General features: G+C 43.0%; 1 protein-coding gene across 2 annotated transcripts; it reads right to left on the minus strand.

Annotated features, from left to right (window-relative positions):
• Positions 1-13,890: 13,890 nt before the first annotated feature.
• On the minus strand, positions 13,891-118,206 carry BTF3 (basic transcription factor 3). Of its 2 annotated transcripts, XM_085632336.1 has the most exons (6): positions 118,037-118,206; positions 94,707-94,775; positions 72,330-72,443; positions 53,500-53,701; positions 26,591-26,647; positions 13,891-14,193 (listed from the first exon to the last, which is right to left on the minus strand). In XM_085632336.1, exons 2-6 carry the CDS (start codon positions 94,773-94,775, stop codon positions 14,147-14,149), a joined length of 489 nt encoding a protein of 162 aa, XP_085488462.1. In that variant the 5' UTR covers positions 118,037-118,206; the 3' UTR covers positions 13,891-14,146. The 2 variants fall into 2 exon arrangements, with proteins under 2 accessions (XP_085488462.1, XP_085488463.1); XM_085632337.1 differs by lacking the exon at positions 72,330-72,443 and having other exon boundaries at positions 118,037-118,168.
• Between the last annotated feature and the right edge of the window lie 25,973 nt (positions 118,207-144,179).

Consider the following 144,179-nt stretch of genomic DNA (forward strand, 5'->3'; position numbering starts at 1 on the left):
CAGCACAAAGCATTAAACAAAATTATTCAGCAGAACTGGCCCTTGGTACGAAGTGACCCTGTGATAGGACCCCTGCTACCGCAGAGGGTGTCCATCACATATAGCAGAGCTCCCTCAATGAGGGATGTGCTTGTCAAAACTAGCCCTGAGGTTATTGACAATAGCAGTTGGATACAAACCATGAAAGGATTCTTTCGATGCAAAACATGTAAAGCATGCATCCAGGGAGTAAACACGAATACATATCAAACACCATTCAGCGAACATAAGCATGTTATCTCAAAACTACTCACATGCAAAACTGAATTCGCAATATATGTATTGACATGCCCCTGTAACCTGCGCTATATTGGCAGCACTAAGTTACCCGTCTACAAACGTATCCTTCAGCACCTCAGGGCAATCACAAACCAAGATAACACCTACCCGGTTGCACGACATTTTAAAGAATGTCATCTATCTGACAATCGCATGGTAAAATACTTTGTAATTGACACTGTACCACCGAGCAGAAGGAGTGGCAATCGAGAGAACAAACTCAGAAAACTTGAAACTAGGTATATTCTACAATTAGATACCAAACACCCTTCTGGTCTTAACGCTACTGAAGACCTGTACACATGCTTGACTTAACCTAAGAAAGATAAGATTGGTCACCATTTGATTAGAACTGATATAATCAGAAAGATATTCCCCTCACAAACTTAGAATGTTCAGTCTTAAAACCAATTGATGACACTGGTGGCTAGTAAACAACAATTTTTTAACACACTGGTTTTAACTTTACTGTCCTATTAACTCACATATGCAACACATCAATTATTTTTAGCGTCATTCCAAAAAAATAAGCGGTCATATATTTTGTACAATTATTTTAAGGTATTTATGAGATTTTTTTAATCTTTTAACATATTTATTGTGGAATTTGCTCTCTATTTCGCACCTATCTACATGTCTCATTACAGAGAGTAGGTCGACAGAGATATGGTATATAATTTTTGATAAAGTATATTTTTTAATAAAGTATGTTTTATAAAGTATATTTAATTAGGTAATTTTAAAAAGGTACTTCAAGGTAATTTAACACCTTTTATCCATTTTTTATATATTTATCAGCAAATTTGCACAAGTCTACGACTTTGACTGGCACACTCCTTATTAATGTCTGTCAGTATAATATATTCAGTCGTAGACTAACCTTACTTTGTACAGAGTATACAACTGCATTGATGCACACATCAGATTCCCGTTGAGATAGGACTTAACCGGTGTCTCTGTAAGATAAACACATCCACCTTACTCTATTCTCGGTGCACTAGGGCATGAATACTGTTCCAACCAAACATAGTCAAATTAATTTGACCAAAGCATATAAGAATGAGGGGACATTACCATCTATCTTTTGACCCATCTACTGATCGTGCTGCTTTCATTTTCAACATATGTAACCAAGATAACCAAAGAATCTAAATGTAACGCTTTTTGCACAGTATACACTTCTAGGCTGTCCTTGCACATTTTTTGCACCCCACACTCAAGCACTTTTTTCATTTAACAATGTTGGTTTTTTATTGTTATTGATTTTAAATGTGATCGTGACGTACTAATTAGATGACAAGATAACGTTGACGTTTTATAACAGCATACAAAGTTTCTAAACATATGACAATATTTATCAATATTTTATGAGAGTATTTTTAGTCATTTAGGTGGATATGACATTTTATCTAACCTTACCTGTTTGGTCATTTACGAATGCTATGTCTGTTGTTCATGTCTATGACGGGATTAGCGGAGTATGCTGATCACGTGGTCACGATCTCAATTGCACTGTCACTTTAAAAAGGTGTTCATTCTCTTAGTCCACTGTCATGTGATCAAGGCTCAGGCGAGCCGAAACGCGTTATGGCGACAGAGAAATAAAAACGATTATTGCACTACAAGTTGGGTCCGTGCCTCTCTCTCTCAGAGAATCGTAAGCGGGGAAAAGCTACGGAGGACGAAGCGTGATATATATATATATATATATATATATATATATTACCTACTGGCGGTCGCCAGTAGGTAGTTATAGTTAGGACCACGTTTCCATAGGAAAACCTCAACATTCTATTTTGAATAACTTTGGCGCCGGTCGACGAATCCTCGCGAATTTCTCAAAATAGGTGGGGCGCTACGCTCCGCTCCTACCCTGAAAGTCTCGGGGGGATCCGTCAAGCGGGGGCTGAGATAAAAGGGGGGTCCCAAAACGCGTTTTTCCCATGCATTTTTCCATAGGACCTTTAGAACGAGCTACAGCCCGAACGGCTGAACAGAATTACTCAAAATTTGGCAGAGAGGTAGTCCCTAGGTCAAGGAAGTGCCTTTTGTAGGTTTGGTGTAAATCTGTTCAGTAGATTCTGAGAAAATAGCCTTTAAATCAATATATATATCTGAGCCCGCTTACGGTACGCTTACCGTACGCTTACGGTAAGCGTACGGTGGCGTGCGCGAGCGCGATTCTGATTGGCTCTTAGATCTTAGTAAACATTCGAATCGGCCGAAACCAGGAAGCGGCGGCCGCCATTTTGTGTATTTCACTCTGAAAAAAAAGAGTGAAAACAAGGAAAGGGGGCAATGAGGAGAGTTACAGACCCCCTAACATTTGTAAGGGGGTCAAAGAAGGACAGAAAAGTACAAAAAAAACATTTATTGATTTTAAAAAAAATCACGGGGTACGCGTACGGTAAGCTTACGGTAAGCGTACGGTAGAAAAAAAAAAAAAAAAATGAAAATCAGATTTAAGTGTTTAGATATTAGGGGGCTCTAAAAAGAGCCGTTGTGTTTATGAAATGATTTTTTAGTGGTACCTACAAGTAAGTACCGATGCAGAGTCTAAGGTTCAAGAGGAAGACTCTGTTCCCTTCATCATTGAAGTGCACACCATCTCCTCTATAAATGTCTTGCATGTCATAACGCAAGTTGTTGTGGTAAATGGCACCCATACCATAGTCACGGAGGAAAGCAGAAACAGATTTGTTGACGTGCTTTCTTGCTTTGTCATCGCACCGCGTGCCCACCGTGCGTGCACGGCACTAACTGCGTAAAGTGGGCGCGCGGTGCGCGAAGCGCACCGCGTGCTCACTGTGCGCGCACGGTGCGCGAAGCGCACCGTGCGCGCACGGAACGAACTGCGTTAAGTGGGCGCGCACGCCACGAATGGCGTAAAGTAACTTAGCATTTAAAAAAACGTACAAATTCACTGAAAAAACCATAGGTTTCACACACGTTATAGTTAGGAATTAGCATTTAAAAAACCTTGCAAATTCACTGAAAAAACCATAGGTTTCACACATGTTATAGTTAGCGGAAATTTTACTGATAAAAAACCAATGAAATTCCCCCGTTATAGTTAGTGCAGGCAACTATAACTCACGCGACCGCAATCTTCTGCTGATGACATATGTGTCTTTATGAAAAAAAAATATTTGTAATATATGTATAGCTAAAAATGTATGGAAGAAGACATGGGCAAATAAGTGTCTAAATACAGTATTAGCATCAGCAGAGGATTGCGGTCGCGAGTTATAGTTGCCTGCACTAACTATAACGGGGGAATTTCATTGGTTTTTTATCAGTAAAATTTCCGCTAACTATAACATGTGTGAAACCTATGGTTTTTTCAGTGAAAATATATATATATATATATATATATATATATATATTCACTTAAAAAACCATAGGTTTCACACATGTTATAGTTAGCTGGACATTTCACTCGTAAAAAACCATTGAAATTCCCCCGTTATAGTTAGTTCAGATAACTATAACTCGCGCGACCGCAATCCACTGCTGATGACGTCACATATTACATCACTCATGACATGCTCAGTGACATCACTGATGACATCATCCTTGTGATAGAGTGGCGGTCGCGCAAGTTATAGTTATCTGAACTAACTATAACGGGGGAATTTCAATGGTTTTTTACGAGTGAAATGTCCAGCTAACTATAACATGTGTGAAACCTATGGTTTTTTTAAGTGAACTTGCAAGGTTTTTTAAATGCTAATTCCTAACTATAACGTGTGTGAAACCTATGGTTTTTTAAGTGAATTTGTAAGGTTTTTTGAATGCTAATTTATGTATGTATTATACTTTTTATATATTTATTTTACAATAACTACCTATGTATATAGTTATAGATTGACTTATCCTGTAATATGGAATGGCTCAGCTCTTTTTTTTTTTAATCTGGATAAAGTTGAACAGCATAGTTAATATCTTCTATAAACAACAGTTTAAAATGTTTTTTTTAAAAAAGTTTTTTTCACGGTGCGCGCACCCCGCGATTTTTTGAAAAAAAAAATGTTTTTTTCACCCTTCGGGGTCCTTCAGGGACCCCCTGACAAAGGATAGGGAGTCAGGAACTCTCTACCCTGCCCCCTTTTCACGTTCTCCACCTTTCTTTTTCACTGTCACACACAAAATGGCGGCCGACGCTTCCTGATTTCGACCGATTCGAATGTTGACTGACATGTAACCACCAATCAGAATTACGCTCGCGCACGTTATGGTGCGTGTGCATATAGATATTTATGTACTTTTAACTGCAATTTTCTCACGAACTACTGAACAGATTGACACCATATATGCAAAAGGCACATGCCTGACCTGAGGACTACCTCTTTGCCAAATTTCAAGTAATTCTGTTCAGCCGTTCGGGCTGTACCTTCGACTAAAGGTCCTATGGGAAAATGCATGGGGAAAACGTGTTTTGTGACCCCCCTTTTTTCTCAGCCCCCGCTTGACGAATCACCCCGAGACTTTCAGGGTAGGAGCTGAGCAGAGCGCCCCATTAGTTTAGAAAATTTTGCGAGGATTCGTCAACCGGCGCCAAAGTTATTCAAAATAGAATTTTCAGATTTCCTATGGGAACTCGGTCCTAACTATAACTATCTACTGGTGACCGCCAGTAGATTATATATATATATATATATATATATATATATATATATATACACATACACACACACACACACACACACACTACATGCTACACCTACATATCTAGGCTAGGTACATTTAGGCAAATGACATAGGGTGCACATTATAAGCATATGCAAATGCTACTGTTTTATCTGAACTGTAGATGTTCATCTTAGCACTACGGTAGAAATGTATCTACTGTTTACTCTATTAGTACTTAAGATTTCTTTTGTATGCTTCAGTCTCCCAATTGTCGCAGCAAATATGTTTTACACAAGACTGAAGCTAGACTAAAATACTTATTGAAATGTCCTAATCACCATCCTGTGTGTTTTTTGAGAATAAGTAAGCACGAGTGACTGAGCGAAAAGTACTGTACTGTTTTCCTTAATCCCGGAGGAATCAGGGTTGTCATGTTCAGTGGTTGCCAGAAACGACCTACACCGCTGTTAGATACAGGGGGGTGGTATTGGCACTGTAGAGCTAGCTGGACTAATGGCAGACATATCCTGTGGGGGCGTCAGGAAGCGGTTTGGACACCAAGCCCTCAGTGAAGGTCATTCAAAACGAGCAGGTCCTGGGGGATTCCTAGGAACTACATGACAATCTAGTTTTCAGCAATATATGGGGTTGGAACTTTTGTCTATGGGCCAGCTGAACAAGTCTCAAGTATACCAGCTACCTACATTGCAAGAATCGGTCAATTTGAAACGGAAAACCGTGAAGTTTCCTTGCTGCGCACTGGGGACTTACGTTTTGTAGACGATAGACACAGCCACACAAGTGGGGTAGTTTTGAATTGGGAAAATGTAGGAACCCATAATAGAAGCACATTTGTGATTACAAATTGAATTTCAATCTGTGGCTTCCAAATGTAAGCTGGTGTGCAAAAAGAACACATTGTGTAAAATGCCCTTTGAATCTCAATATTTGAGCAACACCAATTATTAAACTCATTATCTTTGGTATTTTAAAAACAAGCATTTGCAATGCAATAGGTCTCGCATTATGAAAGTTGGAGCTATTGGTATTGCAAATAAGAATGCAAGTATAATAGTTTCAGCTTTCTCAATGTGTGTACCTGTAAAATGTTAGTGTTTGGTTTATTAATAATGCATATCTTAGGAATTTGGTTTTGTAAACTTTATTTTGTAAACACGCATTATTTTGTAATAACATTAATAATTATTTTGTTATATTAATACACATTGTAATTTAAGTAAATTTTTTAAACGAATATTATGTGTAACTAATTGTAAAAAAGTAAACAATTTTAATAATTTTTTTTTTGCATTTTTCCAATCAGTTTTTGTACAATAATCGTTCTTGTTGAAAACATTTTAATAATAAGGTAAATACTAGACATATTGTATTTTTCTAATGAACAGACTACTGTTGATAGATATGTATATACATTGTTTTATAAGGCTAAACTGCTTTTTTAAATATATTTTAATGCACCATATTTAAAAAATATTTAGAAAGTACTTTGCAATACAAGTAGTTTTTGTTACATAAAAGGTCAACAAACAATAAAGTATTAGTAAACATTTCTATATAGTAAAGCTTCGATTTAGGTATATTTTTCTAAAGCCGATAGATCATGCATACAATAGTTTGGTAAAGTAACAATTTGTTGTTCAAAAATAACAAGCAATTTCAAAAGGATTGATATTGTGAACATAGAGATGTGCCTGCTGATGCACGTTTGATGCTATAAGCAGCATAATGAAAATGAGGCAGCAGAGATTGTAAGGTTTGCAAAGAAGAGTTGCAAGTTGTTATGCGCTGCATGCTACTTGGTGCCTGACAGCCGGATTGCATTTAGTGCATGTCCACTGCAGGAAAGACATTGAAATAGGAGTTTTGCAGGCAAGTATAGTAATGAGCAACATTATGCATCTATATTCGAAGCAGCAATTGGTACTAGTATGGTAAAACAAAGGATAAGGCATGCTTAGAATTGTGGCTGATTCAACGTTGGACATAAGAACAGATGCTAAGTTGACATGGATGCTGCAATTTGCAAGTATTGTTAGAACATATAGTAAATATAGCGTATAGTATGTACAGCTTTATAATACACTGCTGGCAAAATGTCGATAATGCTGCATGGCAATAGTTATAGTGTATAGCAAGCTAATATGCAAGTTTGTGGGCAATGTAGCAACATTTTGTAAAGATATTAAAATTATTTATTTTAACAAGCATGCAAACATTCATGGTAAGTGATGGTTATAATGGTGGCTGATTCGATGTCTCACATAAGATTCGTTCCTGTGGGCATTATATAGTTTTGTAAAATGATATACTCTGCATGCTTTCAATGCTTTTGTTGTTATGTTTCTCCGCTTTTAAGCAAAGACTTTATACACGTTTACACGTGTTTACGTTATGTGTTCAAACATGCATCTAATTAGTGCGTTGCCGAAAGAGCAACATTGTAAAAGCAAAAATTTAAAACGTATCTTTATTTGTAGACTATTTTTGATAACAACGAGCATTTATCTGAAAACTATTCGTCACCGTTGAAAGTATGCTAGAGAAAAAAAAAAAAAAATCACGTGATAAGACCTCGCTGGCGTGCTCGTGCACATTGCTGCTGAGAGCGTTTTGCTTTCGATGCCATACACAAGCACAATGCGAACGTTAGCTGGATGCGCACATGGAAACTTCGTACGGATGCTATTTTAAATGCTGCGAACTGTAAGAAGCTTAATATATTATTACGTTGAGAGAAGCGTGCAGTTTTAGCATGACGAAACAGTTGTAGTAAGGATAAAGTAAAGGTAGTTAATGTTGCAGGAAGACAAAAGATATGGCGTAGTTACGGCGTTCGTGGTGCAGGGTTTATGTACTGCAGACAGAGTAAGAGCTAGGTCGCAAGGGGGTAAGGATTATACTTAAATAGTAGTGTTGGTAGGAGAGTGCAAAGGGATAAATACGAAATGCAAATGGAGTTTTGGCCGAAATTTTGGGAAAGTAGTGGAGAATGCAGTTTAATAAAGGCGCGGTGAGGACAGTAGCAAATGTAATCGAAAGTAGCAGTAAGATAGACAGTTGTATAGTAAGCAATTTGGGGAATGCCGGGGGAATGCTGGGTAGTAGGTGTGTAGCATGTTAGGAATTGCAGCATGATGGAGAGTTCTAATTGTATATGGTTTCGTTGCTATAATATAAAACAAGGTGGACTGGTAAAACGGAGTATAGGTATATGTAGTAGTAAAAGAAAGGTACATTTGGGCACCTAAATATAGTTAATTAATAACTAATATACGGCAGAAGACAGAGCGACAAAAACATATGGGAAAACCGAAAGGTGAAAGAAAAGCGGAGAGCAAAAATATAGAGGAAATTTGGAAAATGAAATGCATCCTGCTTATAATATCTACTAAATCTGAGGTACTCGGTTTGGAAAATGTTTTTGAATGCAACAGTAACAGATGCTTATTAACGTAGCATAGACTACAGCATGCGCATAACATAACAGAGGGAGGTGTAATACAAAATTACTAAATATTTCTAAAGACACAACATGCAGGTTTTCAGTCATGAGTATTACGCTTTGGTGGTATAACAGCATAAGCAAAACTATGCATGTACAAATTAAATGTTCTTAGTATATTGTACGATAAATAGTAAAACATATTGGTTACAGGCGCATTGTTATTTTATTATCTTCAAAGCTAATAGCGCTGTATATATATATTGGCGTAAAAATAGATGCTTCTGAATATAAAAGCAACCTTATCTATCTTGTATTTTAAAAAGCATTACACATTGAAACGAAACGTGTTGTAAGCAATAATAAGTATATTGCAAACTAAGCTTTAGCATAGAACTGAATAAATATGTGCTTATTAATAGGTTTTGCACAACAAGTACATAACACGCCATCATTAAGCCAGGTAAAAATATCATATGCACAAGCTAAAGCAAGTACGTTTAAACCATGCTCCTCAAACCAACAATTAATTACAAAGCAAGCACATAAGTAAACAACATGCTATAAATAAGCTAGTTAATCAAATTATGCGCGCAAGATAAACGAAGAACGTCTATTAATGTTTAGCAACCTGGCAAAAAATTAAAAATCAACCACAACAAGTAAATTAAACGCTATCAATAAGTTAGGTAAAGATAATGCGCACATAAGCTAAACAAAGTACGTGTAAACAACGTTCATAAAGCGGCAAATAAATACAGGCAAGTGAATTGTGGTAAGTTTTTAAAGTAATAGAAACTAATAGGCATTAACCTGAAAGTCTTCCGTAAAATGTACTTTACATACAAGTAAACATTACCTGTGTTAGCGGCAAACACGAAAAGCAAAAATATATTTTCCTCACAAAAGCAGTTTACCAATGAAATAATACACAATCACTAAAACGCTTTATAGGAACAGGAAAAGTGCAATTGCTCAAGCGACAAACGCAACCTGAATTTTAAATGCAGATGTTTACAATATGCCTACGCGACGTGAATTGTATAACAAAGCAGGAAGCAAATTAAAGTAACGTGAGGCCAAGCACCAGATAAACAGATGCTATTGTCAAACATATGCCCACACAACGTGATTTTTAAATGCAGACGTTTATAATATGCCCACACGAGGTGATTTTTAAATGCAGACGTTTATAATATGCCTAAAAGCAACGCGTACACCAGCGCCACACGACGTGATTTTTAAATGCAGACGTTTATAATATGCCTAAAAGCAACGCATACACCAGCACGAGCAAGCGCGTACACCAACTGAAATCCGCCACATGCAAGCAACGCGTACACCAAGCAAGCGCAAGCAACGCGTACACCAAGCAAGCGCGTACACCAACTCAAATCCGCCGAGACCATGCGCGTGCCCATCTCCTGTCCCACTTCCGAGGCAAGTCAGCAACAATAGATCTCGCTGGCGACAGCGCTTCGCGCTGCGTTCGCCAGGCGAGACCTAACAAATACCTAGGTTTCATCTATATACTCATTTTTCGTTACTTTGACTTTACCTTATGAATTGATGCGAAGTCCGTACACTATGAAAAATAATAAGAAGCAGCGCAATTGCTGGTTCTGGGTATTATGTTAGGACGTTCAACAACTTCCTGGAAACCAGAAGAGTATCATAGGCGTAACACTACATGCTGTTTGTAAATTTGTCATCAGGAGAAAAAAATAACAGATGAAAACATTGTCACCTATTTCTATTTTTCCCTATGTATTTTCCTTGGAAAAACTATGAGCGATTTACACAAATGACCCCTTGGAGTATTCCAAACTTTGTCTACTTCTTACAAACATGTAGCCTTCTGGTTTCACACAGGTTTCCAGCACAAACTGCAAGTAGGTAGAAACGAGACAAAAAGAGGAAAAATGTACAGTTTAAAAAGGATTTTACAAATCTGCTGGTTCTTGGAAGCTGGAAACAGGGTACTCTTAGCATAGCAAACCTTTGTTATTTTGAAGGGGTAATAACGTTCTTGTACAGCACTTTCTTAAAAAAACTTAAATGTGACCTTCACCATTTCGAAATTCAGTTAGCTTTACTGTCCTGCTTGCACTGTATCGACTGAATGTTTGTGTGTGCACAATGTTGCTGAAGGAAGTAAAGATTCAAGTTACGGTCATTTACTTTGGCCAAACGGAGATGGTGTATGTTTTTTTAAGTGATTGTTTCTGTTGTAGGTCATAATAATAATAATAGATAATTCAACAGATGTAGAGAAAGTCCTAGTCCCATGTGAAGTGTTTTCCGTGTTATTGTTGGGTGGCTAAACATAACTTTTACATCATGTCATAGTGACTGTACGATTTGTGTGTCTAAAAACTATCAATTTGGGAGACGAGACAACGTTTCCCCAGAGGCCGACTTCATGTCAAGTCTTTAACTAATCTGCACTTAACATATTTTTCATGTTTCTTCTCTCCTAAACGGACCTCATAACAGAATGCTCGTTGGTTCATTATTTACATTCTGCTAAACCATATTTGGTTCTAGCTACTAATTAGAGTAGGGTTCAGCTTCCACCAACAATACAGACCTACATTTATTTGCATTTTGAATTGATTACCTTAACCATTACCTTTATGCCTTCTGTACTGATTTTGAAATACGCCTTCATGGTTTACACCTTGAACTTGTCTTGTGTGAATTTTCTAGTGTCAATACTCTTAGGTGAAATCCCTGGATTTACTTGAAATATTAAGGCGCCCAACTTTAAAGGCTAATAAATAGCCTTGAACCATCAATCAGCCAGTTTAATGCTAAACAGCAGTCACTTATTAACTTGTATACTTTTTTTTATGAAAGCCAAGTCTCCCAAACATCAAAAAAGACCCCGGACTGAGGGTGGTGGAGCACTTAAGGTTATTAATTACATTTTCCTCCTATCTGGCGTAAAACTCGTAACGACTAATGCTCCTAGAGGTGCGTTAAAAGTCCTTAACCTGGATATGCAACTCATAGGAGGCTAACCAGGTTCCTGAACAAAAAAATACTAGTCGTAGAATAGTCTGTTGCCTAGCATCACGCTAATGCACTTGCTCCTTTAATGTGTTTACTTGCACAATACACATTGTCTTCCACCCATCACTTGAACGATGGCTTCACGCAGTACAAGAGTGGCCAACACCAACACATATGGTTTTACCATATGTACAGCCTTTTTTCCAGGCCCAAACGTGCGGTTTACTGTTCACCAATGTGTGTGTTTTTCCATACATTAACTGCACAATCATTAAGGGTACAAATCCGTTAACCAATGTGCTCACCTTTCTCACAATAAAGGTGGTATTGCTGATTGTAGGAACACACCTTCCCTTCACCGAGGTGACATATCACTGGATCAGACAGTCCATCGACTTAATTAATAAGCTGTCTACCTCCCTCACTATGTTGTTTCAAAACAGTGATGTCAACCCCTCCCCCATTCCCCAATGGCAACGTTCACAATCCTAGTGTCCCTGCTAAAGTGTTAGTGAAATGCACTTTGTCAATTCTAGGATTAATTGGTATACAAATAGGAATGCAGTTCAAAAAGCATCTTAAACATCATTTCACCAGTGAATGGAGCGATAAAGTGCGTGCCTGGGTCAACAGGTGCGGGGGGGGGGGGGGGTGCAATATTCACATGCCACATAAGGGGACCCCTGGAAGACCGCTTACTCCAATGAATTTCGATAAAAACGATCAATTAAACATTTCTTCTTTAGTTTGATGAAGTTAACAACTGGGCATGTCTAGTACGTGCTGACAGGCCCCCTTTCAACTTTTATAGTTTGCCCGGTATCTTTCTCGCAGAGGACGTCACAATCTGTGAGGCCAGTGGAGATGTTTTGAATGACGCATGCTGCTGGTACCTGAAAAGGAGAGATGTACCGCCATCAAGAAGAGAACCATCAACTCACTCCACGACCTCATCCTTGCACCCCCCAAACAACCAGAAAGGCTAAAGAAAGTCCTTGACTGAAGACACAGGCATGACACTTACAGGAAGTGAGACACAAATACCTTGCTCATGGGAACTCCCCACGAAAACTGAACCACCAGAGGCTAATTCTAGGACCTGGAGTGTTACGGACATGCACCGGCTGTGTCCCGCCTGTTAGGACAAACAATGGACACCAGAATCTGCCAGTTTTTATTTGTGACAGGTTATGCCTATCCAGAACAGTTTGAGTATTCTCGCCAGCTGTGGACATGCAAAGTTGGTAGGGTATAAATGTGTGATTGGTTACAGACTTCAAAGTTATGTTCCCAGTCCTGACAGATCAAGCCATTAGGTGAAATGGGTAACCTTAGACCCTTTGACAAATTGGTCTTTAGGAGCCTAATATCAAGGTGGAATTTCTGTAGCAGTCTGGGTGATTGTTTTCACGTTTTATTTGTACATAATCTAGACACACAGGCTCAAACCTACCGAGTTCTTAAGGCTTGCACACAGATAAACTAAAGTAGGGTATAGATGTGTCCCAGCACACTTGATGGAATACTGCATTCTGTCATGTATATTTGCCACAGTCAATACCAAATACATAGAAGTGGTTCCTCTGAAAAGAAATGGACTTTAGTTATTTTAAATGTGGAAAAGAAAAATCACCAAACTGCAAAGTAACAGTCCTCATTAAAAGCTTTTAAAGTGTGTATCCCAGTTGCTGGTGCTATGGAAAGACGCCTTTCTCATACCAGCCGGAGCACAAACCTCCCTCTTTGAACAATTATGGCTCAGAAGCAAGTATCCACCTTGGAAACATCTTTGAAGGTTTCTACCGCCATATTAGAGATTTTCCTTGATACAAAAAGTAAGGATACAGGAAAAGTGGGAGCACGTTTCTGGTACATATATTAGAAGCATCTCTAACGTGCTGAAAGCCTTCAACCTGCATGTCAACGACACAGGCAGGGACTTTTGTAGAAGACTGCCTCAAATGCTGACAGACTGGCCAGCCTATAAAAGGCTGCTAGCCGGTCCATTTTTTTGGCGTGGTTCCACCATAAAGTTAGTCTAATCTTCCAACACCACCATAATAGAGCAGGAGAACGCAAAGGAAGAAGGGACTTCTATAATTTGTGGCAAAGTCCTATCACCTTCCCCACTAAATGTGCCATAAATAATTTACCCTGCACCCGAGGCAATTTACTGCAAAAAATAAATAATGAAACAGAAAAAAAAAAAAACTTCAAATGGTGACGGCCAGAAAGCTGAATGTCAGGCACCTTAAAACTTGTCAGCGCCCGGTTTACTACGATAGCTAAGGATCTTCTGTGAAATATTTTCATCCTGGGAGTAAATGATTTAAACGGTAATACAGAGGAAGAGCTGGGACATTTAGTCAGTTTAAAAAGAACCATGAAAAATGTCAAATTCTGAAGAAAGTCAATAATGTTTAAAAACAGCACAATTTTAGAAATACACGTTCATACAAGGATGTTTTTCATTCTTATTTTATTACTGCAAACATTTCCACACTTGTTAAGTTTAACAAGACTGCAAAGAGAACGAGGACTGTGCGTGCAAGCAACTTCTCAAACAGGAAGAGCTGCAATTATTGGGAGTGTAAGGAACTCAGCATCTCAGTAACTCAGAATATCAGTTATGATAATAAAACACAAAAAAGCCACAATGTAAAACAGCAGCTCAAATCCTATATTTCAAGGCATTGCTTTAATCAGGTTGCCCCTCATTCAGATTTCCTCATTCTTTGAAGCGTCGTCAAAATTCCCAACAAGATCTGCAAAACGGATAAAAATAAATATATTAAACTGACCATGTGTGGAAACAACACGTGGTAAAGCGGACACAGTTCACAAAGTAAATGAAAAGGAAAATAACTTCCCTAGGCCAATAGGTTTGTGGAATCAAGTTATTACAGTTTTACTTCTTTGGCATACCTTTGCCACCTAGAGCGTAGTCGGAAAATTGCATTATAATTAAAGTATTTTCTATTGAAGGTACGGACTGAAGGACCCCTTTCCCCGCCTGGGCTCCAATCCTCAAATTACCTACAATAAGATCACGGACTGGTTGACTCAGTCTTTCGATCAAAATATTCGTAAGCTGCAGTAACTGAAAAAGCTTACAATAAGCCTGCCCCCACCTCAGAACTCTAAAGAAAACCTGCCAGGTTGCAGAAAAGGAGTGGAGGAAAGATGATGGGGAATCTACAAAAAACAATTTATAGGGAGAAAGTTAGGGGTTACCACTCAGAAATTTATCTTGCACAGGCATTCTATTTTGAAACCAGAATAAACGGAATATGCCTCTTTTTTCCGCTTTCCCTCACCTCGCATATTGTTACAACGCGGTTGTTACGACTGTGCTGTAACAACGCATACCATTACCCTGCTAGTCTTAACAACGACTTGCTGAGGGGGGCACTGGATGTTGGAATAGTAGAATTTACTATTCCGGCTCCAGCCTGTGCAGAAAGTAGGGAAGGTGTTGGATTTTAAATCCAACACCTCCCCCCCCCCTCCACAAGTCGTCGTAACGACCGCGTTGTAACAACATGCAGCGTGATGGATGTGTTGTATGGGGCGTTTACCGAATAAACAAGGCCAGCAATTCCTCCAGAGAAATGTTCAAAATAGCCAAAACGTTGGACTCTCCATCCAACGCACTTCTACCTGGGGATAGCTGTAACATTTTGGCCTCTTTTTTCGAGAAAAAAATTCTTGATTCTATCAATCCTTTGAAAGACATTGGAAACGAAAATCCCACCCCTTATAACAGTAGAAAATGTGTCCCTCTATCCTTTCCCAATTCCCTACCTTTTTATTAGAGGAGACTGCACTTTTTATTAAAATTAAATCAGCACCCCCCCCCCCCCTCCTCGACCCAGTCGCCCCCCCAGGATCATTGCTCTTGAGCATGAAATCATCCTCCCCATTTTGCTCATAATGGTGAACTGGTCTCTGGAATCGAGGACTGTGCCTCAGCCAGGCGCGGTGCGTCCATTGGGGCGTTGCCCCCCCCCCGCCCCCGCCCGCAGCTCCCTCCTCGGTGTCTCTGAACTTAGTTTACTTAAGTTCAGAGACGCCGGGGGTGGGGAGAACTGACAATGCATGTCAGTCAGCATGACATCGGACCGTGGGCGGTCCGGCGTCATGTTGACTGACATGCCTTGTCAGACAAGCCAGGGAAAGGCAGCACAAGTGCGCATGGAGAGTAATTTTTAGCCCGTGCCCAGTCATGCGTACTTGTATTTTTACTGCCTTGCGCATGCCCATTAGGAGCCCCTCGGTCTCCTAATGGGCAGGCGGCGGGCATAGCGTAAGCTGTGCCCTCAGCCAATCCTGGCGCTGCAGCAGCGCCAGGATTGGCTGAGGGGTTGCCACTCCAGTGCGGACGTGGTGTTCCGGTTTGAAGGGGGCAGAGGCGCCAACGCGGACCAGGAGCAGAGGCGGTCAGGTACGTTTTTGTTTTTATTTTAATTCAGTTCTCCCGCTGCTGGTGGTAGGGTTGGGGTGGTGTTTAGGGTTAGGTGGTAGAGTTGGGGTGGTGTTTAGGGTTGAAATTTGCTAGGGTTCCCGGAGTCTAGGGCTCAGGGCCCGATTCAGGTTCGTGCATAATGGTGTTGGGAAGGTTTTAGGGTGGTTTTGCCAAATTCCATCCAGATTTGGCTGATTTTGGGGTGTTTTTGTGGGTTTGCGGGGGGCTTGTGTTTGGGTGAAAAGTCATACCCCTTCCAGTGGATGGATTTGTGTAATTCTTGCTGAGATTCTTGGGAATGGCTGGAACTAGTGTCCCAGTGAGTTTGAAGATGATCGAAGTAGTGGAAGTGCGAAAAAAGAGCATTTTTTGTGAAGGCCCGGATTGCAATGTTATCCAATGGGCGGTGTTGGGGTGCGTGGAGAAGTGTTTAAGAGGGTTCCCGTGGATCGACAGGAACGGGGCTGCTGTGAGTGGCAGGGAGGTGGAATTGATGGGCGTGCAGGAAGTTTGGGAGGAATCGATCGATGGGAAGGGTGTTTTTTGGCAAAGTCGAGGAATGGAAAGAGCTGCCATAGGAGCCCATGTTAAACGTGAGTTTTGCATGTTTCCTCCAGCACTTTTACGCCCCTGCCATTTTCAAATGTCACCAGCCGCCCCTGGCCTCAGCCCTGGAAACATGCGATGATCAAAGCCATTTTTAAGAAACCCAACCAGGATCCTATCTGCTTAGGAAACGTCCGCCCTATTTCACATTTACCAGCTTTTAGTAAAATGGCAGAAAAGCATTTCAATAGATGTCTTTTTAGATTTTGTGTAAGCCAACACTTTTTCCCCACCAGAAACAAACCGGCTTTCGTCCCAGATAATACCGAGACCGCCCTTCTGGATAGGGTTGGTAAGGCTGGGGTCACATGGAAAGCTTTGGACTGGGTCGGTTCTTTTCTAAAGGGGCATACATTTTAGGCCTTTGACAAGGGCTGTACATCAAACATCTTGCCAGTCACTTGTAGGATTCCACAGGTGTCCTCACTCAGCCCCATATTATTTAACATCTACCTGCAACCACTGGCAGACATGGTAGAATCTTTTGGGATGTCTAAAGTCACCTCTGTAGCTGACACCCAGGTGGTGTTTTCACTGGTAATAAACACTTACTTCGCGGCTGCTAGTGAGCATGCCATTACTTTGCAAGTGTTACTACGCTTACGATGTTACAACGCGTACCATAAGTACGCAAGTTGTTACATTGCAAGAGTTGTTACAACGCATGCGTTGTAATGGTATTAGGTTGTTTGCGTTCTAATTGTTTTGAAAGTGGCTGAGTAGCTCGTGCCATGTACAACCCTGTGGCCTCCATCTTGCGTGTGGTCACAGCAGCAGCCTATTTAAAAGAGCCCCGCCTGCTGCTGTGCACTCGTTTTTAACACCGTTTCCGATCCTGGCAAAATACTGCTCTATGGGAACTGAGTCATCTGAATCATGGTAGGCCATTTTGTACGCACAGAGTTTGCATGTTAAACGCATAGAGAGATCCTTAGACCACGAAAAGGATCAGGATTTGAATGGTGTTAATGTCCAATCTGTACTCGAATGAACTAAGTGGTGCTAATGTACAAACTGTATTTGAGTGGGCATTGGTTACTAAGAAACACTCAATTGAGCTCAGTGTGCTAAAGAACCTGATGAGAAATAACAATATTTGAAAGCACTAGGGGAACTTAATGAGAACACTGTTGTAAGCGCTAAAAGAACTTTGAAAACCCACAAAGTCCCTATCCCATCGTTGTTTGGAAGGCGCTTCTGTTTCCAAACAATGACGTGCAGATCGGACGTCGCTGGAACCCGGAGAAGAGAGGAACCATGGAGGAGAAAGAGAGGTAAGTGTAGTTTTAGGTCGTGCAGGGGGTAGTCTTTTAGGTTGTGGGGTTGTGTTTGAGTACTGTAGATTAGTGTATTTGAGTTTAAGGTAGTGTCGGGGTCATGAAGGGTAGTGTTGGGGCGTAGGGGAGGGATATGCAGGGGGTAGTGTTTTAGGGTAGTGTTGTAGTGTTTGGGTAGTGATTAGGGTAGTGTGAATGTAGGGAGCAGATTGGGGAAGGGGATAGTCTTTTAGGATGTAGGGTTGTGTTTGAGTAGTGTAGAGTAGTGTATTTGAGATTAGGGTAGTGTCGGGGGGTCATGAAGGAAGGTGTTGGGGAGTAGGGACTGGACTGGGGGGGTGGGGTCGAGGGAGGTATGTGCAGGGGTTAATGTTTTAGGGTAGTGTAGGTTAGTGTTTTAGGGTAGGGGGGGAGAAGGAGTGTCGTCCAGGGGATAGTGATTTAGGGTTTATGGTAGTGTAGTGGTGTTTGAGTAGTGTAGTGTTTGAGGATTTGGGTAGTGTTTTAGAGTTTGTGATGTGTAGGGTAGTGTAGTGTATTTGTATTTAGTATTGTGTTGGGTTTTTACTACTAGGTAAATTTTTAGTTCGCAAACATCGCAGTAAAAAGCTGCAAAGTAATAGTATGCGAAATAACGAGTCATTATTCGTTTTCACTTCCGTCTGGTTCGGATTTGACATCAGTTGATCTGGGTTTTTGCCGGGATCAAATAGCCAGCTGGATGACTCAATCCCAGCTCTAGCTTAACTATGCTGAAACAGATCCAATGATTCTTGAGAATAAGTCTCCCGCCCAAAAAATGTGGGGGATGTGGATTGAGGACATAGTGACGATGGTAGCCCAAGCCACTAAAATATCAGCCTTTTGCTATGGGCTGCTGCGGATGCTGTGTAAGATTTTGCTGCTGCTCCCCCGGATGTAGAGACGCGTGGTAGTCCAGGTATTAATTCTTTCTTGCCTGGACTACGGTAACTCCTTATACCTGGGCTCCCCCAAAGAAATTCCAAGTGGTACAAAATGCGGCTGCACTTCTGCTTCTTGGCATTCCCAGGTCTCAGTCGGCCCGGCAGGGGTTTAGAGATCTACCCTGGCTCCCTATTGCGCAAAGAACTGAATTTAGGTCCCTGCGCATTGCCCATAGAGTGCTTCATGTGAAAAAGCCCTCACGTTCTTTAACCACTTGTTACTCATTATGCCCCTAAAAGGGCCCTCCGCTCTTCCAAGCTGCATGTGGTCACGGTTCCTGCATCTAAAAGAGCCAAGAAAGGAGGACGCGAATTTCGGTTCAATGTTGCCAAGCTTTGGAATTCTCTCCTCTTGGCCATTAGGTGTTTGGACAATGAGCTGCACTTACACAAAGCCATTAAAACCGTCCATTAGCTTTGATTTCTAGATGACTGACCTTCCTCTATCTCCGGCCTTTGTGCTCCCTCTCAGTACTGGGTTGCCTCCGGGTCGGCATGCACTCTATACATTTTACAACAGAATAGACAATGGGTATGTCCCAAGAGACCCGCCCCACCCCCCCCCGACTCCACCCCAACTCTCCCCTACCAAATTCAAAGCATGTTAAGATATTCACAGAGCAGTTCACTGGTGAGAAGTTTAATCACTCACAGACAATAAACCAACTGCATGGCTGTCTCTATTGGTAAGCCTTCTGGATTTTCCCACTACTCCATACATCTATAAGACCTTTATACGCCCTAATCCTATGCCCCTGGGGGCCAGTGATTCAAGTTAATGAAGGCCAACTTGATATGCATTGACCATTCCGTCATAGTAAGTTGCCTGTTGTAGGTTTATACATTGTGTAGTGCTATGGAAAGTTCTGTTATTTGTGAGAACTAGGTGTGTTGTAATCATATTGGCACATCAGAACTGCCGTCATTTTCGAAGACTGTACTCTTTTGAATGGTGTGTTACAGGAGAGGAATTGGTGGAAAAGAATATGCTAATGTCTTGTACCACATGATCCATCAGGCATTTGCTTGCGACATTTTCTGTCAAAAATGTCTGGATTCAATTCCCCTCTGTGTTCCCTTTTCTATGTTGCCGCTTCCAGTGTTCCTTCTCCAGAGATGTGTTAAGACGCTAGAATTCTTCCTCAGTGCGACTGCCCAATGGTCTATTTTCCTTTGATAGCTGGGATGAACACACCTCTCTACTCAAGATATAATGCATTGTTGCATTAGCTGCATGGTCTGGTACTGCCACTGTATCCAAGACTTAGACATTAAGTCTCCTGTTTTCAGCTTCCCGTGCAATACAAGACATAACCTGTGGGCTCTCGAGTCTGCCATCAATGCATAGTGATGGCCACTTGGGTATAGGACTTGTAAATTACTTCTCATGCAAGAGATTCTAGTCTGTTTAATATAACATGACCGTTCTTATAAAATAACCATTCCATCATCTGTGTTATGTGGCTGTGGTCAATCTGTATAGTCTGCTGCAGTACCATTTTAGTTGTTGGCACCTGACAGACCAGATTCCTGTGCTCCCAGTGCAACAGGTGTCACTATTATGCAAGTGTGTTAATTGGAATCGCTTGACGCTGTTGAAGTGAGCCACAGTGCTATTGGGTCCGAAACTGGATTGCCAATTATTCTCCTTTAGTACTTCACTCACTAAGGGTAGAGAATTTGAGCAGACAAGGGCTTGCTCAAGGAGACATGAGGGTTAGGTACTCAAAACCACGTAATAACTGAAATCTCAGTCAGGGCATTATTTTAGAACACAGATAGTACTTGCTAGACATAAAACCAAATGTTCTGCATAAAATAAGACAGGAAATCAAGCTCTTCCTAGCCAAGTATCTGACAGCAAAAAAATATAACACTTGGGTGCTAACCTCTATCATTTCTGTTGGAGTCTATAGAGATATTCGCAATCAGCAACTGTAGTTCAATAACATTGAAACCACGCTCACGTGTCAATGTCATTTAATGGAAACGCCGGCACACAGTCACAGGAACAGCATAGGCAAATCAGAGGAAGAACTATTGAGGTTTCCGACGCCCTTGCACCAAAACCAGTTGCTTGGGCACAAAATACTTCAAAGCCCTATAACCTTAGTCACAGTTCAGATTTCACAGTACCAGGGAAGCCCAAACGTTTTTGAAGGGTAAGAGAATGAAGGGGGAGGATTAGAAAACAGCAACTCTCCAGAAATGGCAAAGCTAGACCCAACAGACCAGGGGATCAAATGTAGGTATCTACAGAACCACCCGATTTGGAAGTGGTGAACAAATCTGGACTTAAGACAGCCATCCTCACGGCCCTTGCTGAATACCCAGATCAGTGTCTGGAATTGGGGAGTTCAGGTTTGCTTCTGCAGCCAACACGAAAATGCACACAGGTGAGCACAGCAGAAGCAGGGGTGCATAAGGCTCACCCTCATAAGCAGCCGGGTCCCAGCTCTTCTGTGAGGACTGGGTGAGGCAGACAAATGTTTGGTAACTTCCTCAGGTTCCTGGGTGAGAGAACCTTGAGGCCTGGAGCGGCAGAGTTCTACGACTGCTCTCATCCTTGTCAGGCCAGATCTTTACAACAGCAGCAATATTCTGCTGCACAAGACACAGTAGTTCTTTCGCTGGAGTTTTTTTTCAGAGCAGGCTATCCACTGCTTGAAGAGAAAGTCAATAACTAGCAGACTTTTTCCCCCTGAAACACAAGTCTGTTACAATGGTCAGCAGTGCTCCCTTGGAATGCAGAGAAATCAGACAAATCAGTACCCCTGCAACAGTCCCCTGTAGTGATTTCCCTTCCAGGCCCACACTGGTTCCCCCCTAGTTTCACGTATTAGATGTTTTAGGATGCCTCTGCTCTGTCACACAACACATTGGTTTTCGTGACAATATTTTAGGAATACGCTGTACATGTTATTTGTTATTCACTGATTCTTCTTGGGAGTCAGTCTGCACATTTTGTACAAGGTTGCCTGGACTACATAACATGGTGTACTGATTTCGTCTTTCGACTCCGCAACAGCTTCTAACATTTTAGACATAACACTGTAGCAAAGTTGCAGCTTTCCAACACAGTAGTTTTGATAATATAAACTGCGTCTCGCCCCCTTGGGGGCAGAGAGGAGAATTCCGGCAGAGACCAGTCCTGGAACGAGCGTCCACACAGCCTGATCGATATGCAACCTTGTGTTAACGGAGTTTACACCAATGATGCAGCCCACTTAATATACACGGTATGTGCTCTGTTGCCAATCCCAAAAATCACTTGTATATCTCCGTGCTCACACAAGGGTAGGCCTAGATAGATAATTTGCCATGGTGGGGATGTTTATTTTATACAGTCTGATAGTAATGCTAATTACTTTGTTTAGTTTCATCTACCTAGTGATCCCGGCACATCTGCTTCATAATTAGGGCTCCCAGTTTTATGTTTTTTGTTACATTTCCACCTGTATTTATCCATATTTATTTTTTGTCTACCTATTGGTATTTATCCATATTAATTTTGTGTTTTGAAAATAGTCTTGTAAAATGGTATATTTCTACATTTATCTCTTAGACGTGCACTCGTACGTGGATGCCTGTTACGAATTAGCACTTTAAGCAGCCACGTATAACAAAACACTACACCCATAGGTACATATTAGCATTATTTGCAAATATAGGGTACATATGCCGGTATTTAAGGAAATCTCATCCTGTTTAACTTCCCATGCTGTATATCTGCTCAGCTTTTGCTTGGAATTCATGAAAGACAGCGTGGACAGTGTCACAAGAAGCACAATTTTCAATATTTTTTTGCTGCTAAAAATAAATGCAGACAAGAAACACAAAGCTTTCTGCATGTATTTATCTGTAAAAATCAGTAAAAACGGATAATTCGGAGCCTTATTCATATTAGACTACAATAGTTTCAATAAATAAATTGTACATTTCTTTGCGTCTTTCTTTGGTCTACTACGTACATTCATGAGCGAGAGACAAAAAGGTGATAATCTGTTTCCACGGTTTCCTTGGGGACCAGAGGGTCATGTTCTAGGTTGCCAAAATCACTCGGTACTCTGAGAAGGTTAGGAGTTCAGGTGAGGCCCTGTGAGCTAGCCAGGATTTGGGCCGACAGATATCGATGTTGTAGAGCAACTCAATCCATACATTCTGACGTCCCGTCATCCCAAGGCACAGTTCTGCTTTACCAGCTGAATCCATGCGACCCCACTGAATCACAGAAGGCATAAGCAAGGCATGATCAGCTCATGCCAGGGCTATGGATAATAAAAGCCTCTTGTGGGTTGGTTCCAATTAGTGCAGGTACGATATGTATTGAGTCACAGACAACAGCTCTTGCAGACAGCTCCAAGCAGACAGCTCCAAGCAGAAAGAGGGGAGGAGCTTGGATCACTTTAGATGTTGCAGAGCCTTTGCCAAAGGATGGAAGCCTGGCATACACACTCAGAAGAGCAGTGTGGCACTTTAAAGAGGAGCAGAAGTGAAAGTTATGCAAAAGAGGGCATCTCCCATTAACAGTTATCTGGGCAGCCTTGTACAAAGCTCTCCATTTTAGTTTGCACACACGAACCAAGCCACAATGGATTCTACCATGCACTGTCAGACATGCGCAGACCTAACACTAAACCCTCACATACACTGATGTATACCGATTAGCCATGCCCTTTATACATTTCCCACACATTGAAGCCAAAAATCCTGGTCAAAGGAGACTGAAAGAACACTGGACATGTGAGGCCAGCAGACACTTCCCCTGAAGGGCACTACTGGCAATCCATCGAAGACCAGGAAAAGAGGGCAGCGCCCATAGTCTGAAAGAGGGAGATGCTTTGACAGCACAACTCTGATCTCAAGCCAGTAAACAGGAAGAACTCATAATAAGCTTACATGATTGTTGGGCTCTGAAAGGACTGGAGCGTTTTAAGGGGAAACCCGTTTTAAGGGGAAACCCAGGGGTCGAGAGGTTCCAAAAATAAAGATCATACAACAGAAGACAGCACTGTGCATGCAAAGGAATTTCCTTCCCAAAAGCACTGAAGAATAATTTCCCTTTTTGGAGCCCTGATACCATGAGCACTTGGCATCCAAAAATTCTAATTTTCCCCCATTTTTGTTTCTCAAGAAAACCATTCCTGAGTCCCTATCTTGATTCACAAAGAGCAACATTTGTGCTTGTCTGCGGCCAAAAGATTGTGATTTTTATTTAAGCCTACACCCCCCTTGACCTCCCTCCCACACACACACAGACGCTTAGGCAATTGTTTAACACTAGTCAATGCCACAAGTGTGGTCTCATGATAGACCGGGACAAATTTGCAACCCAAAGTGGCAAATACGCACACCTTTCAGACTAACTAGATGGCAAAAGCATGTGTGTGTAATGATTTAGGCAGCATACCCCTATTTTTCACAAATCTGGAACAGAATCCCATTATAGGGTTGCATCTGATCATTTCCAACTGACCCATAGACATTTGTTGCATTTTTTACATTTTTATGATCATCTTTTTTTTTTTTATTTCTTAGCACACTAGGTCTGACAGGGTGTGGGAGGTCTCTGGGCTCAATAGTCTCAACATTAATTCCTAGTTATACATGTTGGGGCCATGAAGGAAACTAAAAACATGTGGGCAATTTATTATGTTGACATGCTTTCAATCTGAACTCATAATATGGGGTATAGTTCGGTAATGCTAGCTCATGGTTCATGAAACTGCCATGCAAGTTAGATCCTGCTCAGAGGTGATGCTCTTCTACCTTGGTGTAATCCTGTAAAACCTCTTGGTGGAAGCAGCAAGGCTTAGTAGACCATTTTGGTTAACTACCAAGGAAAGTACAAAGATATCTAAAGATTTGGAAATTGTACCACTAATGCTGAAAGAATGGGAAGTTGGCAGTACTAAAGCTGCACAAATTCTTGCAGCTGCATCATGTTTTGAGGTAATGCCTGTGCAGCGATGGATAAATATTGCCATATAAAGGTATTTTCGCATTAGCATGTGTAACTGTAAAGTTACTGCTGTTGACGAAGGCAGTACATTACAGATTGATTAACTTTTATTACATTGCTGCTTTGCACTCGAATATGCGTACACACATTCTCTGTTTAGTTCCATCCTCACAGGTAAGGTTCAGGGTGACTTCACCTCAGATTAACTGAGATTTCTTCTCCAGTTTTCTCCTAGCACCAGGATACACCCAAAAGGGCAGGCATAGGTATTGAGAAGTGGGCTTCTGTAAAGAGCTTGTCCTATGAGAGTATTCAGCTTTGGAAGTTGATGGAAAAGTATGGGGCTAGGGGAGTGAACCCAAGATCATACTTGGAGCCTCTAGGCCAAATCTGTGCCTTAAAAAGATTGCAGAGGTTCCAGGTACTGTACTCATTTAGCGTAACTGTACAGAAAATAGGCATTATGCAGGTCTTTAGTAAGTTGCACTATGTATGTGTATATTAAAATCAATGGGACAAATTAAATACTACACATCATAAAGATAAAACACAAATTACACACTAGATGAACAACCCACAAGCACTGAACAGTGGTCAAAGAAATCAAATCAACATTCAACACCAGACAATAAGCTATTCACCAGGCAAACAGTATAGTACCCTCCTAAGAGATATTAGAAAAATCAGTCAGACTTCGAGCACCAAAACCATGCATCCACTGCTTCAACACAACAACCTCACTAACAGGGGCAGATAGGAAACCAGATAATATTGCAGGACAATTAAGACCTTGTTTTGAGACACTGACTGGCCAGTGGCACAACGGCATATCCTTAAATACAAGTTGTGTTTTTGTTGCATTATTGGCATTTTTATAGGACATGTAAAATTTATCACATCTGACCAAAGTGTGGAAGAGCTGCGCATACTTTGTTGACTATGGTAAGAAATCTGGTGTTGACATTCAATTCCTTCATTTTTAAGGCATTTACTATTTTTTACTCAAAATCTTTTCAGAAAATAATTCTCTGCTGACATTAAACAAATAGGTTTACTGACCTAAATGAACCTAATTATTTTTAGCCCCAAAATAGAGGTTTAACTTCCAATAGCATAAATTCTTAGCGTTCTCAGCCAAATACGGTTTCAAACTCATGCAACTTATCTTGTAAGTACTTTTCTTTAAGCTACATTCCTTTTTATAGCCACCATAAACTGCGAAATAGTATGCATTAGTAATACCAGTTGCATTCATAGCAGTGCCATTACTAGTGGTACGTACACTAGTATTGTTATTACCCAATGGGTAGGTAAGACCAGAATAAAACAGTTTTCTACTAAAGCGGTTAAGGGAAGAGGTCGATGGAGACCATTGCAATGGGAGGTGGAGACCAGATAGAAAAGACTCTAGCGACTGGGAAGGGATCGGGGTGCAATGGACAGGAACTGAAGTTACAGGAGTCAGAGCAGTCTACTTACAGCAGTAGGCGCAAATATCAGAGCTATGAGCTAAACCACAATTACTGCTTGAACGGCTGCCATAACTCTAGCCCATAAACTATTTGCCTTCCTCTTTGGCACTTCTAGCTTGCACAATTACCAGTCAGAGGCTGAGATCTGGATCAACAGCACATTTACCACAGACCAGATTATTAGAAAAAACGAAATGAAGTAGAATAGGGTATAAAAGTAGTAGGATAATAAAAGTTGAACATACTAACTAAGAAATGAGTGACTGTTCAGATTTGGGCCTATAATTACACAAGATTGCATTGAGAAATTTGAAGGGTTAGTAAGTGTTAAATAACTACTAAACAATTACGGTACAGTCTTGTCAGCTCACTGTCCATTTAATGTTCCACAAGCTGTCATACTGTAAAGTCATACCTGGAACTTCGTCGTCATCATCCTCCCCAGGAGCAAGTGGTGCTTTCCCATCCATTGCTAAAACAAAAACAGAACAATGAGGCAATGTTCTAAAAAGATTTTAACCCAAAAAATAAAAAGAAATTAATGAGAAAAATAAAAACAGAATCAAAACACGTAAAAGTCAGTTTTCCAGACTGACAAGTAAAGAGCCACAAATGCAACTAAAAACAAGCATTGGCATAGCCAATAGGTCTCGTCTTTGGGACCTTATAAGTGTTTAGCCATGCAACAGTTGCATAACTAAACACTTATAAGGTCAAAAAAGTGAGACCTATTGGCTATGCCAATGCTTGTTTTAACTGCTGCAATCTATTGGAGATCAAAGCGGCCGTGTGGCCGCGAAAGTGATCGCGATCAAACATCAAAGTGAAAGTGAAAGTAATCGCGGTAAAGCGCGGCGCCCGTGCACATGCACTGTAGCTCTAGGCTGGCCTGGTAGCACTTTTTGGAGCCCTCACAAAATGTCTCGCCAGACCAGCGCATGCGCTGGGTCAGGCGAGACCTAACCATGGCTCATATTAATGCTACTGTACCCCTGCTAAGAGTATGTGGCAGACTGTGTGCCATAGCTGTAGTAGGCTACAAAAGTTTGAAACTGAACACAAGCAAGATTTTCATAATTGCAGAACGAAGTTCTCTTTTAAGAAATGAAAGGGTGTAATAATCTTGAATAGGATGCAGCTGGAAAACGAGGAACAAATTGTCTCCCACTCTCAACTAGCAGCTTTACAATCCTACTTGTCAGTTTCTGGACAGTGTGCATATTTTCTCTTTAAGTGGCAACGTGACCAGGCTTGACAGACCGAGAAAAGAAAATTATTAGGGAGAGATGAAGTAAAGGGATGAACAGATGACGAATTGGGTGGAGGTAGGGGCAGGAGTACAAGAGAGGTAGAGGACATTAGAAGGTCGTTGGAATAGAGGATAAGAAAGTGGGAGCCAGGGATAAACTAAAGTGCGGTCAGAGGAGGGAGCAGAACAGACTGGGTGACAGAAGAAGGGCAACATAGAAAGGAAAATGGAAAAGATTGACCGCAGAGGGAGCTAGAAAGACAACATCTCTGAAGAAAAGAGGGAACTAAAATACATTTTCTATATAATTTTAGAAACTTCTTGAGCCAATCTCATCTCAAGTGGTGTTTCCACCTTGCTGCATATCAACAGGACACCAGGTTCCTAACCCTGGTTTCTCTTTTTTACAGCGAAATACAATCGGTGGTTGTAGTCTTGGTTCACCACTACAATATCAAAGTAGCAGAACATAATTGGTTCCGGCATGGGCACACAGCACAGACATATGGTCGAAGGGGAGAAGTTTGAATTAACTGGCTTCAGGGTAAAAGAGAAAATGGTGACGTTTTCCATGGACAGTGCAATGCAAGTAGGATTCTCTACATCCGATGAAATGCGAAAGTTCCTTCTCGTAAGAGTTGAAGAACTTCTATAGACATGACCAAATGAAAGGACAATTTTTGAAAAATGTACTCATTAAAATAAATGTATGTTTATATGTGAGCAATGAGTTCGTGAAAACAACAATATACACTATGACAAGAATAAAACAAATATAGGCTGAACTGTAAAAAGCCCATTGGCCCGAGCAATACGCAAGGCTAACTAAATCATACCAGGCTATCGAAAAGCACAACACTCAATACTTAGAAAGATAAAAAGTCACCAGCCAAAAATATACATGATCAAGGTATGAAATCATTTAAGATCTTTAAGAATCTCCCCAAAGCACAGGGTATCTCCAGGAACTGCATGTGCAATGAAAAGCTGCCTACTTCCAATCTAATGCTTATATTATACTTTAAGATGGGTTTTAAAAATTTCAGGCACACTGTTAAAAAAATAACTACAGCCTAGTAAGTGCATGTAGATAAGGAAAGGTAGCATTTAATGCTCAGGAGTCACAATTCGAGTGGAATGGTTTGCACACAAAAAACAAATCCTTTTCCCTTGGAGCCATACAGCCTAACTTTCCCAGTTCTTTCTTCGAGTAGGGAAGAGATTGAGCCACATCATCATAATGTATTAATTTTTAGGGTAGCTGCCAAGGCGTGTAACCACATCCTTACCCTTTTTGTCCAACTGAGCTCACTTTTAATAATCTCTTATTTACAAAGCATTGAGATTTTATAGTGCCCTAACAATCAGGCTGTTCCAATAACTTAACCAATGTACCAATAAAATGGAAAACCATGATGGCAGACCTGTTTCCATTCTTATAGCTTGAAGCCGCTGCACATTTGGGTAGAGATCGCAAGTTTTTTTCAGCAGATCCCTTCCAGCTTTTCTCAGTCACTGGTGTTGCTGAAACTCCGCAATACCACTCCGGAGAGGTCTTGTGGTAAAACAATTGCTTTATACAAAGCCAAAATAAGGTGAAGCAAAGGGCCTTCATAGTCCATTATGAATCTGTTTAGCCCACTTATGAATGAACATACTTTGGTGCTTTGGGTAGTCATATGAGGGGCCCAAGAGAGGAACTATTAAAAACCATTCCTAAGTACTTGTATTCAGAGATTTCCTCCATCCTGGTTTGCCCAATTGACCAGGTACAACTGTGTTCCTTCCGAACAAACACCATAACTTTAGTTTTATTCAAAAGGATTGCTAAATTATTCCTTTGAAAGTACTCAAAAGTCAGCTACCTTACTCATCAGGCAGTTCTGTCAACTATTACGGGGTTATCTGCGTAGAGGTGACAGGGTATACAAGACCCTTCTATTTTTGGCCCAACGAAATAGGTAGCTGGCAGCACCTTAAGGTCTCCTAAGAAGAGGACAAACAAAGTTGGTGGCAGTAGACAACCATGGCACAACCTGTTAATTTGTTATCCTTTTTTGAGAGGCTACCACCTATTGTCCAATCTACTGTTGCCCAATTCTCTTTATGGAGTTCCTTTAATATCCCTAAGAGACTACCAGGGATCTCTAGGAATATTAATTTTGACATCAAAAACAGCCTGGAAATTCACAAAGCAGGTGTAAAAGGAACCCTCGCTCAATGGATTTCTGCACAACAGCCCAGAGGCTAAAACAGTGATCCATCATGGCGTGTACTGCTTTGAAACCACCCTGGTCTAACGTGATTGCACTGGTCTCTTCATACACTGCAGCAGCACTTCTAGCAGTATCTTTATGTAAATCTTAGCCACCACATCAATGTGGCTAACTATACAATTGTCCTTAGGGTTCATCATGTCACCCTTTTTATGGATGGGTTGTATTACTGCCCTTCCCAATTTTCTGGGTACGCCCTGGTTAATGTGCACCACTTTAACACTTTGAGACAAAAATGTGGCACACCAGTGTCTGCTGGATTTTATTATTATAGCTGGCAAGGCATCCGTCCCTGCTGCTTTTGTCAGCTTGAGGGAAGGGATTTTACGTTTCACAGCGGATACATTAAGCAAAGTCAACTATGTGTATGCATGAATACATTTTAAGTCATGGCAATTTCTCCTCTGAATATATGCAATAGTAATATGATGAAAAAATAAGAACAAAATACATTTGTGGAGCTAACGCACTGCAATACTTTCATGCAAATTCTACGTTTCCAATGTACAAATATAAAAACATGCGCATTAAAATATGTTAAAAATAAGAACGGCATAAAATATCATTAAAAGCTCTCATATCATTTTAGACACAGACAACCATTCAAAGGTAGTGTGTCGAGTGGCAGGAGTTGTGCATTTAAACAGAATAGAGTGCAAATTTCATTAAAGCTTATATCATTACAATCAGAGCGAACAGTTCTAAAGTACTGCATCGAGTGATTTGAAGTGTGTAAAAGAGCAGAAAAAAACGTCTGTATGCTTCTAAGCAAGATGGGAGACACAGTCTTCCAGGTGAATTGGCATTGTATAGGTGGCTTTGGTTATCCACTAGCGGCTTGACAGTGCAATTAGTGAGAAAGTGTGGGGTCCCCCTCATGCGGCTGAGGGAGATGTCGCAACGTTCCTGCGGATTAGTGAAAAACTAATGCAACAAACATTGTAATTAAACATTATTATAAGGCACCATAGTCAGTACTTTCAAAGCAAGATGAAGGAACGATGCAGTCCATCTTAATTAAGCCTGTGCAACGAGAGAAAAAAAAAGGGCTGTGTCTGCAAAGACCATCACAAATTAGGTGGCAGATTTTCTAAAGTTAGTTTTAATTTTTATTGGCACTATGCTAACTTGTTTCTTTGAAGGTCGTTATTTCCGCCTGCATGACTTTGACAAACTTGGACAGATCTGAGGGGACCATGTTAGAAAAGGGATCTGCTATTGCTTCCACACATGTCCGTGCCCTCATTGGACAGAAAAATTGGTTTTAGTAATTTCAGTCGTGGTAGTAATCGTGCTTCACAAACGTATCCGCGATGCAACAGGTGCTCCTTTCTGTAGTTGTGTAGTCTACATCCTGTGATACGGGACAGCGATTTCCAGTTAGGATGTAATTCTTTTATCTGCAGAAGCATCAGCCTGACCCAGAGGATCTCTTTCAGGCACTTCGTTCCCAGTGCCTGGCTCAAGTATGGTTGTGTTTCGTGAGCCTCATAGGATGCAGTAAGTGCCATTGTTTTTCCTCAAGTCTGGCAGGGTCTGCTTCCCACGATAACTGACTGGCATGTTCATTTATTGCACTCTTTATAGCCGTATAGCCTATTCCTTCCGTTGTCCAACTCTCAATCACCAGATTTAAGGTCTCCACCTCTATTTAAATAGTAGGTCCAGGGCATATTCTGCACTAAGTATATTAATTTTAGCACCTCCATCAAGGATCCTGCTGGAGCATTCTAGATTCGATAGTAATATTGTGCATGTATGCCCAGGCACTCATGTGTCTGCTGTGTGAGGCCGAACTCCAGGTTGCTGCATGTATATCTTGGTAACCAATAAATGCTCTTGTAGCCCTGACAGTGGGCCTTCTCTAATAGTGTTTTGCATTACACTGGGAATGCTTCTTGCACGTATCCTGCTGTAAGCAGCAATTTTGCTTTGATAACACTCATGATTGCTACCGGGATCGGACTGTATACATTTTCCATACAATTTATACAGGGCATATGTGGTTGATTGTGCTTTTGTCTTCCCTCTATTCTGAGGTATGGCCATCAAACCCATATCACTAAGCCACGCTCCAAGATAATTGTAATTTCTTGTTGATGTTATGGTCTGGGAGCCCAGCCTCCATTTGTGTAATGTTTCCCTAGCAGAGCGGCCAAATATCACTTTTGTTTTATTCTGATTGGCAACCAAGTTGTTCAGTTCATTATAGACACGTAGGGCATCTAGTCCCTTTTGGAGTCCTATTTTGTATGGTCAAGAAGTAATACATAATCCATGAACTGCAATAAGTACACTTTCTTTTGACCTATCTTTGGTGTAGCTAGCTTGACTCCTTGTAGCCCCTTGCTCAGATCCACTGTGTATAAGTTGAAGAGTGATGGGGCAAGGACGTATCCTTGCTTCAAGCCCCAATAGGTGTGGAATTTTGGAGATACCGGGTCCCCTGCTAGTTTTACTCTCACTCAGATCCCGCTGTAAATGGAGACAATGGCATTCAGGAGGTTATCCAGGAATTTGCAGTTTCTAAGGTTTCGCCATGAATTGTTGCGCACTAACCATCGAATGCGGCGGAGTGGTCTACAAATAAAGAGAACACTCGCATGTTGTTCTTGACATTGGATTGCAATGTAATGTAAGATAAGGCAATAACGCTGTTGATAGTTGAACCTCCCTTACGGAATCCAGTTTGTTAGAAGGGGAGCAATTCTTCTTCAATCCATCTTTTTAATTCTCTTAATAGGGTGCTCGCATAAGACTTTGCCTCCATGTCCAGGAGGGCAATTAATAAATAGTTTAAGGTTGGTGCTATCTCCTTTCTTGCATACTGGGTGTAATATTGACAGTCGCCACGCATTTGAAACGGCTGGATTGCAGTCTGCATGCTGTGTATAATGGGAAGAGGACCCCTGGCCAATATGCTGGGCCCTCCCTAAACATTCCTCCTGGAAGTCCGTTCGGGCTCAGAGACCGTCCTTTCTTATCTTTTCCATTTTTTTTATTTATTTTTACAACGGACTGCTTGTTCATTTCTATGGAACTTTCAGGTGTGTTGTTTATACTTTCATCACAGGTCCTTATTGTGGTTGATGAGGCCTTATTTCAAATTGACAATTTTCCTGGTTTCCCTCTGTATATATTCTTCACGTGGGTTTGCCATACTTCCTCAGCCACGGAATTGCGCCCGTCAATTTTATCGTTCTCTAGCATGGCAATGTATTCTCAAAATTGCTTCTGTTTGCTGTTTTTTGAAAGCCCACACATTTTTGTCCATTCCGCTTCATTTTAGCTGCCAAATGAAGCTTTTGAGTTCCCAATTTATCTCTTAGCTGTCGCCTTGAATCACTGTTTCCTACTATCTGACTCTCTTAGCCCGCCTTAACTTAAGGATGTATTCCCTTAATTTTCCGTTGTATCCCAATTCGTACATTGTCTGTTTGGGTCTGTTCATGTTCTTCTTATTTCCTGCCCCCACTAGGTTAGACCATGATCCAGGCGGCCCAGTTGTTGTAATTGCTACATTCCTGTCACCAAGCCTGCCTTTCTCACTGTTCTTCCAAACCACTATTTTGGCTGCATAGCTGATGTTCTATGTGAGCTTTCCCATCAGTGTGTGATCTTAGACTCATTTTCTGTTATTGATTGTGACTACCTGTTCAAGGAGACACCAATTGGAGCTGGAGGTGAACGCAAAGCATTGCGTTGTCTCTTACTTCCTGCTGTATAATTGTAAAATCTGTCACAATTTATTTTAAGATTTGGTCCTTAAAATATATAGCCAATGGTTGTGCAGTTGTTATAGGAGTGTTAGACTGGTCTTTTAATGCCGTTGTCTCTGCGGAAACCAAAATGATATGATTGTAGAAAGTTATTAAATCGTTTTTCCCAGGCTCGCCTCCCTGTAGTTTTAACATCTGCACCAAGATTATGTAAATTGAAGTCCCTTGTTATTACAATGCCCAGAGTTGAATATTCGCACAGTAACTCTTCCAGATAAGCTATCACCAGGTGTGTTATTTCCAGTCTTTTCTGACCATATACATTTATTAGCAGCAGTGTTACACTGACTACTTCATCCAAATATCCTTCCACTATGGCTGCATGCAACATATCCAATTCTACTTTAATTTATTTCTTTAATAGCTAGTTCTATTGAGTGATTTATGCAGATTGATATTCCTCCCAACGGTCTTCCAAAAATGTGTAGTTTAGTGGCAGATTTGTGCAATTCCGAAATATCCTCCAGGTGCATGGGAGTTACTGCCCAGGTTTCTTGGAGGCAGACTATATCCGCTTCTTGCAATATTTAGTTGGTTCACTACTTAGAACCCCAGGTAGGCGGCAACATTCCAGGACATTAGTTTTGAAACTATGTTTTTAGATGACATAGCTGTGTTTTTTGTTGTATTCGTAAGCACAGAAGGAGGGATCTTACTTGGAGGCCCTTCATGGGCAGCTTTTGCGCTAGGTATAGCGGTTAATCCTGCCCCCGCATTGGGTGTTTGCCAGCTCCAGCCCTTCTCATGCTTATATGTCCTTTCCGCCAACCAAATTGACCTCTTTTGCGCTGGTCTCTCATTCAGCCTGTACTGTATGGTTAAGCTTTTAAAGTTGGAATTTGCTTGTACCCTTGGTGCTCCCTCTTCCTCAGGCCTTTCTTTGACTGTTGATATTTTGGGTGGACAGACTGTGGTTTAAGTTGAGACGCCAGCACATGAGGGTATTTCGCTTCCCTTTTTCATGTACCAGGATGCCCCAATATGCAAGTCTTTCCCGCTCTATCAAGACCCTATTCGACAAGGCTGTTTTTTTTTTTTTTTGCAGGTAGTACATTCGCTGAATATGATGGGGAGAAATTCTGATGGCAATACAACATGGAAATTCTATGACCAAGAGCATAATTGAGGCTCTGTGTGAAGTTCCCAAATTAAGTGTGGATTTTAAAGGTATGTGATTGCTACCTAGTAGTGCAAGCAGCTGAAAACCAGCAATGAAAGGGAAGTGCCAGGCCTGTGTGAAAATATAATCAATTGGACCCCTAATGTTTTCCTGCTTAAAAGTATGAGCAGCAGGGGACTGTGTGAACGAGACCATTAAGCAAAAAGAAAGTCCTATTCTCCAGAAATTTTAACGTCCCCGCCCACTTAGAACTTCGCCATTTAGGAAAGTTTGCAGTGGGTATAGAATATACTCTCAGTTGGCCTCCTTAAAAGAAGTCTTACTTAAGTGTTTCAAATGCATATTGAAGTGTCCTGGGATTACAAGAATATACTCCGATTACATGGGCTGAGAATATAATTCTAGCCCAAGTTCCACTGAAAACAACCAAGACTGTTTGCTTAGATGAGATTTGGGTAGGGATTCCATCGCCCGTTTTAACACCATGGTGAGAATCTCGCCCTCAAGATGAGATGCTAATGGTTAAGAAGTGGCTTCGCAATGGAGTCCGGGTTACCGCGGAATTGGATTAGAACAAGTAGCCAGCAGTCTGATATAATTGACAGCCATTGCTGTGGGTGGTCTTTGCAATCCCATCCAACAGGGCGCTGAGGCTAAGAGTGCTGTAATGTAAAATGGAAGAGGGTCTGATAAAGGATCAAGGGCTCCCTTTTACTTCTCTTGGAATTTGCCATTATGACTTTCCCCCTTCCTTATAGATGTCTGGCACAGGATTTGTACAGAGGCCTTAAATGCACTTGCTAGGAATACGTTTGGCAGTAATGCTGCTTAAAGGGTGGATACTCAACATAGGATGACTACTCTGATTCTATAATGGAGGTCAAGAAATGGCTCTGGGTGACAAAAGGGTGGCACTCCCAAGGCTGTGTTTCAGTGCCTGTTTAAATATGTTGAAGTGCTTGATTCAAGTGGTTTCCAATAAAGGCATCCTCATTCAAAGACTTACTCCTAAGCCAACCTTGTAGTGCCACATCAATGGGCTATCAATTACCGCTAATGACGCATGTTATTTTCCTGAAAATGGCTTTGGCCTAAACTATAACTATAACTATAACTATAACTATAACTATAACATATATATATATATATATATATATATATATATATATATATATATATATATATATATATATATATATATATATATATATATATATATATATATATATATATATGCTCCAAAAATTCCTCCGTTTTCTGGAAGGAAAAGACGGCACTCACGGGGCTTCGTTTCAGCAGAATTTAATAATTTAAACCGAATGCAAACAGACGCGTTTCAGAATAGATCCTTCTTCAGTGTTTGCCTAACGCGCTGTGAGGCGCCATTAAAAAGAGTCACATCGATTAGCCTAGACACAAACAGGGGACTGGCGCATTTTCCATCATGAGCGCCATCTTGGAATGGTCAATTGTGCAAGGTCTTTTTTTAAATAAAGTTGATTGAATACAACATTTTAAGCATTTCACGAGACAATTCATAAGCATGCTTGATTCTGTTATCAAAACCTTGCCATGACCCATCAATTCATTGCATTTTTACCGTGGATCGGTTAATTGCACCAAACAAATTATGTTACATGTTTCCCTTGTTTGTCATTATTTAGCCGTGGATCGGCAAAAGCTTTCGATGTTCCAGGTTTTCACCAGTCAACATTTCAACGATCAATGATCACTTTAAATCACATAACAATTAGTTACCCAGATGAACTGTCAATTCTTCCCCACCATTTAACCCATTTGGGGACTTGGATTGGAGATCTATAATATATCGTGATTCAAGTCTTCGCAACTTCAGAACTCTGTCACCTCCCCTTACATCAAATGGAATGCAGTCTATGCTGAAGTACTGTAACAGATCCCTGTTACTATTGTGTTTTAGGGCAAAATGACGTGCCACGGGATAATTAAAATCTTTTTTGGCAATTGCACGCATGTGTTCTAAAATTCTAAGTTTCACACAATGTATCGTACTCCCTATATATCTTAGCCCGCAGGGGCATTTCAGGCAATAAACTGCGTGGGTGGTATTACAGGTCATGAACTTCTTGATTTTTTTAGGTGCTTTCAGGCCTTTGATCTCATACGTAAGCACCCTTTTGCTATACGCACAGGCCTTGCATCTCCCACAAGGGAAGAAACCCTTCATTTCACTAATGGTTCCCTGTTTAGATGGTATAGTATCCAGATGGCTGTGAACCAGGCTATCTTTGAGGGATCGGGCCTTTCTGAAGGTGATTAGTGGTCCTGCTGGAATGTCTGTGCCAATAATGGCATCAGTTTTCAATATGTGCCAATTTTTTCTCATTATTCGTCTTAGACTGTCGGCATCTTCCGAAAAGGTGGTTATCAAACGGAATTTGCCGGTTTGATCATCACGGACCTTTTGCTGAAATAAGTCCTTTCTAGGTATTTTTTCTACCTTCTTGAGTGTATTCTCAAGGAGGCCTGAAGTATAGCCCCTTTCAATGAACCTATTTATGCTTGCTCTGGCTGCCAATTTAAAATCGTTTTCTTCAGAGCAATTCCTTTTCAGTCTAAGAAATTCCCCATATGGGATGCTGTTCTTCAGTTTTTGGGGATGGCTACTAGCAGCATGCAGTGTGCTATTTCCAGCAGTCGGCTTTCTGTATAAGGCTGTTGTAATCTTCCCTCCCTGTATCTCGACTCTCAGGTCAAGATAGTTTACTGCCACCAAACTTATCTCGCCTGAGAATCGTAGATTGATCTCGTTTTTGTTTAGGTGTTAAATATATCTTTCTGCCTGATCCACCGTGCCATTCCATACCAGGAAAAGGTCGTCTATGTACCTGTACCACGATATGACTTTATTAGTCCAGTCTGTATTTTCTTCAGACCATGCCACCTGCTCCTCCCACCAGCCCACGAACAAGTTCGCGTAGCTGGGTGCGAAGCAGGTGCCCATCGCGGTACCAGAGATTTGCCTGAAGAGATCCCCCTGGAAGATGAAGATGTTATTGTACAGACAGAATCCGATAAATTCCAACAACATCTCGTTGTGTATACTGAATTTCAAGGATCGTTTCTGGAGAAAATATCTCACTGCGTTTATGCCTTGTGTGTGGTTAATACAAGTGTATAAACTCGTGATGTCTAAAACAATTAGGCAATAAGATGGTTGCCAGGTGAGTTTCTCAATCTGTCTTATGAAGTCGGTAGAGTCTCTAATATAGGATTTTAGTCCCAACACGGCTTCAAAGAGGAAATGATCCAAGAATCTGGAGAGATTCTCTGTCAAGCTTCCTATAGAGGAAACTATCGGTCTACCCGGTGGTTGAGTTCTATTCTTGTGCACCTTGGGTAGGTGATAAAACGTGGGTAGGACGGGGTTATTGGTTCTTAAAAACAAGTATTCATCAAAGTCCAACATTGAATGCTCATACCACTTTTTTATTAAAGTGTGTAATTGTTCTATACTTGTCTGATATTTTGCCATTGTGGTTGTCTCATAACAATTTTCATCTCCCAGCTGTCGTCTGGCTTCTGCTACATACAGTTCTCTTGGGATCAGCACAATGTTCCCTCCTTTATCAGAAGGTTTATAGATGGTTGCATTGTCCTGTTCCAAATCCTTAATGGCAGTTTTTTGCGCTTCAGTTAGATTGTCTTTTTTTCGAGTTTTCCCGTTGTTGTTTCCTCTGAATTTGATTAGCTCCTTAACGACAGCTTCGGAGAAGGTATCAATGGCATCAAAAGGCATTTGTGGTAGAAACTTAGAGGGTAGTTTCATACCGCTTTTTGGTGATTCTTGCTCTATGCCGACTCGTGTGAGTCTTTGACTCGTAGTGGTTGTGGACTCTGGATCTTCCAATGTCCCTTCTTGTCGCAGGTCTTCTAGAATTTCCAGGGCAATTAGATCATCGCCCACCAGGAGATCGGTGGTGTTATACACTTTCAGCATTTTCGTTTCTTTTGCTGTGGGTTTTAGTTTAAAATGTTTGTGTAACTTTAATTTTCGAACAAATTTAAATAAGTCAATCCTTGTTTGGGTAAACTCCATTCGATTTTGTGGACAAAACGTTAAACCCAATTTTAGTACTGATTCTTCCACTGGGGTCAGTACCTTAGATGTTAGGTTGACTATGCAGATGGTCGCTTTCTACCATCTGCCCCCTCTTTTGTTCCTGGAACCTCTGGTTGACTGATTCGCTCTTGTTCTTCCTCTTCCGGCCCCCCGTTCTGGTTTTTCGTTTTCCGGGGGTTTGCTTTTGCCTCCCCGCAGCCATGACTGTCTGATGACATTGAACTCCTTTTGAAAAGGGGTTTTTGTTGGATCTTCCGTCATGCCGGCTGCGTCATCTTCCGATTGTTCGTTCTCTGTTACGTCGGATTCTGAGGTATCCACCCTGGGAGGTTTTTCAGTGGTTCTTAATTTGTTACCGTTTCTCACTTCTCTTCTAGATTGCTCGAATTTTTTCGCGAAGGTGAGAACTCTCCCCATTGTGTAGTCCCTTTCGTCCCGATCGAATTTTTCTTGTTTGCGTGTTTTGATCTTTACTTCGTATTTCACGAGTCGTTGTTTCATGGCATCTCTTAGTTTCTCTTGTTGGTCTTTGTTTGAATCCTTGGTCAGCTCTTCTTCCAGCGTTTCTATTTCTTTTAAGGTTTTATCTCTGTCACTCCAAGCGAAGCGTACGAGAATCTCCAACATCCCTTTACATGAGAGGGCTGTATGGGTTGCCCAGGCTTCCAAGAGCATGGGATCAGGGTTTTCATACGCTGGAACCGTGTATATCCGCAAGCCTCTGGGGACCCTCTCTACTTCGATGTAGTTTTGGAGTGAGGTAGCCTCCCACCACTTGCGGATCTCCCGCTCATATAATCTCTCCAGCTTGGTGTAGGAAGTTGCCAGTGTATCCGGGGCATTATTAGTGGCGGCCGTCGAAGTATCTCTTGGATCTGACCTGGTCTTTTTAAAAATATCTTTCGCCGCCTCTTTGCGCTCTGTAACGTTGAACATGCCTGTTCAAACGTAAATTACGGTGCTCCGATCCCGGGCTCCGTTTCGGTTTGTCTGTGCTGCTGTTTTTAAAGTCCCTCGCCCAATCCTGCATGCATTGAAATTCACGAGCGCGTTTAAATAACGTAAAGCTGGCTTACCAATGTCTGCCAGACGCGCTTCTGATTGTGACCGCAATCCTCTTTCTCGGTCTTCTCGTGGTTCTCAGGTGTTTCAGGATGGTGCTCTCGTTGTCAATCTGTCGCTCCAAGTACACCAAAGTACGAGTCACTCATTGCGGGCGGGTGCCGAATGCGGTGGTGTACCGCACACAATATAAGCTCCAAAAATTCCTCCGTTTTCTGGAAGGAAAAGACGGCACTCACGGGGCTTCGTTTCAGCAGAATTTAATAATTTAAACCGAATGCAAACAGACGCGTTTCAGAATAGATCCTTCTTCAGTGTTTGCCTAACGCGCTGTGAGGCGCCATTAAAAAGCGTCACATCGATTAGCCTAGACACAAACAGGGGACTGGCGCATTTTCCATCATGAGCGCCATCTTGGAATGGTCAATTGTGCAAGGTCTTTTTTTAAATAAAGTTGATTGAATACAACATTTTAAGCATTTCACGAGACAATTCATAAGCATGCTTGATTCTGTTATCAAAACCTTGCCATGACCCATCAATTCATTGCATTTTTACCGTGGATCGGTTAATTGCACCAAACAAATGACAAACAAGGGAAACATGTAACATAATTTGTTTGGTGCAATTAACCGATCCACGGTAAAAATGCTATGAATTGATGGGTCATGGCAAGGTTTTGATAACAGAATCAAGCATGCTTATGAATTGTCTCGTGAAATGCTTAAAATGTTGTATTCAATCAACTTTATTTAAAAAAAGACCTTGCACAATTGACCATTCCAAGATGGCGCTCATGATGGAAAATGCGCCAGTCCCCTGTTTGTGTCTAGGCTAATCGATGTGACTCTTTTTAATGGCGCCTCACAGCGCGTTAGGCAAACACTGAAGAAGGATCTATTCTGAAACGCGTCTGTTTGCATTCGGTTTAAATTATTAAATTCTGCTGAAACGAAGCCCCGTGAGTGCCGTCTTTTCCTTCCAGAAAACGGAGGAATTTTTGGAGCTTATATTGTGTGCGGTACACCACCGCATTCGGCACCCGCCCGCAATGAGTGACTCGTACTTTGGTGTACTTGGAGCGACATATATATATATATATATATATATATATATATAGAGAGAGAGAGAGAGAAATCACTTGGGACAAGATCTAGAGATATTGTGCTACATCTGTCTGTCCAACGTGCCCAGAGTGGATAGTGTGTTAGTTGCTCTAACCAATGTGGCGGTTACTGAACTACCCCATTTCTGAACGGTGTCCTCTGGAGAATTATATTTCTTACCCCAACTGTAGAACAGCAGGAACCGTAGGTGGCTTCAGCATCAGAATTTTGCATTCTTTTCAAACTTTAAGATGGTTATGGCTTTATTTACCTGAAGTGGTTGTTGTCTGAAACAATCTTTCCCTTTAAAGGCTCATGGTAGTTTGAGTCTTTAGGCCCACCCCACTCGACAGGAGTGAATTAGATAGCATAGGAGGAAAAAGGACTTCTGGCCTTCGACATAAGAGATGCAGTCCTGCCTGTCATTCACCATTTGCAGACATCGAGGGAAAAGGTTGGGTCATTGGGTTCTTTAGCGAGCCGAAAAGTCAATAGACCAATAAATGAAAATAACTTATAAAAGAAAAAAAACACAAAGGAGAGAGCGCATTTAGAATATCGATTAAGCAGAAGAGATGGCAGAACATTAGGTTCAATAAATGGCTAGAAACATGGGTACAGCTGGTCAGAAAATGAGTAAACATGATGATACATTTAAGCAAGGCAACGGCCTCAGTTTGATCTAAGAGGTAAACCATATATTAAAACTGCAAAGCAAGAGGAGACTCTAGGCAGTTGCAGCAAAAGGAGATTTGAAGGTTTAGACAAGGGTACAAGAGAAAGCAAAGAATAGAAACATTCAAAGGCGTTACGATTAACACAACAGTTCTCAATTAAAAAAAGGCAGGCAAAGAGATGGTAGAAATCAGATAGTGGTTATGACCGACAATTGCAAAACCTTCCCTTGAATTTGGAATGATTCTATAGGAAGAAGCCAGGTCCTAATCAAGGAGTTCACAAATCTCTATGGTAGAGATGGTTGACTGAGACCTGCAAAGCAAGGGAGGAGGGGCGAGGGGGGGCACAGGATAGCAATAAGTGCCTTGTGTACATTATGGATACATTATGTAATGTCAAAGGCAGAGATGTGACAACCGCTCCCTTTGCCTCCCCCAACCAACCCTATAACAGACAGGTGAAGACAGGCTCGCCTTTGGCAGGCATTCAGGCAGCCGCTGCCGGGCTCATCCGGGGCGATTAACTCAAAGGACTATTAGACAGGCAGGGACCAGAGCAAGAAGTCCACAATAAGATCCACAACACAAGTGAAGTAAATCGGTGCTCAGATGCAGCCATTCGGAACAGAGAACTCGTTTTGTGTAATTGGTTTGTGACATCAAAGCAAGGTCAAAGAACAGGGAGCGCCAGCAAACAATTTAATACAAGCTAAAACAAAAAAGTAAAAGGCAAATTGTAATTATTCTTTGTTTTAATTTATTAATTTAGTCAGTGGGGACAGGTCACAAACATGAGGTAAGTAAAAAGGTACACATTAAAGCAGATGGTGCACGTTAGGACCCGCTGGATTTGGCCATAAAGTACCTTAAGGCAGTGAAGGGCAGGTGAGTGCAAGATGTGTCAGGCATATGATCAAAGAGGCCAACCAAAGTATAAATAAAAAATTAAAATGAAAGGAAGGAAGGAAATCTAGTATCAAACTTCCTCATCATTGAATCACCTTACATGTGTTGCAGTGCTAATCCGAACGTCCAAATGTCTACGCTGAAAACTAGGTAAAATAAATCCTCACCTGAAAAAAGACCAATATGAGCCAACTTTGTATTGAGGATGCAGCATGCAATTAAAGATTCTTGTTCTTGCGAGTCTTCATTCTCTAGCCACACGGGGTTACCAAACAATGCAACATGTGGAAATACAAATGTATATAAATATGAAAGAATTTTGGTCTGGGATTGTGTACGAGACTCTTCATACACACAAAATACTCACATGCACTATGATGAGGATAGTGTGCCTTTCCCTGCGCAGGTCACTACAGAATACCAGAAGGTCTGTGCATCAATGAAGCAGATGTACAATAGGGCTGATGAAAGGGGCTGCTACGGCTGTCAATGACTACAATCCCTATGGTTGGTGTCAATCACAAGGCAAAAGAGGGCTACACTTCATACATGTTAAACAGACAGCTGGACACATGGTATACTGACAAAGTGTGAGGTAACAGCCTTAAAACTTGCGCTCTTATGACAATTCTGCAATAACTTTATGTTCCGTGCTGTCACGTCATCGCCAACATCTTGTCTCTTAAACACCATCAATGATTTGCCAGCAACAGAAGACGTTGTGGAAATAAATGTTCCAAGAAGTCTTCGAGCTCAAGTTCCAACTCGAAAACATGCAACAGAGGCAAGATAAGCTGTCAACTATAACACTGTGCCCTTGAATCACAAAGGAAGTCAAAAGTGGTTTCCAACAGTATGCTTAAAAAGCCAAAGCAGACACATCGGTTCTGGCTAACTACACGCTTTGTGGTGAAAAATCTCCAACACATTGCTAACTGCTTAACTTGAATTAAACTGACTGCTGAGTAACTTAATATCAATTGGGAGTTCACCAAAATCTGTTGACCAACCTCAATATCATGGGAATGATCGAGGAGCACTTAAATGAGCAGAGAATAGTTAGGCATTCATCTTGAACTTGCACACTTCGATATAGTGGTCAAACAGCTACGACAAGTTCATCATCTCCAAATCTTTCCTCAAGTGAAACCATTCTTCTAACACTGAAGAAAGCCTTAAAAATAAATTGCAAAACTTTGAGAAGTTACAAAAAGTATTTAGAAGCTAAAAGGAGGCTTAGAATTATCTGCATATTAATCATCACCCTATAGAAATCACTGATCATGTAAAGATGCAGCAATGGGAAGAAAAACTCTGCAACCCCTTATTAAATATATCAAAATAAAATCGAGGAAGAATTTGACAAATATAACAGATAGACCAACTTACTAGAATTATAGAACCCAACTGAGGAAAAGTTCTGAAAAATAATTAATGATGCAACTGCAGAGTACAAAGACAACATTACAAAACAAAAACTGTACAATCAAAGAAATCTCTAAGATTACTTACTTGGGAGTAAGTATACCTACACAAAAAAATACAATCAATGGACAATATCAAAAACGAAATCAGTCACTACACATACCAATTCCTCGGTATCACAACTCTATTCAACAACAGATCTAGAAGGACAAACAACATCAAAAATCAGTCTTTTTGGGGGGTTGCGAAAGGGGGGGGTAGGGTCACCAAATATCACACACCAGGAAGGACTACCAGCAGATACCTACAGACCAGATACAAGAAGAAATTCTGTACAAGAAGAATCCAATGCATTAACCCAAAGATGATGAGATTCCTTAAAAAATCCTAAACAATGTCACAAAGAGGAAAGGAGAGTTTAAAAAAACCACAAAATTTAGATAGTGGACAACTTATCGAAGGAACAATTAAATATCCAAGACAAACGATTCTCATTTTGCTCCAGCAATACCTGGAACCTCAGAGACAACAAAAGATCTCTACAAATTGCAGTAGAAATTGAAACTGTTCTCTTTTAAAGACAGCCAATGTCACCCCTTTCGGGCCAACTAATATAACCATCTTTACTAACAAAGATTTAGAAGGACTACATCGATTAGCTACCATAAGGGACCGTGAAATTAGTTGAAATTGCGACCACAGCACTGGAACTAGAAGACAATGTTTTAATTTATATTCTTTTTTTTTATTTTTTATTTTAAACCATTGGTACCCCAGGTAAACCTCTAGACAAATCTAAGGACTTTCATTTTCCACATTGCTGTGACCCAAGAAATTGGAATATCAACACAAAATATACATGAAGAAAAAGACATGCGTATTTGGAAATCTAAGCAAATCAGAATACATGGCCTTCAACAAATTGAAGAAAAATAAGGACATTACAATAAAAGAAGCAATATTGTGATGTTTATTACTAATTATCCTTGTGGTACAAAGACAACTACACAATATAGGGGCACATGCATCAACCACAATACCGGTTGCAAATGGGCCGATTTGCGACCTGTATTTTGGCATTTGGGATGCATTGACCAAAATGCAAATTCGCAAAAAAGGTAATAGCAAAATTTGCGATTACCTAAATTGCGAATGCATTTAGGGAATCGCAAATTGAGATTCCCTATTTGGGAAGCAACAAGCCTTTCCTAAATAAGACTTCACATTTAGGAAACGCGAATTACCATCAACTGCGAGTTGATGGTAATTTGCAAAAAGTGCCATATGGCGCACATACATGACCTTGGGGCATGGTGTGCGCCACATGTGCACACATGCCAATTTCGGGAGTGCATCAGGATAGCCTCTTGGCCCCCTTGCAATTGCATGCGCAATTTGCAAGTACCCATTTGTGCCTGCAATTCCCATTCATTCCTATAGGCTCTATGCCCATAGGAATGAATGGGAAGCTGTTCCTTAATTGAGAATCGCAAATTGCGATTCGCAATTAAGGAATATGTAGGTATTGCTAATATTTTAGTGAAACCTACATGCATAGGCAATTGCGATTCCATAACTGGGATTCCTTAATAATCGCAATTAAGGAATCGTGATTGCCTACCTTGATGCATGTGCCCCATAGTGTGCTACAAAAGATGGCAGAAAGACCCAACAACAAAAATACTTATTATCAGGATCAAGTTGATCGCTTGGATAGAACTGGGGGATCTAAAATAAATAAAAATTGTGACTTATTTGTACAAATCTAACAGTGACCACTTTATACCTCGTACCAAAAATACAAAAAACAGGCAACACCCCACCAACCAGTAGACCACTAACCTCTGGGATTAACTCTATCTTCTTGCATTGCTGAATAAACTGATTTCCAACTACAAACATTTGCTAGAGACCATCCATTCTACATCCCGGTCACTAAAAACATTCTCCACAAAATCAATGGTTCCAAGAGCAGGAAGTATTCATCTTTGTACTAACTAATGCTGTTGGACTTTATACATCGATAAGGAACTTGGGTGATGAGGTCAGTTAAATTAGCATTAGAAACCAGATCTGGACACTACATAGCAACAAAAATAAGTGAAATGTTGGAACTCAGCCATAGCAATCTATTTTTATTTAGCATCAACCAAGAAATCTACCGTCGAATATAAGAGATAACAATGGAGGTCAATTATGCACCTCACTATGCCATATATTCCTCGGTGACATCAACTTCCACCTGGAAGACAAAACAGACCCCTGCTCTGCAGCTCTCCTTGAAAGCCTGAACAACATTGGACTTACCCAGCTCGTCACAGGACCTTACATTTAGCAGGACACACACAGGACCCCCATCTTCACCACTAGCAACAGCATAGAATGCAACTCCATTTCGCTGCTTACATGGACTGACCGCTCCTTCATCCACTGCCAAATCAACACACAGCAACACCCACCAGCGTCCGACTACCAAGCAGCAGCTGGGGAAAAATCTCACAAACAGACTGGCTCAACACCATCAGCATGGATCAACCCCCAACCCCACGGACAACCTCAACAAAAAAAAAATCAGCAACTTCAACAACTGGATCGAGAACTGTGCAAACTCCCTCACATCCATCAAACCCAACAAGCAAAGAAGAGTCAACAAGCTGGCCAGCTGGCACACGAGGACCTGGGAGATGCCAAATGAAACTGCCAAGAGCTAGACAAACAAAATGGAGAGCCAGCCACGAGACCACCAATAGAACCACCAAAAAGGCGACACTCAGGCGCTACCACCAGCAACAGAGAGAAACGAAGAAAAGAGCGGTTTCTGAACTCATTGAAGGGAGATCTTCTCAATCAAACAATTCACCATCCCCTCAAGCTCCATCAACATCACCCACTACCAAGAACTCTGTTATAGCCTATCAAACTTCTTCCACAATAAAATCAAACATCTACAGCAACTTCACACATCAACACAACCCCAGCGATCTCATTGCCAACCTACCCATTACCAACCAATTCAGACACCTGAGCAAATGGACAACTCTCACCAGACAGGATACAGCGATGATCATGCGGACCATCCACTTAGGGGCCCCTCGTCTACAACATGTAAGCATCACCAATCAGCATTGCCCTAACTTACCTCATCAATGCCTCTACCACACTCCCAAAGACTTGACGCATGCATCCGTCAACGCCCTCCTCCAGAACCCATTGGCCGACCTGGACCAACTAAGCAACCTACGAACTATCTCCCTGCTCTCCTACCCACCCAAAGTAATTAAGGAGGCCATGAACAAGCAACTCAGAGTCCACCTCGAGCTACACCACCGAATGGACAACTATCAGGTTTCAGAAAGAACAGCAGCACCGCAACAGCACTTATCACAGCCACTAATGGCATCAGACCATCCTGGACCAAGGAGAAACTTAAGCCCTCATCCTGCTCTACCTCTCCGTGGCATTTGAGACTGTCTCCCACAACACAATCATCAAAAGAGTCCACGAGGTTGGCATCCAAGGACCCGCACTCAACTGGATCTGTTCCTTCGTCTAGGGAAGTGCCCAGAGCCAGGCTACCACTCTTCACATTGGAGACCAAAAACCTGACCTGCGGAGTCCCTGAAGGATTACCTCAGTCAGACTTCGTTCAACGTCTACATGACACCGTTCGCCAACATCATCTGATCCCAAGGAATCAACATCATCTCCTATGCTGACACCAAACTTATCATCGGCCTGACTGACAAGACAACCACCAGCAAAACCAACTTCACCAACTACAGGACCACGGTAGGAGAATGGATGAGAACCAAATGTTTGAAGCTCAACTCCAACAAGACCGATGTACTGGTCTTCAGTAACAAGACCTCACCATGGGATGCCACCTGGTGGCAGACAGCGCTGGGACCAACACCCACTGACCACACCAGGAATCTAGGACTCATCCTAGATGAAAAGCTCAAAATGACAGTACAAGTCAACACAGTGTGCGCTGCCTGTTTTCACATCCTATGTATGCAACCAAAAAAATCTTCAAGTGGCTGCCACAGGATACCAGATGTACTGTCACACAAGCGCTCTTCATAAACAGGTTTGACTACAGCAAAGCACTTTCCGCCAGAATAACCAAGCAGCTCCTAGACAAACATCAGACATCCAAAATGTCACAAGATTCATACTCGACCTCCCACGCCATACCCACATCTCACACTACCTCACCCCACCTCAGAGAGCAAGGTTGGCTCCCAATTCACAAACACAGCCAATTCAAACTCCTCACACACACATACAAAGCATTACACAGCACTGGTCCAGCATACCTGAACAGCTTACACTTTCACCAGCCTGCCAGACACCTACATTCAGTCTTCTTCCAACATCCCTCGCATACACAAAACAAGCATTTGCAATGCAATACGTCTCGCATTTACGCGAGTTTCAGCTATAGACAATGCAAATAACAATGCCTTTTATTTTTGTTTTTAAAACATAAATAAAAGGCATTGTCATTTACAATGCCAATAGCTTACACTCGCATAAATGGGAGACCTATTGCATTGCAAATGCTAGTTATTTTAACCTCTCGTTATTCCTAGGTTGCTAAAACGCATCCTCCTTGGGGTCGCGATGGTACAACTAATCAAGGGCAGGTACATCTGCCGTTCTCACACAGCATGCGATCACTTGTGTAAAAGCCTGGAAAAGTAAATAAAATACGGCTACGTTTCCCGGACGGCCGCTGCTGCCCTGCCCTACAGAAGGTCCATGAGTTTGCACATTACACGCTGATGTGTCTGAGAAAGACTAAAACTTGGAGTGTCATGTCCAACTTCCAGCTCGAACCAGTCCTACAAGGCACCCTGAATAAGAATCTGCCCAGCAACGGGTTGAAAAGATTGCAAGAAAAACATATTCATCACAGCTTTTCATTGTTCATTAGAAGTAGCCCGAAAAATCCCCAAATCCAGGTCTGGTTTTTAAAAGACATTGTATTACTCTTCTTCATACTGCCCCTAAACCCCATCACACTGTTCCCAGAAAGGGCAAGTTAAGTGCTCACAGTGCTATTCTGGCACAGTGAGGAGTACTGTTAATCTGATCATTCCACCACTAGACATCGTTGTTTTCTGTAAGAGGCACTAGAACGTATTCTCAGTCCCGGTGCACTCTGGGTATTTCATGAAGAGTGTACATTTGGGAGTGTGAGATAACGTGGTGCCAGGATGGAGCACTTCCTGTGAAGGGGAGAGGCCCAGAACAGTACCGGGTAAGGGTCATGGAACCTCCAATCCCAGCCTCAGGCAGAAGAGCGAGAGCCACACAGAGTGTACCGGCATGGTACGGCTTTTATTGACCTCGGGTCAAAGAACGTCTGAGCAGGCCATACAGTGTTATGCAGTAGAAGTTAGCATCCGCCACACCCGAACAGGTATCAGCAGCAAGTTCTAACGCCGCGCAGTCAGCATGCCGGCTGGAAAGTAAAGGGCGCTAAACTTTACACCATAAAATCTTGCATCCACAAGGGAATCTAGTCAGATGGGCATTCTATGTAATTTATAAACATGCACATAAAATAATTAGGTTTCCATTGGCACATATCAAATTAGGTTACACGCAAAAGGTGCACACCATTCTATGCACTACAGAAACGACAAAAAGCTCGTAAAATAATTTGTGTTTATAGTATGTTAACAACTGAATTTAGAGATCTCTCGAATTTAGTTTGCACACAAAATGGTTCAAGAGACAGTTCAAATAATCACGTCTTCCTGAAATCTAGAGGTTTACACTTCACAGAACACCACACAATGAGGCTTTCCGTTAAAGAAGTATACACAAAATAACGAGCTCTTGCAAGCTCTATATATACTCAAAATATTGAAGCGCACTATTAATTTTAGCGCGGAGTGTAGGCACTACATTGACAGTTGACTAGGATATATTTCACACCTAACATATTATGAAATATCGTTCGTAAAATGCTAAATTCCGGACATGAAATCGTGCACTTTATGGTTGATATTTCAAGGCCCGCCTGTACACGTTCTACGTAAAATGAGGAGATTATACGGTGTGACGAATGTACAAGGTACACGCATCAGTGAGGCTCACAAACTCACTCCTTTATTCTCCACGTACAGTTATACCACAGCCCCTCCCTGGTGCCCTCTGCTTGCCCGTGAGAGGGTTAGGGGGCACAGAAGTTTGCCATGAGTGGACCATCCACGAGCCCAACGAGGGTAGGTGAAGTATGGGGCGCCCAGCCCCCCCCCCCCCCAACCCAGAGCGGAAGTGGAAAACCCTTCAGACCACAGTAACAATAATAAACTAAGGACGAGTGTGTGTGGTACCCCAATACCTCAAGACCCGAGCAGTTCTTCACACAGACATCAGGAAAAACAAGCTCTCAGCTTTGTCAGAGGCAGCCGCTTGTTTGTAATTGCATCATGCTTTCACTTTAAGTGAAAGCGCGATGCAATTATAAATGCAAAAATAAACACGTGGCTGCCTTTGGCAAAGCCAAGTGATAACAAAAAAAGTGCGTATCGGCTATTTAGGAGCCACTGTGTCCCACCGCTAGTAAAAGATGCAATCCTGGTGGGCGGGGCCAAAAGGAGACAGGGTGGTAACCAGGAGGGACTAAAAAACCTCCTGGACAATCAGAACACCCGGATTTGCATAATTGGTGATGCAAAACGACGCGCACCAATGCAAAACACAGGCAGCGCTGGGACACGGCTTCTTGGAATCGTATCGATTCAAAGAAGCCCTCGTAGGATGAGCAGCGCATGCGCTGCTCTCGTCACAAGACCTAAAAAGAACAAGTCGCTTGTTCTCATACATCACACCAAAAACATGGAAAGTCGTTGCTGAACAAATCAGAGCCTCCTGCTTACTTATTGAGTTGCACAAGAAGGAGAAGGCCTGGTTCTTTGAATAACTCTGCGGGGACCACTCACATACACACCTCCTCAAGTGCCTGCGTACCGTGATGGGTGATACAAACTCAACATAACATTTTCCTGGTAGTAGAGGAGCACCTGCTCTGTGACGAACATCTTTCAGGCTATACCCAAGGCATCTTTTAAGGATGTTAGATCGATATTATTACAAACTGGCAGGGCCCACAGAATAAACTGGAACACAATTTCAACATAAACGTTACTTACATTTCCACAAATTAAATATCTAGATCTACCCATCTTTGTGACTAACAGCACATTACAAACGTAATCGTTTTGGAAACCTACAGCCACAAATGCTAGTCTTTTCCGACATACCTCAACAGATGGATGGAAGATCAGTAACATTCCTAAAGGGGAAGTCCAGAGTCTCAAATGAAAGTGCTTGAATGCATTTGTTAACAGAAACACAAGACTCACATCAGACTTGAACAATTATAATACAATAAATATTTACTAAAAAGAGCACAGGACCAGACAAATTAGACAAAATGGCCCTCTACAGTATCATATCAGCAAGTAATAACGAGCACAAATATGTTTTGTGACCAAATTTCATGAAGGCAATCAATATGCCCCAAAGCATTAGGAAAATGGCTCCCTAACAACTCAAATGCCTCACGCACAACAACTAACGTACAAGGCCAATTTGAAACTATACAACAATCTCTGTCCATGTGAATCTAAGCAGGTCCAACCAGATACATGCAGTCAATTTAATTAAACCGGATGGTGCCTTCATTTGTCACAACTGCTCCCTTTGTAAATTGGATCTTAACAGCACAACACGTTTTCAATATGATTAACCAACCATACCACTTAAGAACTGGATTAGCTGTACTAGCACTTATGTGGTTTATATTAGGCTGGGGCGAAATTTAAACCATGCTGGTGGAATTTTGTGTTATGCAAAATTCCTAAAACTACACCATTATGCAACTTCTTGTAATTAATTACATGCCATTCGTGGAAAGATTTACTGTAGACGCATGTGAAAATATTGTTTAGGCGTAAAATACATCCGCACCTCAGAAATTCATGTGAGGACGCATCTAGCACCAAGAATATAGTAAGAAATTACGGATTTGCATTTCACTTAATTACTCAGAATTCTGCTGCCATTTTCTGCAATTATGTGAAAGCAAATTACACATATTTTGCACACCCCCTATCATCCCATGTCCATGCAAACTGGTCTACACTGATGGAATCACCGGCCCAAAAACAAAAACTGCAACCAGGAACACTATCGTAATATCGTCAAAGATAACACAAAGGATGTAATGGTTGCAAATATTAAGGGAAAATAGTAAAATGATAATTTATCATCTATTGAATAGAAACAGTCAAGAAACTGACCTGTGGAGGTTACATAAGCTGACCCCTACACTATCCGGCGAGGGTGTATGACTTACAAAGTTCTTCCTTGCTTTGTACGATCATTCATGTTTATTTCCTCTCTTTTAAAGACCAGAAAAAGCCATTATACATTCCAACAAACAAATTAGTAGCCTTGATACTACAAAAGACTGACATTACTCCCCAATTATGGTCCATCACGCTTTCGGATTCACTCCTATTCCAATGTTGGATCCAGTTTTTCTCTGGGACATACCATTAAGTCAGGGCTAAAGAGACATTTTTCAACCTCCTGAAGGTGTTTTTTCCTTCAATGACACTTCACCATTCGTTTACACCATCCTCTTTTTACCCTCATGCTCCATCTTCAATGTTACTCGGGACGCTAAGAAAAATACTTGTAAATGTGTGCTTAAGATTTGAACTAAGGGAATTATAACTCACCCATCCCACGACCCACCAGATAATTCCATTCTACCTTTCACTTTGTAGTAAACACTGTGGTGAGGGAATGAAGATCCATTTATATATATATATTTTTAAAATACACTGATCTAACTTACTGTTTGTTTTTCATCATACTAAACTTGAGAAAGCCCACTGTGTATGTCAGCAGGGCAAAACGAATGTGGACAGTGCATTAGCACATCTACAATTTAAATCAACTATAGTATTCTCAGTACAGAGTAACTTCCTGAACTTTTCCACTAAAATACTACACCCTGCATTACCACTGGGAACATATACAAGGAAACGAGACAATTCAAAGGGCCTATTGCTAAGGAACAAGGAGTAAATAAACTAAAGAATTGAAAAGTACAGTCTTGTTTGTCCTTTGATTACACATCTTTATCAATGTTGATGTGACCGCTCAGACATGGTTTGCCTTCAAGCTCAACACCACCACAAGGTAAAACGATAACGCATCATGGATCACCCGGCATCTCGTGTGGAGATCAGAAAGATCACCAGTCCTCTGCAGTCACTACATGGCACAGTTTAAAAACTAATCAGTAGCTGTAAGATAAGCATACACAAGTGCTGAAAACATCCAAGTACACCTGTAAACTAAAGGAAGGCGGTTATGAAACGGCCGTAGATAGCCTCCTGTGCATCCAGGGTATGATGTATTAATGGTTTCAGGATTGAGATCATAAAAGAGAAGCCCACCATATGTAGATTTAAATGTATATACACAAGCTCATTTATGCTTTTCCGCCCGCTTATAAAATTATGATTACAATCACGAGGAGATAAAAAAAAAAAATACAAGCTTTGCAATATGCATTAATACTACTTACATTGTTTTGGCAGAGCTTCTGCAAGCCTCCTTAGACTGGAAATGCTATCAGCGCCAAGCTGATTCAATATACTAGGCAGCATTTCCGTGAGCTGCTTGGTTTCTGCATGCCCAGTTATGGTGAAGGTGTTGGCAGCCAGAGATGCTTGAACTTTAGGGTTGTTGAAGTGAATAACTGTTCCTTGGTTCATAAACATATTAACCTACAACAGCAAAAACATTTTTTAATGGATATCAAATAAAGCACCAAAAGGTATGTATATACTACATTTCTTAAAATGAGCTATTTTCAGAGTACTTTAAAGAGCAGCCAAAGAACAGATCTCAGCTTCCTTTTAGCTCTGCATCAATTTTATTTATGCTGTTATTTTGTAAACACATGGAATCAAGTGCAGTCAGCCAGTAGAGAAAGTTAAGATGCACTTGCAAAGGAATAGCAAAGTAGACAAACGCTGACAAAAACCCTGTGCACACAGTTTAGGATTCACCATTAAGGCACAGATCTACGACTGGATTGAGACAAGAGAGATCTATAAAGGCTTACTGCTACAATTAAGTACATTGATGTGGATTCACTGTGCAACAGAATCCCCAACTATTCTAGATGGCAAGACTCGGCTACAATGTAACCCCCCCAAACAAACGACAAAGAAATAAGCACTTTTGGTCCACAAATCCTGGGCATGGGCTGGAAACGCTATGGGTTGTTGCCTGGTCTGTTTATTTTCTGCCTGCATTTTATATTTCCTACAGCCAATTTAATAATTTGGGCGTACACTGGGGATACTAAACATTTTTATTCTGCTGACATGAGGCACACCCAAAGTGCTCCCCTCCACCCTGGGCATAGGTGGCTACTACTTAATTAATCTCAGGCCATGCGGTGACCAGGGGTTTGGCAGTGGTTATACTGGAGGTATGCAGGCTTTTCATATGTTCCCACGGTGGGGATCCTGGTGTTTTATCGCGACCCAAGGGGACACTTGTACCTTCTGGTCTTTGTTGTGTGTCAAACTGCTCTACTTAGTTACATGTGAAGGAATGTCTTATTCTCATTTCATGAAATACCAGTTTTTGAGCATTCACTAGTATCATTTACCGGCTCATGCAAAACTGTAGATTCTAACCACTACCATCTCCTACAGTAAGCCTGCTAGACTTCAATACTCCTGAAGGCTCGCCCCCAAAGGGAGTAACTCAGTTATCTTACTGGAGTGCAATAGTGTTGACAGGACTGCAACATTAGTGGAAACGGACAGTACCTGCTAAGGATGCAACTCAAAAACCACAAGGAGAGACCTCACATTCACCCAATTCGTTGTGAGTTTTGCATTATTGTTTAGTTTTTCAAATACAATCCCTTCTGACCAGCTGTGAAACATGGACAATGTACTGTATTTGTGATTGAATTGCCAAATGTAATACTGGTGACTAAAAGGCTCATCAAGATCACACAGTAGCAAAAAAAAATAAGCATTGGCATAGCCAATAGGTCTCGCCTTTGGGACCATAAAAGTGGTTAGCCATGCTGCACAGAAGCTGCGAGTTTACAAATATTACAAACACCACAGAGCAACCAGTCACATTTTGTTTAACCACATCCATGTTCAGGACGGGTCCCGGCCGTCATGAGTCACGGTAGTCGTGTGCTCATGACGGCCGGGAGCCGTCCCGCCGCTCCGCCCACGCGCGGCTAATTTCCCGCCTGTGCGGGCGAATTAATTAGTGGGCGGAGTTCGGATGGCACCCGGCCGTAATGAGCACACGCCCACTGTGACGCCACGCCCAGCTCCTCCCCCCTCCCCCCCTCGCATTGCGGCGGAATTTGCCGTGCGCGGAAGGGGTTAACAGTGGTAGTTGTGCTGGACAATTTAACCATGTGAGCTTGAAGGTTTGCGGTTATAAATTGGCTTGACGTAAAAAGGAGGAGGACGACGGAAAAACGCAGAGAGAGAGGAAGAAGTGGAGGTAAATGAGGAATAGGTGGAGAAGGGGGAAGCAAAGACATGATGAAGTGATATGTAGAAAGATGGAGCAATACAAGTGAGAGTGGAGAGCATGGTGGCGAGATGAAGGGGAAATGGGAGATTAGTGCAGAGATTAATGGTAAACTGTGACATGGAGGCAAAAGCAGTTAATAAAAAGAGAGCGCATTACAGGCCACTAACCGCTTTAAATTAGTCTACGTATTGCTAGGCAAGAGCAGTCAGGAGAGGGGTGTGGGGAACTAGAAGGGGTGGCGGGTGTGCGAGGGAATACGGTGAAGAGAGGGAGGTAAATGTATTGGTATGGAGGAGGGGGAGAATGGGGGAGGGCAAGAGAAGGCAGAGGAGAAAGGAAGTGGGGAGAGTGAGTGTCAGAAAATGAAGGGGCGCGGCAAGGAGCTGAGGGCAGAGAAGGGAGTGTGGATGGGGATGGGGTAGTGGCGAAATTGGTGTGATCCTGCAGGCACTTCTAGCTGCTGCGTCTCGTGGGTCACAGGGGGGCTCCCTGATGATGGTCACAGAGGGCGCCAAGCCTCTCAAGTGATGCCTTATAGTACCCCCAGGGGCACCCCGCTTTCCCCCCTCCCCCAAATTAGGTTACCCAAAGAAGACACAAGAAACAGTTGTAAGTGGGTAACAAATGCTGCAGGTTTTATTACATAATTCCAAGATATGTAATAGGTGGGTTATCTTACGGGCGATCCAAGGGCAGGCGGCCATCTACTTCACCTGCCCCGCCTGATGAGCCGGGCAGCACGGGAACGACCCGCAAGTGCTGCCCCCCAAGTGATTCTTTTTTCGATCACGTGCCGTTGAAATTCTACTCACACCCCCCCTCTCGGGGCGGAGCGTCGCATAGCAAGCCCCCGGTTGTTCAGGCCCACAACCGCCCGCAGGCCTAGCGGGGCGCCGACCGGCTTCCGGGACCTCTCTGGAGGCTCCTCGTTTTGGCTCAGGCACCACGTGGTGCCGCGCAGAGGTACCCTTTGTACCGGCCTGCTTCCAGATCGCCCTGTAACTCCGCCACAGCCCTGGAGGCGGCTAACCGTCGCAGCCTGGGCCCCCCACCAACCCGCTATAGTATTACCTGCACCTCTCCTATCTAGTGCTTCCTGCAACTAGCTGGAAAGGAACCATCCCTGCAGACAGAACAGTTTGACATTCTGCCACCCCATGACAGTTTGACAGTGCCCGCGGGACTCGAACCCTTGTCCTGTGAGACCATTACAACCGTAGGCACAAGACTTATTGAGCTATGGCTCCTAGTTAAAGAAGAGTTTGAAATTTTGCCAACTTATGACACTTTGACAGCGTTTGCGGGACTCGAACCCAAGACTTACCATTGAGCTATAGCTCCTGGTGTTGTAGATGGCCCCATCTAAGCCCCCAAAGGCCCGAGACGCTATCCTAATCGGAATAGGGTCTGCTGAAATAAAGGACCCGTTGGGCCTGGGGAGATGTGCCAAGAACTATTCGCCCCCCATGCGGGCAGGTTACCCTCTTCACAATTCTGGGCCTGCCCTCTTAGGCTATGAAGGCGAGAGGGGGTTCACTTAACCTTTGGCCAGCCCCCTCTGATTGCTAAACCTGGAGCACAGGAGTGCTCCTAGCTGCCAGCGCGTGACCGTGGGCAAGGGGTGACTCCTGCCCCTGCCCACCATCCCCTATTCCTTATGGGAATTATGCCCCTACAGATCCCTCAGTGATGTAACCCCCTAGGTATACCAGCTTCGGGAATCTGTCTGGCTTAACATTGCGCGCCGTCAGTAAAGTTCAAGCATTGAGGATTGACTAAGTCCTACTACGCCCTTCCCATCATGCTCCTCAGAAGGAGGGAGGCGGGCCCCCCCCCCCACTGCAAACCCAGAGCATCCCCAGCGGTGCCAAATTCCTGCTCCGTTGAAGTGGAGATTTAGTGCACCCTGGGCGTGTCAAATGTACTATTGACATACTGTCCCCTTGCGATTGCCCCGCCGACACCCCAATTACTGGGACAGCAGCACCGTATGTCTGCTGGCAGCGCCCCTGGCGCGGTAACGTGTCCGTAAACCCGGATCCCAGTCTCCCGCAGCTGTGGTACGCGACCAGGGAATCCGGTGGGGGATACCCCCAACCGCAATGGTCCTCTAGACATTAAGGAACGCCCTATTTTACCTGGGCCTATCCCCAATTGATGGTGGTTTCACCCAGCTGTAAGGCCCGAGGCCCGCCTATGGAGCTTAAATTGTTTTGCTACTCGGCCCCTTTATGGGCAGGCCTCAGAATTAGGGCAACGCGCGTGTTCCCAGGGCATGGTGCTCCCTGTCTTTGGTTGCAGTGGAATGCCCCCCAAAGTACACCTGGACCTATTCCTATATGGTTCTTTCCGCTACTTCTCCTGCAGGCCTAACTCCTGGTTATGGTGCCCAGCTCAGTGTGCTGCAGGCTAATCGGCTTAACAATGAACTATCGGTGGATTTGAGATAGAGGTACACTCCACGACACTGAAATAACCACGGGTTAAAATCTGCTCGCGGGCGGCGCACCCGCAACCGCTTGGTCAATCACGCCGGTAACCTATGTGGTGCTGAGTCAGTGCGTCCCCGAATTCAATGCGAATGGGGCACTGAGCTACACCCATATCTACACCCATCTAGAGGCTCAAACCAGACTTCCTTTAGTATTAGATAATAACTACCATTCCATCTCGGTTGCGTTGCCCTGCCCGACTAGGCACCCACCTGGGTGTCTAGGTTACAGTTAGTTATGTGTGGTTTCCCCCATGTCAGTGCCACTATGAGTGACAGTTGAAGGCGGCCCACATAAGCAGCGCTGTGCATGATCCACATATTTGCACACGTATTCGGGCACGGGAGTGAGATCATGAGCCGCCAGGTCCGCGACCCTCGGGAACCCAGGCATACCAGGTCCAGCATCTCGCATACATATTCGGGCACAGCGATATTCATTGATTTACCCAGCGTCGCAACCCAGCGTGAACTCGATCCGAAGGTAATGGCGCGCCGTTCCTGAGCACTGTATATACATGCCTCATCGGGCACGTGGATATTAAATTATCTGCCCAGAGTCCCAGCGTGACCCGCCCGAAGGTGTTGGGAGTGCAGTACATGAGCCATAGGTATTTACATACCTATTCGGGCACGGTCAATTAGTGATTAGCTCAAACCGTAATGTGCGCAAAGTTATTCTAGCGCCGGACACAGGCACCGACCGAATAACCCATTCGGGTGCAGGGGGTGTCGTAATGCCCGTAATCATCTAATGCGCGCGAATGTGGGCACAAGCAATTCTTGTGAATAATACGTGCACTTGTATCATGTGTCTGCATTATAGGAAATCAGCAATACATGCTGCATATTTATCTAGCGTGAACTCGACCCGAAGGTATCAGAGCAAAGACTTGTGAACAATGCCTGCACTTTTATCAAGTATTTGCCTTATAGCAAGCCAGCACATACCTGTTGCATATTGTACAGCGCGAACTCGCCGCCAAAGGTATTGCACCGCTTCACATGAGCACTGTATTTACGTTACACGTACAGGCACGGGGAGCGTGAGAAATTCGTACCACAGAACACGAACCCCATTCCAGGTCACGCGAGCACCGCACCCGATTAACCCTTGCGGTGCGTGGAGGGATTAGTAATACCCGTAATCGCATGATGTGAACAGTGCATGTACTGGTATCATGTATCTGCCTTATCGGAAGCCTGCAATTACATGGTGCATATTTATATAGTGCGAACTCGACCGGAAGGCATTTGGAGCACTTTACATGAGCACCGTATTTACAGTACATCTTCACGCAAGGGGTGCTTAAGAAATTCGTACCATATTACCCGCTCCCCAACCAGATCACGCGAGCACCGCACCAGATTTTTCATTGAGGTGCAGGGGGTTTATTAATGCCCATAATCGCGTATGTGAACAATGCACGCACTTGTGTCATTTAACTGCCCTATAGGAAGTCAGCAATACGTGTTGCAGAATTATATAGCGCGAACTCGACCTGAAGGTGTTGGAGCGCTTTACCTGAGCACCTTATTTACATTACACATTCAAGCACGGGGAGCTTACAAGATTCGTGTCATACTAAACGATCCCCGTGCCAGGTCCATTGCGCCTGCCGCACGCAGCCCACTGCATGCCCCCCCCCCACCCTCAACGGCAGCGTAGCCGACGGGAGGGGGGGCGATAACCTTAACCTTAACCAGGAAGAGCCACAGGGTTGCACTTTCCGCGATCAGCGGGGACCCAGGCAGCTCCCAGCCTTGCAGTGCTGGTGCATTGGGGCTGTGAACCCACGCTAGTCTCCTACCGGCTCCCACGGCACAGGGTATGCGGCTTCAAGCCGGCCGCACCCCCGTTAATTTACTTCGCTCGCGAGGGCGACCGCCATTGTGAAGTATGCCCCGCGGGCGATCACTAACCTGTGTGCTCTACCGGACCAAACGAAAGGTACGCCAACCGATACAGAATCAATGTAACTTGAACCTGTGACTTTGCGAGCAAGCGTCCCAAGGCAGAGGACCCACGCACGCTCATGCCCGCTCCCACCGTGCGCCGGGTGCGCGGGTTAATGGCTGTCCGCTACCATACCAACTAACGTGCACGAGGTCCACCGCCAGCAAGCAATCCACCCCAGGACCTTAATGGAGCTTTCAAGAATCTATGGGACTTAAGGGATGGCCCCGGCTAGCAAGAGTCCCATTCCCTCATTCAAAACCGGGGATAAACACATCACAGGCAACGTGGGGAGAGCCCACCTAGTGTTCCAATTGTGCATGTTTCAACAGCGCAAAGGTATCGGTAATTTGCCCCCTGCGCCACTTACACCCTTGTCCTGTCACCAGCGGGTTCCGTCGGTCAACCGGACACCAAGCCCGATCTAGGAGAGAGAATTGAAAGGTGAGCGCAATTGAACAAGGTATAGGAGGCGCTCGACCAGGTTTGTCAAGCATGTCCCGATGGCCGTGCAAACGTACTCTCAGTACCCCCCCAAGCCTGCCCACGTATTGTAGCGCCGTCAGGGTCCTGAGGCGGAAGGCAGGTGACGTAATGTCCCGGGGACCTAATGCGCCTTGTACGACAATGGCTACTTGAGAGAAGAGTTTGTACTTTTGCCCCCGCATCTTGGGGTCACTTGTATCATTGTCAGGGCCAAGCACCATTCAAGTGTTATTTATTTAATGTAGATTTATATAGCGCGAAGGTATTAGAGCGCTTTACATGAGCACCGCTTACATTCAGGCACGGGGAGATTAAGTGATTCGCCCGGAATCACAGGATGTGGCGTCGACCCCGAGGCTCGAACCTTGGTTCCCTGCACCTAAGTTGGAAATCTCTGCATATCTTCTTTATCTAGCGCGACTCGACCCGAAGGTATTGGAGCGTGTAGCACCGCATTTACATACATATTTAGGCACGGGGGGATTAAGATTAAGTGATGTGCCCCGAATCACAGAAATGCGGCCCCGAGACTCGAAACACCAACCAGATTGAGATTGAGGACCTGAGCCTCGGTCCTTGTATACGTTTCGCTCTTTATGCATATATCCCGTAGCACTGTATTTACATACACATTGAGGCACGGAGTGATTAAGTGATTTGCCCCGAATCACAGAATGTGGACGCGACCTCGCGGCTCGCCCCTGGTTAAGTACCCTGTATCGTTGTCAGGGCCAAGGGCCATTCGCTATTCAAATCACAAACCAACTATAGTTGTACATCGCGAAGGTCTGAAAGCGCTGTACCCGAGCACCGATGTAAAAGCCGACAGACGCATTTGCTCCCTACGAGTGGAATCAGGGTGGCCTATCGACTCGCGATGCGGACGCGGCTCCGAAGCTCTAAGACAGCGCACCCCCTCAGTCAGTGCAGCGGGGGTGAGGAGATGCCACGACAGGCGGACAAGGCCCCGCACAGGAGGACACACCATGGGACAGGGATGCTCCCACCGCTCCCGTCCATAAGCCCGGCCTCAAAAACCGGCACCGCTCCCCACTCTCCCTTGGGCCATATCCGTTTGCTGGGGATGAAGGTGTCTGCCGAACCAGATTCGGACCTTGAAGCCATGAGGCGTGGTTCATGTCTAGATTATGCTTTTATGCATATTTTATGAATCGTCTCCGCATTCAATATAAAAGACAATACCGACTCTCGCACCCTGGTCCCCCGCTCCGAGGTTGCTTGTTTCTTGTTGGGCACGGGGAGATTAAGTGAATTGCCCCGAATCACGGGATGTTTTGCCGACGCCGAGGCTCGAACCGGTTTCCTATTTACAATGTCGGCAGCTCTGGCCGTTACGCCAGAACCTCTTTTCTCACGCTGATATTGGTGAAAAAGACACCGTTTAGAGATTAGGGTCCCGCACAGGAGGACACACCATGGGACTGGGATGCTCCCACCGCTCCCGTCCATTCTCCGAGCCTCAGTGAACTGGCACCGCTCCTAGCGGACCTTGAGGACATGAGCCTCGGTTCATGTATAGGTTACGCCTTTACGCATATTGTAGATAGCGCGAGCTCGACCCGAAGGCATTGAAAATATTTGCCGAGTTTTATATAGCGCGAACTTGACCAGAAACCAATTAAGTATTACAGCGCCTTACATAGCCCCCGTTACGTTACATGAGGACCCACATTCACGTTTTGTAAGGCACGGGGAGATTAAGTATTTTGCCCCGAATCACAGGAAGTTCAGCGGCATTACCGAGACTCGAACCTAGTTCCCGAGGTCCGAGGTCGAGCGCCCTGGCCGTTAGGCCAACTCATCGTAGCGAACGCTCTACATAGAACCATAATTAAATTCATGTTTACGTACATATAATTAGGCACGGGAAATTGAGTGAATTAGTGATTAAGTGACTCACAGAATGTGGACGCGACCTCGCGTCTCGCCCCCTCTGTATTACTGCACCAGAGGCGGCGCGCAGCCGACGGACCACAACCCTTTCCCCTTCGTTTCCGGCAATACAGTCGTCAGTATCGCGAGCCTCAGCAGCTCATTGGACGCCACCCCCACCGGTGGGCGGCGCCGCCCTCGCGAGGGCAGCCCTGCACTACTCGCCCCGTTTCCCCCGATGCAACGAAAGGACGCGGCCCGAGGCTGCCCCAGGCTCCTCAACGCCCGGGAGCAGGCAGGCTGCAGGGCACGACCATCGACACAAGGGGACGGGGCCGCAGCTCAATGGCATCAGCCATGCGTGGCCCGCACTCCCCAACTTCCGCAACGGTCCGAGAGAATTCCCAACAGCGCATGCTCATTAGCCCAACCCCGCCTCTCCAAACCCCCATGCACCCATCTTGCGCCCCCTCCGCCCGTGGCGATCCTTGCCACAGGGCCCCGTCGACCTGGTACTGCCCAGGGACAGGGCCGGGGCGGAGTGGGGGCTGCAAGACTCACCAGAAAGAAGCGTGGGAGCGACGACAAACAACAGTGCCGCGGGGGCCGGAGGCGCACGAAGACGGCGCGGACGACGGACCGATGAGGTCGCCAGTGAGGGTGGGGGAAGGCTAAATAGCCTCCCCCTCACACCTGGGCCCGGAAGTGACGCGCATTGCGCGTCACCTCCGGCCCCTGACACGGAGGGGGGCAACAGTCAGGATCCCTGCCCCCGCCCCCCCCCGAAGGAGGGAGTGGAGAGGGGTGACCGGGGCCCCGGGGCCACTAAGGCGCCGACCGCCGAGTGGCCCCCTGCGGGGGCCGCGGTCAGCGGCATTTCCACGGATGACAGCGGCCATTCATATCCCGAGGGCATCAGCCCTGCCTTCCTGGCCCCTCCGACTTGAGCGGGAAGACTGTCCTATTTGTTGACTAAAAAAGGTTTTAGTAAAGGAACATCAACCCCTTCTTTGACTTACGGGGCCGCTGTAAGGAGCGTATCTGCATAACTAGGCGTCAGATTGATGGACACTGCTTTAGTTTAATGCACTCATTCATTCATATGTTACGATCCTGCCACAGTATTTTTTTAAATTTTGATGTCTTTCCACAGCAGAAGGGGGAGGGGGGGCGCAGGGTCAGAATAACGCAACAGACTTGCAAAAACATCCCATCAACAATATCGAATACCACTATATTGTCAAGGTAAGTACCTTTAACGTACAGTGACAGTCTAGATTTGACATTTCTGTAGGTCAAACTTTCGATCGCGATTGTGGCACTGACCCTTTCCAAACGAGCATTTACAATGCAATAGGTCTCGCAATTGCGAGATTTTGAGCTATTGGCATGGTAAATGGCAATGTCTTTTATAATATTAACCCCTTCAGTGCCCATGACGAGCTGGACTCGTCATGGGCCGCGGTGGCGCTGTGCCCATGACGAGTCCAGCTCGTCATAGACCCCGCCCGCTAATGCAACGGCCGGCACAGGGCGGGGAAAGGGGCGGGCACTGAAGGGGTTAAATGGCTTTGTCATTTACAATACCAATAAGTCAAACTTTGGTATTGTAGAGCGCGGTGTCCGTAAAGCGGGCGCCGCGCTCATCAATAAAGTAAAAAAAAATCAAATAAACAGAGCGCTGTGTTCCTGAAGTGGGCACTGCGCTCACCATTAAAGTTAAAAAAAAAAAAATGAAACAGAGCAAGTGTCCCTGAAACGGACGCCGTGCTGCACATTATATGTTTTCAAAAAATGAAACTGAGCATGGTGTCCCTATACAAAGTGCCGCACTCAGTATACCAATTTATATTAAAAAAAAAAATTAAAAGGTGATAGAACGTCGCCATTGTGCAGTGAGTGCTGTGAGGGAAGGGGGCGGCCACTAAAAGTTAGAGCGGCATAGCGCTCTATACTAAAAGCAGTCACCATTGTCCTGTGTGGGTGCTGCAAATACAAAAAAAAAAAAAAAAAGCATTGGCATAGCCAATAGGTCTCGTTTTTGGGACCTTATAAGTGTTTAGTTATGCAGCACAATATCCTTGGTGCAACAACATCAACAGTTGCATGGCTAAACACTTATAAGGTCCCAAAGGCCAGACCTATTGGCTATGCCAATGCTTGTTCTGTAAGGCTCCCAAAACCGATATATGCCTGGCGTAGCTAAGGCCTTTTGATTTTACTAAAATTATGCATCTAATACACTGGCTTATAGGGGCTTTCAGCCAGCACGGTTTTAAGCATCATCTGTTGTGTCATTCACATGCCCTTCTGTTTATTACACCATACAGCATGGGTGATAGGTCGGCCACTGCAGTCACTAGCTAACTTCACTGTGAGTGACTGTATACTGCTCTTTCACATGGAGCAGATCCGCAAACAAAGTAATTCCTTTCAGTGCAGGGACTAGTACGGCAATAAGAGTTTAATATTCCAATATATTTGTGCCTTCAGTCAATGTATTTTTTTTTTATTGGGGATGGCCTGGCAGGGCCCTAATACTAAAGTTTTTTTCAAACCATGACATAAAAAGCCAAATGCCAAAGTTAAAAGGCTGATTTAAGTTTAAATTTAGCCAAGACCTTTTCGTCTAATTTTATATATGCAAATATTGTACTTACTTATAAGGACTTTAAGCCAACTGTTCAAATACACCAGTTAATTCCCCGCAGTACCCTTTTACATTCCCATTTTTCTTCCACCCACTACGCCATACAGCAGCGGGCAGCCCTCTTCAGCCATTGGCTAACTTCACCGTGAGCATGTTATGCAGGCCTCGCACAATGGGCACATCCACACAAAAGCAGCCCTCTTCAGTGCAAGGGGCAGCAGTGGCAAGGTGTGCATTTTGAAAAGAACAAAAAAAATGTGGCGAACACATGTGTAGCAGCCAATGTAACTTTTTTGCAAAACTTGATTATAAAAATAGTTTTAGATGGCCGCATTTACACCCATCTTTATGATGGTTTTATAAGGTCTCGGCAGTGTTGCAATACTTTCATTCCTGCTGCGGGTACCTCCTTCCCCATAAGGTGTGCCTATTTGCACGTGTAAGAAAGTTGCCAACAATGGATGCCTTTTCTCGTGAGGGTGATGAGTGTAGGCATGCAGGAGTAGTTGAGCAGTCTGTAACATTTCTTACGGGTGCAATCAGTATCTCCATCCACATGAGAATGTGTTTGTGTGTATATGAGAGCAGTTAGAGCCCTTCCGTGTGAGGTGTGTGTGTGAGCAGTTTGTGTAGTTCTAATGAGAGTTGTGTGTCATTGTGAGAGTGAAATGTGAGCAGCTGGTTTTAGTACTTGAAGTTGTGTGCGTGTTTGAGTGAAAGAGAGACCAGCCTGTATTCATTCTAGTGTGTGTGTGTGTGCGTGCGTGCAGTTTGTGTACTTCCTAATGAGAGTTGTGTGTCTTCTATATGAGAGTGAAATGTGAGCAGTTGTTAGTACTTGAAGTTGTATGCGTGCCTGTGTGAAAGAGCGACCAGTGTGTATTCTTACTAGCAACATGTGATTTTCGGAGTGTGTACTTCCTAATGAGGGCTGTGTCTGTGTCTGCATCTGTGTGGGAGTGACATGTGAGCAGTTCTGTTAGTACGTGTGAGGTGTATATGTTCTTGTAAACAGACAGATTGTCTCGGTCGCAGATATTTCGCTCAGACCAGCGTATTTCTCTCTGCAGAAGTGACATGGATTTAATTTCACGGTTGGACAAGCCACGAAGGGGCTGCGTGGGCGGACGATAGAGCTGGAGGGGGGGCAGTGTGCGTGGGTGGATCGGACTCTCCTGAGGAGGGCTGTGTAGGGGAATCGCGCAGTGCAGCGAGACCGCGTCGACTTCCAGGGGCAGATGAGAAACAGAGGGACCTGATGGAAGATCAAGTGAACGTTGCCGATAGATAGGAAGCAGTGAGAGACAAGAGAGAAAGGGAGGAGCCACGGGGGAGGGCGAGAGGGGGGCTTAAAAAAAGCTAAGCAGGACAGGTAAGGGTGGGGGCTGGAGTAAATGAACCTGGGGCAATACAGAGAGCAAGGAAGAGGGATGCGAAGGGGACGCAGCACACACAAGGGATAGAGGCTGAGTGACTGAGGCGCAAAAGTGAAAGCAGGCTGGCTGGCGAGTGGTGTGCGATGTGCGCACACCATGACGAGAGAGGAAAGCCATATGGCGCCTCTGCTCGTCATTGTGCGCGTAACCGCACGCCCGTCGCCAGTGCACGTGCCAGTGGCCTGAAGCGCTTCCCCAAAAAGGATTAAAAACATTTAACATGTAACATTCTACCATAGGTGCCTGTTGAAACATGTCTATTTTGTTAGACATGGATAAATGTGGCACTGAAGCACAGTGCACGTATTCCCTGAGTAGCTCTGTAAACGAGTTGTGTTTGTGAGTTTGTTTGTTGTCTATCACATGTCACAGTCAAATGCTCCCTTCCTGTACCTCTTCCTGTGTTTTACTTCAATTTACAACTCAGCGAGAGAACTCATAAAATAAGTGTGTTTTACTTCGACAGCCAATTCCAGCTAATGAAAGCTTCCCAGCAAAACAACCCAGCGTGCTGCTCTGCATGGAAGGTGCCCCGACAACAAAGCACTTTGTCAAATAGCACGTCTCACGATGTAAATACACATGCCTCTGCTAGCGAATGCTATAACATGTAGATTAGTGGCGACAGACAAAGGGAGCATTCTTGTCACAGACCTGGTGCGACTGCAGTGGCGTCTCGACCGGAAACATGAACCCACACAGACACGAACAGTTTTGTTTAGTTGAACAAGGACTGCCTTTTTCATTACGGAGACACACAGTGGCCCTAGAAGCCACTCGTTGTCGAACCACGACAATACACAGCCCTTCAAGTTCACTGAATTCTGGACATTTTTGAACTGCGCGGTGACTCGGAGCGTCTTTCTCGGGTGTCCTCTTCCGGAAAGTCTGAGCTATCTGCAGCTGTGGAGAAAGAAGAGAGGGCAGGCCGCGAATCCTTCAATCGTCTGTTGTCTGCTAATGAAGCCTGGTGACTGGTTGGCAGATGCCAAGAGCAGTAGTGCTGGTGTCAGAAAAGTGTGACGTGGGACGGGAGAGGGGTGGGGAAGGGGCGGAGGCAGTAACACAACAAAGGAGATGGTAAACAAGACAAGCCCGGCGGAGCGTGGCGCGCGCGCGCTTGGGGGCGGGGGAGCGGACCCTTTGAAGTGCTCCCAAAAAGCGGAGTGCATGGCGGCACGAAGCGCGTGATTGTGCGCGTGCTAGCAATGCAATCCGCTTTTTGGGAGCACTTTGAAATGCCCATTTACAATAGTCTCGCTTTGCGATCGCTTACGCGATAGCAAGGCGAGACTTAAAAAGCACATAAAACAAACCAGAGAGACTTCCATTCAAACAAACGGGCTCCAATCACTACACACTACTGGCATTTGTAAGTTATAAAAACGCTGGCTATCGGAAGCCGCCTTTGCTAAGATGTCTGTGGGTGGAGAGTGAACTGGAGCCGTGGGGAAATGCAGATACAGAGGAGGGGATGTCAGCATGAAGCACTGTGACAGCTGAACAAATATATGGACACATTTAACTAAAAGCACCGGTATTATAAAGGACAGGTCATCCTTGTAACCCTGCTACACTGCCCATTTTAGCCCTTCCCAATACATTTTCACCACAGTTAAACATTCATTTGAATAAAAGATCAGTGTGCTGTGCTTACATCTGTATGCAGGGTGGCATGACGTAGTGCAACTGGACACACGCTTCAGCGGAGGCCAAACATGAGACAGTTTGTCAGTCTGTGGCTTGCTCGACACCAGGGCCATGACAGTCACCAAGGCCTTCACTCACTGACTACCCGGAAGCGAACAGCTAGCAAAACACGGACAGCGAAAACGTGCAGATCCTTGTTACTGAGTGGTGAGAGAGAAATACTTAAGTGCACGGCCAGGGCAGGAGGCAGGAAACAATTAAAACAAGCGCGGCCGTGAAAGTTAAAGCGACTGCGCTAATTAGAAAAACAGAGGACACCCTCCCCATAACCAAGACACAAAACTGGGGTATTCGTGCAGGTCATCTTTCCAGCGCTATGTTAAAGGTCAATTTCTCAAATAAATTCAGTAATCCGCTGGTTAGCATTCGTGTTCCATGAATTTTAGGGAAGACAATTTGCATTTTATTTATTTTTGGATAGAAACAGAATGAGAGTTGACTCCTCTGACAAGTGTCTGATTTACAAGTATAGGCGTGGCTGACTGTTGATAGCAGATCACTTCCCAAACTGCCCATTTTAAATGTATTTCTGGTTAGTTTTTTTTGTTCTCAGAGAAGCGTAGAAAGACACAGGATGAATGACTCGCAAACCTAGCTGGCATTATCGGGACCTTTCCACCTAAGCAGAGCATGGTCATTGCACCCACAGGAGTGCTTGTCAGCCTAAAGCTGGTGTACAGCAACACCTTTTTCAAATTTTTTTCTTTCATGGATACATAAAGGGGAAAAAGTGTTTTTTTTCCCCTTCCTTTCTAGTATCCGCTAACTGAATCGCATTATTATTTGTCGAAAGAATAGCATGGTCACTTGTTGATCACACTGACATTGTTTTTCATCGACTTTCTGGAAGCGGGGCAGCACGGCGACCGCGCTAATTGGCAGGGCTGGCGTGAAAGCATTTATTTGTGGTGGTTGCAGAAAGGAGAGTGGAAACCGGAACAAGCAGGGCAGCGCGGCGAACGCGCGAATGGGAACATAATCAGAAACAGATGGCGAACAGATTGCACCTGCTCATAACCGCAAGCCATAGGCCGTGGGCGGAGACATTTTCTGGGAAAGGTGGGACAGGCACCTGCCTTTGTCCAATTGCGTGCTGTCTTTTTTAGAAAGACGCATGCAAAACCCAATGCGCTAGGCTCGACCTAAAAACAACAACAACAACAATTTGAACGGCCAAGGAATTTGTGGGTCAAACACCACATCCTCCCATCAGGAGGATAAAAAAATGTTAAGAATGAAAATATAACAATGTACAATTGATTAGGACTGGGGCCATACTAGGAAAAACAAGAAGATCCACTGATGGAAGAAAGAAAAAAAAAAAAAAAAGATACAGGAAAAAAAGAACAGACGGACCAAAGAAATCAAGCAATACGGCGAAATGAAATTTAAAAATGAACAAGGCAACCAAAAAACAGGATGGGAGTAATGATAGTCTTCTTGACAGCAGACAGAGCAGTGTCTCCAGATAAGACTTCTAGGTCTTTCACTGTTGGGACCGCTCTATCTGGACTTTGCCTGTGTGCACGTAAATTGGGATTTTGAGAGGAACCTACAATCGCATTCCCAAAATCTTAACACCTGTTTAGTGGGGATCCAGGATCTGTAAGTAGTCAAGGCTTATTCTTATAAAGGACTTGAAAAGGAGGTTAAAGTTAGCTATGTTCCACAAGGAGTCAGAGGGCTTTCTGTTATGGGGTGGTGTGCAAAATGTTCTGTTTTCAACTAAGAGTGTTGCCATCTGTATTTTACAAACCTTTGGAGCCTTTGAAGACTTTTTGGAGTATACCCATCTGGACTAAATCACAAAACTCAATATAAAATGGTGAAGCAAGAGAGGAGAGTTGAAGAAAAGGCCTAGACGATTTACATTCATTTTAAGTGCATCTGATGTTTTTGTAGAGTGCTTATACTGCAATAAGACGCCTTCCAAAATTATTTAGGATAGGCAAGGACTAGGTCCTGAGGGAATAGGAGCAGTCTGACGGATGCTTCTGATTTGGCTGTCTTGCCTTATTAAGGTACAGTCACAAGCCATAGACTGAGTGGGATAAGAGGGTCTTTAGTCCTAGCCACAATTATTACTGGGCCAAAAGCCCTCTCCATGGCTTGGAAAAATTTCAGCTATCCAAGATTTAACAAGATCTATTTGATGACCGAGCCTTGCTCCACTGAAAAAGGAACACCATATTGGTACCCCCGACCACTGTAAGGGTTTTGCTGTTTCTGCTTAACAGGTCACGAGGTTGACTGGTAGTAGTGAATTATGGTCAACGTAATGGGTTTTTTCAACTGCACCCCTGTTGGGAGACAGCCTTTTTGCTCTCACCTGTGAAATCCAACCAGAACAGAGTTCTTGCCTATCCCCATGTGTGAAGTAAATGTGTGTGCGCACATCAGTGTGTCCATTTGGAGCACAGTTTGCCTGTTGGTCTTCCTGCATTCTCTCCTTTGTTTATTGTAGATGCCACAGACTTTATTTCCTCTGCTTAAGGTTCCCTTCCTTTATTTAGAGTTATCTGGAGAGTGTGAGAATAAACCCCATCCCCTTCAGTACTGTATAGGTTTCTGTGTGCTCAAATAATTCACTCTTGCCCTCCTTTTTTCTGTTTTATGGTCCATCATATAGCACCCTGTGCTCCAAGTGCAACAATTTGTCACAGATACACATGTAGACAAGTGATCTGTAATGAATGTTCTAACCTATGACTTTTAGCTCAGAGAGCTTGCCCAGACAAGCTTCCTACTTCCGTCTCCAAAGTGGGATAGATAATGCCCCTGTCGAACCACAAACACGTCCATCAGGGATATGGCAAGACCCTTCAGATCCATATAGAAAGGATATTTGATATGGGCAGAACCTTTGCCAGTAGCTCTCCTTTAAGTCTGGGAAGAAGTCTTGGACCCCAGATAATACTCAATGCTGTGCTACACCAGAGAACGCTAGCTTAACTGCACAACGTCAGAAAAGCAAACAGCCTACTAACGGGAACAAATGCACCAAACCTAAATGAAAGGGTGTCACCTCATTGAACTGTGCTACCCAGGAACCATCAGAATCTTTGCAGCTCTGCTGTCAAGAGCCTCGAAAGAAGTGCAAGTTAACTTCATGCATCATGGTGCTGGAAAACTTATTTGCCTACAACTGTGGTGAGCATGACCCCTCCTAAACTACCTCATGGTCCAGTATCACACTCTACACACACCCTTCTTAAGAGCAGCTACCACATGCCACACCATATTTTTTTTAGCATGTCTATGAGCCAAAACATTTTACCTAACCCATCACATACAAGCCAAACTACAAACACCATATCATTAATGTACTCCAAAGAGATTTGTGTCCTCATTAGGTGTCTGAAGAGCTATATGTATTCTGCTATAGAAAATCAACAAAGCTACAAATGATTGATCTCTTACATGCACAGATAAAGAGGGTAGAGGTACAGAACTACGGGTGTGGTCAAATACAAGGCCTATGCACTCACAAGTGTGTGGTGGGCTGTGTCAGAAGAGGTAGTGAGCAGACAAGCCAGTGCACACTTGGTATATATGTATGCCATGTCCAGTAAAGTGTGTAAAGATAGTGAGTGAAGAGCACGGCCAAATGCAAGTCCTTTGCCCAGAATGGACTGGCATAACCAAAGACCATGGCCAGTACATTCTGGTGTAAATGTAATGTACACAGGGCCTTGCCAAAGGTCGTGTGTGCATAATTTGCTACACACAGCAGAAGTCCTTACATAGTAAGTCATGGAAGCAACAGCACGCAGCGTGGCCAAAGACTACGCTGAGCTCCTAAAGGCCTGTGGAATGCAAAGACCCTGTAATGACAATGATGAGTTGAATGGTAATGTGATGTTACTACTAGTGCCAATGTAATGTGACATGCAAATCTGGAACGGTACGTGGGGAGTTGTGTCTAGCAATAGATATCTGGTAATAATATCAGAGCTTTTAACTACAGGAAATGCATAACTTCCTTATACTACAGTTTAAGGGATTACATGTGCAATTTTTTTTTAACCAAATTAATTGTTAAAAGACCATCTATTAAATTTTGTACTGGATCCTGCACATAGCCAGCGGTAATCATGAGAACATCAATATCAAAGAAAGATCCCAAGTTGCAGTGGTGGAAGTGGGGGAGATGGCAGATTACAAAGTGACATTATTTGCATTTTCCATTTGAAATAGATGAACAAACCTCTTCAATTCCAGAGATGTTATTGACACCCAATTTCTTCAAAGAGAACTGAAGTTTCTTGTCATCAGCGGTAGCTGTTCTATGCACAACCTTCTTCTTTCTGCGGGCTGTGCCCTTTATGTGAAACAAGTAAAATAAAGCAAACTTACTTTAAATGCTCTTTAATGGTCAAACAAAGTCGATTTTGGTGCATCTGTCAAAATATTGGTTACTGGGGAAATAGAAAATGGGTTAACAGCAAGCATTTTCAACATTTTATGTAAACATACTTTGGTAAATGGCTGGCACACAAGAGGCATTGAGAAGTGATCACATACCATTCTTGCACCCATTAGCACCCGTGTCCATCTTTTTTGTGTGTGTTTTTTTTTTTCTTTCTTCAAACGGTGGGGGGTGCGGGGGGGGGGGGGGTTCGGGGGCTAAATTTTTTAGGGTATGAAGTTATAAATAATGCTGGTTTTAGGATTTCACCAACAAATAAAGAACATCTGAGTATTAACTCAATTATGTAAGGTTTTGAAGAGGTATCTTTGATACAGAGAGACACGCGTCTGCTGCATCATGACATTATAAGTATCACATTATGCTGTGTATTGGACAGAAGCCACCATCCTAAGATTGGCCTTTTGTGTGTCTGAAAACTTAAGCTACACAGGGTATCCTTACAAGAACAGATATTTAAAAAGAAGAGTCGTCAAGAAGTCAACATTGCAATGTTTAGGAGAGGCAGAATTTAAGAAAAGTATCGGTCTCAAGTGAAGAAGGCATGAGGTGAAAGATCAATACTCGACTGGGCTGTGTCGATGCATGAATGACAAAGTCTCAAGCCAATAGTTCGAAGAGGGCAGCTAAAGAAAGCTAATGTTAAAAAGTGGCAGACCCAATGCAGATACTGTAAGAAATAGGTCAGCTGACAGCTGTTGTGTTAAAGCCCAATGAAAAAAGTGACCCTTTCAAACTGCTGATCACTCTAAAAAGTAATAGAGCTTCAAAGAAGAACTGTACTAAGTTTTAGAGATCAACAACACAGGATATTGATTTCATTACGTTGTTGGTATCTCTTATGGGATGTAGTTGGCTGAAAGAGCTATTTTTTTTTTTTTATTTTTTTTTTTAAAACCTTTATTCGTGCATATTAAAAGAACAAATACGGGCCTACAACCTTCAGGCCGGCCACGATACGGTTAAGCACTGATACAAACATTACGGCCCCTGTGCTTCAACGGTCAAGATTAGCAACGATTTATGAATTATACACTGGAGAGATCCTTGACACCAGGGGGAGGAGAAGTGAAGGTTAATTTTAAAGTTTTTCAAAATAATTTTATCAGGAAAAAAGTCAGTGAAGAGTAAGAACCAAGGAGATTAGAGTCCGCACGATATCTTCACCACACGAGAGAGCAGCAGCATCATTAAAACAGCAATGGAAGTAAAATCTCAGGCAGTGAGGCAATGCAGTTATATAACAGGATAGTCACATGAGCAATTACGCACCCCTCCAGTGCCGCCCCCACTCAGTCAACCCCACACCCGGACCCAGAATCGAAACAAGTATAGTACAGAAACATAAAAAGAAAAAAGGCCCATAGAACTAATTAGAAACAGTAAATTACCCCCCCACCCTACACCAATGCGGAGGCTACGGCCTGCCCCCCCCCCCAGCATAGTGCCTGTCGCCCAATAAACCCGAAATATAGACAAGAGAGAGAGCAAGAATAGAGTAAAGAAAGATAAGAAGACAGTACACCTATGATAAAGGGGGTAAGAAAAGAATAGAACTATTCCAATCTAAACTCCCAAAAAGAAGAAAGTGGGGAGGAGCCTACGTATCATCAGAGCGCCCTGAACCATCGGCCCTCTATGGCCTCCACACACTGAGAACCCACTACACCAAAAGCGGTCGTGTGAAAATGAGTTGTCACAACAATTTAAATGACGGAAGACAGATCGCGACGAATGCGCACAACATTTCAGTCCCAGTCCAGCCCATCCGTGAAACCATGGCGATATAAATCAGTCTAGCCCTGGCCCGATCGCGGGCTTGAGATTAAGCCAGCCCCTACATGAAGGCCCCGCATTCCGTGCAGACAAAGACAATATGGCCGCTTGGGGGAAGATGGTGAAGTAGAATCACAAAATGGCCGCCGACCATCTGTAGAGGTCCCTTTGTGCACCACATAAAGTCCAGACATGGCATGTAGAGTACAGGAGTTCCACAGAAAAGAAGCAGTAGGCCACCGTAAACGATTCCTAGAGGAGGTTAGGTGTTGCTCAGCTGGATACTCTTGCAGGCGCGGTGAGGCAGGCAACAATGAAGCAGGCAGCAATGAACGGGGAAACAAAGTATCCGCTGTTGAGCTGGAGAGCAATTGATCCTGGGTGCCGGGAAAGCCAGATGCAGGCACCAGTGTAGCACGATCACACAGAGCCGTTGCGTCCCCGCAAGAGGACAAAAGCACTGGCAGACCCACGCCATGTTGATGACAAACGGAGCGCTCACGACCCGCAGCCGACAGCATGGAGTCAAACTGCTCACTCAGTGCCTGCAAGCGAGCACACATTTGTAAACGAAAGTCCCGCAGGACAGCCAGAACGGAGCCGCACGTCAGCGGAAGCTGCACCCCACATCGGCAGCAATCCGGGACGGCACTGTGGAGCTGGTGTCTGGTGGAGGGAGGGTGGAGCGGGCAGCGGGCAAGACCGGAGTATCACCCCCCAGCCGCAAGCAGGCAAACAACGCCATGTTTTACCGCCGGACGGTACAATGGCCGGGGGGGGGGGGGGGGGGGGGGGTCGTAGCAAGAAGTCAGTTCCCCTCAGGTCTGCGCCGCAACAGAGAAAGCCAACAGTCGCCTCCCTTCCCTCGGGTTCTCTTTGCAGCCGACTAGGCAATAGAAGAAGGGGGTCGGCAGCCTCCCACAGCGCGGTCCACAGATCGGGGTAGGAGACCCGCCGCACGGGGGCTTACCTTACAGCCCCAGCCCTTCAGACGCAGGGTGCAGGAGGTGTCTGGCCGTCCCTCCCCAGGCTCATCTGGCGGCCGTCCGTGGTGTGAGGTGAGGTCGGGACCGCGGGGCTCGGGCTTGCGCTAGCGGGTCCGGTGACTGCGGAGCTTCCAGGGGGCCGGCAAAGGCCACAATGGAGCAGGGGTCCAGGGCGGAGGACAAAAGCACCAAGAACTCCGGCATCCGCGGGCTGGGACTTCGGGGAAGCGGCGGCGTGGACAGCGCGTCGTCGCACACGTTTCACCTCGAGAATCGGCGAGGATAGGAATCAGGATGATAGTCCGAGGCCAAGGGCCAACGGAGCCGGGCGCTCAAGCGTCTGCTCCGGTCGCCATCTTGGCTCCTCCAAGAGCTATTCTTTTTGTACTGGGAGGGTATTGGATAGTGGACTGGGATGGTATTGGATAGTTAGGTGGAGAAGATCATATTACATTGATCGTTACGTAGACTATCATAACATCTGCTTTTTGCACACCCCGCCTCAAGCGCCGACTCTTGTCCCACCAACTACTCCTTTGCTTCAGTGCCTCTCATTGTGGGATATTTATTTAAATGTAAAGAGGAATTTAAAAAATGGATTAAATAATACAAAAATATATATCTGTAATATCAGTAATAATATCAATAATCATCATCATCATCATCATCTGAAGGGCCTAGTTAGGAACTCAATAAAAGAGAGAACTTTAGAGGGCTCAGGTGCAAGATGTTCAGATGACATGGATATCGGGGGTCGCTTTCACCAACTTTTTCCAAGACTTATATATAAGGAAGAGATCTCAGTATCTAACGAACAGCTGAATACTAGGTTTTCAGGCGACCATCTCCCAAATTTGTTACGAAATAAGGAATCTCTATTTAACAACCCTATCACATCTGAAGAAGTATCCTTAAGATAAAAAACCTGAAGAATGGGAAAGCACCTGGACCCGATGGGATTCCTAGTGAATTATATAAGGTTTTAGCAGAGGAAATGAATCATCCATTAACTTCATTATTTAACTCTATTTACACAAATAAAGATCATATGCCGGAATCCTGGAATGCGGCTACAATAACCCTTATACTAAAACCCCATAAAGATCCAAAAAATTGTGACTCCTACCGCCCTATATCTTTACTCAACAATGATTATAAAATATTTACGAGTATACTGGCAAAAAGGTTGGATAAAATATTTGGAGACTGTAGGAAGGTGGATATCTGACTATGGTTACCCCCAACTTTTTGCCTAGTGTCTAGCTGGTTTTTCGACTTAGTTGGCCTGAGATCCTGCCATTCAGGGTCTCAGGCTGTCTGCTCTCTCTTTAAAATGGACTCCATGTACCCTAGGTACATTCCCAATTGGTTAGGATCACCTTATTGGACCCTGTACAGTGTACCCTAGGTACCCAGGGCATAGGTGTACCCTAGGCCTCCCAGGGACTGCAGCATGTATTATGCCACCCCTGGTCTGGCCTTCCAATCAGACACAACTGGCTGTTCACTCAGCTGGGTCAAGGTCGTGTAATCACCCCTTGCTTAGATATAGTATGCCTATATCTACCCTTATATATAGACACATGTGTACCTATCAGTCACTCCTATGGCAGGCCTTAACAATCCTGGAGGCAGAGTGCTTGGTAACATGTGAGATGGTGCTCTAGCATGAGCTGAGCCTGTCTGCAGCTTTCGGAACCATGTCCTTATAGCTGTTCTATGATATAGCCTACCATATACTCTTAAAGTGCCTTATAATCTTAAACGGTTATGGTAACTATGGTTTGGCTTTATCAAAACATGTCGTGTAAGGTGTCTAACACTTTGGAATAATACCCCCATACCATTTCTGGTGATGAGGATATTATTCCTCCCTTCTAGAGGGAGAGACATGTTAAAATCCTACTTTGCTGTTTAACTCTGACCAAAGCCTCAGCATCACAAAATGGATGCTGCTGCCACAGACACAAGTCTGACCTCCTGCTGCTGGGAGTGATCCCAGCCAGGGAAGCCTGGACAATAGGTTTCCTGCTTGGGGAGGTGCTAGCACCTCCCCAGACAGCCTTTAGTGTATTGGGGCATGGTGGGCTGAAAGGAATGAGACATGCCTGGGGCACACAAGGTGTTCCTTGCATAGTCCAGTTCAAACCGGCGCTGGGGCACTCCAGCCCCAGCTCTGGCGCGAAACTGGACAAAGGGAAGTGGGTGTAACCACCCCCTCCCAGGTCCCACTCATAAGGCGTGACCTAGCAGGTATCCCAGCCCCCCAGATTAGTATAAGAGTGGGAGTTGGGCCTCAAGACTTTAGATTATCCTGAACCTGCAAAACTGAACAGAAACTCTGGACCTTCGACATTCGACGAAAGAAGAAGACTGAAGAATCTCCCTTGTAGCCAAGGAGTGGCTACCCTGTGCAAACAGGCACCATCAAGAGACTACCCTTTGCTTTGCCCACGTTCTACGAGGAACCGACTGCAGAGCCTGACCAGAGCCTTGACTTCCAGACTTCTCCGACCCTGATCCACATCTACAGCAGAGCTGAGATCCGTGGAGGCGACGAGCGACGTGGGACCGGCTACCTGGAAAAAGTGGCTAGTAACTTAAAGCGCAGCTTCTGAGGTACCCTCGAAGTTGTGCACCGGGGATTGAGAAGCCCCAACCCCAAGCACCATCTGCACCGAAGATCAGCCCCCCACACTCCACGAGTCCTGCGTGGGGCCCTTCAGCATTTTCCTGCCTGCCGCGTCTGTCCGGTTGCTTGCCCGCTGGCTAGTGGCCTTTGTGACGACGCTCCCTGAAATCTTCTGCGCTGGTTTGGCTCCTCCAGACTGGCTCCCGCTTCTCTGCAAAGAAGAAGCACCCCAGACCTTCCTGGTCTACACCAGAAGCAAGTCCTTCGTTCTTCGTGGGTTCCGCTTGCCAAGGCTTGGTGAGTCCTAGTCCAACTTCGACGCCGCCGACAGCAAGAGCCTTCGTGGGACAGCTCGCCTCCTGGTCCTGGTCGTCCTCGACGCTTCCTGGTCCTCCTGGCTGCAGCGACAAGCTTCACCTTCACCTGCAATCTTCACGACATCGCCTGGTTCCCTCCTGGTTCCACGTGGTCACTGGCTAGTGACCTTGACTCTGTCCCTTCTGCTTGCAGGTTTCTTCTCTTCTTGATCCCAGCCTTGGGATCCACCGGACACTCTTCACTGACTGCCTGTCAGCATCTTTCTTCAGGCATCCATAGGAGTCGACGACGAAAACGACGCATCTTCACCCCCATGCACCCGCAGCCTGTGGGCTAGGTAACTTGGGTACTCCGGTGCTCATCAGGATAGTGACTATCCTAGTGTCTAGTTTTCAAGTCTCAACTTCCTAGCTACTCCGGAAGTGTCCTAAATCTACCGTTTTCTAAACTGTACTATTGCTATTGACTTTTACGCATTACGCGTGAGTGTTTCCACTCTGCATACGAATCCCGTGGGCCTCCCACTTCCTAACTAACGCTAGTGTAGTGTAGCCCCAGCGATTCCCTAGGCCTAGGCCTATTCTATTTCCGTGACAGTGGTTCTTATACCACTTACTTAGTATATGGTTTGCGTGGCCCCTAGGGCCTAACTGTATTACTTACCTGTGTGACTTAATGTATGCTTAAATAAGACTGTGTTGTACTTACCTCTAATCTCATAAAGAGTGCTGAGGGTTTGACTAGAATAAATACACTTTATTTTATATATATATATCTGTTGTGGTGTCCTTTCATTTGGTATTCAAGGGATTATATATGGTATCACAGCTGGCTTCACATGCCATTCAGAGTTTAGCCTAAGACTGCTCTTGTCCATGCTACCACTAGGATAGCTGGTCTATAAGGTTGACTTTACAACCAATCACCATAAGGGTATTTGGACTGATATAAGGTGTACACTAGAACTAGTGACATCATACATCAGGCCAACTTCTCACATTGGTGAGCAGCGGTTGGGATCTGAGCTTGCTGTTGTAATACCATTGTAATCTTGAGATACTAAATTGAAAGATCACACAGATATTGTCTAGGTACATATAACAGATTATAATACTTAAGTCCTACTGGACTTTGTAGTTGTAGGTTGAAGGGAGTAACACACCCTGACTACAACTACTAGAGAGGTTTAGTAGATACAACTAGTGTAGGTAGGTGCACACACCACACCCTCACTAGATCATGTCTCTGAGAGGAGATCAAGTAGATGCTCCCTCAGGAGGATCAGGTCTGCAAAAGACCCCCTCTAGATATGATACCTTAACATTCCAGGAGATGAGACACTTGTGTACCTCCAGAGGAATAAAACAGGGTGCAAACCCTACCCTCCTTCAGTTAAGACAACTCCTAGAGGAGTATGACATTATTAGGGCATCTCAGGCAGGTACCCTAGGTACAGAGGAGGATCTACCCACCACAGAGGAGTCAGAGGAGACTTCAGATGAAGAGGTAGACAGCCAGGGCCAAGTAGGAAGACTTAGCCAGGCTAACCTAAGCTTACATGGGAGTTTGCATGGGGTCCCCCCTTACAGACCCCCAAGTAGGCTTACACAGAGAAGCAGGAGGGACAGATCCCCTTCAAGGGAATCCATCCACTCCCATGTCTCTAACATCTCTAATGCTTCCTCTCACAGGGGAATGACTTCCCATGAGAGAAAGGAGCATGAAGCCAGAATGAGGGAAGCTAATCTGAGGATTCAGAGGGAAGAACTTGCCCTTGCCAAAGAGAAGCTTGCTCTGGCTAGAGAACAAAAGTTAAGTGGGTTAGAACCCACTGGTGGCAGCAACATTCCTAGAGATAGGGATAGGTCCTATGACCATAGAAACCTAAGCAAGATAGTCCCCCCATATCAGAATGGGGATGACATCCACAAATGGATGACTGCTTTGGAGAGGGCCTGCAAAGTACAGCAGGTTCCCCAGAGTCAGTGGGCAGCTATCTTGTGGCTCTCCTTTTCTGACAAAGGTAGAGACAAGCTCCTCACAGTCAGTGATGAGGATGCAAACAATTACAAAGTCCTGAAGAGTGCTCTGATAGATGGGTTTGGCTTAACCACTGAGCAATATAGGTTGTTGTTCAGAGACACCCAGAAGACACAGACACAGGACTGGTCTGATTTTGTGGATTGTGCCACTAAGGCTTTGGAAGGTTGGTTAAATGGCAGCAAGGTGCAGGACTATACAGGATTGTACAACTTGATTATGAGGGAGCAGATCCTTAGTAATTGTCAGAACCAGCTTCTCCATCAACACCTGGTAGACTCAGATTTGACCTCTCCCCAAGAATTGGGAAAGAGGGCAGATAAATGGGTCAGGACCGGGATTAGGCCTAAAAATCAGGGTGGTGACCAAAAGAAAGATACCACCAAGCCTCAAGAGAAGGGTGGGGATAAAACAAAAGAGAAATCTTCCTCAGGGCCCCAAAACTCCACACAGGGTGGTGGGTCCCAAGCTCCCTCCTCTACCACAGTTAAAAAGCCTTACTGCCATGTGTGTAAAACACCTGGGCATTGGAAAACTGACAGCAGTTGCCCACAGGCTAAAAACAAAACTGTTTCTCCAACTACTCCTGTCACACCACCTATTACTGTCAGCAGTAATCCCCCAGGTGGTGGGAGTGCCCCCAAAAATGTGGTTGGGTTTTCTTGGGGAACACAGGGGGACTCTGGCTTAGCCAATTCCCCTACAGCAGCTACTCTTGTCTGTGATGGTGGCATGGGGTTTGCCAACTTCACTGCCTGTCCCAACACTTTGGGTAGGTACAGACAGGAGCCCTACATCAATGGTAGAAAAGCTGAGGCCTACAGAGACACTGGAGCTAGCATCACTATGGTGGCCCATAGGCTAGTTCCCTCTGAGCAGCTTTTGCCTGGTTTCTCATACCAGGTAACTAACATTGATGGCAACCAGAACAGTCATCCCATGGCAGAGGTATGTCTCAGCTGGGGAGGTGTCACTGGCCCCAAAAGGGTGGCAGTGTCTCCAACCTTGCCTGTGGACTGCTTACTGGGGAATGACTTAGAACTCTCAGCTTGGGCTGGAGTTGAACAAGACACCCATTCCAAAATGGTAGGCCTTTCAAAAAAGGGTAGTGGGGTTGTGCCAGTCACAACCCCTGTCCAAGTAGATCTCCTCCCTGAAAAGGTTGGAAGGGCAGTGGTAGCCACAGCCCAGGCAAAGACAGACTTCCCTGTAGAGATTGGCAGAGCTGTGACAGTCACAGCTCAAACCCAAACTGAGTGCCTCCCTGAAAAGGTTGGCAAGGCTGTAATGGTCTCAGCCCATACTCAGACTGACATAGGTGTGGTGAAGCCTGAAACTATGGATCACTCCACACAAACAGAGAGTAGTGGGGAGGAAGAAAAGTCTCCCTCTCCCCAGACATTAGGAAAAGGTCAGCCTCCTCAGGGATCTGACCTCACCCCTTGTGAAGGAACTGCCCCAGAGGTAGCCAGGCCTGGCCTGGCAGAGCCTCTGATGTCAGTGGCCCCTTCCAAGGTGGGACCCAGTCTGGTGCAGGTAGCCTGCCTCTCTCTACCCTGCCTCAGTCAGCCCAGGGCTGCAGAGGTCAGGGAGGCCAGTGGACCCCAAGAGGGCCCCTGTCCACAAGAACCCCCCCCATCAAAAGAATGAGGATTGCCTGGCTAGTAGCCCTAGCCAGGTGATGGGTAAAAACATTCCTGAGGGATCCCCTTTACAGGTAGTTAGGGACCTCCCCCAGAGGGATTCTGTTGGGCACAGGCAAACCTGGGACCTTAGGGCCCCAAACCTGACCTGTCCCTCCAGTAAGCCCACAAAAGGGACCCAGCCTCCAGCTTTAGGTAGCCAGAGGCTGACCCTGAGAGCACAGTGCAACTCAGTGAAAGAAAGAAAGGCATCCATGGTGGAGGAGGATTGGAGGAAGCTGAGGCCTCACTTTGAGGACACTCACTTCAGTACTCCATCTCAACACCAGCCTTTTACTTTGCAAAGACACACCCAAGGTAGAGATTCCCTATGGTGGAGACCCTATGATACCTTTAGGATGAGGGATTGCTTAGTGGACCATGAGACAGGGGGTAACCATGCCAGTGCTGGTTCTTCCTTATATGGCCACTTAGGCAATAGAGGCTTACCTTGTCAAGGCCAGCCTTATCTCCTTTCGTTTGGGGGGGGGGTTGTGTTTGAAGGTGGATATCTGACTATGGTTACCCCCAACTTTTTGCCTAGTGTCTAGCTGGTTTTTCGACTTAGTTGGCCTGAGATCCTGCCATTCAGGGTCTCAGGCTGTCTGCTCTCTCTTTAAAATGGACTCCATGTACCCTAGGTACATTCCCAATTGGTAAGGATCACCTTATTGGACCCTGTACAGTGTACCCTAGGTACCCAGGGCATAGGTGTACCCTAGGCCTCCCAGGGGCTGCAGCATGTATTATGCCACCCCTGGTCTGGCCTTCCAATCAGACACAACTGGCTGATCACTCAGCTGGGGCAAGTTCGTGTAATCACCCCTTGCTTAGATATAGTATGCCTATATCTACCCTTATATATAGACACATGTGTACCTATCAGTCACTCCTATGGCAGGCCTTAACAATCCTGGAGGCAGAGTGCTTGGTAACATATGAGATGGTGCTCTAGCATGAGCTGAGCCTGTCTGCAGCTTTCGGAACCATGTCCTTATAGCTGTTCTATGATATAGCCTACCATATACTCTTAAAGTGCCTTATATCTTAAACGGTTATGGTAACTATGGTTTGGCTTTATCAAAACATGTCGTGTAAGGTGTCTAACACTTTGGAATAATACCACCATACCATTTCTGGTGATGAGGATATTATTCCTCCCTTCTAGAGGGAGAGACATGTTAAAATCCTACTTTGCTGTTTAACTCTGACCAAAGCCTCAGCATCACAAAATGGATGCTGCTGCCACAGACACAAGTCTGACCTCCTGCTGCTGGGAGTGATCCCAGCCAGGGAGGCCTGGACAATAGGTTTCCTGCTTGGGGGGGTGCTAGCACCTCCCCAGACAGCCTTTAGTGTATTGGGGCAGGGTGGGCTGAAAGGAATGAGACATGCCTGGGGCACACAAGGTGTTCCTTGCATAGTCCAGTTCAAACCGGCGCTGGGGCACTCCAGCCCCAGCTCTGGCGCTAAACTGGACAAAGGGAAGTGGGTGTAACCACCCCCTCCCAGGTCCCACCCATAAGGCGTGACCTAGCAGGTATCCCAGCCCCCCAGATTAGTACAAGAGTGGGAGTTGGGCCTCAAGACTTTAGATTATCCTGAACCTGCAAAACTGAACAGAAACTCTGGACCTTCGACGAAAGAAGAAGACTGAAGAATCTCCCTTGTAGCCAAGGAGTGGCTACCCTGTGCAAACAGGCACCATCAAGAGACTACCCTTTGCTTTGCCCACGTTCTACGAGGAACCGACTGCAGAGCCTGACCAGAGCCTTGACTTCCAGACTTCTCCGACCCTGATCCACATCTACAGCAGAGCTGAGATCCGTGGAGGCGACGAGCGACGTGGGATCGGCTACCTGGAAAAAGTGGCTAGTAACTTAAAGCGCAGCTTCTGAGGTACCCTCGAAGTTGTGCACCGGGGATTGAGAAGCCCCAACCCCAAGCACCATCTGCACCGAAGATCAGCCCCCCACACTCCACGAGTCCTGCGTGGGGCCCTTCAGCATTTTCATGCTTGCCGCGTCTGTCCGGTTGCTTGCCCGCTGGCTAGTGGCCTTTGTGACGACGCTCCCTGAAATCTTCTGCGCTGGTTTGGCTCCTCCAGACTGGCTCCCGCTTCTCTGCAAAGAAGAAGCACCCCAGACCTTCCTGGTCTGCACCAGAAGCAAGTCCTTTGTTCTTCGTGGGTTCCGCTTGCCAAGGCTTGGTGAGTCCTAGTCCAACTTCGACGCCGCCGACAGCAAGAGCCTTCGTGGGACAGCTCGCCTCCTGGTCCTGGTCGTCCTCGACGCTTCCTGGTCCTCCTGGCTGCAGCGACAAGCTTCACCTTCACCTGCAATCTTCACGACATCGCCTGGTTCCCTCCTGGTTCCACGTGGTCACTGGCTAGTGACCTTGACTCTGTCCCTTCTGCTTGCAGGTTTCTTCTCTTCTTGATCCCAGCCTTGGGATCCACCGGACACTCTTCACTGACTGCCTGTCAGCATCTTTCTTCAGGCATCCATAGGAGTCGACGACGAAAACGACGCATCTTCACCCCTATGCACCCGCAGCCTGTGGGCTAGGTAACTTGGGTACTCCGGTGCTCATCAGGATAGTGACTATCCTAGTGTCTAGTTTTCAAGTCTCAACTTCCTAGCTACTCCGGAAGTGTCCTAAATCTACCGTTTTCTAAACTGTACTATTGCTATTGACATTTACGCATTACGCGTGAGTGTTTCCACTCTGCATACGAATCCCGTGGGCCTCCCACTTCCTAACTAACGCTAGTGTAGTGTAGCCCCAGCGATTCCCTAGGCCTAGGCCTATTCTATTTCCGTGACAGTGGTTCTTATACCACTTACTTAGTATATGGTTTGCGTGGCCCCTAGGGCCTAACTGTATTACTTACCTGTGTGACTTAATGTATGCTTAAATAAGACTGTGTTGTACTTACCTCTAATCTCATAAAGAGTGCTGAGGGTTTGACTAGAATAAATACACTTTATTTTATATATATATCTGTTGTGGTGTCCTTTCATTTGGTATTCAAGGGATTATATATGGTATCACAGCTGGCTTCACATGCCATTCAGAGTTTAGCCTAAGACTGCTCTTGTCCATGCTACCACTAGGATAGCTGGTCTATAAGGTTGACTTTACAACCAATCACCATAAGGGTATTTGGACTGATATAAGGTGTACACTAGAACTAGTGACATCATACATCAGGCCAACTTCTCACAGAGACCTAATAGGACCGTCGCAGAAAAGGGTTTATGAAAAATAGACAGCTGATTGGCCTTACACACGATCTTGTATGCGCTATAGATCTGGCCACAGATAAAAAACCTCCCCTTAGCCATTCTGACTGTCGACGCTGCCAAGGCATTTGACAGGGTAAGCTGGCCTTTTCTTCACGCTGTCTTATTACACCGTGGGTTGGGGAGCAATTTTATTAATGGTATAAAAAACATCTATACATGCCCCTTTGCAAGAATCTTAATCAATGGCGATCTTACTCAACAAATGAAAATAGGCAGAGGTACACGGCAGGGTTGTCCCTTATCCCTCTGTTTAATTTATATATAGAGCCTTTAGCAAGGAGGATTTGGAAGGAATCGTTGATTCAGCCTTTTCAACATCAAAGCTGGGTTAAAAAAAAGAGGCTCTCTATGCTGACGATTTACTAATATATACGCAAAATCCCACAGAATCTTTTCCAATTATAATGGGCCTATTAAAAGACTTAGGCAAGATTTTTTGATATACGGTAAACAAAGGGAAAATAGAGATAATGACCTGGAATACCCACCTTGATTCTACTCTGAGGAAAAACTTGAAAAAAGAGAGAGAGAAGATATCTAGGAGTCCAGGTAGTTAAATCCCTGGAAGAAATGGCACAGATAAGTTTTTTTAAGCTGATGAAAGAAACTAAAAAGCTGCTGCAAACCTGGTCTACACTACCATTAACGATCATTGGCAGGGTGAACCTGATAAAATTATGATCTTGACAAAGTTTACGTTCATATTTAACGCTTTGCCATTAGATTTTGACTTAAAATGGTTCAAGAAATTACAAGGTGACCTGACAAGCTTCATATGGGCTAACAAAAATCCAAGAATTGTCTGGAAAAAACTTTGTAAAAAAAAAAAAAAGATAGATGGGGGGGGGCTTATTTTACCTGACTTTCTGCTATACTGCTGGGCTTTCCAGTTAAAAAACATCAGATCACTTTTAACTAAACGCGTTCAGTCATTTCGACCTTGTTCAGGAGCTTTAACGGGAGATTTAGCAGAACAAGGTGACTATTTCCTGTTTAAATACGGGCATCCCAAATTTCAAAAAAAGAATTCGCCTGAAGGTGCTGAACGCGGCACGCAGACTTTGGATTCAGGTTAGGAGAATCTTGAAAATACCTTATTATAGCAAAATAGCTCCTATCTGGCAATCCCCTGGGACCCCTCTATGCTTACAGGACTCCTTACCTATCCCACTAATGGATGTCGGAATTGAAAAATGGGGCCAATTAATGGACGAACAGAGGCAAATTTCGTGTGACTATATCACAAAAGACGAACAACTCATTGTCAAAATTCAAATACTTGCAATTAACAAGTTGGGCCCAAAGCCAACCATCAGTAGAAACCTCGAATGAGTGGGAAACAGCTTTACACGACAATCCTGCACAGAAAAAGGAAACTGCTAAATGGTACTGGATGTTAGTCCAAGACGAAGACTCCAATATGATCCCACTGGAGAAAAAGTGGAAAGAGGCCCTTCCAGATGTTGAGTTAACAACCCTGTGGCAAGTATCTATGAACGCACTTTGCTCGTTTGTTAATACGCACCTTTAAGGAAAAATCACTTATTCACTCTGTATAGGGTCTACTGGTTCCCAAAGATGTTATCCAGATTAGGAGGAGAAATAAAATGCTGTCTGAAATGTGGGCTGTCAAAAGCAGATGATGTGCACATGTTCTGGCAATGCCCTGGCGTGAATGCTTTTTGGCTAGAAGTGGGTAAGATATTGACAGAAATACTGAAAATGAACATAGAGGTAAGCCCATTTTTGATTATTTTTGGGATTTTAGATAAATATACTTTTAGTGGGAAGAACAAGAAAGCGCTTGAACAGATGTTATTAATTCTGATTGTTACTCCTCGTAGGGAAATTTGTGTTAATTGGATTTCCAGCAGCCCACCGTCTTGCGCAGCTTGGTTAAACACTGCCAGACCATATAGTTGATTAGATTGCATAAATGCTTTTGTGAAGAGGGTCAGTATAGGGGAACCACTTGCTAGTTATGCTTTAAACTCACATAGTTAATCAAGGATTAAAACGGTCCAAGGATTAAGACATTCAAATCCAATGGGAAGTATGAGGGGGGACCCCTCATTACACCCAAAATAAAGGTTTATAGTTGGTGTATCAAGGCAAGAGAACACTTGGCAGGATTTGTGTGAATACTGTGTTCTCTAAACCCAACATGCACTGTAACAAACACCTTTGGATTGTCGCATAAGAGGACCCAAAAATAAATAAATAAATAACTAACTAACTAAATAATCTGAAGGGCCTGGTAGATGCAATGTGATGCTGGGATGATCATTTTCAAAATGTGCTTAACCGCACATTTAAATGAGGTTTTATTTACTTTTTCCAGAGTGCCACTTTTGGAACAGTATGCTTGCAACATCACATCAGGCTTCCGCAGTGTCATGATGGTTTTTTTTCCCAGATGCTGAACATCGGAATTTGTTTTTTTCAGATTTAACAAAAAATATAGCCCCTCCAGCTCAGAGTGGATGGGTGTTCCTTTGAGTCAATTTAGGACTCCCTTAGGCTGGTTTGCTTTTAGACAGGCCCTAAGCCTCCAATTGTGGTATGAAATGTGGAGCAGAATAGTTCACTTTAATGGATTTCTGATGGGGTCCAATAATGGTCACTTAAATTCTTCAGGGGATCAAACCTTGTAGACTTGACCTGTTTTTGAGCACATGTTGCCATTTCCAGCAGCCAACTGAGTTGGATGGAACTTGTGGGCTACAGTACTTATGAGTGGATCTTCCCTGGCTGTGGACAATGTACATATAGCAACCTACTCGCTCCCTTTCCCAGTACAAACATTTAACTCTAGGCACTCCACATGTATCCTATCCTCCCTCAATATTCCAATATTGACAGCCTAACCCCTTCTTTTTCCTTGCCAGTTCTTAGTGCCCTTGCTATGACCAGGTTTGCTGCCCTAAGGTCCTCTCATACGTTACTTGCTCTTCATCAGTCATCCCCTGAATTAGTGGTTATATCCACTCCTTAGTTTCATCCTCTACTAAAGCCTGGAGAAGAAGAAACATACCCAACAGGTGTAACCAAATGCTTCCTTCTTGAATCAGGAGGAATCCTATTTGGGCTTTTGTGTTGCCATCCAAATAACACTGGTAACTGGAGGTCAGTATCCAATTACATAAGACTCAATATGATTAGGGCTCCCAGTTTTATGGTATTTATTTTTTTGCCATTTCAGTCTGTATGTATCCATATTTCTTTTGTCGTTTTATCTGTATTCATCCACATTTATTTTTGTCACAAGCAAAAGAAGATTCTGCAGCTAGTATTTTTTCTTATTTATGCGAGAGAGGGGCTATGGAGAGATTGTAATGACTGCACGAACTTAGAAAGTTACCAAACAAAACTGAAAACACTGAAAGGCAGAACATTCTATTTCAAACAAAAAGTGTGCATTTAATGTACAGAATTCCAGGGAACATTAAGCAAGTAACGTTAAGCACCGTGTTCGAAGAGGGAGTGATGGGGGAATAGAGCCTCTCTTTTGGCAATTTTTGACATTTTTGTTATTGGGATGGCATCAAACCGTGTTACAAAATCTCTTGAAAGTTACCTGCAACTCGTTCTAACCCTTCGTGATGCAAAGAGCAAGCACAGCGTTATGGAGCAAGATTAGAAAAGGAATGAAGGCATGAAAGCAAAAGTGAAATTACTTCCGCAAAGGTACAATTCACGGAAGGAGGCTGCGATCCACACATCTCGCTGGAGAGAGCTAGTTGCACAGAAACAGCTGGCATTACACATGCAAACAGTAAAAAAAAAAAAAAAAAAAAGGAATAAAGAATTTCATGTTTTCTTGAAACGGGGTCACAATCATGTTTGTACACCAGCGGTATGTCATTTTTTAAAAATTCCTCGATGCCTGCCACTTGCAACTGAGCACGCCACTACCTGCTAACAGGTCTCTGCCTTGCGCCAATGATTGCCATTCACAGGCTACCTTATTGGCACTGACCCCAGCAGGCCCCGCCAGATGATGCCTAAAGGTTTCTATCAGTGAGCCGGCCTGCTAATGCACATATTAGCACCTCGTGCTCGGCAATTAGGCATTCTATGATGGACACACTGTTTTTTTAAACACCAAGTACTCGCACTTCTAACTGTGACCCCTCCCCCTTACCGTGCAACACGTACTGCCATATGCTGCCTTGTGTACCTTAGCAGTTCTCTTAAATGGGCCGTAGTGGTGTAGATTACCAAGAGTGGCTTGCCGAGGTACCTGGGCAGGAGTGGGGCTGCGGTGCACAGCTTGTTAGTATTGTCCCATTTTTAACTTATAAATACAGACATTGGAAAAATAGTTTTCCGTCTGTATTTATATGTAAAATTCTGTTTAAACGAAAAACCGGGAGCCTTAAATATGATAGATATTGATAGTTAACCCTCTCTCCTTACCTTGTAGATTAATTTCTTCAACAGATATAGGTTTAACATTATCGAGTAGGCTATGTTGATCCACAATGGTGCTGATATACAATGGAACTGTATGACAATAGAGTAGGTTATTAAAACATAAGTCTCAGCTTCAAACCACTTCAGGGATTTTCATATCTAAAATCTAAACAATACCAACTGAGGGGTGGGGTCTAGCTAAAATGATGTCAGATGTGTAGTCCGTTTGCGCCACCAAAGCTGCGAATCAACCGTCCTGGGCTCAGACTGCCGATGCCAGGCAAGCAAGGAGCGTTGGAGCAGCCAGGGACCTCAACCGTGACCTCACAGGCACCGCAGACTAAATGTGGAGCGACTCAGGAGATGCCAAGCCTATACCCATGAACAACGGGGTGGTTGGCAAGATGGTGCCTGCATTGGACGGCAAGATGGTGCCTGCATTGGAGAGCAGAGTGTGCTGCCCTCTCTAGCGAGGCTGACACTGTAAGAGATCGGAGGACCATGCCCTTGTCCTGGGACCGTGCCAGCATGCGGTTGCTAGAGGCAGGGGTTATGTCCAATTCAGCATGGCGAAAGAGTTCCCAACAGCTATGCGGTGGAAGCACCATCATGGTGGGAAGAGGCCCCCCGGATTAATCCCTGGAAATATCACTGCGTCCTCTGGAGTAGAAGGTGAAGTAAGATGATGCAGGCAAGCTTTGACCATGCTAACATGGGCAGGAACAAGGCAAAGATACCTCTCTGGCCCATACGAAAGAGGCAACACCAGTCGGAGGGCCCAGTTAGTGTTGGGATCGATCCAGAAGGTGGACTCGACATAGCATGGCATTCCCCAGGCAGAGACTGGTGTCTTTTAGTCCTAAGCACCCACAGTAGAGTTGCCCTGTTCCGGTGACCCCCCTGCCCAACAGCTCATCAGCCACTAAGGTGCGAAAAGTGACCGAGACCCTCCGGGTGTGGGCCCCAAAGAACTGGGCAATCAGAGACCAGGTGGGACCGGGACCAGATCTGTGTTTTGCTCCCCATAACACAATGAATGAGATACCAATCAGCGACATATAAAACAAAGGGAAGATAACGGACACGTCTAGGTTGAAGGCCCTTTCCCACTCTGGTTGCCAGTGAATTACCATGATCTTCATGTATCAAGAAACAACAAAAACAGACAGGGGTGGGGTTGGGGAGGAGGGGTTGGAAGCAGTCAGTCCTCCATCCAGCAAAGTGGGAGCCACATTTCGGTGGTTAAATCACCCTCTTGACAAATTGGGTAGGAGAGGTGGGGGAAGAGTGGTTTCTTTGCTCTGAGAAACAAAAGGGGCAGCAACCTAATTGATTTGACATGGCTGCCGGTAGAAGCAAGCACAAAGGGAGTATCAAGAACGGCTCCATGTGAACTCAAGATGGCAGAGGGGGGCCACCCAAGCTCACCAAAAACTAGTGCACACCAAGATGAGCCAGTTTAAGCCACAAAATCCTTGGAGGAGACCTATGACATTATGTCGAACCCCAGCAGAAGAAGACCATGACCCTGCATGACATGACGATGGTCCCCCAAAAAGCCCTGAAAGGCATAAAGTGATTAAATGAAAGGAACGGCAGAACCCACAGAAAGGGGGGAATAATTGGCGAGACACTTATCAGTACTGGAACTTCTCCAGAAAGTAAGCAACATACTCCTGCTGCAATCTGAAGACTTGTGCAAGCCTTCAAAACCGCGGAGAAGTGACTCAAGTCATTCAAAGGGATTGAAGAGCCATTCCATGAGCGCAGAACTCAATGGAGGTCCTCAAACTCTGCTTTAAAACAGAACCTAGCCGGCCGACTCAAGAACTTCAGATAAAGGTTGTGGGGGCTTTTTAGGGGAAATGTGAAGCTTAGGGGGTGGCCACTCCCAAACGAGAAGAGATAAGGGTCAAGCAGCACTAAACAGTGGCTAAAGACAGCTTCACTAACCCACAATCTGTAAAATTATTCTGCGAAACCTCCACGTTTAAAAATTTGGCGGTCTGAACAACCATGCAAAGAGGAAAGGAATCCTGCATGACCTCACTACTAAATACAGATGTAAGCTTCTTCCAAGAGATCTATATACGATGCCAAGAACAACTATGCCTTTGAAGCAGGGACTTTCCCCTCACAATTTTTAGCCTGTGGGAAGACAAAAAAAATAAATAAATAAATAAAATAAAACGCTGGAGGACGCATCTTATACCAGGAGTGCACACTGCAGGGTCCCTAAAGGGTTGGAGTGCTGATGGGTGGCTTTTAAGGGCACCTGCAAATGGAGCCTCCGGTGTTGGATTCTATGTGCTAAATCAGAATCAAGAAGACTTCCTTAGCCAAATGATAATGACCTTGTACTCTGGTGCTATAGTTAGAGAAGACTTAAACCTAGTGTTGAATAGCTCGATGGACAAAACATTTGGCTGAAACCCCAGCTTTAAGATCATAGACACCACTGATGCCAACATAGTGGGCACTTTTTCTTACCTTGAATCATGTCTTGGGAAAGTTTGAATAGAAGTGGCAATAGGGTGGTGTAAAAAACCTTATAAAAGATTGCTGTGAATTCATCGGGGGCCAGCTGACTTAGTTGTGAGCATATTTGAGCCAAACTTCTCTTCCTAAAATAGAAGGTCTTAAGTAGCTGTGCTTCTGCTAGGTGTTGTGTCGGCTCCTTAGGACACAGATTTTCTTTTGCATATAAATTATATTAAAATCTTTGGAAGCATTTAAGTTTATTAGCGTAATCTATCATTACACACCTGTGGTGCTCCTTCGCTGCCACTGTGTGATTCTTTGCTTGTTGAGCTTTAAGGAGGTTGGGTAATTGGCAGTCAGGTTTGATGCCTAATTCATAGAATTTGGTTGACTAACTTACACAGGTGAAAAGCTGTCCTGCCCAGTTCCGGAGTCCTAATTTGACCGCTCTTCATTAGACCTTTCCTCTACTTGCTCTGCGATTGTGAATTTTAATGCATCAGTTAAGAGTCTGCCAATTCCCTACGCAGATGTTACAGAAGTTCTTCCTTTAGTTTCTTTGGCATGGCTGCCTCTGTTCTACAATTACCCATAATCACAGTTTTTAAACACTACCCATACAATCACTTTCTTATGGACTTCTTTTTCACTGCGTATGATGTAATCCCCTAGGCTGCTCTTATTATTTATTCTACGCATCGGGGGGGAGGGGAGATGGGGGGCGGGGGAGATGGGGGGCAGGGGCGAAGGAAGGAAAGAAATAAAGAAAACAAACTTTTTGTAGCAATTTGTGAAAGTGGCTTTTCTGGTAAATACTTCTATTTGTATATTTAGAATGAAAGTGTTCCCTATTATCAAATATATATATATATATATATATATATATATATATATATATATATTTTTTTTTTTTAAAGAGTTTCCTGAAACACCTGTGATTGTGTTCAGGTATCATGGATGGGTAGAGGGAACACCAGAGTCTTGGGTCTTGTATTCTCAGGGATCAATCTCAGTGCTTCATCCACTTAAACAAATTATGATGAATCAAGTTAGCAGCGATTGAGTGAAGGTTATCATCCGGGATAGCGCGTAGCTAATTTCTGCAGGTTGTTTAAGCCTTTTCCCCAGAGAGATTGGTAGATAGTACAGAAGAACCTTTGATATGATCCTAGCTTCGACTGGCAACCAGTGTAGAGTATGCAGAGCAGGCTTGACACATTTTAAGTGATTTGAAATTCTAAACATAGCATTAAGTACATAATGTAAGAGACAGGGACCCTAATGAAATTAATTTTGTGTGGTCTGCTCATGGGTGGCTATGGCACTTTGTGGAGGCCTGGTTTTGTAGGCACTTTAACAATGTGCGTTTTGGCAGGCCAGGATAGAAAACGTTACAATAGTCCAAGCAGAATAAGTTAGGGGGATCTATTCAACTCACCATGGTGGTTGGGTTGAAGTGGGAGGAGTACAGAGAGCTGGAAATGGGTTATTTTAGTCAATGCAGACAGATCTCTGTGTTAAATTAACAATGTACAAGCCCAATAAAAGGATAGAAGGATGTAATAATTGAAGGCTGTAATCTTGTCTCATTTCAAGTAACACATTTACTCTAGGGTTTGTGTACAACTCAGCACACCGGCTCAGTAATTCCACCAAGCATACCACTCTTAGTCCGTAAAACAGCTCAATAACAAATGCATACATTGGCAACCTTTTTTAGGCTTACAATTCACAGGTTCACGTTCTGGCATATTCACTCACCCTCAACCTCATTAGGTCAATAAAATAAACATCACTGAGTTAAATAATAAGAATAACCATCACGGTTTAGAAAAAAAAAAGTAACTTTGTTCAAAATGTTGTATATTTTCAGTATTATCACTACTTAACTGAATAGATATGTAAATGAGACCAGATGGTGGGAAGAGCTCCAAAAAATACACAGGTGAAAAAGGAGAGAGCCTGAGATATTGATTTGCACTGGATTCTTTCCTAATTGTAAAGAATGCATACCAAATACTAACTAAACAATTAGGGCTATTTCAGAAAATATGGATGGGTCCATCTCGTAATTTAGCAAAAGAAAACAGTCGACGTTCACAGCTATCAAAAAGTCAACTAAATTGCTGATTATCTATGTTTAAAACTAACATGGCGTACATTACAAATTGCAGTAGGAACTGTTAGAGATGATTACGTGCATTTAATGAACAGTGTGTATGGAATATGCTATAGAAATAGTGACTACTCTAGTTAGAAGTTGGTCTTTCCCTTGACTGGAGACAGGAATTAAGAATAAACTACTTTGTGCTAAATTGGTTGCAGAGTATTTGGCTCTTAATGCCCAAAGAAGAAAAAAAACACGCTTTACTAAAAATTTGCAAACACAAACGGAAAGCTTAATTTATATAATTATAGGATACACATAAAAAATGGTGTGGTACTATAGTCTTGCAAGGGCACTAACACCAACACAAGCAGTTGTATTTAAGGCAAAACAAAATTAGAACCCTTACCTTACCACCAATGCGGACTTGTGCCTGAAGTTTGGCAAGTTTTTCTTGATTCATGATTGTTTCTTTCATCTAAAATTAAAAATTCTAGTTAATGCTACAAACCTGCATGTTACACCATTTAAACATTGCTCTGACTCTTCAATCAAATGACTACTTGCTGTATTATTTGGATGAACCTAAAAGCTTAAGCAGAAGCAGCTTACGTAGAAAATATGTAAAGCAAGAAAATGTTAACTCCGTGTTAGGACATGATTAGAGTTCGAAATACTGTTGCCCGAATATGAATTTACCTTGAAAAAACAAACAAGATGCGTTTGGCAAAACAGGAACAGTAGGTTTAATTAAGCACTTCGGTCGGGAGCAGTTACAGAAGAGGGTCTGAGGACGGTCTCCAAGTACAATCAATCTGAATAGGGTTTTATACATTTCTTTGGGTATCTTAATGTACTTATGACATAAATAAGGCCCATGATAAATGCAGGTGGGCCTCGACCTTGCATGGACACAATGGGGGCCATTGGGTAATGTGTCCAGATGTCCAGCATGAGGAGCGCGTGATCATTGTGTGTACTGATTGGCTGTGTGTTCCTAACTTAATGTGGCTTCTGACTTTATGGCGTTTTGGGAATGCATGAATTCCTCTGGCCATGTGTACTTTATTGGGGCCAATCTCAATGGACCGCTGTGGTGTGGCTGAGCTTATCAGAGGGGGGTGGGAATTGATCCAGAGTTTCCTGATCGCGCATTTGTCTGCCGGCTACATGCCACCCCACCTGTCAATCAGTAACCTCAGGCCTAGGTCGTAAAACCTACCTGACCATGTATTTCTGAGTCTGGGTTGATGGAGAGTTCATGATGGGAGAATTTGATAATAGTGATGCGACTTCGTTCTTATTTGTGAATGTATCATTATAAACATTGGCATAGATTTTTATCAATATTAATGTTATTGAAAGATCCACATATAAAGAAAGTTATAAAAATGACCCATTTCATAATTCTATAGGTTCAACATGGGTTTCTCATAATAGTTTCTAACAATGCGCCAAGTGACCCACATTCCAACAGCTTTATCAACATGCTATGAACACAGCTCTATTCGCATGTTTCTCTCTACGTCCAATAAAGTTACGGCCCTGAAGACCAGTCAGAAAAAGAGAAGTTGTCATTGACTGTTTTTCAATTTTTTTCAAATTCTAATTAATAAGATTGCCAACTATTAGTCACCGACACTACAAAGAACAAACATCTTGACTGTTGCAAGACAGGCAACATCGAAGATGCGACAAAAAATGATCAACTATTAAACTGTCCAAGTATAGCAGTATTACATTTATTGTATTAATCACACTGATCACAATAAAACACTCACTTTCTTCGTAAAAAATTGTAAAAGTGACCTCCAGGATTACAAAATATTAAAAGAACTAATCACATTTTCCTAGCATTCATTAAGCTAAATATGTCAATTTATCAATAAAGATGAGATATTTTCATGTAAAACAGTAGGTAACAGCCACCTTAATTGTTCTATTGTTCGCTTCTCTAAAAAGTTTCCACAGATAAAATCTCCTTGGTGTTGCTTCAGTATGTTGCATTGACCAGGAACTGCTGCAGCAGAGTGACGAGTCGTTGCTAGCTGGAGTGACGTGAGCCGGAGCAGAGAGGTGGGATATGGAGAACTGGACATCTGGCGGGTGGGTATTGTGGGAACGTGCGTTGGAGTTCACCCCTCACCGCCTGGTCATTAAGGAGCTCTGCAGGGTTCAACCCCTGCCCCTCTAGCTTCTTGGACTGCTTCGTGTTGGGTACGGTGTGTGAGTGCAGTGGCTTTAGTAAGCTGTTGCAGAGTGTGCGCGCCGAGGCTTCCACAGAAGCGGCCCAACTAGGTCTGGGAGCAGCTTGTAGGGTCTGGGAGTGCCTCGATCAGCCATGCAGCAGCAGTGCCTCTGACCCCCTTCTTTGGCAGTGAACTCCCAAAGCTTGGGGGAAGGGGTAGAGGGGGTAGGTGGAGTCCTTTTTAACCTATGCCTTCTCTACTGCAATAGTAGTGGCTCAAGAGCAGCTGAGAAACCCAATAGCTCGGAATCTATCACATTGGACACTGGGTTTCCACAGCAAGTGCGGTGGCTATAGTCTATAGCCACCGCACTTGTAATAGTCAGTACCTGTGGTAAGTGAGACCCCGGGCCCTGCAGAAGCGGCTCAGAAAGGCTGGTGTGACAGATTTGCAGTAGCACTGTTGGAATTAGTGCAACAAGTCTAGCCACCCAGAACGTCTGGCTTAAAGGACAAGCTGGAGGCACCCAGAAACAAGTTCTAACAACCTCTTTGCCTCTTACACCGATTACTCAACAACCCCCAAATCCACCAAAAAAACCACACAAAAAACAAAAGGCATCAGCAAGCTTATGGCGGGCTTCAAGCAGAAGGATTAAAAGCAATCAACTCCATGGCTGGTCCAAGCCTGAGCAGGACTAACATCCCCCATCCTAGCAAGCTCAACCCGAAGCGCAGATCACATTCATGTCCAGGGGAGAGGGATGCGCCTGAATTTGGCACTATTAAGGTTCATCAAGATCCCAAAGATTTCAACATCTCTTTCATAAGTCCAGTGAGGGAGCATGTGACAAATTCCAACAAATACACACATCTCGGTGCGCGCCAGGGAGGCTGCTACAAAAAAAAAAAAAAAAAAAGTGGTATTCAAGTCATTTTTGAGCAAATGCACCATCACAGCGCATCTGTACCTGAAGATTTAAAGGGGGAAATCCTTTCAGCCACTTCAGGACCCACCCCACCCCCAACTTGCCTGATGGCCGATTCCACTGAAATGGGCGATCTCACAGGCTCCTCCTAAACATCTTGGAGTCAAAAATAGAAAGAAAACTAGAACTCCAGAGTTGTTTAGAACGCTGGTAGGGGCAAAGAAATCTCCCTCTGATACACAGGTTTTGAATGGTAAGGAAGTTCTGTATTCGACAGCCATAAGCGTTGCACAAAACTCTATAGCAAGAGCCTTAATATGGAAGTCCACAAAAATGGAGGTTCAAATAGATCTTCTATAATTGATGGTGGAGCGCCTGCTGAACCTAAGCTCCTGGATGGAGGCAATGGGAGAAAAATCTTCAGCAATCTGGCCACAAAGTCCTACTCCTGTTCATGTGCAGCAATTATTGATAGGTGGGCCACTCTCCCAAAGATTCTAGGGGAAATTGTAGAGGCTCTCAGGGGGCGGGAGGGCACACCGCCAACTACCAGACCAACAGCACTGGTCAATTTCATGCAGGGCCCAGCAGGTGCCGAGGCCCCCCCCCCCCCCCCCCCCAAACCCAATAACAAATCTAAGCAACAGCCATGAAGCTATCCATGGTATTCGGAGTCCAGTGTCACGGCTTGAATCACCACCTGCCCAGTTGGGGCCAGCCCTCGTGGCGTGGGAGAGCTCAAAAGGAACAGCAACACCACTGTGGCCACAATCAACCCTGTGTCACAAGATGCCCCTCTATCTAGGATAGCCAAGAAAAAAACTGATGAAGCAGCATAAAAAAGACAAAACTAAAAGAAGGACGATACTGCCATCTACCCTGCACAGACGCACCCTAGGAAACGACAATGAAAAGCCACTCTATCCAATTTTTACCTTCAAACAGTTGGCTAAACTAGAGGTAACAAAAGGGGAGCGTTTCGAGGACATATATCCTCTTCATTCCATTAATACACAGGAATCCCAGGATCTCGTTGTAGCAAAACCAGTCCCGAACTCAAAGATGCACCAGTGTTAAATCTCGCAAAGATGGATGCCAGTTCTCGGGCCTTTGTAGCTAATGCCGCGGAGTCATTGTGCCCATTAGGGACTCCCATACTTGCACAGCCAAAGTCCACGATGCCCGAGAGGAAAAGGTTACCCTATTTCAGAAAGGTTAGCCAGCTGTCAAACTGGAAAAGTTCTGAGGGGCCCATTAGGCCCTGGCTCCCCAGTCATCAATCAAGAAGTGGCTTAGAACAGTAGGAGCATCAGCCTACAATCAAACCTACCACAACTATGAGGTTATGCTCACCCCCAAGATATATCAAGGGCGCTCATGACATCCTGAATAGGAGGAACATCCTTCACCTATTTAAACATGTAACATCTCTGGATCAAATTCATTCAGATGACTTGGAGCGGGTAAGATTCCTGAAAAATTGCTGCTACTAATACAACTAATAAATCACCTGCTATCCAAGCTTTACTCATGAATGGCCTGAAGCTTAACTCCCAATCCCATCGTCTGCTGTTAATCAACTGCTATATTAATCCCACACAGCATCAGATGAAAGATGCTTTGGATTCCCTAACAAGAATGATAGATGACACTGCTGAATAAACAAGACTCACCATGCAATCATAGTTAGGGACTTCAATACGAGGGTCCTAGACAAGACACCTAATCCCCTCAGGTAAGCGGGTGGGGTTGCTCCCCTTTATGCCTTACTTTATAATCATACGCTTAATTCAACTCACATCAAAGGAAGCCTGGTTACCTTCCAAGGTGCCCGAATCCCACTTTCAGGAACATATCCACAATAGACTATATACTAGTTAGTGATAGGATTGCTCCATAGCTGGAAACTTTGAAATGGATGACAGGGGCGAAAGCAACCATAGGCCCCTGCGCGCTATCCTCCAACTAGCTGTTCCTTCAGCATTAATATTTCCAGCAATCAGGGAAACAACAGGAGAAGAGCACCACACAGTTCTTCAAAGAATCAAATGGTCTGCTAAATTAGGAGATAAATTGCTAGCCTGGACCGAGAAGAGAAGCTCTGGCCTCAAGTCATCCACTCCAACTTCAGTAATAGGAGACTGGGAAGCTCTTGTTGCAGACCTCCAACAGGTGTTCAGGAATGACCAACGCAAACTTTTGAGCAATAGCCCTGCAAGGATATCAAATATTCACTGTCGCCCTAAGGAATTAACTGCAAACAAGCTTTTCGCTGGGCCTTGGATGCCAGGAAAAGAGACGGTGATCCCATCATTGCGCTTGGGATTGCCTACAAATTTTTTTTATTTTTTTAAATAGCATGGGAGCTCAAAAGGGAGCATTTTGAATCGGAGTAGCTCAAAGTGTTTACTCTATTGAAAGAGAAGAATCACTCCAGTCTATGGAGGCTTACAAATCGGCTTGGCGACCCAGGTATGACAAAGGAGAAGGGCATTGCAAAACAAGCCTGGATGCGGTACGAACAGCTATACTCAACAGATTCATTGGCAGTGGTATGGATTCAGGTTAAAACAAGCCCTACCACAGTAACCGCCAGAGTTGCCACAAACAATGGGCTTAGACAGGGATGCGTATTGCCGCCCCGCCCCCCCCCCTCCTTCTCTGTAACCATTACACTGCAGATCTGGGTGCTGCAAGGTGCAGGTGTATTTATTCCAAGGCTGAAGAGGTTGAGAGTTCCCATCCTGCAATATGCAGATGATACTGTAATCATGGACCACACCAGAGCTGGCCTACAGAGACCACTTAATGCACTCCATCGTTACAATCGGGAGAACAATTTGCAGGTTAATCAAAGCAAAACCAAGGTAGTAGTCTACGGTAAATATCCCCATTAAAAGAAAACTCACTGGCAATTGTGAGACCTGCCAACAGTAACATCGCCAGCTTACAACTAGCTTAGGGTCTGGCTTTCTGAGGGGGCCAAACCGGCCAGTCATTTAAGGCACCTCAGTATAAAAGTCCAACCGTGTCATCCACACACTGAAGCGCCTAAGCAATTGCTTACAAAGTTCAGCTGCAGAACCCATGCGGACAGTCCTGAAAGCCAAATTAATCCCGGCCCTCAACTATGGCCACTTGGCCTTTCCAGGTGCCTAACAGTCGCTCAGATTGAGGCATATAAGGTAGTGTTGTTAGCCCCACTGCAAGCCAGAAGGAGGCTGTGGCTGGAGTTGCCTTGGAAGACCAGACCTGGCAAGCCAGGGAGACCTATAGGTTTTTCATCAGGGTCCTGTGAGACCCAGAAGATTCACTCAAACACCATCAGAGGACAATTTTTGAGGAAGAGGGCTGCCCCAGGCAAACTGGGCTTGGACGGGCAATCAGCAGCCTGAAGATCAAGGCAGAAAGTATGCACTCCCTAACCACTCCGCCGTCTGCCTGGCGAAATTGGTAAACAGGGAGCTGTAGTAACCTCATCTGAAAAGGATCAGGCAAAAGATTTTTCGCTAGTCCCATCACAGTGGCAGTGGATGCAAACACAACCCTACATCAATCATACCTATACAGTCCTGGCCCGCAGGAAAGTACTAATTATGAGGCTCATCGCTCTACCAATCTCTGACTTTAATCCCACCTGGGGCCATAAAGAGGAGATGGTTTCATGCAGGCTATGCATGTATCGCAAAGAATCCTGGCTGTATCTGCTGTGCTGTTGCTCTAAACTGGCCAACGAGCAACGCTGCCTGCTTTTCCCCATCTTCAGGGCAAGGTGAGTCAGGAACTGTAGGGAGGCCTCAGATTCTTGCTTCACTAAAAACATGACATGCACCATGGCAAGACTGGGGAAAGTTCACGAACTCCATCAGGTTTGCACTCACCAAGTTGCCACACAGCAATACCAGTCCCTGATTGGCCAGCATCACACTTTATCCTTTTTCCTCCCTCAAATTTGAACGTCATCTGTAAGCCGGAAGGAGTTTATTCCAGTATTTGCGCTTGATAAATCCAATAAATGGAAGTTAACAGGACACTCTACCCCTTTCTCTATAGCAGCACAATCCCTTTCTCGCTTGAAGGAGCTTATAACAAGGGCTTCAATTGACAACTTGTTTTAATTGGTCTTGAGACACCAAGGTTTTACTTACTTATTGGTTTTAGAATGTGATATGCTCCTATCCAGGATATACAACTGACTGTATTTGAGAACACGCCCATATTAACAAATGTCAGCATCCCCATTTGTTGCCTCTAGCACTTGCATGTGCAATACCCACCGTATTAAGGTAAAAAATGAGGCAGGGCAGGTGCCCTAGTGCGATGCAAAAAAGCTCAGTGCAAAAATGGGATTAGTAGAATGTTTTCTGAAGGTTCATCCTCGGGGAATTGAAATTGTGAAAAAATGCATATACCATAACAGAGACTAGGACAATGGGTATGGGCAAGAACTGGAAAATGCTCTAGGGCGCTAGAGAAGTATAGTGCAATAATGGGATCGGTGCTACATTTACTGAAAGTTAACTTTTTTGGTAACATAGAGTGCAATAATGGGATTAGTGCAATTATTATCATCGGCTTAACTAGGATATCACCGAGGCATAACAAAAGAGAGCTTGTAAAAAAATTGTGGAAAAAAAGGCGATCCATAGATTTGCTTGTATTTTATACTTTTTCATAAGTGAGGATTGGGGAGGGGATGCATGGTTGTATACATTTTAATTATTCGAACAGTTAATAAAATAAAACACTCCTTAGTGTTGGCAATTTCAGACAAAAAGCACACTATGTGACTAAGCATTTCTTCTTTAAAACCAGAAAGACAACAAGTACTCCTCTCTGAGTTTCGTATTCCATGTTGCCTCAAATTTGAATATCGGTATATAAAGTATTCTGTATATTATATATATATATATATATAAAAATAATGCACTGGCACTTGCTTGTACATCCTAGATAGTAAACCCAGAAGGTGAGGTTTTATTCCCGCATTTAATTTGCATGATTGATGATCATGATAAACATGAAAACCACTTACACTTTGAAAGGCCACTCTCCTAGATAAATAACGGGGAGTGAAAGTTCCACGAAAGCACTTGAAAACTATTATCTAGTACTGCTGCACTTTATTTAAAGATGCGGGATACCCGAGATAAGTTATGCACCGTGGATATTAGGGTGCGGCAGCGCCGATCCTAATGAACAAATAACCAATGCACACAATAGATTCAACTTCTTGAGAACACATTGTATAGCAACTAGGGAACTGAATGATTTTTATATATTTGTGTGTGCTATATAATGACAAAATAGATCCAATGAGAGCGAAGATGACAATATCCTTTATTAATTTAAATGTAATTTTCTATCCTTAATGTTGTAGAGATCTTCAGACGTGGTAATGATGATCGTATAAGCACTTGCACATTTCTTTGTCGAGGGAGGCAGTGAAAGAAGGATTGAATGTTAGTGTGATTCCCAAAAAACTGTAATGGAAACAAATGATTGCTAATGAATTAGAATTGCAATTATGTCCGCTAGGAGTGGAAAACAAGCCCCCGATGGTTTTAAATTATGGTTTAATATTTTCCGCATTTGCGAGGATTTATTAAATATAAAGTCACTGATGTGGGGATTGAGGCGTTCAGCCTGTTTTCTATGTCTATGTGAAGAGAACAACATGCGACCGGCAGCTCTGCTATTTTAATGGTTAACTGTTAATGACGTCTGTTGTGTGAACAAGGCAAGAAATGCCAAGATGCGCAACTAATAAACAAGGAACAGATTATTAATATTGCCCTTGTGTTGGTGTCCGTTTTTAATTGAGTAAACTGGAATATATATCTTATATCCGAAAGACACCATCATCACGCCTTTCAACCTGTATAGGTCTTAATCATATGGTAAATAACAGGCAGCTGATTGTTTGACTTTCTAACACAAGACTTCAAAGACAGTAAAGAAAGACTTAAGCTAGTAAAACGTTACTTAACTTATAAGTTAACAATTCATGCAGCATCTGTTCAGAGAAAAAGTGAAAATGTACATCCAATATTAATGTGTTTATGTTTCATCAGTAAAAGTACTGCTGTTTTTATTTTGGTGTTGAACAGTCACCTCATAATTTTCGTTTTAAAAGAGTCTCACAATATTGTTCAATCCAGGACTCCAATGTCCACAATGCACTGCCAAAGTGATATTCGGTCATTAATTCAATATTTTAAACTTTATTGGTCTTTCCAACGCTTAAAATGTCATGAATCCTTAAAAATTGCCTCAGAGAAATCAATTCCTTGTAGGGCAAAGAATTTACATTTCTTGCAGATACTGTTCCTGATGCATTTAAAAGACATTCCATGTTACTTGATGTAGCAAGGAAGATTTTTGCCACAGTTTGATACAATTACTGATCGGTATGTGCAAGGGTAAATTGCCACATAGCAAACCCTGGCCGTCTGCATAGTGCAGAATAAACATTATCCTGGCGGGCCCCCTTTACTATTGCAGTGCCTCACCTTGATCAGTTCATTTCTTTGCGGCTGGCAGGTGTCCATTTTTAAAATACTTTCACTGAACTTGACGCCATAATGGACTCTGCCTCTCAAGTCGGGGCTTGTGCAGCAGGCGTTACCACTTTAAATATTCCGAAAGAAACCACGAGCTAATCCACAGCACCATGAAGCAAGCCCACCATCTGATCCTCATTTCATCATTGGTGGTCTTTTGCTGACAAACGCATGATGAAATGAGGATCGGATGGTGGGCTTGCTTCACGGTGCTGTGTATTAGCTTGTTGTTTCTTTTGGAATATATATATACATTTTTTTTTTTATGCATCTTGTATATTTGACTCAATGTATTCTTGACTGACCAAGTCCATATGTCTGTACTTCAACACTGAGGTGGCAAGGACGTTCTCCATTCTACCTCTGAGAAAAGTCTTCCTTAGCAGGTCTTTCCGCATAGTGTGATCCATTTTAACCAATGTATCAATTGCTGGTACATTTGAATCTTTAATTAATGTATTTATAGAGGAGACATTGCATTCCAACTTTCTTTATTGGTTTGTTTTTAATTCTAAAAAGATTCAATATTTTAAAGTTGGAGTATCTTCTACGGCACAATCACAGAAATAGTTTATTGCTGGCCCAATAAACCATTATATTGCCCACATGTGCAATTACAATAATTAATATAAGCACAACTATTACACAGCTGGGTGTCTGCAGAGGACAAGCTCAATTGGGAGCAAGGTCTAACAGATTGGTGTTTCAGGAGGTTGCATTTAGAATGTGAGAAAGATACAGTGGGATCCCAATGTAGCCACTTGAGGAACAAATCATTGACACAGGCTGAATTTCCCCGGAAAGTGACAAACACGGCAGGTTTGTAGTATGTTTGTTGAGCATTAATGGATGGTATGAAAAAGGTTCTTCAGGAAGAACTGGATAATCTACAACTCCCTTCAGGTATAGGATGAGGAAAAAAGCAGCATACGATACATTACACATTTACGTATAACAGAAGGGTAAGTTAGGTCTATAAAAAATGGTACATGTCACAACTGCTGGAGAAGCCAGATTTTAGCCATTCTTTGTGTCCAGGGCACCAGCTCTAGTATTCTTGGCACAGCTACATGATGCCTCTTCTCTTAACCTCCACTTGCACCAAACTCTCTAAAAGCAACCATATACGACATATTTCCTTCCACCAATCAAATAATTAACACACAAGATCCACCTACCGGTGCTTTAAATTATCAACTTTCAGAGGCTTCTTCCTATCCCCTCTAATACCATAACAACTCTTACCCCTTGCTTAAAAACCCAAACAAAGTTCTGTTGAACTGTCCAGCTACCACCACCTCACTGCTATGGAAAAGTCATCCAGGACAGTCGCAAACAGCTCCAATACACCTTCACTTTCACCAGCATCTCCAATGCAGGATCAACCTTAGATTCAGCAATGATCCTGCAATTATTTCATTAGTGGGTAACACTCGGATGAACACTGGCAATTATGACGACTCTCTCCTTGTGCACCAGGACCTGTTATCTGCCACTGGACACACACAGGAATCACAGAATCGTACGGAAAGGATGTGTCAAATCGTCACAGACCACGAACGTCCATCAGATGAGATTGGCACTTTTTACTTTCCTTCTGTTAACAGTGTTTTCTACAGATTCCAATAAATGTATTGTATCTGCAGGAAGGAAAGCGGTCTGACGTCGACAATTATAAAGCCTGCGTAAATTAGAACAATGAAAGTAAATTCCCAAACCAAATAAAAATTTGCCCCAAACATAATTAGATATAACACAATATATGTTAAGAGTACAGACATTAACGAAGGAGGTGGCAACAGGGAACATGCATGAATGACCACTGAATCTCAATTATGATCGACCTGTATTAGCCAAACACATGAATTTGGGACGGGGAGGGGTGCTCCATTTTACTTGCTGGCACAGGGCGCCCTTTCCCGGCACATGCCACCCTCGCCAGGTCAAAAACAAAGAAGAGTCCACCGCATAAACTGATCAACCCAAATGGGTACTAAGCGCTATGTAAATGATACGATACAACTTAAGATACAGTTCTCTTTGGCTATAAACAGCCTTAAGTCCACAATCCACAGGTTTTTAATAAAAAATATTGATACGACTATGTTTATGTCCCTGCTAGGATACCGTTTCAGTAAATGATTTACATTGTCCCTGCGCGGGCACCATACCACTGGTGAGGTCACCAGCTGTGAACGGTCACGATGACAGTTGCCAGCTGATCGCCGAACTGACTGGAAGTACTTACACTCCGATCCATGTAGGAGCCAGTGTAGGCGTATTTAATTAAAGAACTCTCTTCAACTTAAAATCCGCGTTTTGGAGTTCTTCACAAAGTGGCGACTAGCGCCAACACAGAACCCACGGAAATATAAAAAAAATTAAGAACAGCAGTCGGTCGTGATGTTCAAGAAAAGAATAAAGAAAATTTGCAACGGTAACGAGAAAAACTAAGTACATCACTTATGTGCATGAAATCCGGAACAGTAATACACGGAGTCTGAAGCGCAAACATACTAATAAAGAAAAAAAAGAAAGAAGACTGTGGAACATTGCTGCGCTGAAGTTTACAAGGCAAAAACGGAGTATTAAAATGAAAAGCGGGAGGTGTATATAAATCAACTACAAAACTCCAGTGAGAAAAATCTTTGTGCTACACAGCGTGGAAATTAAGAAAAACTTAAGGTACACGAACATTATAACTAAGCTTTTCACACCTGGTCAAGTAAAATTAACACAATGTACAAAACGGAAGTCAACTGTCAGATGCCAACTGTCAAACTTAACTGAAATCATCTGCAGTAACCAACAACTGTTACCAACGTCATCACGTCAATCTACACCGACAACGCATGCGGCCATCTTCGAAAAAAAACAAACAAACTGAGGTCAGCAGTCTCGTTTACGTGATCATGACGTCGGCGCCATTTTGAATTTTCATTTACTTAACGCGCATCAGCGCTGGCGTAGTTAATCGCCGGCTTTCACAGGAACAATCTTCCAGGGACAACCGCGCATTTTGACATCCAGAGGATAAACAGTAAGATGCTATCTTTTTAGCCTGTTGAAGAATATAAAGTAAGCAGAGCATTAAGAATACATGCTTAAAATGTAAAGGACATGTGTATGAAAAAAAAACAGGGGAAGTAAAAAGCATTTGAACCTTGTTACACGCTTTGATAATTAACCACTGGTAAGCTGTCAATAATTATAACACGTCTACACAGTCGCATAAACATTTTCAGCCACACTCCGCCTTCTAATGACAAGGGAATTTATTTTAAAACATAAATACACATTGAAAAATCTTATACTAACATTAACATGGCTTCAGGTTGTGTATGGAAGCTTTCTCCACCTGAAACATTCCTGCGTGATGGGGGTGAGCCTGCACTTAAGTGGGAAGAGTGGGAAGAATGGAGGGAGTATTTCCTAAATTACATCTCTACATTAGAATAAGATGAAGAAGCCAAGGCAGAAAAGAAATACAAAATGCTCATGCATTGCTTAGGAGCCGGAGGAATAAAGGTATACAATGCAATTAATAAGAAGATTAGAGCAGAAAATGAAGGTGATGTATTTACCAACGCTATAGATGATCTCAAAACATATTACAAACCAACAGTTTGCGTGGGAGTAGATAGATATAAATTCTTCCATAGGAAGCAAGGAAAAGAAGAAGCAATAGATGATTATGTGTCTGCGCTCAAAAACCTTGCCATAAATTGTCGCTTTGGTGCACTCCACGACGAGTTTATAGGGGATCAAATAGTGATGCAGGGTTTGAACTCAAACATCCAAGACAATTTGTGGGTCATGGGCGAATACCCACTGCAAAACATAACAAACATTGCAAGAAAAGCCGAACTCACAGGCCATTGTGCCAAAGCAGTCCTATCGGAGAATAAAGAAAGAAAAAAAGGAGACACTATAAGCAAGGTGTCTGACCAAAAGTACCACTACAAGCAGAGTTGGAACAAAAAAAAACACTAGACCAACATACAAGAAAAATGAAACAGAACTGGGGGCACTGTTACAGATGTTTAAGCACATCACACATGGCAAATGACCCAAAATGCTCCGCACGCGAAGTGAAGTGTACACATTGTGGTGTAAAAAAGACATTTCATAAAAGCCTGCAATAAAAGGAGGCCACAACAGGTGAAAGTAGTGGAGTGTGCAGAAGGTAATATTCAGAACGCCTCTGACGATGACGACATTAACATGTTTATATTGAACATCGATGATGAACAAAGCAGCAATGTCACCGAAATAAGCGCAACAAAGACAAGGAAACCCATATGCTGCATGACAATAGGGGGCGTGGAGATTAACATCGTTGCAGACTCTGGATCACCATATACAAAGTTAACAAGAGAGTCTGGATGGAAAAATTTAAACCAAGCATTGGCAAACAACTTGAACAACCCGACATAAAAATCAGATCGTTCACCCGAGAGCCCATTGACGTATGTGGCTACAGAAAATTGAACTTTATATACAAAGGACGAGAGTCTGCAGGCAAACTTTATGTATCCAAAGTGGGACCATCAGTTCTAGGATGTATGGACCAAGGAAATCTGGGTATCATCCTAGACCCCAGCAAACATGAGCACGTGCTAAGTTTGTCTGACAACGACTATGCAAAATCTTTACTCAAAAAAATTCCCAGAGTATTTAGTGGAGCTGTGGGAGTCTTAAAAGGATATCACCACAGAATCAAACTGCAGCCAATCACAACCCCGGTGGTACACAAGGCAAGAAACATCCCATTTGCCATAAGGGATGAAGTAAAGACCCAAATTAGACAAACTTATGGACAAAGGAATAATTGAAAAGGTGGAAGCATCCGAATGGGTCGCACCCCTTGTCGTTGCCAAACGACCCAATGGCAAGTTGAGACTGTGTAGACCTACGTGACCCAAATCAAAACATTGAGGAACAATTTCCACTACCAAAAATAAATGAGATGCTAGCTACCACGAAGGGCATCAAGTGGTTCTCAACAATCGACTTAAAATCAGCCTATCACCAGGTACCTCTGCATCGTGCTAGCAAGACAATGACGACGTTCATTACAACATTTGGTTGTTTTCAGTTTACACTGGTACCTTTCGGGTTGGCCTCGGTGGCCGCAATGTTCCAAAGACTCATGAACAACATCTTTGAAGGAGTTCCAGGAATACTACTCTTCCAAGACGACATCCGAATTATGGACAAATCTAAGGAAGAGCACGACAACAAGGTCAAACAGGTTTTAGAAATTCTGAACAGAAAAGTGTTGACTGCAGAGCATTCCAAATGCAAGTTTACAAGCAATTCTGTCAGCTATCTTGGCCACCAAATAACCGGTGAAGGAATCTGCCCAAAGAAAGAACTCATAAAGGACTCACCGGTACCCGCCAACAAAGATGAACTGAGATCTTTCTTGGGATTGGTGGAGTTTTACTCCAAGTTCATCAAGAACTTCTCACTTAAAACATACATTTTAAGGCAGCAACTAAAACTTAAGAATACATTTGAATGGACAGAAGAATGCGAGAAAACCTTTCAGAATCTGAAAACAGACATATGCACAGTTTTACCCCTTAAAGGATTCGACCCTTCTCTACAAAACTTTGTAACCACAGACGCAAGTAATAAGGGGTTGGGCGCTGTACTCGCCCAGAAGGACACCAAGGGAGTAGAATACACAATAGCCTTTGCCTCACGTTCACTGACTCCAGCAGAAGAAAACTTCTCAGTAATAGAACATGAGGCACTAGCATGCACGTGGGCCCTGGAACACTTCAAGCAATATATTTGGGGCAGAATGGTCAATTTGTGCACAGACCACAAGCCCTTAACAAAAGTACTCACAACAAAAGGTTTGTACACAGCTTCACCGAGATTAGCCAGGCTATCAGTGCGCTTGTTTGACTACGTGTACAACGTCCAATATGTCCCAGGCGTGAACATTTTTGTGGCAGACTAAACAGAATGCCCGTCGGGACAACCAGCAACATTGACATCAACGAAATGGATGAGTCTTGCATAGCAAATGTCCTAAATAAATCCAGTGATATTACAAAAGAAGAGTGACTTTTGGAGCATAATAAAGACAATATCATTTGTCAAGTAATACAAATGGTGACGGAAGGTTGGACAAGCAAAAGTAAACTGGCAGAACCTCTAAAGCACTTCTGGGAAGTGAAAGACGAACTGTCACTAGAAAACGGATTCCTATTGAGAAGTGGGAGATTTGTACCACCAAGGGCCATCAGAACAAAGCTATTTAAGATATGCCACGAACGACAACTAGGCATCGCCAAAACAAAGAGCAGAGTCAAAACCATGTATTGGTGGCCAGGTGTTAGCCTTGACGTAGAGAGAACGGTCAGGGATTGCAAACTGTGCATGGACTCTGATAAAACACAGGTGACATTTAGACCACCTCTACACCCCATTCCCTGCCCACCCATACCGTGGGAAAGAATAGGTATCGATATTATGGGACCCATATCAGATGATCTTGAACAATGGTATGCGATAGTTATTATTGATCACCAAGTGGCCAGAAGTAAAAATTATCAACAAACCTGACACACTAAACGTAGTTAAGTTTATGGACAATACCTTTGCACGTGAAGGTCTCCCCAAACAGACAACGGGGCTCAATTCACTTCAGAAATGTTCAAGGATTACATACTTAGGCACAATATTGAGCATAAAACGACATCTGTATATCATCCAGCAGGTAATGGGGCCGTAAAAAGATTCAAACGAGTCATGAAGGGCATGATCCAACTCGCCAAAAGCAACAACCTCAAAAGGAAACAAGAGATACTCAAGACTGTGTGGGCATACAGAATCACACCATGCGAAACTACAGGACACAGTCCGTTTGAACTAATGTGAGGCAGAACACCTCTTTCAAAGGACAATGTGGGCTGGGTTAAGGCAGCCAGAAGAGTACACTGGTCTTCACAACAGGTCAGAGAAAGACTCATGCATGCTCAGCTCAGGTACAAAGCGATCTACGACAAGCATGGGTGCAAACACATGGAACTCAAGGTGGGAGACGTTGTCAAGGTAAAGAAGAGTGGTCACATAGGGAAGAGTCAAGACGGATACACTGCTCCCCTGTCCGTATGTGAAGTGTACTGTAATTCTGCACTCTTGAGCGATGGTAGGGTATGGCACTTTTCTGCCCTCTCCGCCTACAGACATCCCGTGAAGTACCCGGAAGCCACCATGCCCACGGAATTTACGAGAGACTCTCCTGAGACACCTAAAAGCAACACGGCACAACCCTGTTCCTCAGACTGAGTCTGACTATGAGTTTCCTGCACCATCTACCATGACAGAAAGCAACATCTCGCGGTCCATCACTGCGCCTGTTAACGTATCACCCAATCAGACTAGCACAGAGAGAGTCCGACACATGTTGCCACCTACGCCTGTACGTGAAACATCACAAACTAATAGTAGGTGCAGAGTAGGAAGGTTGTTAGGACCACCAGCAAAACTAAAAGATTATATTTGCGAAAAGTTTGCATTGTACACATTGTTATGTTCTCCTCCTTTTTCCCCCTTCCTTTTCTCTCTTCCTCAAAAGGGAAGATGTGTTATGACTATGTTTATGTGCCTGCTAGGACACCGTTTCAGTAAATGCTTTACACTGTCCCTGTGCGGACACCATACCACCAGTGAGGTCACCAGCTGTGAACTGTCACGATGACAGTTGATAGCAAATCGCCGAACTGACTGGAAGTACTTACGCTCCAATCTATGTAGGAGCCAGTGTTGGCATATTTAATTAAAGAACTCTCTTCAACTTAATATCCACGTTTTGGAGTACTTCATGTTACGTTTAATCTATTGTCCACTCATGGACACCGTTCAGCTGCGCGCTGTAGTGTCCCTGCGCGGACACCATACCCTCCGTGGAGTCACCAGCTGTTAACTGTCAGGATGACAGTTGACAGCTGATCGCCGATCTGACAACATGTTCATAGCTCCAGCTTCTGTAGGAGCATGTGTTGGCGCTTATAATTAGAATAGAACTTATTCAAATTACTTCGTGCCGGAGTTCTTAACAACGTGGCGACGAGCGCCAACACGGAACCCACGGAATACAATTTAAAAAATTTTATTATGAAAAGTCAGTCTGGTGGATGTTCAAACTCAAGAAAAGAAAAGAAAATAAATTATTCTGAAGCAGCGAGGTGAAGAAGATTGAATGACTTCACGGAAAAGTAGGTCAAGTTTTGAGGAAACTAACAAAGAAATACGGCACTGAATTCTACTAATTTCAATCGAATCTTCGCACTTCGCCTCCTTGATGAAGTAAATAAGGTACTTTTGTCAAAATCTACGTGACTATAACGACTAAGAAATTCTGAGCAGCGCTAATAGAAGTGAGGAAAACCCCCCTTCTGTCAAACCAACGGAATTCACCGTTTACCTCAGCTGCAACCAGCGTCACCACGTATGTGACGTCATCGACGTGTCAACCATTTTGAATGCCGACACTCTAAAAAAATTGTGCAGTCTAGTTGTTAAACCGACGTCAGTGACGCCATTTTGAATACAACTTTATTACGTAAAAATACAAACGCGTCTCCTGCATTTCAGATACATTCGGCGGCACGCAACAGTGGTCAGAGCTGTGAGCTACAAGCGGAACATTTAAGAGTAAGGATAAACCTGCGCGGAGCATTATAAATTTAAATAGGAAAAATAGTACGCGTTTGTTGTACTGTACGTTTGCAAAGCAATGATCGGTGGTGTCAAATAAGTAAGTTACAAGCATTCTGAACAAATTAGTTTATAGCTATTCATTGATGCACATCAGCACATATTATTACTGCAGGAATACATACCAGTGAATTCATAATCTATTCTGTGAACATTCTCACACTTATTCTTGGGTAAATTCATTCAACCATTAAAATAAAGTCTACTGTTCACCATGGCTTCTGGGTGTGTGTGGAACCTATCACCTCCTGAAACTTTCCTACGTGCAGGAGGTGAGCCTGCCCTCAAGTGGGAGGAATGGAGAGAATATTTCTTGAATTATATCTCCACATTAGAAGAGGATGATGAGGTGAAAGCAGAGAGGAAGTATAAAATGCTCATGCATTGTTTAGGAGCTGGAGGTATAAAAGTATACCATGCAATCAACAAGAAAATCAGAGTAGAAAATGAAGGTGACATGTTCACCAACGCAATTGACGATCTCAACACGTATTATAAACCGACAGTTTGTGTCGGAGTAGACCGTTATAAATTCTTTCACAGGAAACAAGGAGATAGCGAATCAATTGATGATTACGTATCTGTGCTAAAAAATCTGGCCATAAATTGTCGCTTTGGAGCTCTTCATGACGAGTTCATTCGAGATCAAATAGTGATGCAGGGTTCAAACTCAAATATACAGGATAATTTGTGGGCGAAGGGTGAATACCCCCTACAAAACATTATAGACATTGCAAGGAAGGCTGAATTTACTGGACGTTGTGCAAAAGCGGTTCTCTCTGAGACTAAAGAGAAGAAGGAAGGCGACACCGTAAGCAGGGTGACAGACAGGAAAAACTTTAACAGGCAAAATGTGAATCAAAGAAATTATAAATCAACTTACAAGAGAAATGAAACAACAAAAAACTGGGGCCACTGTTACCGGTGTTTGAGTGAATCACATTTAGCGAATTACCTCAAATGCCCAGCAAGGGAAGTAAAGTGCACACATTGTGGTGTAAAAGGACATTATGTCAAAGCCTGCAATAAGAGGAAACCACAAAAGGTCAAGGTGGTTGAATATAACGATGACTTTAATGAGAATGAAACAGACACTGATGATATCAATATGTTTGTACTTAACATAGATGATGGAACAGGATGACAAGGTGAACAAAATAAGCACAGCAAAGTCAATTACCAAAACAAAGAAACCTATATGCTCTATGTCGATAGGTGGGGTAAACATTGACAGGGTCACCTTACACTATAGTTAGCAAAGGGGTTTGGAAAGAAAGAAAAAAATAAAAATAAAAAAAAATAAATAAATAAATAAAATCGAACAAACTCTTGGAAGTAAACTAGAAAGACCGGATATAAAAATCAGATCGTTCACAGGAGAACCCATTGATGTTTGCGGGTATAAAAAATGGAATTTTATTTACAAAGGGCGTGAAGCTGAAGGCAATCTATATGTTTCTAAAGTGGGACAATCCGTAATAGGATGGATGGATCAGGGTAATTTGGGCATCATCCTAGACCCAAGCAAAGCGGAACCCGTGTTAAGCCTATTTGATAACAAGGATTATGCGGATTCGCTGCTTAAAAAATATCCCAAAGTGTTTAGTGGAGCAGTGGGTGAGATGAAAGGATATCAACACAAGATCAAACTCAAACCTGTGACAACTCCCGTAGTACACAAGGCAAAAAACATTCCGTTTGCGATCAAAGATGAAGTAAGAGCCCAGTTAGATCAACTCATGTGCGAAGGGATAATTGAAAAAGTTGATGCATCAGAATGGGTCGCACCCCTTGTTATAGCAAAGCGACCCAACGGCAAGTTGAGGCTCTGTGTTGACCTACGAGATTTAAATCAGAACATTATTGTGGAACAGTACCCTCTACCTAAAATTAATGAAATGTTGGCTTCGACTAAGGGTGTCAAATGGTTTTCTACAGTTGATCTCAAATCTGCGTATCACCAGGTACCCCTACATCGCGACAGCAGATCCCTAACTACATTCATCACACCTTATGGGTGTTTTAGATTTACCAGAGTGCCTTTCGGTTTAGCCTCAGCGGCTGCAATGTTCCAGCGACTCATGATTAACATTTTTGAGGGAGTTTCTGGAATTCTGCTCTTCCAGGACGACATCTTAATTATGGGCAAAACTAAAGAAGAGCATGATTGTAGAGTTGAACAAGTTGTAGAGTTGAACAAGTATTGGAGATACTGGACAGAAAGGGACTCACCGCAGAGCATGCTAAATGCAAGTTCGTGAGCAATTCTGTGAATTATCTGGGGCATCAAATAACCGGCAACGGTATCAGTCCAAAAAAATAACTCATACAGGCAATAAAAGACTCACCTGTGCCAGCAAACAAGGATTAGTTGAGATCTTTCCTAGGATTGGTAGAGTTCTACTCAAAGTTCATCAGGAATTTCGCACTAAAAACGTATGCACTTAGACAGCAGTTAAAACTGATGAACAAGTTTGAATGGAATAATGAATGCGAAGAAGCCTTCCAGAACTTAAAGGCAGATATGTGCACAGCTTTACCCTTACAAGGCTATGACCCTGCATTACAAAATTATGTAACAACAGACGCAAGCAATAGGGGTTTAGACGCTGTTCTCACTCAAAAAGACTCCAAAGGGGTCGAATACACAGTAGCTTTTGCCTCACGCTCGCTTACACAAGCAGAAGAGAAATTTTCAGTAATAGAACGGGAAGCGCTAGCTTGTGTGTGGGCCCTGGAGCACTTCAGACAATACAGTTGGGGCAGAATGGTACATTTGTGCACTGATCACAAACCTTTAACTAAAGTACTCACTACAAAGGGTTTATACACCGCCTCGCCAAGATTGGCTAGGCTGTCAGTACGCCTATTTGATTTTGTGTACAAAGTACAATATGTTCCTGGTGTTAAAAATGTGGTTGCGGACTACCTAAGCAGGATGCCCGTCAAAACAAACGACATCGAAAACAACGAAGTAGAAGAACCGTGTATAGCGAATGTCCTAGAACACACCTGCGGAATTGATAAAGAAGAGTGGTTCATTGAACAGAAAAAGGATGACATTATCAGTCAAGTCTTAAAAAAAATTAATGAGGGATGGTCTGGAAAAAACAAAACTACCAGAACCCCTTAAGCACTTCTGGGAAGTCAAGGATGAATTGTCCCTAGAAGATGGATTCCTACTAAGAAGTGGGAGATTTGTGCCACCGATGTCAATACACTCTAAAATACTTAGAATATGCCATGAAGGGCACCTGGGAATCGCAAAGACTAAAAGCAGGATCAAGAATATGTATTGGTGGCCTTGGGTCAGTAGAGATGTTGAAAGAACAGTCAGGGAATGTAAATTGTGCATGGATGCAGATAAAACACAGGTTGCGTTTAGACCGCCTTTGCACCCCATTCCCTGCCCCTCAATGCCTTGGGAGAGAATAGGTATTGACATAATGGGACCAGTGTCTGAAGATCTTGAACAATGGTATTTGGTTGTAATCATAGATCACTTTACCAAATGGCCTGAAGTTAAAATGACAAACAAACCTGATGCTCAAAGTATAGTGAAATTCATGGATGAAACTTTTGCACGGGAATGCCTTCCTAAGCAGATTGTGAGCGACAATGGTGCGCAATTCACGTCAGAATTATTTAAGAATTACATTCTCAGACACAACATCAAACATAAGACAACGTCAGTCTACCATCCCGCAGGAAATGGTACTGTTGAAAGATTCAACAGAGTTTTAAAGGGCACCATCAAGCTTGCAATCAATAGTAAACTCAACTGGAAGCAAGAAGTTTTCAGAACAGTGTGGGCGTACAGAATTACACCTTGTGAAACGACAGGACATAGTCCATTTGAACTGATGCGGGGAAGGACACCTCTCTCAAGAGACAATGTTGGCTGGATTAAAGCAGCTAAAAGAGTACATTGGTCTGCAAGAGAGGTCAAGGAGAGACTTGCTCAAACCCAGCTCAAGACTAAGAAAAACTATGATGAAAAATATGGATGTAAATATGTGGATCTCAAAGTAGGAGACCTGGTCAAAGTGAGGAGAAGTGGTCATGTAGGTAAGACATGGAACAGGTATACCACACCTTTGACCGTGCAAAATGTGTTTTGCAATTCAGCACTCCTGAGTGATGGTAGAGTATGTCACTTCTCCGCCCTGTCTGCATACAGAAACCCATCTAAGGAAAAAAATGACTCCGTGCAGACAGAATCCATAGAGAACTCTACACCTACAACTAAAGGCAAAAGGGCAACCATAATTTACTCCTCAGACTGTGAGTCCGACTATGAGTTCCTTGCATCATCGGCACCTGCTGTGTGCAACAAATCAGGATCCATCTTAACGCCTGCTACTGGAACTATCAATCAGTCAAATACTACGAGAACCAAGCGCATGTTGCCGCCTACGCCGTCAAGTGATACTTCACCGCTAATTAGCAGGAGCCGAACTGGAAGGTTGTTGGGTCCACCGGTTAAACTAAAAGACTATGTCTGTGAGTGATTGTCACAGTGTCTAGGGTTGAACTTATAACTATCGTTAAATTGTTATTGTGTTAGTCATTTGCAAAGGGGGAAGATGTGTTACGTTTAATCTATTGTCCACTAATGGACACCGTTCAGCTGCGCGCTGTAGTGTCCCTGCGCGGACACCATACCCTCAGTGAAGTCACCAGCTGTTAACTGTCAGGATGACAGCTGACAGCTGATCGCCGATCTGACATGTTCATAGCTCCAGCTTCTGTAGGAGCATGTGTTGGCGCTTAAAATTAAAAGAACTTATTCAAATTACTTCGTGCCGGAGCTCTTAACACTTCACAAATATAAAACTCAAATATCCTCAGCCAATTACTTCATAGTATGCCCCTACCCCTACCTAGTTCGCAGTATGCACTCACTTACCAAAAACACTCACTCCTACCCCATTCTGAGACCATCTCATTTAAAAAAATAAAATTAAAACTCCCACAGCTGGCCACACAACTTTCGCAAGGGATGGGTATGTCACTTACTACTCCTGAAGAGCCTCGCCCTCTTCTGGTCCCACCCGTTACATACACTGGTCTTCTCACCGCAACATTCGCACATCAACTGTAGCAGTCACCTTGTTCCGCTGCACCCTCTACCTCACTGACTTTGTGACCCATTCCCCTACCCCCTCTTCTTCTCGGGACAGCGGCCTGCAATGTAGTCCGGGGTCCTGGGTTTTCCTCGGGTGGTGGGATAGTGAAGATCACCAGTAGGATAACTCTGGGGATCCCGCACGAACAGCATGTAGTGAAATAGCTAGACGCTTTACTCCTACGCGCATACCTTTTCCTCTGGCGTGTGCACTCCAGGTGTTCTGCAGCTGATGAGTTTAAGGCTCCACACTGAGCCAGGGGGCAAAAAACAGGCACACACGAGGGGGGAAGATGGCAGTAGAGGAAGACCGGAAGCGACGCACCGGCCCACGTGACCCACTCCTACAGTCTTTCGTCTGTTTCAATGACCATGATGCACAGTACGAGTCGGATAAACCCCGGGTCGGTGGGTTGGATTTGGAATATAGCTGACAAGCACCCTCTCGTTCCATGAGTGACTAGAGAGACCAGTCCCATGTTTTTCTCTAGATAACCAACTTTAAAACTAGTAACCGGTCCGGTCACGAGCAGCGGCCATGTTAAGGTCAGGCTGTTTATATGTATACGCTTTTGCATTAGAGTAGCAGTCGAATGGAATTGATCTTTATTACGTTTTGATATTGTCCTTCTACGGAGAGCGACAAAACAAATCAACGCAAGTAAATATATGACACGATAAAAGGGTACATAAAAGCTATACTAAAAGGGTAAATAAAAGTTATTATAAATTCAATTCTCCTATGTTATGTTATTGTAGAAATAAAGGGAAGTAGACGAACGGTAGTTCAAGGGTTTATTAAGAAGAATTCCAACACAGCATGAGGTGAGGGCGGGAGGTCAGGAGGAGCGTCAGGAGCATAGGAGAGAAGCTGGCGTCTGTCAACATTCCAGAACGCTCAGCTGATGACGGAGGGTGGGGAGAGGGTACAGGTGGCGGGAGGGGACATAACATTGGAATGCAAACGCAACACATCTTCCTTCCTGAGGAACATCAAAGAATGGTTAAACAATTAGTCACAAATAAAGTAATTAAGTCTACTTGGTGGTACAACGCTGCGGCCACATCTCGTTCTTGATGGTTCAACTCTGACACTGACCGGTGTATGCCCACTGCAGTCAGTGTATGCTGAACGCAGGTTGCCATCAGGATCAGCACCCACTATATCCCTGTCAGGGGAACACCCACTGTGTCTAGAGAAGGCTGTGCTCTATGTGTCCTGTGCCACATCCATTTTGTCTTCATCATCATCCCAAAAATCCATTTTACCACTTCCAACCGTTCTGCTCGCATCAACATTTTCTCCACACGTGCATCTGTAATTACTTGGGGCTAATCTCGAGAAGTGCCATACCCTACCATCGCTGAGTAAGGCTGAGTTACAGAACACTTTCTCGACCTTGAGCGGTAGAGAATATCTACTCTGCCCCTTGGCTATGATTCCGCTGTACTTCACATGAACCATATCCCCCACAGACACTTGCACTGGTTTGCAGCTATGTTTCCTGTTGTAGTGGTTCTCACTAACTGCCTGAGTCTTTTGTAAACGTAATTTGACTGCGTCGGGCGACCAGTCTGCCCTCTTGGCGGTGGTTTGCCAGCCAACATTGTCCTTAGACATTGGTGTCCTTCCTCTCATCAGCTCAAATGGGCTATGACCAGTACTACTGCATGGAGTTACGCGATACGCCCACAATGTTTTGCCTATCTCATTCCTCCATCCTAGGTTGCTGGTGGTGGCAAGCTGCAAAATCCCCTTGATGACCTGGTTGAACCTTTCTACTGCCCCGTTACCCGCAGGATGGTATACAGAGGTGGTTTTGTGTGTAATATTATTTCTCTTCATGTAGTTGCCAAACATCTCTGAGACGAACTGGGTGCCGTTGTCACTGACAACACATTTGGGCAGACCTTCTCTAATAAATACCTCATCAAGGAATTGCAGTACACTCTGGGTATCAGTTTTTTTTACGAATCCCACTACGCACACTTTGAGAAGTGATCGATAATCACTATAGCATAAACCTGTTCCCCTTGATCATAAATGGGTCCCATAATGTCAATGCCTATCCTTTCCCATGGCATGTTGGGATACGGTAAGGGGTGGAGTGGGGGCCTGTACGTGACTTTGGATTTGTCAGAATTGTTGCACTGCACGCAGTCTCTCACCATTCTCTCGGTTGCTAGGTCCACACCTGGCCAGCAGTACAGATTCCTGATTCTGCTTTAGGTCTTGCTGATGCCCAGGTGTCCTTCATGGCATAGTTCTAGTATAGTACGTCTCAAGGTTGTTGGGGAAATTACTTTTCCACTTCTTAAGAATAACCCCTCCTCGATTGAGAGTTCATCCTTCACTTCCCAATAGGGCAACAATTCTTTCATCACATTTTTTTTTACTGGCCATGCATTAATAACCATGTCACACACAGTACTCAACGTTTGGTCTGTGCTAAGCTCAGACATCCACTTGATGCACTCTGTAGACTCTTAATTCATTTTAATTAGCCGTCCTCACAGCGTCACACTCAAAAGACTTCCTACTGCATGAACACAATAATCATAGATTCGTCGATGAAAGTCCTTAATCGCTCATAGCTCCCTCATACTTGAATGATTCTCAAACATCGTTTTTCACTCCTTTAATTTACTTTAAACTGACCTCGTATCCTTGGCTGACTTTTTATGAGGGAATATCACTCTTTATCAGCTGTCAGCGCTGTGGATGTCCCCTTCACCGAGGGTGGCACGCAGGTTCTGCTGTGTTGGCCCTCGTCGCCAACTTGTAGAAATAAAGGGAAGTAGACGAACGGTAGTTCATGGGTTTATTAAGTAGAATTCCAACATAGCATGAGGTGAGGGCGGGAGGTCAGGAGGAGCGTCAGTAGCGTAGGAGAGAAGCTGGCATCTGTCAACATTCCAGAACGCTCAGCTGATGATGGAGGGTGGGCAGAGGGTACAGGTGGCGGGAGGGGACATAACATTGGAATGCAAACGCAACAGTTATGTTATGTTAGAAATGTTTTGTAGAGCGCTCGGACACCGGTTGGTTTCTTGGCGCTAATGAGGTAGAGGGATCACCAGTCCAAAGCAGATTATTCATAGGCGCATGTGAATAGCCATGTTTTGAGAGATTTCCTGAAATTGATCAGGTTTGTGCTTAGTCTAATTTCCAGTGGGATGGAGTTCCATAGTCGATGGGCAAGGGTCGCGAACCTGCATCCTCCTTGCCGCTTCTGCTTAAAGGTAGGTACTGAGAGGAGTTGGAGATGGGCTCAGCGGAGGTTACACGAGGGAGTAAAGCGGGAGATGTGGTCAGCGATAAATTTGGGGCTCTGACCGTTTAGGGATTTGTACACCTGGCAGCCAACTTTAAAGGTACAGCGCTGGGGAATAGGTAGCCGGTGACGTTTCCTGAGGAGAGGGGAGGCGTGTTGCCATCTGGATTGTTGGAAAATTAGTCTTGCCGCTTGATTTTGAACCAGTTGGAGTCGTCTGGTAAGGCCAAGTGGGAGACCCAGGAAAATGGCATTGGCATAGTCAAGCCGAGATAGAACCAGGGCTATCACGACCTGGACCAGTGCACTTTGAGATAATAGCCTACTTATTTTCCTTATTTTGCATAGCTGCAGGAAGCAAGTGGAAATCACAGTGCCTATGTGCGTTTTAAGGGACAGGTCATTGCTAATGGTGACCCCAAGGCTTTTTACTGAGGTGGTGGGAGTGGGTGGGGAGCCCAGGTTGTTAGGCCAGTAGTATGGGCCCCAGTGTCTGTGTGCAGCGCCCGTCAGTATCAGTTCAGTTTTACTGGGGTTCAGTTTTAAATGATTGTGATTTATCCATTGGCGGATGAATGTCATGGTGTCTTGGAAGTCCGAGATTGACTGGGGGAAGTTGTCGATCTTGAACAGGAGTTGGAGGTCATCGGCGTAGTTAAAAATGGTGACTCTTCTTTCTTTTAGGGAGCTTATTAGTGGGAGGAGGTAGAGGTTGAACAGGTGGGGGGAGAGGGACGAGCCCTGTGGAACCCCACATGTTGTTATTAGTTTGGGGGCGGTAAACAGGCCGGTACGGACTGCCTGAGTGCGGTTGTTTAGAAGGATTTTATCCAGCTGAGTTCTGGGCCCTGGATGCCTGCCTCCTTGACACGATCAGCCAGAATGCCATGGTCGACCATGTCAAAGGCCGCTGAGAGATCAAGCAGCACCAAGGCCTGGGGCCTGCCTGTATCCGCTTTTTCGCATAGGGAGTCAAGTACTGCTAAAATCACAGTTTCCGTGGAATGTGACGGTCGAAAGCCGGCTTGGCTAGGGTCGAGGAAGCCTGTCTGTTCCAAGAAGTTAGACAGGTATCTGGCCACATGGGCTTCCAGTAGTTTGGACATGTAAGGGAGTAAAGAGATGGGGCGGTAGTTAGCTGGTATCTGGGGATCTGCACCAGGTTTCTTAAGGAGGAGGACTACAATGGCTTCCTTGAAGGCATTGGGTACACAGCCTTGGTCCAAGAAGTGTTTAAGGAGGGCAAGGGTTGGGTCTAGGAGAGCCATGAAGGCTGTTTTCAGTATGTGAGGGGGGCAGTGGTCCCGAGGGGAGCCAGATCTGACCTTAGCTAGTAGTTCGTTCAGAGTCTCTATATCGATGGGGGTGAAGGAATCCATTGTGTGGGGGTTCTTGAAGGTGGGTGAGGTGGTATCTTGCAAGGAATTAGGGGGAATGCTAGGTTTAATGGTGTTTATTTTGTCGATAAAGTAGGTGTTCAGGGAGTTACAGAAGGCCTGAGAAGGTTTGGGTTTGTTTAGTACTCTCTCTAGGTTAGACAGCTCGTCTACAATAGTGAAGATTTCTTTGGCTTGATTATTGGAGTTGAGGATACGTGAAGAGAAGTAAGTTGCCTTTGCTGTTTAGATGGCCTTTTTGTATTCCTTCATGGCCATGACGTAAGTATCTTTCCCTTCTAGTGAGTAGTTCTGTCTCCATTTTCTCTATGATTGGCAAAGAGAGCGTTTTTGAGACTTTAGGTCGGGGAAGAACCCCCTCTGGGCCTCATGCCGGTGGGTGAGTCTGATTTGTTTGAGTGGGGTGTGGGTATTACTGGCTGCTAAGAGCTAGTTCGAGAAAGATTCCTCGTGGTGGTTGATATCGTGTTTGGGGCAGGGTGCGGTGCTACTAAGTGTGTTAATAAATTATTCGCTGTTTATGGCATTCCATTTTTCTCGCTGTGCCGTCCTTTAGGGTGGCTATTGTCTTGAAATTTGGGAGTTTTAGGACGAATTTTACCAGATAGTGGTCTGACGAGACACAGGGCAGTATGGATAGAGCTGAGACCACCAGATTGGTGGTCCAGAGTTGGTCAAGAGTGTGACCTTTAGTGTGTGTGGGGGAGGAGATCTGTTGGGTGAAATTCAGGAACTCTTCTATGTCAGAGAGCAAAATAAGCTTGCGTAGATGTTTTTGTACAATTTTAAAGAATACACACTCAAGAATTTGCTACGACAGTGCTTAGGCCAGGCCACTTACTTCCCACCATACAACAACTTAGTGGTGTGGTGGTACCTGAGTCTAGCGACCTTTTACATCCGATTACTAAATATTTACGGTTGTTGTACTTTATATACTATTTTAATATTCAATGCCTATTTTAAAAAGAAGAATGCTTGCAGTAAGTCTAACCACTGGCAATCACTTGGTAAGCAGGGTGGCATGGCAGGTGAAAGAACAATGGGTTTGGTCGTTCTAATCTTTTGCCTGCCATGCCACCTCAGTTTGGACCCAGCCACATGAAAATCAGTCTTGACCCTGCTCCAATAGGAAAAGACGTGTCTGAACTTAATAGCTGCCAAGTTTTCAGATTGCCTATGTGTGATATTTCTATGGTTTCGGTGTGCATATGAGTGACATTCTTCTGCCAGACGTGTGACACTTTGAGTGATACTTTCTCACGGGTAAATAAAAGCAATGATCAGAATTCAGGTGCCTCTCAGCAAGTTCACACAACAATGAACATACGTCAATTACAATACAGACCTGTTGGTGTTGCCAGTGCTTGTTACCAGTTTAGATAAATGAGTAATGAAAAAACGATTTTGTTGTGAATGATTAGAATTGAAAATGTTTAAATTCTGAACATTTGGACTGTGAATTAAACATTTTTAAGATCTTTGGAAAAGGCAGTGGTCTTTGAAGTGCCTCAATCATTTGTGTTCTATCCTTCTCACCACCTTCCTCTGCTGCCTCTCACGGTTACCTACTTATGCCCCTTTTTCTCCCTCACATCTTTCTGAAGTCTTCAATCTGCATTCTCACACATCATCTCCTTCCTCTTCATCAGTGTCTTTTCACTCTGTCCTGTATTTAATTTTTTGTGTTGCCCCCCTTTACAACACGCTTACCAACTCCCCCTCCTCATCTGTAAACACATTTTCTTTTCCTTTGGCATTGTCAATATTTTAACAGCTGTGTTTCTCTGTCATACACTCATGTAAAAAAGGTAATTACAATTGATGCACACATAACTGTGGAAGGTCTGCAGAGAAACCAAGTATTGGATGAACATGTAGACCGAACACCTTTATGGCCCAACGGCAGGCAGTGTGACAAACTCTCAATGGCTTCTGCCTCAATTCCAGAGCTCTCGATGGTGTCCAATCTTCCACTCCCACCCTTAACTTGAACTTACCAAGATGCATAGAGGCGGCTAATTTCCCTCTATGAGCTATACAAGAGCCACATGTTGCATGTGAAAAAAAATATAGAAGCATAACATCTGGAAGAAGCATATACTCTTAGGGAATGCAAGACTGAATAATTCTTGAAATGTAGATAGGCACTCCATTGTTTAACGCAAGTACCTTAAGGGTTTACCATTGTTCTGTCTGCTATGCAGAGAGGCCAAGGCCTGGACGAGCATATATTCTGAACAACTTTATGACTCACTGACCCGCAATGTAAGAAACTCTCACTGCCTTCAGCCTCAGTAACTCCCAGTCACACACCCCTCAGTGCACTGTGTAACAGCCTCAGTGGCAGAGATCATAACCCAGCCACAAAGCAGGATCAGCCCAGGTGACTTTTAAAGACAAAGGGGCTCCACTCTTCATGCTAGGACCAGCGTGACTGGACAAGTATGTGCCCCCCATCCCTAACACTTGTGGAGATCAGGGGGGTGATGTTTTGATTCTGGCAGTGGCGGCTATTGTCTGCTAGTCACAGTGCTTGCGCATGGAAGAACACAGTGGCTGCCCACCACCTGGATGTCTGCCTCTAGACTCTGTCCAATCACCCTGCATGGTCAAAGTTGGGAAGGCACCTTGCCGGTAAAGAACAGGCAAGGTGCACACCCCAGATCCACGTGGGGCACTGCCTGGGCCAGAATGGTTTATTAACAGATAGAGAAACACCACATGTTATTCAGTCAGGCACTGCTTCTGGCCCAGTGAATCATTCACTCGCAAAGGGTTTATTTCAGCATGTTAGTTAGTGGATGTGAAGAGGAGTCAAGTGCCACTCCCTTCCTAGTAAACAAGTAACAGTTGCACTCAAATGTCAGCACAATAAAGCAGCTATCAGTAGAGTGTGCCTCGTGGGTGGTCAGGGGCAATATAATTGTATGACTAATGCATGGTAGTGAGGTGATGCGAACACCAGCACTAAAATGCGTTAGTCCTACCCCTAATGCATGGGACTTGGCAAGGCTAGGTCCTCCCTGAACTGGAACACAAGCAACCTGAGACTGGTTTCACCTGGACTGGGGCTTTTCAGTCAGGTGTACCTTGGTACTAGTGTCACAAAGAGCATGGGACTCACATCTGGGCATACCACTTAGGGAGTTCCATCAAACACACAATAGGTGATAGGAAGAATGCTTGCAATAAGTCTAACCACTGGCAATCACTCAGTGAAGCATTCCAACTCATCGTTCTTTTGCCCATGCCACCTCAGTTTCATACATGCCAACAGATCCAATACAGATTGGAGACTCATGATTTTAAAGCCAAATATAACTTTCATTTAGCTTTCTACTGCCTAAAATTGCTCTCACTTCAATGCAAGCTCACCTTTCTTCTTTTCAAATGTTGGCATGTATGCAGTTTGGACCCAGCCGTGTGCAATTCAGTCATGCCCCTGCTCCAATAGGAACAGTACAGTTCGAATTGCCAGGCCAGGAACACGAGCAACATAAGACCGATATCACCCTGATTGGGGCTTGTCAGTTGGGTTTAGCTTAGTTCCAGTGGCACAGTGTGCACAGGACCCACACTTGGGCATATCCTTGCCACTATTGTAAATTCTCTAGCACATATTGTAGTGTAGTTCCTTTTTCCTTTATAGGCTCTGCGCATTGGAATAATATATACTATAGTTGTGGCATAGGACTGAGGTCAGTATGCCTCTATTGAGTACATTAAACTTAATTACATTGTGTGCCAGCTAACTCAGAGGCCACTAGAAACTCCTTGAATAAACAAGAAGGGAGTAGTTTCTGGCAACCCCATAAACATGACAACTTTGTTTCCCTTAGAATCGGAACATGTCTCAGAATCGTGGAAACAACAGATAACAGTTTCACTCAGTCATTCGTGCATGCATAGTTTCTTCAGAGTTACACAGAAATAGATAGACGGGCGTTTAAATAAAAAGGATTTATTGAACAGTCTTGTTTCTCGTGTAAGAGATATGAGTTGTTACAATCGCAAGACAGTATGCGAGCTATAATACGTACAGCGTAAGCAGTGAGAGGAAATAATACTGCAATAGCATTGTCTTCTAGCTATGACATATATATATATATATTACCTACTGGCGGTCGCCAGTAGGTAGTTATAGTTAGGACCACGTTTCCATAGGAAAACCTCAACATTCTATTTTGAATAACTTTGGCGCCGGTCGACGAATCCTCGCGAATTTCTCAAAATAGGTGGGGCGCTACGCTCCGCTCCTACCCTGAAAGTCTTGGGGGGATCCATCAAGCGTGGGCTGAGATAAAAGGGGGGTCCCAAAACGCGTTTTTCCCATGCATTTTTCCATAGGACCTTTAGAACGAGCTACAGCCCGAACGGCTGAACAGAATTACTCAAAATTTGGCAGAGAGGTAGTCCCTAGGTCAAGGAAGTGCCTTTTGTAGGTTTGGTGTAAATCTGTTCAGTAGATTCTGAGAAAATAGCCTTTAAATCAATATATATATCTGAGCCCGCTTACGGTACGCTTACCGTACGCTTACGGTAAGCGTACGGTGGCGTGCGCGAGCGCGATTCTGATTGGCTCTTAGATCTTAGTAAACATTCGAATCGGCCGAAACCAGGAAGCGGCGGCCGCCATTTTGTGTATTTCACTCTGAAAAAAAAGAGTGAAAACAAGGAAAGGGGGCAATGAGGAGAGTTACAGACCCCCTAACATTTGTAAGGGGGTCAAAGAAGGACAGAAAAGTACAAAAAAAACATTTATTGATTTTTAAAAAAATCACGGGGTACGCGTACGGTAAGCTTACGGTAAGCGTACGGTAAAAAAATAAAAATAAATAAAAGAAAAGCAGATTTAAGAGTTTAGATATTAGGGAGCTCTAAAAAGAGCTGTTGTGTTTATGAAGTCATTTTTTTAGTGGTACCTACAAGTAAGTACCGATGCAGAGTCTAAGGTTCAAGAGGAAGACTCTGTTCCCTTCATCATTGAAGTGCACACCATCTCCTCTATAAATGTCTTGCATGTCATAACGCAAGTTGTTGTGGTAAATGGCACCCATACCATAGTCACGGAGGAAAGCAGAAACAGATTTGTTGACGTGCTTTCTTGCTTTGTCAATCTGTGGACAGAAATGATTGGACCAGTTCCATTTTTGCCTTTGGCATATGTTGGAAAACACAAAGGCAGTTTTAGGGAAAAGTGTAAACAGTTGTGCAAAGGTGTCCTTCATAAGCATTTCCAGACCTACCCCAGTCAAAGTGCCTAGGTCATTGCCACCACAGTGCACTATTATGAGGTCAGGGTGTTGGATTTGCATGAAGGATTTCACCAATGGCATCAATTGGTGCCACTTTAACCCTCTCTGACCAATCCATTTAATGTCTACATTTGGCAAAGCAAGGTCTCTCACCATATCTGTTTTCTCTGCAAACTTTTCACTCCAGAAGACATAGCTGTGCCCTACAATCCACACTGTGAACATCTTCAAAGGAGAACTGGTTGCACTCAGGAGGTGTCTTTCAGTAGAATGGCAATATGAAATGAAAGACAGTTTGGAAATGGAGGCATACATATTTTTTTCAAAACAAAAAGAACTGATTGGCTGTTTCATACCATTCTAGAATAAAAACTAGGCTGTATGTGTAAATTAATAGAAGCATGTTTTGTATTGGTACAAAAAAATGTGTAACCAAAGAACAGTACTATGGATTTGCTGTTAGGTTTGAAAAGTCAAGCACTCTTGCTCTGTGGAATTGAAACATTGTTTGGCGAACTTCTGACCTAACTCAACACAGCAGTGTTCCATGAGCTGTTGCTATGGTAGCAGGCAGAAGTCAAGTTGGGGGAAGGGTACTAGGCAGAAGTCAAGTTGGGGGAAGGGTACTTTTGGAAAAGGGTTGGTTTTCAACCAATAGAAATGTGTGATTACATTTGAAAAAAAGGGGGAAGCACTGAGATTTGAAACTTACATGTATAAGTGTGGAAAAAGAGAGGGAAAGTTTGCCATTATCTGGTTCTGCTGAGAGGAGAGAGGTGAACACAACAGAGATCCTGGCTCTGATAATCTGCTGTTTGAGTGTCACATTTCTTTCACAACTAACTAATTTTAAAGGTGAGTTTACAGTTTGAGAGGGGATGTATGTGGTAACTTAAGAAATGAATAATAGAAATGGAAATTGTTTTTGTTGTAGTTACACATGGTGGTTTCATAATGTGTCAGTCTGTAAAAGTGATTTTCACTTGCCCCGAAAAAAAAAAGAGCAGTAAGTGTGCTTTCAAATTGGCAAAGAAATTTCGTTTTGGGACTAATGTGAAAACATGACTCTGTGTGCAGAGAGGAATTATAGGCAGAGATTTATTGCGTATTGCTCTGGTGATTTCACAGTTGCATTAGATGGAAAGGGGGAGCGAATTTTTAGGGGAAGAAGCAGAGTCTTAGCACACACCCATGTGCTTGCCATGTATAGTCATGCACAGTATTTACAAGCGAGTGGGGTTTTCAGGTTTCAGTCTGTAATGCAAATACATTCAGCATCACTAAGGCTGGTTGCCCTTGCTGGAGTGTAGGCAGTCACCGAGAATACACATGGTGGTGGTCTGAAAAAACAGTTTGGACATGTGCATTTAAATAAATCAAAAAAAGTGGTTTCATAATGTGTCAGTCTGTAAAAGTGATTTTCACTTGCCCCGAAAAAAAAAAGAGCAGTAAGTGTGCTTTCAAATTGGCAAAGAAATTTCGTTTTGGGACTAATGTGAAAACATGACTCTGTGTGCAGAGAGGAATTATAGGCAGAGATTTATTGCGTATTGCTCTGGTGATTTCACAGTTGCATTAGGTGGAAAGGGGGAGCGAATTTTTGGGGGAAGAAGCAGAGTCTTAGCACACACCCATGTGCTTGCCATGTATAGTCATGCACAGTATTTACAAGCGAGTGGGGTTTTCAGGTTTCAGTCTGTAATGCAAATACATTCAGCATCACTAAGGCTGGTTGCCCTTGCTGGAGTGTAGGCAGTCACCGAGAATACACATGGTGGTGGTCTGAAAAAACAGTTTGGACATGTGCATTTAAATAAATCAAAAAAAGTGGTTTCATAATGTGTCAGTCTGTAAAAGTGATTTTCACTTGCCCCGAAAAAAAAAAGAGCAGTAAGTGTGCTTTCAAATTGGCAAAGAAATTTCGTTTTGGGACTAATGTGAAAACATGACTCTGTGTGCAGAGAGGAATTATAGGCAGAGATTTATTGCGTATTGCTCTGGTGATTTCACAGTTGCATTAGGTGGAAAGGGGGAGCGAATTTTTGGGGGAAGAAGCAGAGTCTTAGCACACACCCATGTGCTTGCCATGTATAGTCATGCACAGTATTTACAAGCGAGTGGGGTTTTCAGGTTTCAGTCTGTAATGCAAATACATTCAGCATCACTAAGGCTGGTTGCCCTTGCTGGAGTGTAGGCAGTCACCGAGAATACACATGGTGGTGGTCTGAAAAAACAGTTTGGACATGTGCATTTAAATAAATCAAAAAAAGTGGTTTCATAATGTGTCAGTCTGTAAAAGTGATTTTCACTTGCCCCGAAAAAAAAAGAGCAGTAAGTGTGCTTTCAAATTGGCAAAGAAATTTCGTTTTGGGACTAATGTGAAAACATGACTCTGTGTGCAGAGAGGAATTATAGGCAGAGATTTATTGCGTATTGCTCTGGTGATTTCACAGTTGCATTAGGTGGAAAGGGGGAGCGAATTTTTGGGGGAAGAAGCAGAGTCTTAGCACACACCCATGTGCTTGCCATGTATAGTCATGCACAGTATTTACAAGCGAGTGGGGTTTTCAGGTTTCAGTCTGTAATGCAAATACATTCAGCATCACTAAGGCTGGTTGCCCTTGCTGGAGTGTAGGCAGTCACCGAGAATACACATGGTGGTGGTCTGAAAAAACAGTTTGGACATGTGCATTTAAATAAATCAAAAAAAGTGGTTTCATAATGTGTCAGTCTGTAAAAGTGATTTTCACTTGCCCCGAAAAAAAAAAGGAGCAGTAAGTGTGCTTTCAAATTGGCAAAGAAATTTCGTTTTGGGACTAATGTGAAAACATGACTCTGTGTGCAGAGAGGAATTATAGGCAGAGATTTATTGCGTATTGCTCTGGTGATTTCACAGTTGCATTAGGTGGAAAGGGGGAGCGAATTTTTTGGGGAAGAAGCAGAGTCTTAGCACACACCCATGTGCTTGCCATGTATAGTCATGCACAGTATTTACAAGCGAGTGGGGTTTTCAGGTTTCAGTCTGTAATGCAAATACATTCAGCATCACTAAGGCTGGTTGCCCTTGCTGGAGTGTAGGCAGTCACCGAGAATACACATGGTGGTGGTCTGAAAAAACAGTTTGGACATGTGCATTTAAATAAATCAAAAAAAGTGGTTTCATAATGTGTCAGTCTGTAAAAGTGATTTTCACTTGCCCCGAAAAAAAAAAGAGCAGTAAGTGTGCTTTCAAATTGGCAAAGAAATTTCGTTTTGGGACTAATGTGAAAACATGACTCTGTGTGCAGAGAGGAATTATAGGCAGAGATTTATTGCGTATTGCTCTGGTGATTTCACAGTTGCATTAGATGGAAAGGGGGAGCGAATTTTTAGGGGAAGAAGCAGAGTCTTAGCACACACCCATGTGCTTGCCATGTATAGTCATGCACAGTATTTACAAGCGAGTGGGGTTTTCAGGTTTCAGTCTGTAATGCAAATACATTCAGCATCACTAAGGCTGGTTGCCCTTGCTGGAGTGTAGGCAGTCACCGAGAATACACATGGTGGTGGTCTGAAAAAACAGTTTGGACATGTGCATTTAATTAAATCAAAAAAAGTGGTTTCATAATGTGTCAGTCTGTAAAAGTGATTTTCACTTGCCCCGAAAAAAAAAAGAGCAGTAAGTGTGCTTTCAAATTGGCAAAGAAATTTCGTTTTGGGACTAATGTGAAAACATGACTCTGTGTGCAGAGAGGAATTATAGGCAGAGATTTATTGCGTATTGCTCTGGTGATTTCACAGTTGCATTAGGTGGAAAGGGGGAGCGAATTTTGGGGGGAAGAAGCAGAGTCTTAGCACACACCCATGTGCTTGCCATGTATAGTCATGCACAGTATTTACAAGCGAGTGGGGTTTTCAGGTTTCAGTCTGTAATGCAAATACATTCAGCATCACTAAGGCTGGTTGCCCTTGCTGGAGTGTAGCAGTCTGGACATGGGCTTTTTAAAAAATCTGAAAAGTGGTTTCATAATGTGACAGTTTGTAAAAGTGATTTTCACTTGCCCAAAAAAAAAGAGCAGTTTGTGTGCATTCAAATTGGCAAAGAAATTTCGTTTTGTGACTATTGTGAAAAGAAATGTAGTAATATATTTAAATACAATAAAGGATTTTTTTTTTAGTTTTTTTCAGGTATTGCTGAAGAGCAGTGAACACAATTTAAGATGCCTACAAAATCCAGAGTTCAAAAAACGCTAAAAAAAAAACTATATTTGAAGACAACTGGAGGACCAAAGTTAGTAGAAGATGCTCATGTTGGGAAAAAGAAAAAATCTTCTGGTAAGCAGAAAAAACAATTTCTTAAAAATATATTCAAAACAAAGAAAAATGTACAAAATGTCTGTACTGGAAAGAATGTTACGAAACGAAGAGAACAGGAAAAAATTGAGAATTTAGTTAATGCAAATATACCTTCTGCAACTGAAAAGATTTACATAAACAGAAAAACAGCTTTTAAAGAGATACGTAGAAAAATGTTTCAGAGAAGAGTTATGTCCAATTTGATAAAGGATGTGAAGAAATATAAGCAAAAGGCAAAATATTACAAGAGAAAAAAAGAAATTGAAGCCATTGCAGCAAAGGCATTAGAATTAAAAAGGAAACTATTCATATTAATTTTGAATAGGATGCGTACATTAGATAAAATGGTTAATGTACTGAAATCACAAAGCAAAAGGAAAAGAGTAGTGAACAGAACAAACTTTTGTAAAGTGTTTTTAGGAAAGTGGATGCATAGTTCAAGTAGTGAACCTTTTTTTAATGAAGAGAGCTATTTTCAAAGTAATAGTTTGCTGCATGCAGTTGACACCAGAGGTCGTGCTTACGAAGTGAAAAATGGTTGCATAATGGAGAAGGAGATAATGGTTCCAAGAGATGAGGTACAAGTGATGGCAGATGAGGCAATGGGGAGACGTCCTAAAGCCCCAGTGTACACTTGGAATTGTAGTAGTATTTGCACTGTGCGTCAGGAATCTATTGACAAATTTCGAGAGTTTCTTAGAGAATATAGTAAAAAAAGTGTAAAACAGAAGATTAAGGTGCTTCAAAGTCTGGATCCATGCAGAGTGAGAGAGAATACTGGTTTGCAGGGTCATTCTCTGGCTTGTCTATCTAGAAAAGTGTGCAATAGTGTTTTCCATCATTTTAGGATGCTTGCTGTTCATCATACTGAAATGAGAAAGTTTGTGAGACGGTTGTATTTTGCCAAAAGTCCAGCAATAAAGTTAAATGAATTGAATAGGGCTCTGTTCCGAGGAACGGTATCAGATGTAGAGAAGGTTGTTGATGAAATTCAGTTTTGTTACTTTGGTCCTGAACAAAACAGTGCAGAAAAGGACACAGTAAATGAGGAAGAAGTGGAAGAGAATGTAGAACCTTCTGTAAGTAAGACATTTAATGATCACATAACAAAATTTGCAATAGTCTCTAATGAAAGACCAAATGTTACTTGTATTTGTTGCCGCAGAACTCATTATAGAAAACAAACTAGGAATGTTGATCTCTACAGAAAGAGTGAAAATGAAGATAATTATAAGTGGAAGGATTTTGCCACATATATATTTCTAGAAAATTGTTTTGAATTGGGTGAAGATCAGCGTATTTGTAAATACTGTTACAACAAGTTAGAGGAAAATAGAATGCCGACCATAGCTGTACATAATAATTTAGAATTGGATGCTATTCCTGCTGAACTTTCTGAATTAAATACATATGAGTCTATACTCATTCAATGTGTTCATCCGTTCCAGACCATAGTACGTATGGAGCCCAAAACTGGTAAATTACCTCCTTCAGATTTACTGAGAGGTTTAAAAGGTAGAGTGGTGTATTTGCCCTTGGATTTGAAAAAAAATATGGAAACTATTGATGCGGATACTTTGGAAACTGAACCATTAATTATTCTGGTTAATGGTGTACCTACAAAGAATAAGAAGATTTGGCAGGAGCTGGTAGATGTGCGGAAAGTACAAAGAGCAAATTTGTATTTGAAAAAAAATAACAAATGGTATGAATCAATTTATATAGAAGAAGAAGAAGAAGAAGATTTTCAAGAAGACACAGAAACACCAACTGGACAAATTGAAAAAGTGGACAAGTCAAAGGAAGAAGAAATTTATGAACATTTTAGCATACATCCTCTTCATTCGAAAGAAGTTATGGGAGACAATATTGATCTCTTTCAGATGAAGAAAGCAAAAGGAACTCCTGTGAGTGTATGGGAGGAGAGCTTGGAAGCTCGATGTTTTCCCCAGCTGTTTCCTAAAGGAAAAGGAGGACGATACGATGAACGTCCAGAACAGATTCCAGCTTCTGAGTATCGGACTACAAGACTATATGCTGAAGATCCCAGATTTCGACAAAGTATTCCTTATTTGTTCCATCTTTTATTTGAAAGCGACTTGTCTGCACTGTCTTATGCAGTAAATCACATTTTAAAAAGTGGAGTACATTTACAAAATGTGTCTGCTAAGGATTTTATGGAGAAAGTGCAGCACCGAGATGATCATTTGGAAACACAACTGATCAATCTGATGGCTTGTCAGCGTGGGACAAATGAATATTGGTACCGACGCCATGGTGAACTAAAATGCATGTTACGGAATTTAGGAACACCAACATGGTTCCTTACCCTAAGCTGTGCCGAGTACGCTTGGGATGATTTACTGGATTTTCTACGAGAGGCCAATTCAAACATTAAAAACATCGAATACAAGACAGCAGGAGAACTGTGCTCATTGGATCCGGTTAATGTTTGCAGATATTTCAATCATAGATTTGAGGCTATGATGTCCTTCATCTGCAATAAAAAAAATCCACCCCTTGGAGAAGTAGTGGATTTCTTTTGGAGAAAAGAGTACCAGGCAAGAGGTGCTCCTCATATTCATATGCTGTTGTGGATCAAGGATGCCCCAAAGTTTGGAACAGATGCTGATGAAGCAGTGTTATCTTACATTCAAGAATATGCAACATGTGCTATACCAAAAAGCACAGAAGAGAACAAGTTAAAGGAGCAAGTTTTACGTTTCCAAAGTCATCGGTGTGGAAAATACTGTCGACGGAAATACAAGAGCAAAGAAAAATACTACACTAAATGTCGATTTGGATTTCCTAGACCTGTTCTTTCAAATGGAAGAGTAAACAGTTTTATGTCAGCTGTGAGACATACTATCACAAGAAAATCACCTAAGAATACCTACAACCTTAAAAGAAAAGAAGAATCAAAAAATATAAATGACTACAACCCAGTCATTTTATCCATGTGGAACGCTAACATGGATATACAGTATGTAGCTGACAATTCCATTGCTGTTGCACGATATGTAACGTCTTACATTACGAAATCAGAAAAAACAGAATTGAAGGAAATGTGGGAAGAGATTTCTCACGAGAAGACTGTCAGTAAGAAGCTGTACAGTTTCAGTTTGAAGATGTTATCGCATCGAGAAATTGGATCCTACGAATGTTCAGATAGGTTATCTTCTGCAAGTCTCTACTCGAAGTCAAGAAGAATAATTTGGGCAAGTTTAGGCCTTGCAGCAATGAGAAATCGGGTACTAAAATCTGTAGGAGAAATTGAATATTTGGCCGAGAATGACCCAGAAAGTACAGATATTTTGAAAACAAACATGTTGGACACATATTATCCCAAGAGAAGTCAACATCTGGAGAACATGTGTCTCTATGAAGTGCTGCAGAACTACATTTATTCAAGGAAAGCCACAGAAGACATCAATAATGGAAAATATAAAGTCGTTGGTGAAGAAGGATGTTTGGTGAAGCAAACAAAAGGAAGTTTGATAAATCACCGGAAGCTGAGTTGCGACACTACTGACAAGAAAGAATTTTACTACTTGGCTCTTTTACAGTTGTTTAAACCATGGCGTACAGAGGATGAACTACTGGGAGAATTCCAGAGCTATGAAGATTCTTTTAATGCTTGCAAAGACAGCATACAATGCAGTACATTCTCAAGTTATCTGCAAATGTTAAATGAAGAAATTGAACAGGAAACTACAATTGCAGCAGAAATAGCTAGAGACAGTTCTCAGGACAGCCAAAGTTCAGGAACACACAGTCAAGATCCCCTAGGACAACCAATCATTGAAAATGAAGCATCAATAGCCATGAATGAAGTGGAAACGGCTATGAATCAAGCTCAAGAAGAATTTATAGACTTAGAAAATTTGGAAAGACAACTGAATCAAGAGCAGCAACAAATTTATGAAGAGATCAAAAACAAAATTGATCACGGATTTCTACATGTAAAAAAAGAGTGCTCATGCACATCATTTCATCCAATCAGGATGTATGTAAGCGGACAAGCTGGAACTGGAAAAAGTTTCTTAATAAAAGTCATCAGAAGCTACCTACAGCAGAAAACGGATTCTACTTTGTCTTGTGTGGTTACTGCTCCAACTGGGTTAGCAGCATATAACATAAAAGGAATCACTTTACATCGTTTGCTAATGTTACCAGTGGAGCATGAGAACAAAATACAATTCAACAAGCTAACTGGAGAAGCATCCTTGGAAGTTTCAAGAGTATTGAAGAAGATGCAAGTTCTCATTATTGATGAGGTGAGCATGGTATCAAACTTAATGCTTGCCTTTGTGCATTTAAGAATGCAGCAAATTTTGAAGACAGACTATGACATGTTATTTGGTGGAAAACACGTCATAGTTTTTGGAGATCTTTTGCAACTTACTCCAGTTAAAGGACAACCAGTGTTTAATACTGTCACACATGAAGACACGAAGAAGTCATTGGGAAGCATCGGAAATACAAATATTTGGTCCTTCTTTGAGTACAAGGAACTTACTACTAATATGAGGCAAGCAAGCGATGAAGAATATGGAAGTATCCTGAAAGATATCAGAATTGGACTACTCACAGAAGTTGGCAAAAAAGCATTACAGAGTCGGCTGCTACATAATTTATTTCCAAAGGAAGAAATAGTTGCAGAGAAAATATACAAGAATATTGCAGAAAACAAAAGTGTCATCTGCTTAATGCCAACTCTACGTGAATGCTCAATATTTAATGAGGAGCTTTTGAAATTGGAAAAGGAAGAGATCAGGAAATTGGAAGCAGTGGACAAAATTGAGGATGGAAGAATTACTGTCACAGTAACAGGCAAACTGAAAAATAAATTGGACTCACTAGAGAAGAACATCTCCAAAACAGCTGGATTAGAAAAAAATCTATATGTTTGCATGAACTGTAGAGTATTTTTAAGAAGAAATTTGGATGTTGAAAAAGGTTTAGTTAATGGAGCTATGGGAAGAGTTGTGGGTTTTATTAATTATCAGAAAAAAGAAGGAATTGAATGTTTAAAAATAAAATTTGATCAGATAGAAGAAGTTAAAGACATTTGTCGTTGTTCAGTTCGTTTCATGCTTGTGAAAGACTTGTATGTACGTAGGAAGCAGTTTCCGTTTTCTCTAGCATATGCTGTAACTATTCACAAGTCTCAAGGATTGACTGTAGATTGTGCATTTGTGAACATTGGTTCAACTGTGTTCAAAGAAGGTATGGCATATGTTGCTTTGTCACGAGTGAAAACATTATCAGGTTTATTCATGATAGACTTTGATGAGTCAAAAGTTAGTGCTGATACAAACTGTGTAAAGGAGTATAATAGATTAAGAAGAAGCTATGCTCCTCATTTAGGTCAGTATCCTGTGTTGGAGAAACGTGTAGTTTCTCGTAAAAGAAAAAATGAGAATATCTGTAATGAAGATGTAGAGAAGAGGAAAAAAAAGAGGAGTGATGTAATTGCAAGCAAAAAGAAAAAGGAAAATGAAGAACAGGTTGTAGGATGTCATTTTGAAAATAGCTCTGGTGTCAACTGCTACGCAAATGTAGTGCTGAATGTTGCATTTTATCTGGAAAGTTTGCAAGAGCAGATAATAGTAAATCAGGGAAAAAGATTCTGTTCAGAGCTGAGTCTCCTTTTTCAAAAGCTGAGTAAAGATAAAACTCAAATAGAAAGTGCTACTGACATTAGAAAACTTTTAGATGTATGTTCAGGACGAACACAGTTTTCTCAAAATGAACAGCAAGATGCACATGAATTTTTGATGTATTTTCTTCAGGTAGTGGAAGAAGAAGGAGTTCCCATTGACATTTTTTTTGGTCTCTCTTATAAATGGGAACATAGTTGTGATAATTGTTATAATATATGTGGCTCTATTGTTGATAATGAAAGGTTTATTTATTTGACATTGCCAGAGAGTAAAACAGTCACTTTTGCAAAATTAGTTAAAGATGCTAATCATAGCATGAAATGTGGTGAGTGTAATTCTGACATGTTTTCAACATTAATTTTAAAGGAATACGGACAGTATGTAATTTTAATGATGCAACGATGTAGAGCTGATGGTTCAAAATTGGATACTTTAATAAAGAAGTTTACAGGACAGCAATTATCAATTTCAGGAAAAACTTTTGTAACTGTTGCAATAATTTTCCATGATGGACCTACTGTTACTTCTGGACATTACACAGTTTATCTTAAATGTGAAAAAGGCTGGACACTGTGTAATGATTCCCAATTGATTTTCAAACAACGTTTGCCTTTTGATTTAGCAAATTCCTATCTAATCTTCCTGAAACCTAAATTTTAGAGAGACTTGGCAAGATCTGGACAAAACAATTTTACCATTTTACTGGATTACCATTGCAATTTTGTAAAAAAAAGATTTTTTAAATTATCATTTGGCCTAATGGAAAGATAACCAATTGTAATGTGGACTTTTTTAATTTTTAATGAAACTTTGAAAAACCAATAATTTAGAGATTATCGGTAACTTCTGCACATTTTAAATTTTGGAATGTTATTGGACTGCCATTGGAAATTTTTTCAAAAATGATTTAAAAAATTACTATTTGGCCATGTGGAAAAGTAACCAATTCTATTGTGGACTTAATAAATTATTCAAAAAATTTTCGTGAACCAAAATGTTACAGAGAATCGGTGAGATCTGGACAAATTAAACTTTAGAATTTTATTGGATTACCGTTGGAAATTTATTCCCAAAAAAAATTTAAAATTACTATTTGGTCTAAAGGAAATGAAATCAGATGTATTTTGGAGTTATTTGAGATATAATATTGTGATTATACTTCTGAAACAAACATATCAGACGGTATTTTAAAGAAATAAGTATTGGTATTAGATGATATTTTTTTACAATATTATGCATTTCTATAATGTTAAGTTTAAGTAAAAAAAGAATCTGGGCTTTTTTAATACAATCTTTGTGATTGGTATTTTTTTTTGCCCGCTGTAAAATGATGAATGCAATTGCTTTCACAATTTATAGTGAAATGCAATATATTCTGAAAACAGCAAAAATAAGGCAAAAATATTTTTTGGAAAAAAATGTAAATATGTGTACTGTATTATAAAATGTTTTAAAAATATTAATACTTTTTTCTTTTTTTCCAGATAGATATAGAAAATTTTCGAAAACTACAAACATTTTTAAAACTATTTTTTAAAAAAACAAATGAATAAATATTTTTTCAGTGAGTATGGTAAGTCAATAATAATAATTGTAGTCTCTCAAGGACAATGTAATGTGATAAATGATTTTTAGTGTTTTTAAAAAAAAAAAAAAAAAAGTACGCGCACCGTACGCGTACGGTAACAAAAAATAAAAAAAAGTTTTTAAAAACATATGTAAAAAAAAGATGAAAGATAAGGTTGGCTCTTAAAAGAACCGTTGTGTTCATGCAGGGACAGAGGAAAGGAAGCATGGGAAAATTATTCAAAGCGACAAATGTGCTGATCTATTTTGTTGTTCACTAGGGAAACACTGGTCTCCCTATGGCAAATTAGATCTTTACAAAATGTGCAATGAATATCAACCTTCCGAAATCGAGGGTTCATTTCCAGAGGGCCAGCAAAAGGAGATTCTCCCCCCACAGATGAAGGGCTCACCTGACCTGCAGAAGAAGGAGTCAGCCCTGCAGATGATGGTCCAGGCTGAGCTGCTGTGGATGTACTGGCTCGTCTTTCTGAAGAGTTACCTCCAAAAAGATGACCATGTGTCCTTCTGTGTACATCCTAGAGGTGTCTCTTCATGGTGTGATTCCCAAAGGAATACTTCCTGTCAGGATTACCTCTAGAAAGTACACGCTTACACAGCCTGCAAGTAACTAAGGGTGCATTCACCTTTTGCTGGCCTTCAGGAAAAGTAAAATAATCCCATACATAAGAGGGCTTTTGTTTCCTCGCTCTCTGCCTCAAGACAGTGCTGCTAGTGCTAGCCTCACTCTCAGAAGAGCTCTGCTGTTCTGCCATCGTATCCCAAAGACAAACCAGCTCCTTCTCCCAAGGGATCACAAGCAGAAATGAGGGGAATGGGTGTGGTGTAGGAGAGTTCTAGAACTGAAAGTAGTTTCAACCAATCAAAAGTTGTGTTTCATGATCACATGACCTACCGTACGCTTACGGTACGCTTACGGTGCGCTTACGGCAAAAGTGCGCATGCGCGTAAAAAAGACACGCGCTTGCGCGCATGCGCATAACAGTCACTCCCGGCACTTCCGCGTAACGTGCGCGTGTAGCGTACACGCGTACGCGTCCCACGCGGAGTACGCGCGGCTACGCAAATTGCGTAACTATACGCAAGCAGCGTAGATAGATTACGGACGTTGCGTAAACCGTACGCTTACCGTGAGCTTACGGTACGCGTACTAAAAAAATATTTTTTTTTTTTAAAAAGTACTGCAAATAAATTTTACATGTTTATTTTAAAAAATATATTTAAAAAAACATATTAAAGAATTTTAAAAATTTAATCATAGTCTTTATAAAAGGTAAGATAATTAAATTAAAAATATGTTAGAAAAAATAGAAGAAAAAAAAAAAATTAGCATTTAAAAAACCTTGCAAATTCACTGAAAAAACCATGGGTTTCACACACGTTATAGTTAGGAATTAGCATTTAAAAAACCTTAGAAATTCAGTGAAAAAACCATAGGTTTCACACACGTTATAGTTAGGAATTAGCATTTAAAAAACCTTAGAAATTCAGTGAAAAAACCATAGGTTTCACACATGTTATAGTTAGCTGGACATTTTACTCGTAAAAAACCAATGAAATTGCCCCGTTATAGTTAGTTCAGCTAACTATAACTCGCGCGCCCGCAATGCACTGCTGATGACGTCACATATTACATCACTCATGACATGGTCAGTGACATCACTCATGACATCACTGATGACATCTCAAATGACATCACTGATGACATCACTGATGACATCATCCTTGTGATAGAGTGGCAGACCTCCTCTCACCCTAATATAACCTTTGACACACACATTCAAAAATAGAGACTAAAATTTTCAAAAACAATGGACATACCAATAACAGTTACAACAACCTCTTCAGTAATTCTAAGATCCACATACACATCCACTCATTCACCAACAGTCCAATACAGTCACTCATACATGTACTCACTCATCATATGTACTCATACACCTATACATCCTGTTACACAATGCCACTCATCCATAGAGTTACTCACACACATAGTCACTCGTGCTAATAAAGAATCAAACATACATTTACTTGCATATACAGTTATACACACACCACCATACTTACTTCTACGGAAACTTACACATACTTAGTCTTTTAAACAATCACTTATAGAAACACATACTTATTCATACAGGAACTCTTCCAATCTCTCACCCTTGCATATACTCACATATATACACCAATAGTCACATATACTAGTTTTAAACATATGTAGTTACTCATAAAGACACTATTGAGACAGTCATTCACTCACTAACACACCCATACACACACTCATCCACCCATGCAGTCCTGCACACATGGTCTGTTCAACACATACAAACAGTGAGTCACTCATTCATGCACCTATGCACTACGTAATACCCCCCACCGAACCATGCAGACACTCAGACTGATACTCAAAAAACCAACTAATAACCTATATAGACACCCATGTAGCTACTCACCAATCCATGCAGCCACTTATACACAAAGTGAGAGACTGATACAGATATATACATATTTAAACATTACTCACTAAAACATGTATTCACTATGATACACTTAATCAGTCAGTTAAACAATCAATTTTTCAAAAACAAATCATCCATTTAGACACTTATATACCCATTTATTCTTCCATCGACCTTGAGATATACATATATAAAACATATTTAATTTTCAGAAAAACCCACATTCACTGGATGATGTCATCAGTGATGTCATCAGTGATGTCATTTGAGATGTCATCAGTGATGTCATGAGTGATGTCACTGACCATGTCATGAGTGATGTAATATGTGACGTCATCAGCAGTGCATTGCGGGCGCGCGAGTTATAGTTAGCTGAACTAACTATAACGGGGCAATTTCATTGGTTTTTTACGAGTAAAATGTCCAGCTAACTATAACATGTGTGAAACCTATGGTTTTTTCACTGAATTTCTAAGATTTTTTAAATGCTAATTCCTAACTATAACGTGTGTGAAACCTATGGTTTTTTCACTGAATATATATATACACACACATACATAAGTAACATAGGCTAAAAAGTGGATACTCGTCTGATGCTTCTAAATAGTTCTACCCCAGTGTACCTAACCTAAGTGTAGTACAAGGTAAGAAGTAGGTGCTGTATTCTATAGTATGGTAAGCTATAGTTTTGCATATGCCAAGAGTCCCTCTAGGTTCTAGTCAACTCCATACCTTAGAATGAGAGAGGTGGGAATCTCTTTCCAGGTCTCAAACTCTAACAACCCGCGAAGGGAGTCAGAACACTGGAAGCTTGATTCTCTGCTAGCAGGGATTTCAGCGTCTGGTAGGTGCGTCAGGCGGGGACTCAAATTCCTTCCGAACTTGACGTGGCGAGCCGTATCGAGCTGTGCAGCCAAGCCGTGGTTTGCCATGGTAAGGGAAGGTATATTTATTCCTGGAAAGTGCTTAGGAATGCTAGCATTGACGTAAAGTCGGGCAGAGAAAGACGTCATGATTGAACCCCTAAGGAATAGTAGTTCATGCATAATTGATGAGTTCTTGGAGAAATCAATAATCCCAGCTAGGGAAAGTCCCAAAGGCTTAAGGGTCTGGTTTCTAAGAACTCGTTGTGGCATTGGGTTGGACGGATGTAGGTGACCATGTTTGTATTTGGATAGCATGGCTAATGCCTAAATAAGGACTGGGATTCTATGCCTAAATAAGGGCAATGCGAATTGTGCCTATATAAGGACATGATTTAGGAAAACCTATATACGGACATCTAAATCGAAACACAACAATATGGGTAGGATGTGACCTAATGGCCAAAGCTACTGAATTTGGAACTGGGGACCCAGGTTGGAGTCCGCTAAACATCCTGTCATTCTGGGCAAATCACTTAATCTCCATGTGCCTAAAACAAAATTAATCTGACCGTATAAAATGTTGTCTGGTAGTCATGTAAAGCGCTCCAATGCCCTCAGGTTGAGTTCACGCTATTATAAAACTGCAAAAAAAGAAAAAACCTTTATGCCTCATGGAATGATATATTTCTTTTATCAAGTACTCTAACACATTTGGGTCAAATCTGTGCTAATTAAAACCACATAAATAAATATAATTAGGTATGGATTTTTAGTGTATTTTATTTATTTTATTTTATTTATGTGTTTTATAGAGCGTGAACTTGACCCGTTAAGGTATCAGAGCGCTTTACAGAGAAACATGGGCATGTACAGATTAGGCAAATCATCATCCAGATACGGATCGAGTAGAAGAGGGCAGGGTGCAGGATACATAAGGGAGATAGAGCACGTATTTACAGATTAAATATCCAAGTACTCAAGATGAGATAACATAATTATAGATTGCGTTAATCAGTGTTCATGACAGGTCTCACATTTCTGCAGGGGTGAGGTGGATAATCCAAAAGGAGGCAGTAGATGGCCGTAGATCAAGGCTGTAGTGGAGATAGAGGCACGTTTAAGCGAGAAATTTGCCCATAAGGAATGTTTTGGCATCCTTTTTGAAGCGAGACAGAGAGGGGATTCTTCTGATATCAGGAGGGAGAGAGTTCCAAATTGTAGGAGCTGCCCCGGAGAAGGCTCGGTTGTATGTTTTTTTTTCCCGAAAGCGTGCGGGTTGGATCAAGAGGTCTCTGGCCGATCGGGAGTTTCTGATTCCTCTGGAGATCACAAGTTTCTGCCTCAGATATGCAGGGGAGTTGGAGTATAAGGCTTTGTGCGTGATGCATGCTACTTTGAGCTGTATTCTTGCCTCCAAGGCAGTGGTCGAAGTGGGCGGGATCGGCAGGGCACGGCGTGCCCCTACTTCTTCAATTCCAGGGATTTCCCTTTCCCC

Source organism: Triturus cristatus, chromosome 2_1, assembly GCF_964204655.1.
Source record: "Triturus cristatus chromosome 2_1, aTriCri1.1, whole genome shotgun sequence".
NCBI classification, from domain to species: Eukaryota; Metazoa; Chordata; class Amphibia; order Caudata; family Salamandridae; genus Triturus; species Triturus cristatus.

Excerpts from the sequence above, each read along its gene's own strand:
- BTF3 (XM_085632336.1), bottom strand. The coding sequence starts at position 94,775 with ATGAAAGAAACAATCATGAATCAAGAAAAACTTGCCAAACTTCAGGCA. Across the intron at positions 53,702-72,329 it reads ACATCTCTGGAATTGAAGAG|GTTAATATGTTTATGAACCA; the intron begins GTTTGTTCATCT and ends TTGCTGTTGTAG. Across the intron at positions 14,194-26,590 it reads TGATGACGACGAAGTTCCAG|ATCTTGTTGGGAATTTTGAC; the intron begins GTATGACTTTAC and ends TCCGTTTTGCAG.